Genomic DNA, 125,027 nt, shown 5'->3' with positions numbered 1-125,027 from the left:
TATCAGCTAACCACGCCATATGCTATAGTAATGTGTCAGGTCTATTACACCATCTGAGCAGGTGAATTAGAACTCAATCTTTAGAGACATCTAGAGTTGGGTAGCTCTGTCTGATGAAACATATCTATGTGTGGGGATGCCAGGGTCAGGGTTATGGGGAGGATAGGGTTAGGGTTATGGGGATGCCAGGGTTAGGGTTATGGGGATGCCAGGGTTAGGGTTATGGGGATGCCAGGGTTAGGGTTATGGGGGGATAGGGTTAGGGTTATGGAGATGCCAGGGTTAGGGTTATGGGGATGCCAGGGTTAGGGTTATGGGGGGATAGGGTTAGGGTTATGGTGATGCCAGGGTTAGGGTTATGGGGGGATGGGGTTAGGGTTATGGTGATGCCAGGGTTAGGGTTATGGGGGGATAGGGTTAGGGTTATGGAGATGCCAGGGTTAGGGTTATGGGGGATAGGGTTAGGGTTATGGGGGGGACAGGGTTAGGGTTATGGAGATGCTAGGGTTAGGGTTATGGGGGGGACAGGGTTAGGGTTATGGGGTGGATAGGGTTATGGTTATGGGGGGATAGGGTTAGGGTTATGGGGATGCCAGGGTTAGGGTTATGGGGGGGATAGGGTTAGGGTTATGGGGGTGCCAGGGTCAGGGTTAGGGTTATGGGGATGCCAGTGTTAGGGTTATGGGGGGGATAGGGTTAGGGTTATGGGGATGTCGGGGTTAGGGTTAGGGTCATGGGGATGCCAGGGTCAGGGTTATTGGGGGGATAGGGTTAGGGTTATGGGGATGCTGGGGTTAGGGTTAGGGTTATGGGAGATGTCAGGGTCAGGGTTAGGGTTATGGGGGGGTTAGGGTCAGGGTTATGTGGGGGATAGGGTTAGGGTCATGGGGATGCCAGGGTCAGGGTTATGTGGGGGATAGGGTTAGAGTTATGGAGGGGATAGGGTTAGGGTTATGGAGGGGATAGGGTTAGGGTTATGGGGATGCCAGGGTCAGGGTTAGTGTTATGGGGATGCCGGGGTTAGGGTTAGGGTTGTGGCGATGCCAGGGTCAGGGTTATGGGGATGCCAGGGTTAGGGTTATGGGGATGCCAGGGTTAGGGTTATGGGGATGCCAGGGTTAGGGTTATGGGGATGCCAGGGTTAGGGTTATGGGGATGCCAGGGTTAGGGTTATGGGGATGCCAGGGTTAGGGTTAGGGTTATGGCAATGCCAGGGTCAGGGTTATGGGGATGCCAGGGTCTGGGTTAGGGTTATGGGGATGTCGGGGTCAGGGTTAGGGTTATGGGGATGTCAGGGTCAGGGTTAGGGTTATGGGGATGCCAGGGTCAGGGTTAGGATTGTGGGGATGCCATGGTTAGGGTTATGGGGATGCCAGGGTTAGGATTATGGGGATGCCAGGGTAGGATTATGAGGATGCCAGGGTTAGGATTGTGGGGGGTAGGGTCAGGGTTAGGATTGTGGGGATGCCAGGGTCAGGGTTAGGGTTATGGGGATGCCAGGGTTAGGATTATGGGGATGCCAGGGTCAGGGTTAGGATTGTGGGGATGCCAGGGTTAGGATTGTGGGGATGTCAGGGTTAGGGTTATGGGGATGCCAGTGTCAGGGTTAGGGATATGGGGATGCCTGGGTTTGTTTTGTGGGGTTGCCAGTGTTAGGGTTGTAGTGATGTTGGGGTTGGGGTTAGGGTTGCAGTGATGCAGGGTTGGGGTTAGGGTTGTAGTGATGCATGGTTGGGGTTAGGGTTGTAGTGATGCAGGGTTAGGGTTGGGGTTGCAGTGATGCAGGGTTGGGGTTGGGGTTAGGGTTGTAGTGATGCAGGGTTGGTGTTGGGGTTAGGGTTGTAGTGATGCAGGGTTAGGGTTGGGGTTGTAGTGATGAGGGTAGAGGAGGAGAAGTAACAGAGTGGGTAGAGGAGGGGAAGTAACAGAGTGGGTAGAGGAGGGGAAGTAACAGAGTGGGTAGAGGAGGGGAGGTCACAGAGTGGATAGAGGAGGGGAAGTAACAGAGTGGGTAGAAGAGGAGAAGTAACAGAGTGGGTAGAGGAGGGGAAGTAACAGAGTGGGTAGAGGAGGGGAGGTAACAGAGTGGGTAGAGGAGGGGAGGTAACAGAGTGGGTAGAAGAGGAGAAGTAACAGAGTGGGTAGAGGAGGGGAAGTAACAGAGTGGGTAGAGGAGGGGAGGTAACAGAGTGGGTAGAGGAGGGGAGGTAACAGAGTGGGTAGAGGAGGGGAAGTAACAGAGTGGGTAGAGGAGGGGAGGTCACAGAGTGGGTAGAGGAGGGGAAGTAACAGAGTGGATAGAGGAGGGGAAGTAACAGAGTGGGTAGAAGAGGAGAAGTAACAGAGTGGGTAGAGGAGGGGAAGTAACAGAGTGGGTAGAGGAGGGGAGGTAACAGAGTGGGTAGAGGAGGGGAGGTAACAGAGTGGGTAGAAGAGGAGAAGTAACAGAGTGGGTAGAGGAGGGGAAGTAACAGAGTGGGTAGAGGAGGGGAGGTAACAGAGTGGGTAGAAGAGGGGAGGTAACAGAGTGGGTAGAGGAGGGGAAGTAACAGAGTGGGTAGAGGAGGGGAGGTAACAGAGTGGGTAGAAGAGGAGAAGTAACAGAGTGGGTAGAGGAGGGGAGGTAACAGAGTGGGTAGAGGGGAAGTAACAGAGTGGATAGAGGAGGGGAAGTAACAGAGTGGGTAGAGGAGGGGAGGTCACAGAGTGGGTAGAGGAGGGGAAGTAACAGAGTGGATAGAGGAGGGGAAGTAACAGAGTGGGTAGAGGAGGGGAAGTAACAGAGTGGGTAGAGGAGGGGAAGTAACAGAGTGGGTAGAGGAGGGGAGGTAACAGAGTGGGTAGAGGAGGGGAGGTAACAGAGTGGGTAGAAGAGGAGAAGTAACAGAGTGGGTAGAGGAGGGGAAGTAACAGAGTGGGTAGAGGAGGGGAGGTAACAGAGTGGGTAGAGGACAGGAAGTAACAGAGTGGGTAGAAGAGGAGAAGTAACAGAGTGGGTAGAGGAGGGGAAGAAACAGAGTGGGTAGAGGAGGGGAGGTAACAGAGTGGGTAGAGGAGGGGAGGTAACAGAGTGGGTAGAGGAGGGGAAGTAACAGAGTGGGTAGAGGAGGGGAGGTAACAGAGTGGGTAGAGGAGGGGAGGTAACAGAGTGGGTAGAGGAGGGGAGGTAACAGAGTGGGTAGAGGAGGGGAAGTAACAGAGTGGGTAGAGGAGGGGAGGTAACAGAGTGGTTAGAAGAGGTAAAGTAACAGAATGGGTAGAGGAGGAGAAGTAACAGAGTGGGTAGAGGAGGGGAGGTAACAGAGTGGGTAGAGGAGGGGAAGTAACAGAGTGGGTAGAGGAGGGGAAGTAACAGAGTGGGTAGAGGAGGGGAGGTAACAGATTGGGTAGAGGAGGGGAAGTAACAGAGTGGGTAGAGGAGGGGAGGTAACAGAGTGGGTAGAGGAGGGGAAGTAACAGAGTGGGTAGAGGAGGGGAGGTAACAGAGTGGGTAGAGGAGGGGAGGTAACAGAGTGGGTAGAGGAGGGGAAGTAACAGAGTGGGTAGAGGAGGGGAGGTAACAGAGTGGGTAGAGGACAGGAAGTAACAGAGTGGGTAGTGGAGGGGAAGTAACAGAGTGGGTAGAGGAGGGGAAGTAACAGAGTGGGAAGAGGAGGGGAAGTAACAGAGTGGGTAGAGGAGGGGAAGTAACAGAGTGGGTAGAGGAGGGGAAGTAACAGAGTGGGTAGAGGAGGGGAAGTAACAGAGTGGATAGAGGAGGGGAAGTAACAGAGTGGGTAGAGGAGGGGAAGTAACAGAGTGGGTAGAGGAGGGGAAGTAACAGAGTGGGTAGAGGAGGGGAAGTAACAGAGTGGGTAGAGGAGGGGAAGTAACAGAGTGGGTAGAGGAGGGGAAGTAACAGAGTGGGTAGAGGAGGGGAAGTAACAGAGTGGGTAGAGGAGGGGAAGTAACAGAGTGGGTAGAGGAGGGGAAGTAACAGATTGGATAGAGGAGGGGAAGTAACAGAGTGGGTAGAGGAGGGGAAGTAACAGAGTGGGTAGAGGAGGGGAAGTAACAGAGTGGATAGAGGAGGGGAAGTAACAGAGTGGGTAGAGGAGGGGAGGTCACAGAGTGGGTAGAGGAGGGGAAGTAACAGAGTGGATAGAGGAGGGGAAGTAACAGAGTGGGTAGAGGAGGGGAAGTAACAGAGTGGGTAGAGGAGGGGAAGTAACAGAGTGGGTAGAGGAGGGGAGGTAACAGAGTGGGTAGAGGAGGGGAGGTAACAGAGTGGGTAGAAGAGGAGAAGTAACAGAGTGGGTAGAGGAGGGGAAGTAACAGAGTGGGTAGAGGAGGGGAGGTAACAGAGTGGGTAGAGGACAGGAAGTAACAGAGTGGGTAGAAGAGGAGAAGTAACAGAGTGGGTAGAGGAGGGGAAGAAACAGAGTGGGTAGAGGAGGGGAGGTAACAGAGTGGGTAGAGGAGGGGAGGTAACAGAGTGGGTAGAGGAGGGGAAGTAACAGAGTGGGTAGAGGAGGGGAGGTAACAGAGTGGGTAGAGGAGGGGAGGTAACAGAGTGGGTAGAGGAGGGGAGGTAACAGAGTGGGTAGAGGAGGGGAAGTAACAGAGTGGGTAGAGGAGGGGAGGTAACAGAGTGGTTAGAAGAGGTAAAGTAACAGAATGGGTAGAGGAGGAGAAGTAACAGAGTGGGTAGAGGAGGGGAGGTAACAGAGTGGGTAGAGGAGGGGAAGTAACAGAGTGGGTAGAGGAGGGGAAGTAACAGAGTGGGTAGAGGAGGGGAGGTAACAGATTGGGTAGAGGAGGGGAAGTAACAGAGTGGGTAGAGGAGGGGAGGTAACAGAGTGGGTAGAGGAGGGGAAGTAACAGAGTGGGTAGAGGAGGGGAGGTAACAGAGTGGGTAGAGGAGGGGAGGTAACAGAGTGGGTAGAGGAGGGGAAGTAACAGAGTGGGTAGAGGAGGGGAGGTAACAGAGTGGGTAGAGGACGGGAAGTAACAGAGTGGGTAGTGGAGGGGAAGTAACAGAGTGGGTAGAGGAGGGGAAGTAACAGAGTGGGAAGAGGAGGGGAAGTAACAGCGTGGGTAGAGGAGGGGAAGTAACAGAGTGGGTAGAGGAGGGGAAGTAACAGAGTGGGTAGAGGAGGGGAAGTAACAGAGTGGATAGAGGAGGGGAAGTAACAGAGTGGGTAGAGGAGGGGAAGTAACAGAGTGGGTAGAGGAGGGGAAGTAACAGAGTGGGTAGAGGAGGGGAAGTAACAGAGTGGGTAGAGGAGGGGAAGTAACAGAGTGGGTAGAGGAGGGGAAGTAACAGAGTGGGTAGAGGAGGGGAAGTAACAGATTGGATAGAGGAGGGGAAGTAACAGAGTGGGTAGAGGAGGGGAAGTAACAGAGTGGGTAGAGGAGGGGAAGTAACAGAGTGGATAGAGGAGGGGAAGTAACAGAGTGGGTAGAGGAGGGGAAGTAACAGAGTGGGTAGAGGAGGGGAGGTAACAGAGTGGGTAGAGGAAGGGAAGTGACAGAGTGTTTAGAGGAGGGGAAGTGACAGAGTGGATAGAGGAGGAGAAGTAACATAGTGGGTAGAGGAGGGGAAGTAACAGAGTGGGTAGAGGAGGGGAGGTAACAGAGTGGGTAGAGGAGGGGAAGTAACAGAGTGGGTAGAGGAGGGGAAGTAACAGAGTGGGTAGAAGAGGAGAAGTAACAGAGTGGGTAGAGGAGGGGAAGTAACAGAGTGGGTAGAGGAGGGGAGGTAACAGAGTGGGTAGAGGAGGGGAGGTAACAGAGTGGGTAGAAGAGGAGAAGTAACAGAGTGGGTAGAGGAGGGGAAGTAACAGAGTGGGTAGAGGAGGGGAGGTAACAGAGTGGGTAGAGGAGGGGAAGTAACAGAGTGGGTAGAGGAGGGGAGGTAACAGAGTGGGTAGAGGAGGGGAGGTAACAGAGTGGGTAGAGGAGGGGAGGTAACAGAGTGGGTAGAGGAGGGGAAGTAACAGAGTGGGTAGAGGAGGGGAGGTAACAGAGTGGTTAGAAGAGGTAAAGTAACAGAATGGGTAGAGGAGGAGAAGTAACAGAGTGGGTAGAGGAGGGGAAGTAACAGAGTGGGTAGAGGAGGGGAGGTCACAGAGTGGGTAGAGGAGGGGAAGTAACAGAGTGGATAGAGGAGGGGAAGTAACAGAGTGGGTAGAAGAGGAGAAGTAACAGAGTGGGTAGAGGAGGGGAAGTAACAGAGTGGGTAGAGGAGGGGAGGTAACAGAGTGGGTAGAGGAGGGGAGGTAACAGAGTGGGTAGAAGAGGAGAAGTAACAGAGTGGGTAGAGGAGGGGAAGTAACAGAGTGGGTAGAGGAGGGGAGGTAACAGAGTGGGTAGAGGACAGGAAGTAACAGAGTGGGTAGAAGAGGAGAAGTAACAGAGTGGGTAGAGGAGGGGAAGTAACAGAGTGGGTAGAGGAGGGGAGGTAACAGAGTGGGTAGAGGAGGGGAGGTAACAGAGTGGGTAGAGGAGGGGAAGTAACAGAGTGGGTAGAGGAGGGGAGGTAACAGAGTGGGTAGAGGAGGGGAGGTAACAGAGTGGGTAGAGGAGGGGAGGTAACAGAGTGGGTAGAGGAGGGGAAGTAACAGAGTGGGTAGAGGAGGGGAGGTAACAGAGTGGTTAGAAGAGGTAAAGTAACAGAATGGGTAGAGGAGGAGAAGTAACAGAGTGGGTAGAGGAGGGGAGGTAACAGAGTGGGTAGAGGAGGGGAAGTAACAGAGTGGGTAGAGGAGGGGAAGTAACAGAGTGGGTAGAGGAGGGGAGGTAACAGATTGGGTAGAGGAGGGGAAGTAACAGAGTGGGTAGAGGAGGGGAGGTAACAGAGTGGGTAGAGGAGGGGAAGTAACAGAGTGGGTAGAGGAGGGGAGGTAACAGAGTGGGTAGAGGACAGGAAGTAACAGAGTGGGTAGTGGAGGGGAAGTAACAGAGTGGGTAGAGGAGGGGAAGTAACAGAGTGGGAAGAGGAGGGGAAGTAACAGAGTGGGTAGAGGAGGGGAAGTAACAGAGTGGGTAGAGGAGGGGAAGTAACAGAGTGGGAAGAGGAGGGGAAGTGACAGAGTGGGTAGAGGAGGGGAAGTAACAGAGTGGGTAGAGGAGGGGAAGTAACAGAGTGGGTAGAGGAGGGGAAGTAACAGAGTGGATAGAGGAGGGGAAGTAACAGAGTGGGTAGAGGAGGGGAAGTAACAGAGTGGGTAGAGGAGGGGAAGTAACAGAGTGGGTAGAGGAGGGGAAGTAACAGAGTGGGTAGAGGAGGGGAAGTAACAGAGTGGGTAGAGGAGGGGAAGTAACAGAGTGGGTAGAGGAGGGGAAGTAACAGAGTGGGTAGAGGAGGGGAAGTAACAGAGTGGGTAGAGGAGGGGAGGTAACAGAGTGGGTAGAGGAGGGGAGGTAACAGATTGGATAGAGGAGGGGAAGTAACAGAGTGGGTAGAGGAGGGGAAGTAACAGAGTGGGTAGAGGAGGGGAAGTAACAGATTGGATAGAGGAGGGGAAGTAACAGAGTGGGTAGAGGAGGGGAAGTAACAGAGTGGGTAGAGGAGGGGAAGTAACAGATTGGATAGAGGAGGGGAAGTAACAGAGTGGGTAGAGGAGGGGAAGTAACAGAGTGGGTAGAGGAGGGGAAGTAACAGAGTGGATAGAGGAGGGGAAGTAACAGAGTGGGTAGAGGAGGGGAGGTAACAGAGTGGGTAGAGGAAGGGAAGTGACAGAGTGTTTAGAGGAGGGGAAGTGACAGAGTGGATAGAGGAGGGGAAGTAACAGAGTGGGTAGAGGAGGGGAAGTAACAGAGTGGGTAGAGGAGGGGAAGTAACAGAGTGGGTAGAGGAGGGGAGGTAACAGAGTGGGTAGAGGAGGGGAAGTGACAGAGTGGATAGAGGAGGGGAGGTAACAGATTGGGTAGAGGAGGGGAAGTAACAGAGTGGGTAGAGGAGGGGAGGTAACAGAGTGGGTAAAGGAGGGGAAGTAACAAAGTGGGTAGAGGAGGGGAAGTAACAGAGTGGGTAGAGGAGGGGAAGTAACAGAGTGGGTAGAGGAGGGGAAGTAACAGAGTGGGTAGAGGAGGGGAAGTAACAGAGTGGGTAGAGGAGGGGAAGTGACAGAGTGGGTAGAGGAGGGGAAGTAACAGAGTGGGTAGAGGAGGGGAGGTAACAGAGTGGGTAGAAGAGGAGAAGTAACAGAGTGGGTAGAGGAGGGGAAGTAACAGAGTGGGTAGAAGAGGAGAAGTAACAGAGTGGGTAGAGGAGGGGAAGTAACAGAGTGGGTAGAGGAGGGGAGGTAACAGAGTGGGTAGAGGAGGGGAGGTAACAGAGTGGGTAGAGGAGGGGAAGTAACAGAGTGGGTAGAGGAGGGGCGGTAACAGAGTGGGTAGAGGAGGGGAGGTAACAGAGTGGGTAGAGGAGGGGAGGTAACAGAGTGGGTAGAGGAGGGGAAGTAACAGAGTGGGTAGAGGAGGGGAGGTAACAGAGTGGTTAGAAGAGGTAAAGTAACAGAATGGGTAGAGGAGGAGAAGTAACAGAGTGGGTAGAGGAGGGGAGGTAACAGAGTGGGTAGAGGAGGGGAAGTAACAGAGTGGGTAGAGGAGGGGAAGTAACAGAGTGGGTAGAGGAGGGGAGGTAACAGATTGGGTAGAGGAGGGGAAGTAACAGAGTGGGTAGAGGAGGGGAGGTAACAGAGTGGGTAGAGGAGGGGAAGTAACAGAGTGGGTAGAGGAGGGGAGGTAACAGAGTGGGTAGTGGAGGGGAAGTAACAGAGTGGGTAGAGGAGGGGAAGTAACAGAGTGGGAAGAGGAGGGGAAGTAACAGAGTGGGTAGAGGAGGGGAAGTAACAGAGTGGGTAGAGGAGGGGAAGTAACAGAGTGGGAAGAGGAGGGGAAGTGACAGAGTGGGTAGAGGAGGGGAAGTAACAGAGTGGGTGGAGGAGGGGAAGTAACAGAGTGGGTAGAGGAGGGGAAGTAACAGAGTGGATAGAGGAGGGGAAGTAACAGAGTGGGTAGAGGAGGGGAAGTAACAGAGTGGGTAGAGGAGGGGAAGTAACAGAGTGGGTAGAGGAGGGGAAGTAACAGAGTGGGTAGAGGAGGGGAAGTAACAGAGTGGGTAGAGGAGGGGAAGTAACAGAGTGGGTAGAGGAGGGGAAGTAACAGAGTGGGTAGAGGAGGGGAGGTAACAGAGTGGGTAGAGGAGGGGAGGTAACAGATTGGATAAAGGAGGGGAAGTAACAGAGTGGGTAGAGGAGGGGAAGTAACAGAGTGGGTAGAGGAGGGGAAGTAACAGATTGGATAGAGGAGGGGAAGTAACAGAGTGGGTAGAGGAGGGGAAGTAACAGAGTGGGTAGAGGAGGGGAAGTAACAGATTGGATAGAGGAGGGGAAGTAACAGAGTGGGTAGAGGAGGGGAAGTAACAGAGTGGGTAGAGGAGGGGAAGTAACAGAGTGGATAGAGGAGGGGAAGTAACAGAGTGGGTAGAGGAGGGGAGGTAACAGAGTGGGTAGAGGAAGGGAAGTGACAGAGTGTTTAGAGGAGGGGAAGTGACAGAGTGGATAGAGGAGGGGAAGTAACAGAGTGGGTAGAGGAGGGGAAGTAACAGAGTGGGTAGAGGAGGGGAAGTAACAGAGTGGGTAGAGGAGGGGAGGTAACAGAGTGGGTAGAGGAGGGGAAGTGACAGAGTGGATAGAGGAGGGGAGGTAACAGATTGGGTAGAGGAGGGGAAGTAACAGAGTGGGTAGAGGAGGGGAGGTAACAGAGTGGGTAAAGGAGGGGAAGTAACAAAGTGGGTAGAGGAGGGGAAGTAACAGAGTGGGTAGAGGAGGGGAAGTAACAGAGTGGGTAGAGGAGGGGAAGTAACAGAGTGGGTAGAGGAGGGGAAGTAACAGAGTGGGTAGAGGAGGGGAAGTGACAGAGTGGGTAGAGGAGGGGAAGTAACAGAGTGGGTAGAGGAGGGGAGGTAACAGAGTGGGTAGAAGAGGAGAAGTAACAGAGTGGGTAGAGGAGGGGAAGTAACAGAGTGGGTAGAAGAGGAGAAGTAACAGAGTGGATAGAGGAGGGGAAGTGACAGAGTGTTTAGAGGAGGGGAGGTAACAGAGTGGGTAGAGGAGGGGAAGTAACAGAGTGGGTAGAGGAGGGGAAGTAACATAGTGGGTAGAGGAGGGGAGGTAACAGAGTGGGTAGAGGAAGGGAAGTGACAGAGTGTTTAGAGGAGGGGAGGTAACAGAGTGGGTAGAGGAGGGGAAGTAACAGAGTGGGTAGAGGAGGGGAAGTGACAGAGTGTTTAGAGGAGGGGAGGTAACAGAGTGGGTAGAGGAGGGGAAGTAACAGAGTGGGTAGAGGAGGGGAAGTAACATAGTGGGTAGAGGAGGGGAAGTAACAGAGTGGGTAGAGGAGGGGAGGTAACAGAGTGGGTAGAGGAGGGGAAGTAGCATAGTGGGTAGAGGAGGGGAGGTAACAGAGTGGGTAGAGGAAGAGAAGTGACAGAGTGTTTAGAGGAGGGGAGGTAACAGAGTGGGTAGAGGAGGGGAAGTAACAGAGTGGGTAGAGGAGGGGAAGTAACATAGTGGGTAGAGGAGGGGAAGTAACAGAGTGGTTAGAATAGGGGAGGTAACAGAGTGGGTAGAGGAGGGGAAGTAACAGAGTGGGTAGAGGAGGGGAGGTAACAGAGTGGTTAGAAGAGGTAAAGTAACAGAATGGGTAGAGGAGGAGAAGTAACAGAGTGGGTAGAGGAGTGGAGGTAACAGAGTGGGTAGAGGAGGGGAAGTAACAGAGTGGGTAGAGGAGGGGAAGTAACAGAGTGGGTAGAGGAGGGGAGGTAACAGATTGGGTAGAGGAGGGGAAGTAACAGAGTGGGTAGAGGAGGGGAGGTAACAGAGTGGGTAGAGGAGGGGAAGTAACAGAGCGGGTAGAGGAGGGGAGGTAACAGAGTGGGTAGAGGACAGGAAGTAACAGAGTGGGTAGTGGAGGGGAAGTAACAGAGTGGGTAGAGGAGGGGAAGTAACAGAGTGGGAAGAGGAGGGGAAGTAACAGAGTGGGTAGAGGAGGGGAAGTAACAGAGTGGGTAGAGGAGGGGAAGTAAGAGAGTGGGAAGAGGGGTGGAAGTAACAGAGTGGGTAGAGGAGGGGAAGTAACAGAGTGGGTAGAGGAGGGGAAGTAACAGAGTGGGTAGAGGAGGGGAAGTAACAGAGTGGATAGAGGAGGGGAAGTAACAGAGTGGGTAGAGGAGGGGAAGTAACAGAGTGGGTAGAGGAGGGGAAGTAACAGAGTGGGTAGAGGAGGGGAAGTAACAGAGTGGGTAGAGGAGGGGAAGTAACAGAGTGGGTAGAGGAGGGGAAGTAACAGAGTGGGTAGAGGAGGGGAAGTAACAGAGTGGGTAGAGGAGGGGAGGTAACAGAGTGGGTAGAGGAGGGGAGGTAACAGAGTGGGTAGAGGAGGGGAAGTAACAGAGTGGGTAGAGGAGGGGAAGTAACAGAGTGGGTAGAGGAGGGGAAGTAACAGATTGGATAGAGGAGGGGAGGTAACAGAGTGGGTAGAGGAGGGGAAGTAACAGAGTGGGTAGAGGAGGGGAAGTAACAGATTGGATAGAGGAGGGGAAGTAACAGAGTGGGTAGAGGAGGGGAAGTAACAGAGTGGGTAGAGGAGGGGAAGTAACAGAGTGGATAGAGGAGGGGAAGTAACAGAGTGGGTAGAGGAGGGGAGGTAACAGAGTGGGTAGAGGAAGGGAAGTGACAGAGTGTTTAGAGGAGGGGAAGTGACAGAGTGGATAGAGGAGGGGAAGTAACAGAGTGGGTAGAGGAGGGGAAGTAACAGAGTGGGTAGAGGAGGGGAAGTAACAGAGTGGGTAGAGGAGGGGAGGTAACAGAGTGGGTAGAGGAGGGGAAGTGACAGAGTGGATAGAGGAGGGGAGGTAACAGATTGGGTAGAGGAGGGGAAGTAACAGAGTGGGTAGAGGAGGGGAGGTAACAGAGTGGGTAAAGGAGGGGAAGTAACAAAGTGGGTAGAGGAGGGGAAGTAACAGAGTGGGTAGAGGAGGGGAAGTAACAGAGTGGGTAGAGGAGGGGAAGTAACAGAGTGGGTAGAGGAGGGGAAGTAACAGAGTGGGTAGAGGAGGGGAAGTGACAGAGTGGGTAGAGGAGGGGAAGTAACAGAGTGGGTAGAGGAGGGGAGGTAACAGAGTTGGTAGAAGAGGAGAAGTAACAGAGTGGGTAGAGGAGGGGAAGTAACAGAGTGGGTAGAAGAGGAGAAGTAACAGAGTGGATAGAGGAGGGGAAGTGACAGAGTGTTTAGAGGAGGGGAGGTAACAGAGTGGGTAGAGGAGGGGAAGTAACAGAGTGGGTAGAGGAGGGGAAGTAACATAGTGGGTAGAGGAGGGGAGGTAACAGAGTGGGTAAAGGGAAGTGACAGAGTGTTTAGAGGAGGGGAGGTAACAGAGTGGGTAGAGGAGGGGAAGTAACAGAGTGGGTAGAGGAGGGGAAGTGACAGAGTGTTTAGAGGAGGGGAGGTAACAGAGTGGGTAGAGGAGGGGAAGTAACAGAGTGGGTAGAGGAGGGGAAGTAACATAGTGGGTAGAGGAGGGGAAGTAACAGAGTGGGTAGAGGAGGGGAGGTAACAGAGTGGGTAGAGGAGGGGAAGTAACATAGTGGGTAGAGGAGGGGAGGTAACAGAGTGGGTAGAGGAAGGGAAGTGACAGAGTGTTTAGAGGAGGGGAGGTAACAGAGTGGGTAGAGGAGGGGAAGTAACAGAGTGGGTAGAGGAGGGGAAGTAACATAGTGGGTAGAGGAGGGGAAGTAACAGAGTGGGTAGAGGAGGGGAGGTAACAGAGTGGGTAGAGGAGGGGAAGTAACAGAGTGGGTAGAGGAGGGGAAGTAACAGAGTGGGTAGAGGAGGGGAGGTAACAGAGTGGGTAGAGGAGGGGAAGTAAAAGAGTGGGTAGAGGAGGGGAAGTAACAGAGTGGGTAGAGGAGGAGAAGTAGCAGAGTGGGTAGAGGAGGGGAAGTAACAGAGTGGGTAGAGGAGGGGAAGTAACAGAGTGGATAGAGGAGGGGAAGTAACCGAGTGGGTAGAGGAGGGACACTGGGGAAGGGTTAGACATATTTCTGGTCTGTGGCAGGAATTCCTCGCCAGATGATTTCCAAAACCTTGTTAGAAAACTTGAACGTTCAGAAATCTCAAGCTGAACATGGAAAATTGAAGTCCAGCAGAGGCAAAATCAAGTGTGCTGCCTAAAGTCACTGTTGATTATAATGACTTTGCTGCTACCATGGATATGGGGGAAACTTGTTTTTTCTCTAAAGCTATAAAGTTCTCAAATAACTCAATAAGGGAAAACTGTGGACCACATGCTTCATGTGGGCCAGAGTCCAGTAGGGGCCTGTAGGTGAGAACCCCCTCCCCCCATATACACACACACCCTCTCGCATTCACACGTGTATACACACACACACACACACATGCACTTGTTCATGGATCAGTGTCCCTCTCTGCCGTGAAGTCGGAATTCTCTGCCGTGAGGTCGGAATTTCACATCAGCGTTCCAGAATCCTCACCTCCATCTTCCAGAAACAAGGGAGGGATTAATCTTCCCGTTTCCCATCCAAGGCTGCTTCTCCCTGTGTTGGGGATCCCCTGGTCAGTACCATTCAGTTCCAAGGTGGAGTCTGACCCCCAAAAATCTTTCACTGGAGTAATGTGGTTGTGTCAAAGTCTTACAATGAGTAGCATTGTTTCATCAGAAAAAGATTTACGAGTGCCCAGAGCCAAAGAGGACAATTAAAGGTACACATAAAGTCAACCTCAAGGTTTCAAAATGGTTCCATTTCTCAGAGGAACAAACCCAGCAGTTTAAGTTATAATTGGGTCATATCTCTGGGAAGCTGGCCCTGGGGGACAAGAAGAACTTTCAAGGGGGTTCTTTGTCCTGATTGGGCCCATATGTGGGGTTGATCGTCTGAGCATAACCAGGTGGGTTGCCTTCTGCACCTTTACCGCCCCAGTCAGTCCCCAGACACTACCCTTTACTACCCCAGTCAGTCCCCAGACCCTTTACTACCCCAGTCAGTCTCCAAACACTACCCTTTACTACCCCAGTCAGTCCCCAGACACTACCCTTTACTACCCCAGTCAGTCCCCAGACACTACCCTTTACTACCCCAGTCAGTACCCAAACACTACCCTTTACTACCCCAGTCAGTCCCCAGACACTACCCTTTACTACCCCAGTCAGTACCCAAACACTACCCTTTACTACCCCAGTCAGTACCCAAACACTACCCTTTACTACCCCAGTCAGTCCCCAAACACTACCCTTTACTACCCCAGTCAGTCCCCAGACACTACCCTTTACTACCCCAGTCAGTCCCCAGACACTACCCTTTACTACCCCAGTCAGTACCCAAACACTACCCTTTACTACCCCAGTCAGTCCCCAAACACTACCCTTTACTACCCCAGTCAGTCTCCAGACACTACCCTTTACTACCCCAGTGTTACGCACGCCTCTGAGAAGAGGGAACGCAACTCCCTGCTATAACTCAACTCTCTGAAGTGCAAGAGGTATGGACTGTAGGTGCGAGCAAGGATGACACAAAAGCAGATTTTACCATTTACTTGGATTTATTTTCTTACACGGTAATATGGGGAAAAGGGGCTGGACGGAACCAAAGCAAAGAAAGTAAATATCAAAGTTCCCCCTCTCCTATCTAACCTGCCTACCCACTTAACTTACCTAACTTAACACCGCCTGGTGCCCTAACCAAAATACAGGGGGTGGTCCGCCCAGGTCTTGTGTGCCTAGACAGTAAATATACTACGGGTATATGTATGCCCGCGGGCCTCTTGCCTAAGCACTCCCAAAGTGCCTTCTCCTTCCCCCCTGGGAACAAATGAAACAGAGTAATTATTAATGATTTCACAAACACTCAAACACAGGACATAGAAACACTGCTACCAACAACAACAGTACATACCACACTTTCTGATACACAACCCACACTATATTACAATCTAATTTTTCTCTCTCTCTCAATCTTCTGGGGCAGAACACTGGCTTTTATCTTCAGGTGGCAATGGTGATTAGTGTCAGCTGCTTCTTGACGAGGGGGCGGGGTCAGCTCCAATCACCAATTAGCCTGGGGTTGACCAATCAGCTGGTTGGGGAGTACTTCAGGAAGCCATCTCCTGAAACACACACTCAAATACAAAACAGAACACAGAAACTGGGGAACGTAACACGCCCACCACAAAAATTGCAAACATACAGTTTGTAATAACAAAAACCAACGCTTCCCCAGTTAGTAAACCCGTGATAGAGCGTCAGCAACCACATTCGCTGAGCCCTTCACATAGGCTATCTGTACATTATATCCTTGTACAATCAGAGCCCACCGCATAAGGCGGCGGTTCTGATTGTACATTTGCTTTAAGAACACTAAAGGATTATGGTCCGTGAAGACCATTACAGGAAAGGCACTGGATCCCACATATACCTCAAAGAACTGTAAGGCTAGCAATAAAGCTAGCGTCTCTTGTTCAATTGTGGAGTACCTTGACTGACACGAGTTGAACTTACGGGAGAAGAAACTGACGGGCCGATCCACTCCGTCTTCATCTTCCTGTAAGAGAACCGCACCCACCCCCACTATACTAGCGTCAACCTCCAACTTAAAAGGTTTGTCAAAGTTGGGGGCGGCAAGCACTGGGGCACTACAAAGTAGCGCTTTAGCGGACTCAAAAGCATGGTTACAATCCTTGGACCACCTAAATGGTACCTTGGGACTAAGCAGAGATGAAAGGGGAGCTACTACCGTCGAGAAATTCTTACAGAATGTACGATAGTACCCTACCATCCCTAGGAATCTGCGCAACTGGCGTCGAGTCGTGGGAGCAGGAAAAGCAACAATTGCCTCCACCTTGCCAGATACTGGGCGCACTTGACCTCGTCCCACTTGTTTCCCTAAGTAAGTCACCGTAGCCTTCCCAAACTCACACTTGGCCAAATTGAGGGTTAAAGAAGCATTCTCCAACCGCTGAAACACACTTTTCAAAGTGGAGAGATGATCAGACCAAGTAGACGAATGTATCACCACATCATCAAGGTATGCAGTACAATTTGGCACATCTGCAAACACGATGTTAACTAGACGCTGAAAAGTAGCAGGTGCATTACACATGCCAAAGGGCATCACAGTGTATTGTACAAAGTTATCAGGCGTAACAAAAGCCGATATGTCAGAAGCTCTAGAGGTCAGAGGCACCTGCCAATAACCTTTTAACAAATCTAACTTACTAACGTAAGCAGCAGAGCCAATTCTATCAATGCAGTCATCTAATCGAGGTAGAGGAAAAGAATCAGACTTTGTAACTGCATTTACTCGACGATAGTCCGTGCATAAGCGGGACGTACCGTCAGGCTTAGGAACAAGAATACATGGGGAACTCCAGGAGCTGTTACTGGGTTTTGCCATGTCATTCTGTAATAAATAAGCTACCTCACTTTTCATTACCTCCCTTTTCTTTGTATTAACCCGGTACGGATGCTGACGTATAGGAGCAGCGTTGCCCACATCCACGTCATGTTCCAAGATGGACGTGCGACTTGGAACGTCCTGAAACACACTGAGAAAACTGTTTATCAATAGGATAAGGTCCTTAGTTTGATCGTTATCCAAATGTTCCATTTGAGAGGGTAACTTCTTCAGCATCTCTGAATTACATAGGCGTTCACACTGCTGTAACGTATGGCGTAACTCCAACCCATCCTCCTTATCCTCCTCTAGGTCCCAGCCAGGCTTCAGCACCACCGCAGCCACACTGGAGACGGCGGGCTGGACCGGCTTACTTGAGGAGTTGTCTGGAGAGTCACGTACATAATATTCTTTTAGCATGTTAACATGACACACACGGGAAGAACGCCTTCGATCTGGGGTCTTTATCACATAGTTTGTGTCACTGAGTTTCTTTTCCACCAAATATGGTCCAGAAAAACGTGCTGACAGAGATGAGCCAGGAATTGGCAACAAAACTAAAACTTGATCCCCTGGTGCAAAAGAACGGCCAACAGCCTTTTTGTCATAATGCACCTTCATGCGTTTTTGCGAAGAGGAAAGAGACTTTTGGGCTAACGCACATGCGGCGTGCAGTCTCTCCCGCATTTTACTGACATAATCCAACACATTTTTAGGGGCGCTACTGGGTGTAGGAGATAAGATATGCTCCTTCAACACTTTCAGCGGACCCCTTGGGGTATGTCCAAACACAAGGTCAGCAGGGCTAAACCCTAAGGACTCTTGTATCGTTTCCATAATAGCAAATAGGACAAAGGGCACCCCCTCATCCCAATCGGTACTGGTATCCATACAATACTTGCGTAGCATTGCCTTCAGCGTCTGATGCCAGCGTTCGAGAGCCCCTTGACTCTCTGGATGATACGGACTTGAGACCTGATGGGAAATACACAATGTCTTTAACACATTTGAAAACATTTTGGACATGAAGTTGGATCCCTGATCAGTTTGGATTACTTTAGGGAGTCCAAACGTAGAGAAGAACTTCACCAGTGCCTTCACCACAGTCTTAGCCGTAATAGTACGGAGAGGAATAGCCTCTGGGTATCGAGTAGCACTGCACATTATTGTTAATAGGAACTGGTTACCTGACCTGGTTTTCGGCAACGGACCTACACAATCAACTATCACTCTTTCAAACGGTTCCCCCACCACAGGAATCGGGTAGAGCGGTGCTCTAGGAACTGTTTGATTCGCTTTCCCAGTGAGTTGACATACGTGACATGTTTTACAAAATTGGACCACGTCAGACTTCAAACCTGGCCAAAAAAAATGACGAAGGACCCGGTTATAAGTCTTTGTGATCCCCAAATGTCCAGACCACGCCTGGTCATGGGCGAGTGACAGCACCTGCTGTCGGAACGGTGTAGGAACAACCACTTGACACACTTCACTCCAGTCATTAACGGTGTCATGAGCTGCCCATTTACGCATCAAAACTCCTGCTTCCATAAAGTAGGCAGTCTCTCTAGTTTTAGCTTCCTCAATGGAAATTACCGAAGCAAAACACTTGCTAAGACTGGTGTCTCCTCTTTGACATTCAATCACCTTCTCAGGGGTGACAGACAAAAGAATGTCATGTAATTGGGGTGCGATTTCGCAGTCCCCTTTCTTAGTTTTTACAGGGGTAAAAACTGTCGGACTTGCAGAAGGAATACTCGGTGCATTGTCTTCTACTTCAACATTCTCAAAAATGGAACTAGCCAAATCCACCACATCTCCAAGCTTGCGAGATTGTGCCCTCGTTAACACACAAGCACGAAAAACATGTGGAAATGCTTGAACCAATTTCTCATCTGCAATTTTGATTTCTGGGTTGTCTACTACCTCTAACACAGGAGTAACGTTACCACCAGCAATATCATTCCCTAATAGCAATGTGACTCCTTTTACTGGCAGTGTAGACACTACACCAACACGGAAACGTCCTGATACCAAGTCTGACACTAAGTGGACCCAGTGTAATGGTACAGGTACTGTTTTTGTCTCTATCCCCTGTAATATAACATGCGAGCCACAATACGTTTCAGGAGACCAGGGTAAAGCATCAGTAATAATTACTGACTGCGCCGCCCCGGTGTCTCGTAAGATTTTAATTGGCTTTTGATCAGCTTGTTCTCCAGTTAAGGAAACACAACCGGCAGAAATAAACGGAGCATAAACAGGATCCGGTTTCTCAAATGCTGAATCAATACCTCGGACCAACGGACGAGCCAAAGACTTGACTAAACCCAAACTTTTCCTTTTTGGGGACAGTGACTGGGACTGTTTCTGTTTATTTTTCAAAACTGGGCAGTCCGCAATCACGTGACCCTTTTGGTGACAGTAAAAACATTCACGGCTCTCATGAAAAGGCTTGTCAGAGGAAAAACGACCTGAATGAGGCACTGATGACGTAATCAGTCTACCTTCAAAACGAGGTGCACCAAAGACAGTCTTGTGTGTCAAAGCGTACTCATCTGCCAACACTGCTGCCTGGGCCAATGTCACCACTTTCTGTTCATTTAAATGAACTACAATTCTATCAGGGAGGTTGCTTTTAAAATCCTCCAACAGCATCAACTCCCGAATATCAGCAAAGGTGTTAGCTTTGCTGGCTGAACACCATCGATTAAACAGAGACTCTTTGTCCCTAGCAAACTCAACAAAAGTACGGTGAGAGGGTTTCTTGTGGTTCCTGAAGCGCTGTCTATAAGCTTCAGGCACCAACTCATAAGCCCGCAACACGGTAGTTTTAACTGTTTCGTAGTGTAAACTGTCTTCCAGCGAGAGAGCAGCTACTACTTCCTGGGCTTTCCCAGACAATTTACATTGTAACAGGAGAGGCCAAACCTCAAGTGGCCAATGTAGCGCAGCGGCCACACGCTCAAACGCAGAGAAATAGGAATCAACTTCCGACTCTCGGAATGGTGGGACTAAAGCTATATTTTTACTTACATCAAAGTGGGCTTGATGCTGAGCAGCTTTTGGAGTCGTACTGGAGCCAGCTTCTATCTCCAGTTGTCGGATCCTCACCTCCTTGTCGGCTTCTATTTTCCTAATTTCAAGGTCAAAATGCATTTGTCTCTCTTTATCTTTTTGCTCCATTTCTAACCGAGCCAGCCTCACCTTCAGCCTAGCGGTCCCGTCTGAACGACCTGAAGCAGAAGATAAAGGATCGAATCGAGGCAATGTAAAGGGGGTACGAGCAACCCCTTCCTCTGCCCTGTCCTCCGACTTGACATCGGAAGGTCTACCCGTCTCATCTCCTTTCAATGAGAGAATTCTTTCTCTCACTAAACCCTCCCTGACTAGCACCAAAAGCTCAGCCTTTAGGGCTTTCTCAGGGATAACAAATCCATAATGGTCAGCTATAGCTATAAGGTCTACTTTTCGAAACCTCACCAAACAATCAATAGAGGGCGCATCAATGAACTTGGAGATGGCTGAGGCAGCCATCTTGTACACAACAATATACTGAACACACAAACTAAACAAGTCATCCAAACTCACAACCTACCATCACACCTCAATCACTAACCACAGAGAGCTCAGTGCAGCAGGGTCCGGTGGGTTTAATGGAATCCCGGATGAGCCCCCATTATGTTACGCACGCCTCTGAGAAGAGGGAACGCAACTCCCTGCTATAACTCAACTCTCTGAAGTGCAAGAGGTATGGACTGTAGGTGCGAGCAAGGATGACACAAAAGCAGATTTTACCGTTTACTTGGATTTATTTTCTTACACGGTAATATGGGGAAAAGGGGCTGGACGGAACCAAAGCAAAGAAAGTAAATATCAAAGTTCCCCCTCTCCTATCTAACCTGCCTACCCACTTAACTTACCTAACTTAACACCGCCTGGTGCCCTAACCAAAATACAGGGGGTGGTCCGCCCAGGTCTTACCTAGTGTGCCTAGACAGTAAATATACTACGGGTATATGTATGCCCGCGGGCCTCTTGCCTAAGCACTCCCAAAGTGCCTTCTCCTTCCCCCCTGGGAACAAATGAAACAGAGTAATTATTAATGATTTCACAAACACTCAAACACAGGACATAGAAACACTGCTACCAACAACAACAGTACATACCACACTTTCTGATACACAACCCACACTATATTACAATCAAATTTTTCTCTCTCTCTCAATCTTCTGGGGCAGAACACTGGCTTTTATCTTCAGGTGGCAATGGTGATTAGTGTCAGCTGCTTCTTGACGAGGGGGCGGGGTCAGCTCCAATCACCAATTAGCCTGGGGTTGACCAATCAGCTGGTTGGGGAGTACTTCAGGAAGCCATCTCCTGAAACACACACTCAAATACAAAACAGAACACAGAAACTCGGGAACGTAACACCCAGTCAGTCCCCAGACACTACCCTTCACCGCCCCAGTCAGTCCCCAGGCACTACCCTTTACCGCCCCAGTCAGTCCCCAGTCAGTACCCAAACACTACCCTTTACAACCCCAGTCAGTCCCCAGACACTACCCTTTACAACCCCAGTCAGTCCCCAGACACTACCCTTTACCACCCCAGTCAGTCCCCAGACACTACCCTTCACTACCCCAGTCAGTCCCCAAACACTACCCTTTACTACCCCAGTCAGTCCCCAGACACTACCATTTACTACCCTTGTCAGTCCCCATACACTACTCTTTACTACCCCAGTCAGTCCCCAGACACTACCCTTTACTACCCCAGTCAGTCCCCAGACACTACCCTCTACTACCCCAGTAAGTCCCCAGACACTACCCTTTACTACCCCAGTCAGTCCCCAGACACTACCCTTTACTACCCCAGTCAGTCTCCAGACCCTTTACTACCCCAGTCAGTCCCCAGACACTACCCTCTACTACCCCAGTCAGTACCCAAACACTACCCTTTACTACCCCAGTCAGTCCCCAGACACTACCCTCTACTACCCCAGTAAGTCCCCAGACACTACTCTTTACTACCCCAGTCAGTCCCCAGACACTACCCTTTACTACCCCAGTCAGTCCCAAGACACTACCCTTTACTACCCCAGTCAGTCCCCAGACCCTTTACCGCCCCAGTCAGTCCCCGGACACTACCATTTTACCACCCCAGTCAGTCCCCAGACACTACCCTTTTACCAACCCAGTCAGTCCCCAGACAATACCATTTACTACCCCAGTCAGTCCCCACACACTACCCTTTACTACCCCAGTCAGTCCCCAGACACTACCCTTTACTACCCCAGTCAGTCCCCAGACACTACCCTTTACTACCCCAGTCAGTCCCCAGACACTACCCTTTACTACCCCAGTCAGTCTCCATACACTACCCTTTACTACCCCTGTCAGTCCCCAGACACTATCCTTTACTACCCCAGTCAGTCCCCAGACACTACCCTTTACTACCCCAGTCAGTCCCCAGACACTACCCTTTACTACCCCAGTCAGTCCCCAGTCAGTCCCCAGACACTACCCTTTACTAACCCAGTCAGTCCCCAGACAATACCATTTACTACCCCAGTCAGTCCCCAGACACTACCCTTTACCACCCCAGTCAGTCCCCAGACAATACCATTTACCACCCCAGTCAGTCCCCAAACACTACCCTTTACGACCCCAGTCAGTCCCCAGACACTACCCTCTACTACCCCAGTAAGTCCCCAGACACTACCCTTTACCACCCCAGTCAGTCCCCAGACACTACTCTTTACTAACCCAGTCAGTCCCCAGACACTACCCTTTACCACCCCAGTCAGTCCCCAGACAATATCATTTACCACCCCAGTCAGTCCCCAAACACTACCCTTTACGACCCCAGTCAGTCCCCAGACACTACCCTCTACTACCCCAGTAAGTCCCCAGACACTACCCTTTACCACCCCAGTCAGTCCCCAGACACTACCCTTTACTACCCCAGTCAGTCCCCAGACACTACCCTTTACTACCCCAGTCAGTCCCCAGACACTACCCTTTACCACCCCAGTCAGTCCCCAGACAATACCATTTACCACCCCAGTCAATCCCCAAACACTACCCTTTACGACCCCAGTCAGTCCCCAGACACTACCCTTTACTACCCCAGTCAGTCCCCAGACACTACCCTTTACTACCCCAGTCAGTCCCCAGACATTACCCTTTACTACCCCAGTCAGTCCCCAGACACTACCCTTTACCACCCCAGTCAGTCCCCAGACACTACCCTTTACTACCCTTGTCAGTCCCCAGACACTACCCTTTACCACCCCAGTCAGTCACCAGACACTACCCTTTACTACCCCAGTCAGTCCCCATACAATACCCTTTTCTACCCTTGTCAGTCCCCAGACACTACCCTTTACTACCCCAGTCAGTCCCCAGACACTACCCTTTTCCACCCCAGTCAGTCTCCAGACACTACCCTTTACTACCCCAGTCAGTCCCCAAACACTATCCTTTACTACCCCAGTCAGTCCCCAGACACTACCCTTTACTACCTCAGATACTACCCTTGATTTGCCCCAGTCAGTCCCCAGTCAGAAGGTGTAGTTTAATACACTCCTCTGTGTCAGAAACGGGGAAATGCAGAGGAAGTAGACATTTTACGAGGAGTTACATTTCAAAGTAGCAGTTTCATATTCACATGTCTTTGACTGTCACGGAAGATTGACAAGGGTATAAATGTGACATATTTTTTGGACTAGTACTTGTTAGCATAACACTTGTTTTTAGAGTACTGCATATAACATGACATTCAGTAGGGTAGGTTATATTGACGAGTGTCCCCCCACTCAGACGATCATCCAGCTGAAGGAATAATATTTGACACAACGATAGTGTTCCACCACGTTCCATAAACATTGACATAAAACCCCAGGTCACATAGAGAGCGGTGAAGCGGCTGCCCAAAATAGCCTGCTCTATAACAAGCCTGTTGCAAGGATAAAAGTTACCTTGACCTGAAGCACAGTTAGGAGATCCCTACCTACATCGCAAAATAGACCTTGACACTATTTGAAGGCCTATTGTCTTCATTGATCGCACCAACACTTGCAGTAGTTTCAATACGTACACCCAAACAATGTAACGATAGTCTAGACGTAACTACCAAAATAAAGGAAACACCAACATAATGGGCCTTAATAGGTTATCGGACCAACACGGGTGCCAAATGCGCCTAGGCATATATTCTACAAGTGTCTGGAACTCTATAGGAGGGTTGTGACACCATTCTTCCCATAAGAAATGTTCTGATTCGTTGTTTTGTTGTAGGTGGTGGAAAATGCTGTCTCAGGCACCGCTCCAGAATTTCCCATAAGTGTTCAGAGTTGGTTTGAAATCCGGCAACAGAGACACATACTTACCCTTTAAACCCCCTATTCCCCTTTGAGATCCCTCTTTCATAGTCACTGAGAGCTCAGTGTAGCTAAAATAATAGCTAAAATAATGGTAGCTAAAATACTGGACATCTGGGCATGTTTATACACGACCCTAAGCATGATGGGATGTTAATTGCTTAATTAACTCAGGAACCAAATATGTGTGGAAGCATCTACTTTCAATATACTTTGTAGCGCTTCAAGCGTTTCCTTTATTTTGGTAGTTACCTGTAATTCAGCAGTCTCTACACGTTCCTGGTTAGGGAGTCGAAGGAACCATCATGAGAAAACCGTTAGTCTAACATTAGTAAGTGTTGGTACTGTTATGGGACCTCCGGGCCTTGTAAACAGCTTTGCCAATATGTTTCACACCAGTGGAACACTTTAGTCATGAGCATGAAATCACTGAGACCACCTGCTTTTTCAAGTCTGTCCCACAGAGATGACCTCAGAGCGCTCTGCAACAGAATAAAATTTCACTATGACAGCACAGCTAAAGCAGACATTCATAATAGTCGTGGGGGTCTTTGGTTGCTAAAACATCACATCATTCAATTACATAGTGCACATATATATCTTTGTGACAGTTATATTGACTAAAACAGGGAGGGATCCTCTTATTAGCGAGTAGTGTACAATATCACGTTTCTGTACTTCACTCTATGCATGTCCAGTACTCTGTCCTGTGACTAGAAGTTCAGGGTTATGTGTGTTTGGCATTCTGTCGGGGAAGTTGGACGTGACTTTTTCATCCACTCGTCTGTGTGTTTAGATAGGAGTCATGTTGTGTCCCTTTCTCCCACGCTGCGGCTAACAGTACTCTGTGCACCCCTGGCCCTGCTGCCCTCTCTGTGTGAAGGGCTGAGCATACAGAGAGACCCTGTCAAAAATGCTAGGCATCCCGACCTAGCCTGCCTCTCAAAGAGGACTGTTGTCTCTCTTTCTCAAAGAATCACTTTGACTTAATCCATAGCATCCTTCCACTGTGTCCTCCCACTGTGTCCTCCCACTGTGTCCTCCCACTATGTCCTTCCACTGTGTCCTTCTACTGTGTCCTCCCACTGTGTCCTTCCACTGTGTCCTCCAACTGTGTCCTCCAACTGTGTCCTTCCACTGTGTCCTTCCACTGTGTCCTCCCACTGTGTCCTCCCACTGTGTCCTTCCACTGTGCCCTCCAACTGTGTCCTTCCACTGTGTCCTTCTACTGTGTCCTCCCACTGTGTCCTTCCACTGTGTCCTCCAACTGTGTCCTTCCACTGTGTCCTTCCACTGTGTCCTCCCACTGTGTCCTCCCACTGTGTCCTTCCACTGTGCCCTCCAACTGTGTCCTTCCACTGTGTCCTCCAACTGTGTCCTCCAACTGTGTCCTCCCACTGTGTCCTCCCACTGTGTCCTCCCACTGTGTCCTCCCACTGTGTCCTCCAACTGTGTCCTCCCACTGTGTCCTTCCACTGTGTCCTCCAACTGTGTCCTCCCACTGTGTCCTCCCACTGTGTCCTTCCACTGTGTCCTTCTACTGTGTCCTTCCACTGTGTCCTTCCACTGTGTCCTTCGACATCCTCCCACTGTGTCCTCCCACTGTGTCCTTCCACTGTGTCCTCCAACTGTGTCCTCCAACTGTGTCCTCCAACTGTGTCCTCTCACTGTGTCCTCCCACTGTGTCCTTCAACTGTGTCCTCCCACTGTGTCCTCCAACTGTGTCCTCCCACTGTGTCCTTCCACTGTGTCCTCCAACTGTGTCCTTCCACTGTGTCCTCCCACTGTGTCCTTCTACATCCTCCCACTGTGTCCTTCTACTGTGTCATCCCACTGTGTCATTCCACTGTGTCATTCCACTGTGTCCTTTCACAGTGTCCTTTCACAGTGTCCTTTCACAGTGTCCATCCACTGTGTCCTTCCACTGTGTCCTTCCACTGTGTCCTTCCACTGTGTCATTCCACTGTGTCCTTCCACTGTCCTTCCACTGTGTCCTTCCACATCCTTCCACTGCATCCTTCCACTGTGTCTTTCCACATCATTCCACTGTGTCTTTCCACATCCTTCCACTGTGTCCTTCCACATCCTTCCACTGTGTCCTCCCACAATCTTCCACTGTGTCCTTCCACTGTGTCCTTCCACTGTGTCCTTCCACTGTGTCCTTCCACATCCTTCCACTGTGTCTTCCCACATCCTTCCACTGTGTCCTCCCACAATCTTCCACTGTGTCCTTCCACTGTGTCCTTCCACTGTGTCCTTCCACTGTGTCCTCCCACTGTGTCCTTCCACTGTGTCCTTCCACTGTGTCCTTCCACTGTGTCCTTCCACATCCTTCCACTGTGTCCTCCCACATCCTTCCACATCCTTCCACTGCATCCTTCCACTGTGTCCTCCCACATCCTTCCACATCCTTCCACTGCGTCCTTCCACTGTGTCCTCCCACATCCTTCCACATCCTACCACTGCATCCTTCCACTGTGTCCTCCCACATCCTTCCACATCCTTCCACTGCATCCTTCCACTGTGTCCTCCCACATCCTTCCACATCCTTCCACTGCATCCTTCCACTGTGTCCTCCCACATCCTTCCACTGTGTCCTTCCACTGTGTCCTCCCACTGTGTCCTTCCACTGTGTCCTTCCACTGTGTCCTTCCACTGTGTCCTTCCACTGTGTCCTTCCACATCCTTCCACATCCTTCCACATCCTTCCACTGTGTCCTCCCACATCCTTCCACATCCTTCCACTGCATCCTTCCACTGTGTCCTCCCACATCCTTCCACATCCTTCCACTGCGTCCTTCCACTGTGTCCTCCCACATCCTCCCACATCCTTCCACATCCTTCCACTGCGTCCTTCCACTGTGTCCTCCCACATCCTCCCACATCCTTCCACATCCTTCCACTGCATCCTTCCACTGTGTCCTTCCACATCCTTCCACTGCGTCCTTCCACTGTGTCCTCCCACATCCTTCCACATCCTTCCACTGTGTATTTTCCAAACAGAAGGAATGAAGGGGGGGATATTCATACGTGCATCAACGCCAGAGAGAAGGAATTTGAAAGCAGAATGCAACTGGCGTTTGTGTCTCTGGTTTGACTGGTGTCTGGTGAACTCTGAACTCTGAACTGAAGAGGTTAGACAATGTGGTCAGTGTGATTGAGGGCTGTGCATGTGTGTGTCACTAGAAGTGCTGAGGCGGTCAGAAGATTGACTACAGTATTACACAAATATTTGGGTCTATGGTTCAATGAGAGATATACATGGAAACATTGTGTCATAAATGTTGAAACAAAGTGTAAGAAGAGGGTGGCTCTTATGCGCTTGGTCTCGTGTTATGAATGGCAAGCTGATAGACAATGGTTTATGAATATTTAACGAGTTCTAACCAGGATGACAATTGATTACGGGTGTATAGATTATTGAATAGTGGCGAAGACTTGGCTTCAGAGACTGGAAAGAATACATTATATAAGTTGAAGGATATGTATTGGTGCGTTTAAATTAACATCTGTATGTGTCTTACTAGTGGAGGTGGGTGAGATGCCTTTGGATATACGGCATAAAAAATAGTCGTTAGCTCATTAGGTTGAAAGGCTGTGAGGTTGACCCCCCCCCCCCCCCCCCCCCCCCCGTGTGACGTTATCAGAGTGCGCACCTGAACGCTGTATGCTAGAAACAATCGGTTTGTTATTTTTGACTAAAACATCACAACATTTCTTTAAATACAAATACCAAACTTGTTTTTGCGTGGATTCCGCGACGTGGTTAGCTTTTAACAGCTAAGACCGCTATTTCTTGTCCCGGAATCCCGCTTAACAGACATGTTGAAGCCTGCTTGACAGAGCCGCTAAGCTGCTAGCCATTAAGCTAACGAAGTTGGTACCAGATGAGTTTTGTAATGGAGCCCTCTTTGTCTGGAGAAATAAACTAACTGTTCCAGCGCTGTAGGAGCTGTATCTACTACACGTTGTTTCCGGACAAACCGGATCACTCGGAGTGCCAATGCGGCAATTGTTTGCTTGCCGGGGATTATAGGCTTGAGGTGGGTTCCTTGATCAACCAGGTCGCCTGCCTATGTAAGAAACTGGGGAAAACGCAGAGTGGAATGTTTACCTTTTCTACGCCGGTGGCTGAACAGCATTCGCACTTTTTGGATGCATCTCCGCCTTCTCGTTTGCCGTTATTCGACTGGTGAATGTTGCCCGGAGATCCCCCATCTGATAGCAGAGTCGAAAGAGCACAGCAAGAGGAGCATGGCAATCAATGACAATCGCATGTTACGAGCTGTGGAAGCCGAACACAGTGGCCTCTCGCAAAGCATCCTACACTCTCAACGAGAATCCCGGAGCAGATACAATACAAGTATTATGCACGGAATTATAGATACACTTCTCCTTCATGCAACCGCTGTGTCAGATTTAAAAAAAAACTTTACCGAAAAAGCAAAAATCTGAGTACGGCGCTCAGAGCCCAAACCAAGCCAAACAGATATCCGCCGTGTTGGAGTCAACAGATGTCAGAATAGCATTATAAATATTCACTTACCTTTGATGATCTTCATCAGAATGCACTCCCAGGAATCCCAGGTCCACAATAAATGTTTGTTTTGTTCGGTAATGTCCATCATTTATGTCAAAATAGCTCCTTTTGTTAGCGCGTTCAGTCCAGTAATCCACATTGATGACGCACGTTCACTAGGAGCAGACGAAAAGTCAAAAAAAGTTCAGTTACAGTCCGTAGCAACATGTCAAATTATGTTTAGAATCAATCTTTAGGATGTTTTTAACATAAATCTTCAATAATGTTCCAACAGGACAATTCCTTTGACTTCAGAAATGAAGTGGAACGTAGCTAACTTTCACGTGAGCGCGCGAGACTGAGTCTGTGGTACTCTGCCAGACCACTCACTCAAAGAGCTCTTATGAGCCCCTCCTTTAGAGTAGAAACCTCAAACAAGTTTCAAAAGACTGTTGACATCTAGTGGAAGCCGTAGGAAGTGCAACATTACCAATTTCCCACTGTGTATTCAATAGGGGCTGAGTTCAAAAACTACAAACCTCAGATTTCCCACTTCCTGGTTGGAATTTTTCTCAGGTTTTTGCCTGCCATATGAGTTACGTTATACTCACAGACATCATTCAAACAGTTTTAGAAACTTCAGAATGTTTTCTATCCAATACTAATACTAATATGCATATATTAGCATCTGGGACTGAGTAGCAGGCAGTTTACTCTGGGCACGCTATTCATCCAAAAGTGAAAATGCTGCCCCCTATCCCAGAGAAGTTAAACAGCTATCACTAACATTGAGTGAAGCTGCCAACACACTGACTCAACTCTAGCCACTTTATTAATGGAAAAATGTATGTAATAAATGTATCACTAGCCACTTTAAACAATGCCACTTTATATAATGTTTACATACCCTACATTACTCATCTCCTATGTATATACTGTACTCTATACCATCTACTGCATCTTGCCTATGCCGTTCAGCCATCGCTCATCCATATATTTATATGTACATATTCTTATTCATTCCTTTACACTTGTTTATATAAGGTAGTTGTTGTGAAATTGTTAGGTTAGATTACTTGTTAGATATTACTGCATGGTCGGAACTAGAAGCACAAGCATTTCGCTACACTCGCATCAACATCTGCTAACCATGTGTATGTGACCAATAAAATGTGATTTGATTTGATTGTAAACTGTCATGGTCAAAACATATTGATACAACAGTAGCTAAGATTTAGAGAAGTCTGTCCAATGTAAAGCGCAGCTCTACCTTCTTAACAGCACTATCAACAAGGCAGGTCCTACAGGCTCTAGTTTTGTTGCACATGAACTACTGTTCAGTTGTGTGGTCAGGTACCACAAAAAGGGACTTGCAATTGGCTCAGAACAGGGCAGCACAGCTGGCCCTTGGATGTACACATAGAGCTAACATTAATGCTATGCATGTCAATCTCTCCTGGCTCAAAGTGGAGGAGAGATTTACTTCATCACTACTTGTGTTTATGAGAGGTATTGACATGTTGAATGTACCCAGCTGCCTGTTTCAACTACTGACCCACAGCTCGGACACCCATGCATATCCCACAAGACATTCCACAAGAGGTCTCTTCACACTCCCCAACTCCAGAACAGACTATGGGAGGTGCACAGTACTACGTAGAGCCATGACTTCATGGAACTCTATTCCACATCAAGTAACTGATGGACGCAGTAAAATTTGATTTAAGAAAAACAGACAAAAATCAACTTATGGAACAGCGGGTACCCTGAAGCAACACATACACAGGCGCAGATACACACACACATGATAACATTCACACTATACAAACACGTACACATGGATTTTGTGTTGTAGATATGTGGTAGTGGAGTAGGGGCCTGAGGGCACACACTTAGTGTGTTGATAAATCTGTTATGAATGTGTTGGGTGGTCCTTTGCGTGGGGTGATGTAAAGTTTCCTTTAACAATCAGTCTTCCAGATTGATGACACAGACACAGGAACCTTGGTATAAAACTCTTTAGTAATAAAATGCAATTGCAGACAGAGTTTCACATACAGAATACTTCAGTAGTCTATAGTAAAGGTCTGTGTGGCCGAAACAAGAGACAACCCTGTTCATACAAACTACCGTCAATCATATCTTAACATTGTTGCATTGGATTAGATACAAAGTATCTAAGATGAGAAAAACCTGGTCTAGACTGTGGGTTCTCCCTCTACTATCTCAGCCTTGAGGCTGCGTGACTGTCAGCAGGTGCAGACTGTGGTTTCTCCCTCTACTATCTGGGCCTTGAGGCTGCGTGACTGTCAGTAGGTGCAGACTGTGGTTTCTCCCTCTACTATCTCGGCCTTGAGGCTGGGTGACTATCAGCAGGTGCAGACTGTGGTTTCTCCCTCTACTATCTGGGCCTTGAGGCTGGGTGACTGTCAGTAGGTGCAGACTGTGGTTTCTCCCTCTACTATCTCAGCCTTGAGGCTGGGTGACTGTCAGTAGGTGCAGACTGTGGTTTCTCCCTCTACTATCTCGGCCTTGAGGCTGGGTGACTGTCAGCAGGTGCAGACTGTGGTTTCTCCCTCTACTATCTCGGCCTTGAGGCTGGGTGACTGTCAGTAGGTGCAGACTGTGGTTTCTCCCTCTACTATCTCGGCCTTGAAGCTGCGTGACTGTCAGTAGGTCCAGACTGTGGTTTCTCCCTCTACTATCTGGGCCTTGAGGCTGGGTGACTATCAGCAGGTCCAGACTGTGGTTTCTCCCTCTACTATCTCAGCCTTGAGGCTGGGTGACTATCAGCAGGTCCAGACTGTGGTTTCTCCCTCTACTATCTCAGCCTTGAGGCTGGGTGACTATCAGCAGGTGCAGACTGTGGTTTCTCCCTCTACTATCTGGGCCTTGAGGCTGGGTGACTATCAGCAGGTGCAGACTGTGGTTTCTCCCTCTACTATCTCGGCCTTGAGGCTGGGTGACTGTCAGTAGGTGCAGACTGTGGTTTCTCCCTCTACTATCTCGGCCTTGAGGCTGGGTGACTATCAGCAGGTCCAGACTGTGGTTTCTCCCTCTACTATCTCGGCCTTGAGGCTGGGTGACTATCAGCAGGTCCAGACTGTGGTTTCTCCCTCTACTATCTCGGCCTTGAGGCTGGGTGACTGTCAGCAGGTGCAGACTGTGGTTTCTCCCTCTACTATCTCGGCCTTGAGGCTGGGTGACTGTCAGTAGGTGCAGACTGTGGTTTCTCCCTCTACTATCTCAGCCTTGAGGCTGGGTGACTATCAGCAGGTGCAGACTGTGGTTTCTCCCTCTACTATCTCGGCCTTGAGGCTGCGTGACTGTCAGTAGGTGCAGACAGTTCTCAGTCTGAGAACTAAAGCAGTACGTCTCCATTTACCCAGTACTTTTCCATCATTGCGCATTGCAAGCATACAAAGGTTATTACATCTTATATAGTAATCATGGCATCGGTGTAGCCCTAAACCCCACCTCCAGGGTAACCACCAACAAATGTATTGTAATGTTTTTCAAATGTATAACAGCCTAAATTTTGCTGGACCCCAGGAATAGCAACTAATGGGGATCCATAATAAATACAAATCCCACTGCTACTGTTCTAAATGACAGCTGCAAATAAACTAAATCAAATCAAATTGTATTTGTCACACGCGTCGAATACAACAGGTGTAGACGTTACCGTGAAATGCTTACTTAGAAACCCTTAGACTAACAATGCAGTTCAGCAAAATAAAGTTTAGAAAATATTTACTAAATAAACTAAAGTAAAACATTTAAATAATACTAAATGAAAGTAGTAGACAAGTCAGTGGTTTTGGTTGGAGAGTTGGAAAGCTTGCTGATGAGAGTGGTTTGAGGGAGTTGACGGTTCCCCCTTCTGTGGTGATAAGGGATTTTCCTCCATGGTTTCAGGTCTCAGATCCTGTTTGTTGATCGAACCTTTGTAGAGAAAATAAATGATTGGTCAGAAGTCAGTGATATAGGGATACTGGTTGACAATAACATTCGTAGAAGTTTTAATGCTTTTTTATAGTGTTTCACAGATGGATCCAAGGTAGTGGACGCACAGGAGCAGACGTTTACGTTCATTCATTCGATGTGCAGATATGTAGAACACTAAAAGATGAACTGTCAGGGTACTCAGTTTAAATGTTGGCTACAATAGTTTCCCTTCAGTGGGTGGAGGAGGTACAACCTGTTTGAATTATAGTATGCTTAGATTCTCTGTCTGTATTGAATATCTGATCATCTGGTAAATCTAATAGGAGTTATTCATGTTAGCATTCCACTACACCCGCAATAACATCTGCTAAATATACTACCGGTCAAAAGTTTTAGAACACCTAATCATTTAAGGGGTTATTTTTATTTTTACTATCTTCTACATTGTAGAATAATAGTGAATACATTAGCACTATGAAATAACACAAATGAATTCATGTAGTAACAAAAAAAACAAATCAAAACATATTTGATATTTGATATTATTCAAATAGCCACCCTTTGCCTTAATGACAAGTCCATATTATGGCAAGAATGCTTCACAGAGTTCAAGTAACAGACACATCTCAACATTAACTGTTCAGAGGAGACTGTGTGAATCAGGCCTTCATGGTCGAATTGCTGCAAAGAAACCACTACTAAAGGACACCAATAATAAGAAGAGACTTGCTTGGGCCAAGAAACACAAGCAATGGACATTAGACTGGTGGAAATGGGGTGGTATACAGAAGATAGCCCTATTTGGTAAAATACTAAGTCCATATTATGGCAAGAACAGCTCAAATAAACAAAGAGAAACTACAGTTCATCATTACTTCAAGAAATTAAGGTCAGTCAGGTCAGATTGGGAAGGAAGAAGTGATGTTCGCTCGATTGTGCTTAGGACATTGTACATTGAACTCGTCATTACATCTGGTTGGCAAGCATGTGAAGGGTATGTGTCTGGAGTGTATGCTTGATGAAAATGGTGGAGCATCTGTTGTTATATTGTTGTAAGTATGTTGAAAGGAGAGAAAGATTGAAGTGTCATTGAGGTTGGACTGGGTTGGGGGGGGGGGGGGGGGGGTGGAAGGGATTTTGAAGATAGGGCAGGGGAAGCGTCTATTAGAAGTACTGGGTTAGATAGGAGGATTTAGAAATGTTGTAAACCGTGATTGACTACACACTCCAGCACAGTAGGTGGCGCCATGCACCTTTAACGTTTGTTTGCGGACCTCCAATTATATCATAGAAGAAGAAGAAGAATAAGGTAAAGGAGCGGAAGACGCAGCCATATCTGGGGTACGGTGAACATCTGATGAATCGTGTGTGTGTGTGTGTGTGTGTGTGTGTGTGTGTGTGTGTGTGTGTGTGTGTGTGTGTGTGTGTGTGTGTGTGTGTGTGTGTGTGTGTGTGTGTGTGTGTGTGTGTGTGTGTGTGTGTGTGTGCAGTTTGGAGCAGACGTCCGTCACTCCGCTGACATTTGACACAAGGGTCTTGTGTGGACAGGAGGAATGTACCTCAGTCAGCCATTACAAGTGCTGAGTCTTCTCTAACCTCACTAACCTCGCACACGAAGAAGTCTAGGAAACACGTTTAAATACTTAGTTTAGTCTGTTTGTTAAAGTTCTAGTGTGGAGTGATGTGTTAATAGAGCCTGGTCTCAGAGATTAGACTTAACATAGTAAAATCTAAATGCAGGACAGTCAAATTACTATGATATGTTTCATTTGGTATGGTTACATAAGTCAGAAGGTTACTAAAGGAAAAAGGAAAATTAGGGTGATTGGTTGGAATGGATGAGTGGGTGTATAACGTGAACTTCTATCAACCGAAAGGTTGCGTGTTCGAATCTCATCAAGGACAACTTTGGCTGAATTGCAACTTTAAAACTACTTGCGACTTTGCAACTACTTGGACTTTTAACCTACCCTAACCTTAACCCTTTTAACTAACCCTTACCCTAACCTTAACCCTTTTAGCTAACCCTTACCCTAACCTTAACCCTTTTAACTAACCCTTACCCTAACCTTAACCCTTTTAAAACTTCTTAATACTAGGGGGCGCAGTTTTCGCTTTTGGCTAAAAAGGCGTACCCATTTGAAACTGTCTATTCCTCAGCCCCCGAAACTAGAATATGCATATAATAGTCAGATTATGATGGACAACACTCTAAAGTTTCCAAAACTGTAAAAATGTTGTCTGTGAGTTAAACAGAACTGGTATTGCAGGCTAAAACCTGAGGAAAATCCAACCAGGAAGTGGCCCTGTTTGAGACCTATCTGTTCCCATGCATACCTATTGCCCATTGAAAGGGATATCAACCAGACTTGTTTTTCTATGTCTTCCCTAAGGTGTCAACAGCCTTTAGACATAGTTTCAGGCTTTTATTTCGAAGGATGAGCGTGAACGACCACATTGCGTAAGTGGATAGGTGTGGTCTCTCCGAGTGATTTTTGCGCAAAAGTGAAAGGCAGCCATTGTTTCTCTCGGTCCTAGTGAAAAGCCAACTGTCCCTGTTGATAGATTATTGAATAGATATTCGAAAAACACCCTGAAGATGGATTATAAACAACGTTTGACATGTTTCTGTGGACATTATAGATATAATTTTGATTTTTTTCCGGCGTTGTCGCGAACGCTCTTTCCGGTGGATTCCTGGGCATAACGCAGCAAACAAACGGAGGTATTTGGATATAAAAAATATCTTTATGGAACAAAAGGAACATTTGCTGTCTAACTGGGAGTCTCGTGAGTAAAACCATCCGAAGATCATCAAAGGTAAACGATTAATTTGATTGCTTTTCTGATTTTCGTGACCAAGTTACCTGACGCTAGGTGTTCTTATTGTTTTGTCGAGCGATCGATAAATTTACACAAATGTAAGTATTGCTTGCGCTGTAAAGCATAATTTCAAAATCGGAGACGACAGATGGATTAACAAAAGGCTAAACTGTGTTTTGCAATATTGCACTTGTGATTTCATGAAATTATATTTCGCGCTAGGCTACGCTATACTAGTCAGCGTTTCTGATGACAAATATCCCGGATCCGGGATGGGTAGTCCAGAAAGGTTTTAACTAACCCTTACCCTAACCTTAACCCTTTTAACTTAACTCCTGAACTTAACCTTAACCCCTAACCCCTAGCTTAGCTAACATTAACCACCTAGCTAACATTAGCATTAGCGACCAAAACATAGCTAACATTAGCCACAACAAATTGGAATTTGTAACATGTCATGCGTTTTACAAATTCGTAACATATTGTACGAATTGCAATTCATAACATATTGTGCAAAATGCAACGGATGAATGTCATCTATAAGTGAATGCATACTATATGAAAAGTAACATATCATACTAATTGGTGTGTTCCGGATTGACATTTACTATGTTAAATCTACCCCTGACTCCAGGTTAGTTTATACCCTGCTGGTGTCAGGTTAATTTATACCGGGCTGGTATCAAGTTAGTTAGTGGCCCTCAAACTCCCTTTTCCAAAATACCTCCAACATGGTGTAGGCCTGAAATTGTACCTTTAAGATTCTGTCTTTTGTTGGGGCCATGTGGAAAAGCTATTGCTGATCTGACTGAACAGGCTGCCAACATCAGTAGCTGTAGTAACCTTACACTTTCAAAACATAGGGTAGCCTGCACGTTCAGGGTGTGTGATCAGGAGCTAGCCTGGCAGGCTGCCATTCTAAACACACACACACACACACACACACACACACACACACACACACACACACACACACACACACACACACACACACACACACACACACACACACACACACACACATAGAGACCCCCCGAAAGGTCACAGAACCCCCCCCAAAAAAATATTCCTAATCCTTCAGCACCCCTTTATCTCTCTAATAGAGATGGTCTATCCCGTGCAGGGGTTAAGGTTCAAAGTTTGTCTACTGCTCTTTCCACCCCTAGGATCCTCAACGCTCCATGTCCCGGTCCAACTATTTCACGGTATTGTGACAAATAAAGTTTGATTTTATTTGATTTCTGACGTGCTGTTCCTTCTTTTTCCATAGTGTATTTCTGTATTGTTTCAGTGATTCACCATAGTAAAAGTGTTCAGGTTTTCTGGGTCTCTATGTTTTTGGTGGATAAGTTTCTGAATTTCTTTCTTAGATTTTTTGCATTCTTTATCAAAACATTTGTTGTTGTTGTTGTTAATTTTCTAAGGTTGTCTGCTTGAAATTTTTAGATTTTGTAGGGAAGCTGAGAAGTAAAATATACTGTTTAGGTTTTCTACTGCCAAGTTTACACCTTCATTATTACAGCGAAACATTTTGTCCAGGAAATTGTCTAGAACCTTTGTTGCATTTGTTGTTGCCTAATTGTTTTTTGGTAGATTTCCACACTATTTTCCTTCATATTATTCAGTTCCGTTGGCTTGGATAACTCATGATTGAGTATAGCTCTGTTCATGTAGACTGTGATCTGATAGGGGTGTCAGTGGGCTGACTCTGAAAGCTCTGAGAGACTCTGGGTTGAGGTAAATGATAAAGTAGTCTACAGTACTACTGCCAAGAGATGAGCTATAGGTGTACCTACCGTATATATAGGTGTACCGACCGTATATATATAAAGTTGAAGTTGGAAGTTTACATACACCTTAGCCAAATACATTTAAACTCAGTTTTTCACAATTCCTCACATTTAATCCTAGTCTTAGGTCAGTTAGGATCACCACTTTATTTTAGGAATGTGAAATGTCAGAATAATAGTAGAGAGAACGATTTATTTCGGCTTTAATTTCTTTCATCACATTCCCAGTGGGTCAGAAGTTTACATACACTCAATTAGTATTTGGTAGCATTGCCTTTAAATTGTTTAACTTGGGTCAAACGTTTTGGGTAGCCTTCCACAAGCTTCCCACAATAAGTTGAGTGAATTTTGGCCCATTCCTCCTGACAGAGCTGGTGTAACTGAGTCAGGTTTGTAGGCCTCCTTGCTCGCACACGCTTTTTCAGTTCTGCCCACAAATTGTCTTCGGGATTGAGGTCAGGGCTTTGTGATGGCCACTCCAATACCTTGACTTTGTTGTCCTTAAGCCATTTTGCCACAACTTGGGAAGTATGCTTGAGGTCATTGACCATTTGGAAGATCCATTTGCGACCAAGCTTTAACTTCCTGACTGATGTCTTGAGATGTTGCTTTAATATATCCACATAATTTTCCATCCTCATGATGCCATCTATTTTGTGAAGTGCACCAGTCCCTCCTGCAGCAAAGCACCCCCACAACATGATGCTGCCACCCCCGTGCTTCATGGTTAGGATGGTGTTCTTCAGCTTGCAAGCATCCCTCTTTTTCCTCCAAACATAACGATGGTCATTATGGCCAAACAGTTCTATTTTTGTTTCATCAGACCAGAGGGCATTTCTCCAAAAAGTATGATCTTTGTCCCCATGTGCAGTTGCAAACCCTAGTCTGTCTTTTTAATGGCGGTTTTGGAGCAGTGGCTTCTTCCTTGCTTAGTGGCCTTTCAGATTATGTCGATATAGGACTCGTTTGACTGTGGATATAGATACTTTTGTACCTGTTTCCTCCAGCATCTTCACAAGGTCATTTGCTGTTGTTCTGGGATTGATTTGCACTTTTCGCACCAAAGTACGTTCATCTCTAGGAGACAGAACGTGTCTCCTTCCTGAGCGGTGTAATGGCTGCGTGGTCCCATGGTGTTTATACTTGTGTACTATTGTTTGTACAGGTGAACGTGGTACCTTCAGGGATTTGGAAATTGCTCCCAAGGATGAACCAGACTTGTGGAGGTCTACAATTTCTTGGCTGATTTCTTCTGATTTTCCCATGATGTCAAGTAAAGAGGCACTGAGTTTGAAGGTAGGCCTTGAAATACATCCACAGGTACACCTCCAATTGACTCAAATTATTTCAATTAGCTTATCAGAAGCTTGCAAAGCCATGACAGCATTTTCTGGAATTTTCCAAGCAGTTTAAAGGCACAGTCAACTTAGTGTATGTAAACTTCTGACCCACTGGAATTGTGATACAGTGAATTGTAAGTGAAATAATCTGTCTGTAAACAATTGTTGGAAAAATGACTTGTGTCATGCACAAAGTAGATGTCCTCACCGACTTGCCAAAAGTATAGTTTGTTAACAAGAAATGTGTGTAGTGGTTGAAAAACGAGTTTTAATGACTCCAACCTAAGTGTATGTAAACTTCTGACTTCAATTGTATGGGAACAGACAATGCATTTGCATTGCTTGCTGTTTGGGGTTTTAGGCTGGGTTTCTGTGTAGCACTGTAAACGTAATACTTCAACTGTATGTAGCACACATTAGGACATGTTTCTCTGTTGAGATAACTTACTTATTCATTTCTAGCAAGATGTAAAATGTTCCAGATTTTTTTAAATTTAACATTAGGACATGTTCTCTCTCTCTCTCTCTCTCTCTCTCTCTCTCTCTCTCTCTCTCTCTCTCTCTCTCTCTCTCTCTCTCTCTCTCCCTCTCTCTCTCTCTCTCTCTCTCTCTCTCTCTCTCTCTCTCTCTCTCTCTCTCTCTCTCTCTCTCTCTCTCTCTCTCTCTCTCTCTCTCTCTCTCTCTCTCAATTCAAGGACTTTATTGGCATGGGAAACGTATGTTAACATTGCCAATGCAAGTGATGTAGATAATAAACAAAAGTGAAATAAACAATAAAAAGAACAGTAAACATAATACTCACAACAGTTCCAACAGAATGTCATATTGTGTCTACATACAGTGTTGTAACGATGTACAAAAGGGAAAATAAATAAACATAAATATGGATTGTTTATACAATGGTGTTTGTTCTGTACTGGTTGTCCTTTTCTTGTGGCAACAGGTCACACATCTTGCTGCTGTGATGGCACACTGTGGTATTTCACCCAATAGATATTGGAGTTTATCAAAATCGGGTTTGTTTTCTAATTCTTTGTGGATCTGTGTAATCTGAGGGAAATATGGGTCTCTAATATGGTCATACATTTGTGAAGAGGTTAGGAAGTGCAGCTCAGTTTCAACTTCATTTTGTGGGCAGTGTCTTCTCCTACGGAGGCCTTTCTCAATAGCAAGGCTATGCTCACTGAGTCTGTACATAGTCAAGGCTTTCCTTATGTTTGGGTCAGTCACAGTGGTCAGGTATTCTGCCACTATTTACTCTTTGTTTAGGGCCAAATGATATTCTAGTTTTCTCTGTTTTTTGTTAATTCTTTCCAACGTGTCAAGTAATTATCTTTTTGTTTCCTCATGATTTGGTTGGGTCTAATTGTATTGCTTTCTCTCTCTCTCTCTCTCTCTCTCTCTCTCTCTCTCTCCTAAAGAAAACAGACACAGACCGGGTATCCTCCTCGGCTATGGGAGAACTCTCACATCCCCTCTCTCGCTCTTTCTCTCTCTATCTCTCGCTCTGTCTCTTTTTCACTCTGTCCTAAGGAAAGTACTTTCACATCCCCCTCTCTCTCTCTCTCTCTCTCTCTCTCTCCCTCCTAATGAAAACAGATACAGAGTGGGTATCCTCCTCGGCTGTGGGAGAACATACTACCTCTTTCTACCTGTTATTTTTGTCTTAACTCGTTTTATAGTTTTTATTTACATTGACTAATGAACTGCATTGTTGGGGGAGTATTGTTGCTGGAGTATTGTCGAGGGAGTATTGTCGGGGGAGTATTGTCGGGGGAGTATTGTCGGGGGAGAATTGTCGAGGGAGAATTGTCGAGGGAGAATTGTCGAGGGAGAGTTGTCGAGGAAGCGTTGTCGAGGGAGCGTTGTCGAGGGAGCGTTGTCGAGGGAGCGTTGTCGGGGGAACGCTGTCGAGGGAGCGTTGTCGAGGGAGCGTTGTCGAGGGAACGTTGTCAATGGAGCATTGTCGAGGGAGCGTTGTCGAGGGAGCGTTGTCGAGGGAGCGTTGTCGAGGGAACGTTGTCGAGGGAACGTTGTCGAGGGACGTTGTCAATGGAGCATTGTCGAGGGAGCGTTGTCGGGGGAACGCTGTCGAGGGAGCGTTGTCGAGGGAGCGTTGTCGAGGGAACGTTGTCGAGGGACGTTGTCAATGGAGCATTGTCGAGGGAGCATTGTCGAAGGAGCGTTGTCGAGGGAGCGTTGTCGAGGGAACGTTGTCGAGGGAACGTTGTCGAGGGACGTTGTCAATGGAGCATTGTCGAGGGAGCATTGTCGAGGGAGCATTGTCGAGGGAGCGTTGTCGAGGGAGCGTTGTCGAGGGAACGTTGTCGAGGGAACGTTGTCGAGGGAGATTTGTCGAGGGAGCATTGTCGAGGGAGCATTGTCGAGGGAGCGTTGTCGAGGGAGCATTGTCGAGGGAGCGTTGTCGAGGGAGCGTTGTCGAGGGAACGTTGTCGAGGGAACGTTGTCGAGGGACGTTGTCAATGGAGCATTGTCGAGGGAGAATTGTCGAGGGAGCATTGTCGAGGGAGCATTGTCGAGGGAGCATTGTCGAGGGAGCATTGTCGAGGGAACATTGTCGAGGGAACATTGTCGAGGGAACGTTGTCAATGGAGCATTGTCGATGGAGCTTTGTCGGGGGAGAATTGTCGGGGGAGAATAAGAGTGCTCTCACACATATCAGAATATACTGGAGATAAGGTGCTCTCACACAGAATATACATAACATGTCCCATTACATCTCATGCCTAATGTATATTTGCTATCTTCTCTGGGTAAAGTTGAAGATAAGTAGGCTACCATTTCAGTCTTAGGGGAGTGAAGACTGAAGACGGGAAGGAAATAGTGGTTTTGTGAGTGTGTGTGTATATGTGTGTGTGTATATGTGTGTGTGCGTGCGTGTGAAGAAGTCCCCACAAGAATAGTGAACAAACAAACATTTGATGTTAGAATTAGTTTTAGGGTTAGGAAAGATAGGATTTTGAATGACTGAATTGTGTCCCCACAAGTTTAGCTGTACAAGACCGTGTGTACGGCATTCAAACATGGAGATTATTTTCGAATGAATATGACAAATCTGTATTTTTAAACTAACCAAGACTGAATGTGTAATATCCTGGGCTCCACAGTGCATAACAGACCATTACATCTGGTGGCAGCCTTTCATTAGGATTAAAACTTTATTAGATGGAACTTTTTCAAATACACCATTCACTGTTCTGAAGGAGATTATGTCATGTCTAGGAGCCCTAACATTATGACCAGCGGGGAAGTACAGTTATGACCAGCGGGGAAGTACAGTTATGTAACTGGCACAATACATTACCCGAAAGAGAGAAACATTGACTCAAGTATATATCTTTAGGCAAGCATTTGCTCCTAGTAACAAGTCCTGTCTCAATTTCACCTTGTTTCGCCATTGTGATTCATGGACTGGAGGGATATGTAAATATTTGAAACTGGAATATTGTAATGTGGAATTGTGATGTCATAAAGAACCAGAAGCAGACATTCCAGAGTCATGAGGTCATAATAGGGTGTTATTGGTATGACGTCACGGCGCTCCTTAATAAATCTGCCAATCTGTGATGTCGTACAGCCGCAGAGTGAAGAGGGCATACAGATTTGTGAGGCCAGTGGGACAGTGATGTTTCCTTAAAGGTCTGTCTCATAAGACATCAGTTTGACATGTGTTTTTGTTATCCTTGGTCTGGTCCAGCCAATGATAAGGGGTGCTTAAAAATTGAAATAACTTGTTGAATAAACATCTAAAATAAAAAATAAATGAAATATGGTAACGAAAACCATTCATTGTGTTCGGCATAGTAAAACACCCACACACACGCACCTGCATATGCCCAGCATGGAAACACAAATAAGGCTACTAAACCGCATTGACCATGACTAAACATACCTATATATTGATGGTCAGATTGTGCAACAGGAGAACATTCATGGGAGGATGTTACTGTTGTGCTGTCGCGTCTACGACAGGAAACAAAAAGCAGAAGAGAGGGAGAAAGTCCCACGTGTACTCGTCAGACCAGATTGACAGATATTTAAGTAGAGAGAGGTGGATTTTAATTCATTTCACTGTCTTGAAGAAGCCCTGCATCTCAGGCAGACTGTCGAACGATTCCAATCTGCTGAGAGAGAAGAAGTCTGTCTGAATCTTCCCCCGGGGAGGGTAACATCAGGTGGGTTCACTCAGACACATGACACAGAATTACTCAGCATCTGTCAACAGGACATGAACAAAATGGTGAACATGTCAGACAGGGAATAAGATATTAAACCTCTTATGTCTTTTTGAAAGTTCAATATTGAAACTTTGTTAATTGTAATGGCTTCATGACTGTACATGGTTAAAGTTCATCTACAGGTGCATTTTGCTAGTGTATTACATTTTTTATTAAATTAAAACAGCTTTTTTTGTATGGGAGGGCAGTTCTATTGTCTCTAAGCCAGTCATCCTGACAGTAAGCTGACTGTAGTAATGGATGAAATTAGGAAGAATAAAGTACTGTGCAGCTTTCATCTATTTTGTTTTGTTCTACACTGCACAGCCCTCGACATGGACAACACAACACAATTGGCCCTGACCCCTGTCAATAACAACTTCACCAAGAGCAACTGTTCCCGTGACAACGTGCTGAAGACGGTGGTGTTTCCTGTTCTCTACTCCCTCCTCTTCCTGTTGGGACTGTTGCTCAATGGCCTGGCAGTGTGGGTGTTCTTCAGCATCCCCAGCCGCTCCCACTTCATCATCTACCTCAAGAACATTGTGGTGGCAGACGTCCTCATGACCCTCACCTTCCCCTTCAAGGTGCAGTTATAATGATAATAATGATAATAAAGATAATGATAATAATTATAATTATAATAATGATAATAATGATAATGATAATAATTATAATATTGGTAATATTGATACTAATGATAATAATTAGAATATTGGTAATATTGCTAATAATGAAAATAATAATGATAATATTGATACTAATGATAATAATTATAATATTGGTAATATTGATAATAATGAAAATAATATTGATAATATTGATAATAATGAAAATAATAATGGTAATATTGATAATAATGATAAAACTTTTAATCATAATGAAAGTAATGATAATGGTAATAATGATAGTAGTGATAATAAAGATAATATGAATAAAGTATATAACAAAAACAATGGAAAGTATTGATACGTTCTAAAGATAATAATTATAATATTGATACAACTATTTAAAAACTATATATTTTTTAAATGCAATTAAATCACTGCCCTTAATAAAAACAATAAAGATGTGTTTTTCCTTCAGGTGCTGTCTGACTCCAACATGGCGTCAGTGGGTCTGCGTGTCTTTGTCTGCCGTGTCTCCTCTGTGCTCTTCTATCTCACCATGTACATCAGCATCTTCTTCTTCGGCCTCATCAGCATCGACCGCTGCAAGAAGACCCTCCAGCCCTTCAAGGTGACCAACAAGGCCCGTTTGGCCCGCAGGAAGCTACTGTCTGTGGCTATCTGGGCATCCCTGCTGACCCTCTCCCTGCCCAACGTGATCCTGACCAGCCACAGCCCCACCTCGGCCTACTTCAAGTGCAGTGGTCTTAAGACGGAGGCTGGGCTGCACTGGCATGAGGTGGTCAACTATGTGTGCCAGATTATCTTCTGGGGGACCCTGGTGACAGTGATAGTGTGTTACACCCTCATCACCAAAGAGCTGTACAGTTCATACGCCCGAACCAGGGCTTGCCGTTCTAGCGGAGCCATACACAGCGCTGGTACTGATGGGGGTCATGTTGAAGGGCAGCGCCAGTCCCGGAGGAAGAGCGTGAGTTCAAATGTTTTCCTGGTGCTGGCCGTGTTCTTTGTGTGCTTCGTGCCGTTCCACTTCTCCCGCGTGCCGTACACCCTGAGCCAGACAAGGGTACACCTGTTTGACTGCAACCTCAAGCTGTTCTTCTTCCAGCTGAAGGAGAGTACACTCTGGCTGTCCTCCCTCAACTCCCTCCTGGACCCTCTCATCTACTTCTTCCTGTGTAAGTCCTTCAGAACCACCCTGTTCAAGACCCTCCGTCTCCCACCTGGGACCTGCAGCTGGCTCACTGGGAGAGAGTCCGGCCCCAACACAGGGGAGGATCAGAACCAAACACAGGAGACTCCCCTTGTAGACAAATCTATCTGTATTTAGGTAACTAAAACTCTATGTTCTATCTATGTATTGTGAAGATCTGATGAATGTTTCACAGAGGATCATACTGCCCTCTCCTGGAAGGTTGACTAAACTGAACTGTGTGTTGATTAAAATGCCTGTGCAATGGGAACAATCAATGTAAACTTCCAATGATAAAAAATATTTTAGCCAGTGATGATTATGACGATATGCAGAGCAGGTGTTCCAGTACAGCAATAGCTCTGTGTTTGTTACACCAGTCTGTTACGGCAGTCTGTTACACCAGTCTGTTACGCCAGTTTGTTACGCCAGTCTGTTACGCCAGTCTGTTACGCCAGTCTGTAACACCAGTCTGTTACGCCAGTCTGTAACACCAGTGTGTTACATCAGTCTGTAACACCAGTCTGTTACGCCAGTCTGTAACACCAGTGTGTTACATCAGTCTGTAACACCAGTCTGTTACGCCAATCTGTAACACCAGTGTGTTACGCCAGTCTGTAACACCAGTGTGTTACGCCAGTCTGTTACGGCAGTCTGTTACGCCAGTCTGTTACGCCGGTTTGTTACGCCAGTCTGTTATGGCAGTCTGTTACGCCAGTTTGTTACGCCAGTCTGTAACACCAGTGTGTTACATCAGTCTGTAACACCAGTCTGTTACGCCAGTCTGTAACACCAGTGTGTTACGCCAGTCTGTAACACCAGTCTGTAACAGTTAGTAGAATGTTATAACACCCACTAAACATCATCATAGCCTCATGCCAAGGAATGCACCTCAGGTCTCCCTGTCTTTCTCATAACAGCTTAGTTCCCCTACACTGGCATTCTGCTTTGACGTCATCGTTGTTTTGGCTTAGGAACTGAATATAAGACATACGTACTGCCCCTGTAACTATGTGTAACCGTGGCACAGTGGCATATGGCATATGGTTTAAAAAAGTATTCATGCTCATCAAACCATTCAGTGACCACTCGTCCCCTACGGATGATGGTATTTGGCATCCTATTGCGTCATTCCCATGTTAGCCAAAATAATGGCCAAAATAATGGCCTGTCCAGCATGGTTGGATACTAATTGCTTAATTAACTCAGGAACCACACCTGTGTGGAACCACTGGCTTTTAATATCATTTGTATCCCTCATGTACTTAAGTGTTTCAATCATTTGGGCAGTTACCTGTAGATTACTATAAAAGAGAAAATGTGCATCAAACATTTTTATATATATATTTTCTTTTTGGTGTGTGTCAATTTCTACCAGCACACCTAACAAAACAATTGTCCAACATACAACAAAAATTGTCCACCCCATCTGGCATTTGCCAAAATTGCCAGATGGCCAATCCGCCCCTGCAGCAACAGGCTACACTTTCTCACCTCCCCATAGACCATCTGTTAATAGGTTGTATAACGTCTGTCTGACGTACAGAACGACTAGCTTTCAGTTAATTGTCTAAATCAGGAGATTTATCCCTTAGTATCGTATTGATGTGTTTGAAGAATGGTTTATATACATGGATCATTTAAAGAACCAGGCTCATCAAATAGGTACTAGTGCTCTGGTGAGCGTCACAGGGAGATTCCCATCTTCCATTTCTTGCACCCTTCTCCATGCAACCCTGTTGTGGGAAGACCGGTCCAAATCTCTCCGGGTGCTCATAGACTCTGGGGCCAACGAGAGTTTTATGGCGGCTACCCTGGTGTCAAAGATGGGAATCCCCACACAACCCCTCTCCATTCCCAAGGACGTCAGAGCGTTGGATGGGCGCTCTATTGGCAGAGTCACCCACACTATGTGTCCCATTAACCTGGGAGTGTCGGGTAATCACAGCAAGTCTATGCAGTTTCTGCCCATCGAATCCCCTCATGCACCTGTGATTTTGGGGTTTTCCTGGCTCCAGAAGCACAATCCTCTGATCGACTGGGCTACAGGTTCTATCCTGGGTTGGAGCCTGTTTTGCCATGCGCATTGCCTGAAGTCGGCAGTGCCTGCTCCGGGACGTCTTCCTGCGGGTTTGGGAAAAGCTCCAGACCTCTCCGCCGTTCCCGCGGAGTACCAGGAACTCCGGGAGGTTTTCAGCAAGACTCGTGTCATTTCGCTTCCTCCGCATAAGCCCTATGACTGTGCCATCAACCTTCTCCTGGGCACTACACCACCTCTGGTGCGGCTTTATTCCCTGTCTGGGCCGGAGACTAAGCCGATGGATACGTATATTGAGGACCCCCTGGCTGCAGGGGGTATCTGTCCTTCTGCCTCCCCCATCCGTGTATCGACCACCGGTGCCTGAATTACATCACAGTTAAAAAAACGTTACCCGCTTCCACTCATGGCCTCGGCTTTCGAGCCTCTCCAGGGGGGCTACCATCTTCTCCAAGTTGGACCTCCGGAATGCCTCCCATCTGCTACGGATACGGGAACAGGATGCTGGTACGGATACGGGAACGAGATGAGTGGAAGAGCGTCTTTAACACGGCTAGCGGGCACTACGTATATATATCGCCCTGGTAAACTACGTTCTCCGGGACATATTGAATCGGTTCGTATTCGTCTACCTTGATGGCATCCTTGTGTTTCCCACTCGGCTCAAGAACAAGTCCTCCATGTCAGACATGTCCTCCAGCGTCTTCTGGAGAAACCAGCTTGTTCGTCGAAGCGTAAAAATGTGAATTCCATCGCTCCACCATCTCCTTCCTTGGGTACATCATAGCTGCAGGCAACATACAGATGGATCCTGAAAAGTGAGGGTGGTGGTGGATTGGCCGCCTCCAGAATCCTGGGGTTCGCCAATTTCTACCGCCGGTTCATCTGAGGCTACAGCACCTGGACTTCCCCCCGTCAGCGCTCACCTCTACCAAGGTCCTGTTTACGTGTTCTCCAGCTGCAGACCAGGCGTTCTTGGACCTCAATCATCAATTCACCACCCTCCCATCCTAATCCATCCGGACCCGGCCCGGCAGTTCGTGGTGAAGGTCGACGCCTCAGACGTTGAGTGGTGTCTTTCCTGTCCCAGAGTTCGGCCCAAGACCAAAAGCTGCATCCTTGCGTTTTCCTCCCCCATCGTTTCAATCCCACAGAAGGAATTATGATGTGGGTAACCGGGAACTACTGGCGGTGAAGATGGCATTGGAGGAGGGGAGGCACTGGTTAGAGTATGGACAGTTCACAAGAACTTGGAATATCTCCACACCGCCAAGTGCCTCAACTCCAGGCAAGCTCGATGGGCCCTGCTGTTCACCTGATTCAACTTCACCATCTCCTACCGCCCGGGGTCCAAGAATGTGAAAACGGATGCGCTTTCATACTTCTAATGCGCCACTACTACACCATCGGACCCCGTAGGGATACCTCTTGTCTCGCGGCTGCACTCATCTGGGGTATAGAGAACCGGGTCCTTGAGGCGCAGGGCGGTGCCCGGCTAACCGTATGTTTGTCCCGGACTCTGCCCGTTCCTCGGTTCTGGAATGGGCTCATTCCTCTTGACTGGCCTGCCTTCCTGGCTCCCGTCAGACCCTGGCGTTTGTACGACAACGTTTTTGGTGGCCTACCTTGGATCCTGACGTCTCCACGTTCGTCGCCGCCTGCACCATGTGTGCCCAGAATAAGACTCCTTGGCAAGCTCCGGGTGGCCTCCTTCAACCACTTCCCGTCCCTCACTTCCCCGATAACATATATCCCTGAACTTCATCACAGGACTCCACCCGTCTGATGCCAGCATGGTTATCCTTACCATGGTGGACTGGTTTTCCAAAGCCGCTCATTTCATTCCTCTCACCAAGCTACCCTCAGCCAAGTAGACGGCCCAGCTCATGGTACAGCACGTCTTCCGGATCCATGGACTTCCGGTGGACACAGTCTCCGAACAGGGTCCTCAGTTCTCGTCCCATTACTGGAAGACGTTCTGCATGCTCATTGGGTCGTCGGCCAGCCTGTCCTCCGTGTTCCACCCTCAGTCTAACGGCCAGTCAGGGAGCGAACCAATCAGGACCTGGAGACAACTCTTCGCTGCCTGGTCTCCGCCAATCCCACCACCTGGAGTCAGCAGCTCGTGTGGGTAGAATACCCCCGCAACACCCTCCCTTGCTCAGCCACTGGTCTCTCGCCTTTTGAGTGCTCCCTGGGATATCAGCTCCCGCTCTTCCCGGAGCGGCTCTTCCTCTGCCCAGATGTTTGTCCGCCACTGTCGCCTTACCTGGAAGAGAGCCCAGTCGGCTCTTCTCAAGAACACCTCCAGGTATCAATGACATGCCGACCGCCACCGGACCCTGGCTCCCCGTTATTGTCTCAGGCAGAGGGTATGGCTGTCCACTCAGGATCTGCGCCTCTGGGTAGAGTCCTGTAAACTGTCCCCCCGTTTAATTGGCCCTTTCCCCATCTTCAATATTCTTAGCCCCTCTGCTGTTCGTCTTCTGTTGCCCCCTACCCTCCATAAACATCCCACATTTCATGTGTCTAGGATTAAACCTATGTCTCACAGCCTTTTGTCTCATGTTTCCAGGCCCCCCCCCCTCTTCCCCGTCTTATCGATGGCCAACCGGCGTACACAGTGAAGCGCCTCCTGAAGGTTTGGCCACGGGGCAGGGGATTCAGGCACCTGGTTGACTGGGAGGGTTATGGCCCGGAGGAGAGGTGCTGGGTCCCCGCTAGGAACATCCTGGACCCAGCCCTCATCGCTGCGTTCCATCGTCGGCACCCCGGTTAACCAGGTATGCGCCCAGGTAGGACGCCAGGTGGCGCCCCTAGAGGGCTCTCAAACCCTGATCTGTTTCACCTGTCTTTGTGCTCGTCTCCACCCCATCCAGATGTCGCCCATCTGCCCCATTATCCCCTGTGTATTTATATCTGTGTTCTCTGTGTGTCTATTGCCAGTTTCCACTTGTCTTGTCAGGTCTTACCAGTGTTCTTTCCCGTCTTCCTGTTCCTCAAGTTCTGTTTCCTAGTTTTTCCCGGTTCTGAACTTCTGCCTGCCCTGACCCGAGCCTGCCTGCCGTCCTGTACCTGCCTGACTCTGGCCTGATCACGAACCTCTGCCTGTCCTCGACCTGCCCTTGGCCTGCCCCGTGTTTATAACAAATTATCTGAGAACTGTACTATCCGCCTTCGGTGTCTGCATCTGGGTCATATCCTGAGTCGTGATAATATAGACATAATATGACATTTGAAATTTCTTTGTTCTTTTGGAACTTCTTAGAGTGTTAGGTTTACTTGTTACGGCTGTTCTCGCTGACAGAAGGTGGGGACCAAAACGCAGAGTGGTTAGTGTTCATTCTTTTAATGAAAATCAACAAAACACTTCAAAATACAAAAACAACCAACGTGACAAAACCGAAACCGTCCTGTGTGGCAACAAAACCTCCACAGGAACAAACAACCACAAAACACACGTGAAACCCAGGCTGCCTAAGTATGATTCTCAATCTGGGACAACGATTGACAGCTGTCTCTGATTGAGAATCATACCAGGCCGAACACAAAATCCCAACATAGAAAATCAACCATAGACAACCCACCCAACTCACGCCCTGACCAACTAAAATAAATACAAAACAAAGGAAAAGAGGTCAGGAACGTGACAGAACCCCCCCCCCCCCCGAACTCCAGGCGCACCAGCACAAAGTCTAGGGGAGGGTCTGGGTGGGCGTCTGTACACGGTGGCGGCTCTGGCGCTGGTCGTGGTCCCCACCCCACCATAGTCAACCCCCGCTTCCGTGGCCTCCTCCCAATATCCACCCTCCATGTCAATCCCACTATTCCAAAGGGCAGTAACAGACTGAGGGGCAGCACCGGACTGAGGGGCAGCACCGGACTGAGGGGCAGCACCGGACTGAGGGGCAGCACCGGACTGAGGGGCGGATCCTGGCTGGCTGGCTCTGGCGGATCCTGGCTGGCGGCTGGCTCTGGCGGATCCTGGCTGGCGGCTGGCTCTGGCGGATCCTGGCTGGCGGCTGGCTCTGGCGGATCCTGGCTGGCGGCTGGCTCTGGCGGATCCTGGCTGGCGGCTGGCTCTGGCGGATCCTGGCTGGCGGCTGGCTCTGGCGGATCCTGGCTGGCGGCTGGCTCTGGCAGATCCTGGCTGGCGGAAGGCTCTGGCGGATCCTGGCTGGCGGAAGGCTCTGGCGGATCCTGGCTGGCGGAAGGCTCTGGCGGATCCTGGCTGGAGGAAGGCTCTGGCGGATCCTGGCTGGAGGAAGGCTCTGGCGGATCCTGGCTGGCGGAAGGCTCTGGCGGATCCTGGCTGGCGGAAGGCTCTGGCGGATCCTGGCTGGCGGAAGGCTCTGGCGGATCCTGGCTGGCGGAAGGCTCTGGCGGATTCTGGCTGGCTGGCTCTGGCAGCTCCTGGCTGGCTGGCAGCTCCTGGCTTGCTGGCTCTGGCTGGTCCTGGCTGAACGGCTCTGGCTGGTCCTGGCTGGACGGCTCTGGCTGGTCCTGGCTGGACGGCTCTGGCTGATCCTGGCTGGATGGCTCTGGCTGGTCCTGGCTGGGCGGCACTGGCTGGTCCTGGCTGGACGGCTCTGAAGGCTCGGGACAGACGGGCAGCGCTGGGCAGGCAGACAGTTCAGACCACGTTGGGCAGGCAGGCAGTTCAGACAGCGCTGGGAAGGCAGACAGTTCGGGCAGCGCTGAGCAGGCAAGCAGCGCAGGCGGCGTTGGGCAGACGGCCGACTCTGACCTGCTGAGGCGCACAGTAGGCCTGGTGCGTGGTGCCGGAACTGGAGGCACTGGGCTGGAGACACGAACCACAGGGAGAGTGCGTGGAGGAGGAACAGGGCTCTGGAAACGCACTGGAAGCCTGGTGCGTGGTGTCGGCACTGATGGTACTGGGCTGGGGTGGGAAGGTGGCGCTGGATATACCGGACCGTGAAGGAGGACATGCGCTCTTGAGCACCGAGCCTCCCCAACCTTACCAGGTTGAATGGTCCCCGTAGCCCTGCCAGTGCGGCGAGGTGGAATAGCCCGCACTGGGCTATGCAGACGAACCGGGGACACCACCTGTAAGGCTGGTGCCATGTACGCCGGCCCGAGGAGACGTACTGGAGGCCAGATATGTTGGGCCGGCTTCATGGCACCCGGCTCGATGCCCAACCTAGCCCTACCAGTGCGGCAAAGTGGAATAGCCCGCACTGTGCTAAGCACGCGTACTGGGGACACCGTGCGCTCCACCACATAACACGGTGTCTGACCAGTATGACGCCCTCTCACTCCACGGTAAGCCCGGGGAGTTGGCTCAGGTATCCAACCCGGCTTCGCCACACTCCCCTTTATCCCCCCCCCCCAAGAAATTTTTGGGTGAGCCTCTCGGGCTTCCGTGCTAGCCGTGTACCCTCATACCTCCGGTTCCTCTCTCCGGTTGCCTCTGCTCTCCTCGCTGCCTCCAAGTGTTCCCATGGGAGGCAATCCTTTCCAGCCAGGATCTCCTCCCATGTGTAGCAACCCTTGCCGTTCAAGACGTCTTCCCATGTCCATTCCTCTGTCTGTCTCTGCTGCTGTCGCTGCCCTTCTCCACTCCGCTTGGTCCTCTTGTGGTGGGTGTTTCTGTTACGGCTGTCCTCGCTGACAGAAGGTGGGGACCAAAACGCAGAGTGGTTAGTGTTCATTTTTTTAATGAAAATCAACAAAACACTTCAAAATACAAAAACAACCAACTTGACAAAACCGAAACCGTCCTGTGTGGCAACAAAACCTCCACAGGAACAAACACCCACAAAACACAAGTGAAACCCTGGCTGCCTAAGTATGATTCTCAATCAGGGACAACGATTGACAGCTGTCTCTGATTGAGAATCATACCAGGCCGAACACAAAAGCCCAACATAGAAAATCAACCATAGACAACCCACCCAACTCACGCCCTGACCAACTAAAATAAATACAAAACAAAGGAAAACAGGTCAGGAACGTGACATTACTGTTCATTTTTATTGCTTATTTCGCTTTTGTTTATTATCTACTTCACTTGCTATGGCAATGTTAACATATGTTTCCCATGCCAATAAAGTCCTTAAATTGAAATTGAGTTCCTTGGCATCCTCACATCTAATCTGATCAGGTCTGATCTTTTGAAGAAGCAAAAACAGCAACTTCCCCATGAGAATAATACAAACATATATAACCTCCCTAACATGCTAAATCCAGGGGAATGTTGGGAGAAATACTATTCCACCATTTAAAGACACACTATTCATGACAACAACAATTCTCTAACGTCATATGGCTCAGTTTTCAGAGCGTGGCTCTTGCAGCACCAGGATTCTGGGTTTTATTCCGGGGTCATATAAAATGTACACTACCGTTCAAAAGTTTGGGGTCACAAAGAAATGTCCTTGTTTTTGAAAGAAAAACACATTTTTTGTCCGTTAAAATAACATCAAATTGATCAGAAATACAGTGTAGACATTGTTAATGTTGTAAATTACTATTGTAGCTGGAAACGGCAAATTTTTTATGGAATATTTACATACGCATACAGAGGTCCATTATCAGCAACCATCACTCCTGTGTTCCAATGGCACGTTGTGTTAGCTAATCCAAGTTTATCATTTTAAAAGGCTAATTGATTATTAGAAAACCCTTTTGCAATTATGTTAGCACAGCTGCAAACTGTTGTTCTGATTAAAGAAGCAATAAAACTGGCCTTCTTTAGACTAGTTGAGTATCTGGAGCATCAGCATTTGTGGGTTTGATTACAGGCTCAAAATGGCCAGAAACAAAAACCTTTCTTCTGAAACTCGTCAGTCTATTCTTGTTCTGAGAAATGAAGGCTATTCCATGTGAGAAATTGCCAAGAAACTGAAGATCTCGTACAACGCTGTGTACTACTCCCTTCACCGAACAGCGCAAACTGGCTCTAACCAGAACAGAAAGAGGTTAAGGCAGCAGCTACTCTTCCTGGGGTCTAGCAAAATTAAGGCAGTTATATATATATGTTTTAAAGATTACAATACATTCACAACAGATTTCACAACATATTAAGTTGTGGTGAAAGCTGAAGATACTGATAACACTGTGCGTTAGCTCTATTTGACCTCTTGCCCATCTCCAGGAAGTGTATGAGGTGACATAGACATCCTCTACTCTTTTTGTCTTAAATAATATTTTCACTGTTTTGAATTGGAAGAATGTAAATTCACTAGCTATTCTCTCATGACAAAGAATGTATGCAAATATAACACATCTGACAAAAGCATGACTTTGACACAGAAAGAATACGTTTTGGATTATTTTCAGACATTTTGCTTGTGAATCACAATCATAAGACTTGTATGCTATCAATTGTATTTTGCAATAACCATAGACTATCAATTCACACAATGAAAATGAACCATATTGTGGTGTCAAATAATATATTGTGGAACAAAAATAATAACATTAAATGGGGAAATCTGTGAATAGTACATCCATGTTTTGACTTATAACCCTCAAAACACGGACTGGGTCATACTTTTAATCAAATGTGGTTTATTAAATTCTTCAAAATGTTCATGATATTGTCAATCAACTTGTTCTAAACAAATCGAAATCATTGTTTAACGTTTCTGTATCAGTATGGACTTAAAGTCCTTTGGGTCACTTTGACCCTAGACAAAACATCTAATTTGATAAATAGGACATGTATTTGTTCTAGGTTTGTCAGAAAACATAAGAACAAGTTATCCGTACCACCACAGGGTGGAGGTGTATCACTGATGTTGACAAGATAGACAGAGTGGATTCGGAAAGCATTCAGACGCCTTGACATTTTCCCACATTTTGTTACGTCACAGCCTTATTCTAAAATGGATTCAATAGTTTTTGTCCCCTCATAAATCTACACACAATACCCCATAATGACATCACAATACCCCATAATGACATCACAATACCCCATAATGACAAAACAAAAACAGGTTATTTTTAACAACTGAAATATCACATTTACATAAGTATTCAGAAACTTTGCTGTGAGACTCAACATTGAGCTGTTTCCATTGATCATCCTTGAGATGTTTCTACGACTTGATTGGAGTCCACCTGTGGTAAATTCAAGCGCCTTGATGAAACCGACTCTCATGAGGACCGCCACAGGAAAGGAAGACCCAGAGTTACCTCTGTTGCAGAGGATACGTTCGTTAGATTTACCAGACTCAGATATTTCAGCTCAAATAAATACTTTACAGAGTTCAAGTAACAGACACATCTTAACATCAACTGTTCAGAAGAGACTGCGTGAATCAGGCCTCCATGGTCGAATTGCTGCAAAGAAACCACTACTAAAGGACACCAATAAGAAGAAGAGACTTGGTTGGGCCAAGAAACAAATTGTAGATTTTTGGTTCTAACCACCGTGTCTTTGTGAGATGCAGAGTAGGTGAATGGATGATCTCCGCATGTGTGGTTCCCACCGTGAAGCATGGAGGAGGAGGTGTGATGGTGTGGGGGTGCTTTGCTGGCGACACTGTCTGTGATTATTTAGAATTCAAGGCACGTTAACCAGCATGGCTACCAAAGCATTCTGCAGCGATACGCCATCCCATCTGGTTTGCGCTTAGTATGACTATCATTTGTTTATCAACAGGACAATAACCCAAAACACCTCCAGGCTGTGTAAGGGCTATTTGACCAAGAAAGAGAGTGATGGAGTGCTGCATCAGATGACCTGGCCTCCACAATCACCCGAACCTCAACCCAATTGAGATGGTTTGGGATGAGTTGGACTGCAGAGGGAAGGAAAAGCAGCCAACAAGTGCTCAGCAAATGTGGGAACTCCTTCAAGACTGTTGGAAAAGCATTCCAGGTGAAGATGGTTGAGAGAATGCCAAGAATGTGCAAAGCTGTCATCAAGGCAAAGGGTGGCTATTTGAATAAAACTGCACATTATAAGAAGAAGAAAAAAATCATATTTTAATTGACAGAATATGCAAATTAACTGTCATTTTGCTGAAATAACGCTCTGTCTTTTATTTATTTTTATATAACATTAATTACATGTATTTGTTTTGATAAGAAATCATTTGATATGTTGCTCTGAATATTGCTTTTTTCAATAGTTTCTTGTTGGGGTCTAAATGACCCCAGTTGGTAATCCATGTCAAATATGTTGGTCGTTTGAGAGTTAAATTAATGATATATAGACAATTCTCCATTGAACATATTTTGAAGACAAAGTGTTTTTTTTACAATTACATGGTTTACAAATGAAACACGCTTATATTTGGGGTTCTGATGGGATATGACAGTTGAAATAAGCACAGGAAGCGTTTCAATTCTTAAATTATATTCATCAAGAAACAATGACTGCATTGAATTCATTAAACATTTAAAAAATGTATGTACCTATCTCAGATACCATAAATGAAGATGAAGATGAAGATACCATAAATATGACTATAACAAGTCTCTACTTCCTGTCGTTCATCCTGGTCCTCATCATCAATGGGGTGGCAGTCTGGGTCTGCAGGCACCTTCTCTCAACTTCCACCTTCATGGTGTATCCGAAGAACCTTCTGGCCGCTGACCTTCTCATGACCCTGACCATCCCTCTCAACGCAGCCAATATCCTGCCCAGCGCTCCTCTGGCTCTGAAGGCCTTTGACCTGTCGCTACTCTGATGTTATTTTCTACCTCTGTATGTACATGAGCATCATTCTATTGGGCCTCATCAGTCTGGATCACTTCTTCAAGATCATCAGGCCCTGTGACAGGTTGTTGGGTCAGAACCTGGTCTTTGGCAAAAGTGCTGTCTGCCTCCATCTGGGTGGTGCTGTTGGCCACTGATGTCATTCCAACCATGATCCTGACCAATCAGGATCCCACCAACAAGACTAATGAATCCTGTATGGAAATGAAGAGCGAATCAGGACACAGCAGCGTGGGTCATATTCAACAGCTCAATCTTCTGGGTGGTGTGTGTTCTTATTTGTTTCTGCTACATATGCAAGGAAGGTTTTTCAATCATACAGGAAGTCAGGAAGCAGCAATGATGAGGGGGGGCATAAGACCAACGTGTGCGGGTCTTTTTTGTTCTGGTGGTTCTCTTGCTGTGTATTTGGCCTCTACCACACCATACGCATCCCCTACATCCAGCTTCAGGTTACCCAAACAACCAGGCTACCTTACGGATCTCTAAAAATATCACCTTGTGGATGTCAGCCATGAAAGTCTGTCTGGACCCTCTCATCTACTTCTTCCTGTGTAAGTCCTTTAGAACCACCCTGTTCAAGACCCTCCGTCTCTCACCTGGGACCTGCAGCTGGCTCACTGGGAGAGAGTCCGGCCCCAACACAGGGGAGGATCAGAACCAAACACAGGAGACTCCCCTTGTAGACAAATCTATCTGTATTTAGGTAACTAAAACTCTATGTTCTATCTATGTATTGTGAAGATCTGATGAATGTTTCACAGAGGATCATACTGCCCTCTCCTGGAAGGTTGACTAAACTGAACTGTGTGTTGATTAAAATGCCTGGGAGGAAGAGCGTGAGTTCAAATGTCTTCCTGGTGCTGGCCGTGTTCTTTGTGTGCTTCGTGCCGTTCCACTTCTCCCGCGTGCCGTACACCCTGAGCCAGACAAGGGTACACCTGTTTGACTGCAACCTCAAGCTGTTCTTCTTCCAGCTGAAGGAGAGTACACTCTGGCTGTCCTCCCTCAACTCCCTCCTGGACCCTCTCATCTCAAATGGTATTTGTCACATGCGCCTAATACAACAGGTGTAGACCTTACAGTGAAATGCTTACTTACAAGCCCTTAACCAACAATGAAGTTTTAAGAAAATACCCCAAAAATTCAAAATAAATGTAAGAGATAAGAAAAACAAATAATTAAAGAGCAGCAGTAAATAACAATAGCGGGGTGAAATACAGGGGGTACCGGTGTGGAGGTAATTGAGGTAATATGTACATGTAGGTAGAGTTATTAAAGTGACTATGCGTAGATAATTAGAGAGAGTAGCAGCAGCGTTCCGGGGGGGGGGGGGGGGGGGGGGGCAATGCAAATAGTCTGGGTATCCATTTGATTCGCTATTCAGGAGTCTTATGGCTTGGGTGTAGAAGCTAATTAGGAGCCTCTTGGACCTTGACTTGGCGCTCCGGGTACCGCTTGCCATTTTGTGGGGAGCAATCTCAGTTCTGATGTTCAGAAGCTCGTTTCGGCACATAAGAGATGGTAGCAGCAACATTACAATATGTACAAAACAAGTTACGAACAACGGAATATTTGTAATTTTTTTTAAAGCACGGTTGGTTAATAAGAGCCGATAAGACTCCTGTGCCTGTATAGAAAGTAAAAACTCTTCTGAGCTATCTACTTTATGTTGTGTGATGTTCTGTTTCACCAAGTATCATACTGGCCCCTGGTGGAAGGTTAAACTATCCTACTAGTTAAATTAGAGGGTTTGGGTTAATCCACTAGGTGTGATGTACTATCCTACTAGTTATATTAGAGGGTTTGGGTTAATCCACTAGGTGTGATGTACTATCCTACTAGTTATATTAGAGGGTTTGGGTTATTACACTAGGTGTGATGTACTATCCTACTAGTTATATTAGAGGGTTTGGGTTATTACACTAGGTGTGATGTACTATCCTACTAGTTATATTAGAGGGGTTGGGTTATTACACTAGGTGTGATGTACTATCCTACTAGTTAAATTAGAGGGTTTGGGTTAATCCACTAGGTGTGATGTACTATCCTACTAGTTATATTAGAGGGTTTGGGTTATTACACTAGGTGTGATGTACTATCCTACTAGTTATATTAGAAATGAATCCACTAGGTGTGATGTACTATCCTACTAGTTATATTAGAGGGTTTGGGTTAATACACTAGGTGTGATGTACTATCCTACTAGTTATATTAGAGGGTTTGGGTTAATACACTAGGTGTGATGTACTATCCTACTAGTTATATTAGAGGGTTTGGGTTAATACACTAGGTGTGATGTACTATCCTACTAGTTAAATTAGAGGGTTTGGGTTAATACACTAGGTGTGATGTACTATCCTACTAGTTATATTAGAAATGAATCCACTAGGTGTGATGTACTATCCTACTAGTTATATTAGAAATGAATCCACTAGGTGTGATGTACTATCCTACTAGTTATATTAGAAATGAATCCACTAGGTGTGATGTACTATCCTACTAGTTATATTAGAGGGTTTGGGTTAATACACTAGGTGTGATGTACTATCCTACTAGTTATATTAGAGGGTTTGGGTTAATACACTAGGTGTGATGCACTATCCTACTAGTTATATTAGAAATGAATCCACTAGGTGTGATGTACTATACTACTAGTTATATTAGAGGGTTTGGGTTATTACACTAGGTGTGATGTACTATCCTACTAGTTATATTAGAGGGTTTGGGTTAATACACTAGGTGTGATGTACTATACTACTAGTTATATTAGAGGGTTTGGGTTATTACACTAGGTGTGATGTACTATCCTACTAGTTATATTAGAGGGTTTGGGTTAATACACTAGGTGTGATGTACTATCCTACTAGTTATATTAGAAATGAATCCACTAGGTGTGATGTACTATCCTACTAGTTATATTAGAAATTAATCCACTAGGTGTGATGTACTATACTACTAGTTATATTAGAGGGTTTGGGTTATTACACTAGGTGTGATGCACTATCCTACTAGTTATATTAGAAATGAATCCACTAGGTGTGATGTACTATCCTACTAGTTATATTAGAGGGGTTGGGTTATTACACTAGGTGTGATGTACTATCCTACTAGTTATATTAGAGGGTTTGGTTTATTACACTAGGTGTGATGTACTATCCTACTAGTTATATTAGAAATGAATCCACTAGGTGTGATGTACTATCCTACTAGTTATATTAGAAATGAATCCACTAGGTGTGATGTACTATCCTACTAGTTATATTAGAGGGATTGGGTTAATCCACTAGGTGTGATGTACTATCCTACTAGTTATATTAGAAATGAATCCACTAGGTGTGATGTACTATCCTACTAGTTATATTAGAAATGAATCCACTAGGTGTGATGTACTATCCTACTAGTTATATTAGAGGGTTTGGGTTAATCCACTAGGTGTGATGTACTATCCTACTAGTTATATTAGAAATGAATCCACTAGGTGTGATGTACTATCCTACTAGTTATATTAGAGGGGTTGGGTTATTACACTAGGTGTGATGTACTATCCTACTAGTTATATTAGAGGGTTTGGGTTAATACACTAGGTGTGATGTACTATCCTACTAGTTATATTAGAAATGAATCCACTAGGTGTGATGTACTATCCTACTAGTTATATTAGAGGGTTTGGTTTATTACACTAGGTGTGATGTACTATCCTACTAGTTATATTAGAAATGAATCCACTAGGTGTGATGTACTATCCTACTAGTTATATTAGAGGGGTTGGGTTATTACACTAGGTGTGATGTACTATCCTACTAGTTATATTAGAGGGTTTGGGTTATTACACTAGGTGTGATGTACTATCCTACTAGTTATATTAGAGGGTTTGGGTTATTACACTAGGTGTGATGTACTATCCTACTAGTTATATTAGAGGGTTTGGGTTATTACACTAGGTGTGATGTACTATCCTACTAGTTATATTAGAAATGAATCCACTAGGTGTGATGTACTATCCTACTAGTTATATTAGAAATGAATCCACTAGGTGTGATGTACTATCCTACTAGTTATATTAGAGGGTTTGGGTTATTACACTAGGTGTGATGTACTATCCTACTAGTTATATTAGAAATGAATCCACTAGGTGTGATGTACTATCCTACTAGTTATATTAGAAATGAATCCACTAGGTGTGATGTACCATCCTACTAGTTATATTAGAGGGTTTGGGTTAATCCACTAGGTGTGATGTACTATCCTACTAGTTATATTAGAGGGTTTGGGTTAATACACTAGTTGTGATGTACTATCCTACTAGTTATATTAGAAATGAATCCACTAGGTGTGATGTACTATCCTACTAGTTATATTAGAGGGTTTGGGTTAATACACTAGGTGTGATGTACTATCCTACTAGTTATATTAGAAATGAATACACTAGGTGTGATGTACTATCCTACTAGTTATATTAGAGGGTTTGGGTTATTACACTAGGTGTGATGTACTATCCTACTAGTTATATTAGAAATGAATACACTAGGTGTGATGTACTATCCTACTAGTTATATTAGAGGGTTTGGGTTATTACACTAGGTGTGATGTACTATCCTACTAGTTATATTAGAAATGAATCCACTAGGTGTGATGTACTATCCTACTAGTTATATTAGAGGGTTTGGGTTATTACACTAGGTGTGATGTACTATCCTACTAGTTATATTAGAGGGTTTGGGTTAATACACTAGGTGTGATGTACTATCCTACTAGTTATATTAGAAATGAATCCACTAGGTGTGATGTACTATCCTACTAGTTATATTAGAAATGAATCCACTAGGTGTGATGTACTATCCTACTAGTTATATTAGAGGGTTTGGGTTATTACACTAGGTGTGATGTACTATCCTACTAGTTATATTAGAGGGTTTGGGTTAATACACTAGGTGTGATGTACTATCCTACTAGTTATATTAGAGGGTTTGGGTTATTACACTAGGTGTGATGTACTATCCTACTAGTTATATTAGAGGGTTTGGGTTATTACACTAGGTGTGATGTACTATCCTACTAGTTATATTAGAGGGTTTGGGTTAATGCACTAGGTGTGATGTACTATCCTACTAGTTATATTAGAAATGAATCCACTAGGTGTGATGTACTATCCTACTAGTTATATTAGAGGGTTTGGTTTATTACACTAGGTGTGATGTACTATCCTACTAGTTATATTAGAAATGAATCCACTAGGTGTGATGTACTATCCTACTAGTTATATTAGAGGGTTTGGGTTAATACACTAGGTGTGATGCACTATCCTACTAGTTATATTAGAAATTAATCCACTAGGTGTGATGTACTATACTACTAGTTATATTAGAGGGTTTGGGTTATTACACTAGGTGTGATGTACTATCCTACTAGTTATATTAGAAATGAATCCACTAGGTGTGATGTACTATCCTACTAGTTATATTAGAGGGTTTGGTTTATTACACTAGGTGTGATGTACTATCCTACTAGTTACATTAGAAATGAATCCACTAGGTGTGATGTACTATCCTACTAGTTATATTAGAGGGTTTGGGTTAATCCACTAGGTGTGATGTACTATCCTACTAGTTATATTAGAGGGGTTGGGTTATTACACTAGGTGTGATGTACTATCCTACCAGTTATATTAGAAATGAATCCACTAGGTGTGATGTACTATCCTACTAGTTATATTAGAAATGAATCCACTAGGTGTGATGTACTATCCTACTAGTTATATTAGAAATGAATCCACTAGGTGTGATGTACTATCCTACTAGTTATATTAGAGGGGTTGGGTTATTACACTAGGTGTGATGTACTATACTACTAGTTATATTAGAGGGTTTGGGTTAATACACTAGGTGTGATGTACTATCCTACTAGTTATATTAGAAATGAATCCACTAGGTGTGATGTACTATCCTACTAGTTATATTAGAGGGGTTGGGTTATTACACTAGGTGTGATGTACTATCCTACTAGTTATATTAGAGGGGTTGGGTTATTACACTAGGTGTGATGTACTATCCTACTAGTTAAATTAGAGGGTTTGGGTTAATCCACTAGGTGTGATGTACTATCCTACTAGTTATATTAGAGGGTTTGGGTTAATACACTAGGTGTGATGTACTATCCTACTAGTTATATTAGAAATGAATCCACTAGGTGTGATGTACTATCCTACTAGTTATATTAGAGGGGTTGGGTTATTACACTAGGTGTGATGTACTATCCTACTAGTTATATTAGAGGGTTTGGGTTATTACACTAGGTGTGATGTACTATCCTACTAGTTATATTAGAGGGTTTGGGTTATTACACTAGGTGTGATGTACTATCCTACTAGTTATATTAGAGGGTTTGGGTTATTACACTAGGTGTGATGTACTATCCTACTAGTTATATTAGAGGGGTTGGGTTAATACACTAGGTGTGATGTACTATCCTACTAGTTATATTAGAAATGAATCCACTAGGTGTGATGTACTATCCTACTAGTTATATTAGAAATTAATCCACTAGGTGTGATGTACTATCCTACTAGTTATATTAGAGGGTTTGGTTTATTACACTAGGTGTGATGTACTATCCTACTAGTTATATTAGAAATGAATCCACTAGGTGTGATGTACTATCCTACTAGTTATATTAGAGGGTTTGGGTTAATACACTAGGTGTGATGTACTATCCTACTAGTTATATTAGAGGGTTTGGGTTATTACACTAGGTGTGATGTACTATCCTACTAGTTATATTAGAAATGAATCCACTAGGTGTGATGTACTATCCTACTAGTTATATTAGAAATGAATCCACTAGGTGTGATGTACTGTCCTACTAGTTATATTAGAAATGAATCCACTAGGTGCGATGTACTATCCTACTAGTTATATTAGAGGGTTTGGGTTAATACACTAGGTGTGATGTACTATCCTACTAGTTAAATTAGAGGGTTTGGGTTAATACACTAGGTGTGATGTACTATCCTACTAGTTATATTAGAAATGAATCCACTAGGTGTGATGTACTATCCTACTAGTTATATTAGAGGGTTTGGGTTAATCCACTAGGTGTGATGTACTATCCTACTAGTTATATTAGAAATGAATCCACTAGGTGTGATGTACTATCCTACTAGTTATATTAGAGGGTTTGGGTTAATCCACTAGGTGTGATGTACTATCCTACTAGTTATATTAGAGGGTTTGGGTTATTACACTAGGTGTGATGTACTATCCTACTAGTTATATTAGAAATGAATCCACTAGGTGTGATGTACTATCCTACTAGTTATATTAGAGGGTTTGGGTTAATACACTAGGTGTGATGTACTATCCTACTAGTTATATTAGAAATGAATCCACTAGGTGTGATGTACTATCCTACTAGTTATATTAGAGGGTTTGGGTTAATACACTAGGTGTGATGTACTATCCTACTAGTTATATTAGAGGGTTTGGGTTATTACACTAGGTGTGATGTACTATCCTACTAGTTATATTAGAAATGAATACACTAGGTTTGATGTACTATCCTACTAGTTATATTAGAAATGAATCCACTAGGTGTGATGTACTATCCTACTAGTTATATTAGAAATGAATCCACTAGGTGTGATGTACTATCCTACTAGTTATATTAGAAATGAATCCACTAGGTGTGATGTACTATCCTACTAGTTATATTAGAGGGTTTGGGTTATTACACTAGGTGTGATGTACTATCCTACTAGTTATGTTAGAGGGTTTGGGTTAATACACTAGGTGTGATGTACTATCCTACTAGTTATATTAGAGGGTTTGGGTTAATACACTAGGTGTGATGTACTATCCTACTAGTTATATTAGAGGGTTTGGGTTAATACACTAGGTGTGATGTACTATCCTACTAGTTATATTAGAGGGTTTGGGTTAATACACTAGGTGTGATGTACTATCCTACTAGTTATATTAGAAATGAATCCACTAGGTGTAATGTACTATCCTACTAGTTATATTAGAAATGAATCCACTAGGTGTGATGTACTATCCTACTAGTTATATTAGAGGGGTTGGGTTATTACACTAGGTGTGATGTACTATACTACTAGTTATATTAGAGGGTTTGGGTTAATCCACTAGGTGTGATGTACTATCCTACTAGTTATATTAGAAATGAATCCACTAGGTGTGATGTACTATCCTACTAGTTATATTAGAGGGGTTGGGTTATTACACTAGGTGTGATGTACTATCCTACTAGTTATATTAGAGGGTTTGGGTTAATACACTAGGTGTGATGTACTATCCTACTAGTTATATTAGAAATGAATCCACTAGGTGTGATGTACTATCCTACTAGTTATATTAGAGGGTTTGGTTTATTACACTAGGTGTGATGTACTATCCTACTAGTTATATTAGAAATGAATCCACTAGGTGTGATGTACTATCCTACTAGTTATATTAGAGGGGTTGGGTTATTACACTAGGTGTGATGTACTATCCTACTAGTTATATTAGAGGGTTTGGGTTATTACACTAGGTGTGATGTACTATCCTACTAGTTATATTAGAGGGTTTGGGTTATTACACTAGGTGTGATGTACTATCCTACTAGTTATATTAGAGGGTTTGGGTTATTACACTAGGTGTGATGTACTATCCTACTAGTTATATTAGAAATGAATCCACTAGGTGTGATGTACTATCCTACTAGTTATATTAGAAATGAATCCACTAGGTGTGATGTACTATCCTACTAGTTATATTAGAGGGTTTGGGTTATTACACTAGGTGTGATGTACTATCCTACTAGTTATATTAGAAATGAATCCACTAGGTGTGATGTACTATCCTACTAGTTATATTAGAAATGAATCCACTAGGTGTGATGTACTATCCTACTAGTTATATTAGAGGGTTTGGGTTAATCCACTAGGTGTGATGTACTATCCTACTAGTTATATTAGAGGGTTTGGGTTAATACACTAGTTGTGATGTACTATCCTACTAGTTATATTAGAAATGAATCCACTAGGTGTGATGTACTATCCTACTAGTTATATTAGAGGGTTTGGGTTAATACACTAGGTGTGATGTACTATCCTACTAGTTATATTAGAAATGAATACACTAGGTGTGATGTACTATCCTACTAGTTATATTAGAGGGTTTGGGTTATTACACTAGGTGTGATGTACTATCCTACTAGTTATATTAGAAATGAATACACTAGGTGTGATGTACTATCCTACTAGTTATATTAGAGGGTTTGGGTTATTACACTAGGTGTGATGTACTATCCTACTAGTTATATTAGAAATGAATCCACTAGGTGTGATGTACTATCCTACTAGTTATATTAGAGGGTTTGGGTTATTACACTAGGTGTGATGTACTATCCTACTAGTTATATTAGAGGGTTTGGGTTAATACACTAGGTGTGATGTACTATCCTACTAGTTATATTAGAAATGAATCCACTAGGTGTGATGTACTATCCTACTAGTTATATTAGAAATGAATCCACTAGGTGTGATGTACTATCCTACTAGTTATATTAGAGGGTTTGGGTTATTACACTAGGTGTGATGTACTATCCTACTAGTTATATTAGAGGGTTTGGGTTAATACACTAGGTGTGATGTACTATCCTACTAGTTATATTAGAGGGTTTGGGTTATTACACTAGGTGTGATGTACTATCCTACTAGTTATATTAGAGGGTTTGGGTTATTACACTAGGTGTGATGTACTATCCTACTAGTTATATTAGAGGGTTTGGGTTAATGCACTAGGTGTGATGTACTATCCTACTAGTTATATTAGAAATGAATCCACTAGGTGTGATGTACTATCCTACTAGTTATATTAGAGGGTTTGGTTTATTACACTAGGTGTGATGTACTATCCTACTAGTTATATTAGAAATGAATCCACTAGGTGTGATGTACTATCCTACTAGTTATATTAGAGGGTTTGGGTTAATACACTAGGTGTGATGCACTATCCTACTAGTTATATTAGAAATTAATCCACTAGGTGTGATGTACTATACTACTAGTTATATTAGAGGGTTTGGGTTATTACACTAGGTGTGATGTACTATCCTACTAGTTATATTAGAAATGAATCCACTAGGTGTGATGTACTATCCTACTAGTTATATTAGAGGGTTTGGTTTATTACACTAGGTGTGATGTACTATCCTACTAGTTACATTAGAAATGAATCCACTAGGTGTGATGTACTATCCTACTAGTTATATTAGAGGGTTTGGGTTAATCCACTAGGTGTGATGTACTATCCTACTAGTTATATTAGAGGGGTTGGGTTATTACACTAGGTGTGATGTACTATCCTACTAGTTATATTAGAAATGAATCCACTAGGTGTGATGTACTATCCTACTAGTTATATTAGAAATGAATCCACTAGGTGTGATGTACTATCCTACTAGTTATATTAGAAATGAATCCACTAGGTGTGATGTACTATCCTACTAGTTATATTAGAGGGGTTGGGTTATTACACTAGGTGTGATGTACTATACTACTAGTTATATTAGAGGGTTTGGGTTAATACACTAGGTGTGATGTACTATCCTACTAGTTATATTAGAAATGAATCCACTAGGTGTGATGTACTATCCTACTAGTTATATTAGAGGGGTTGGGTTATTACACTAGGTGTGATGTACTATCCTACTAGTTATATTAGAGGGGTTGGGTTATTACACTAGGTGTGATGTACTATCCTACTAGTTAAATTAGAGGGTTTGGGTTAATCCACTAGGTGTGATGTACTATCCTACTAGTTATATTAGAGGGTTTGGGTTAATACACTAGGTGTGATGTACTATCCTACTAGTTATATTAGAAATGAATCCACTAGGTGTGATGTACTATCCTACTAGTTATATTAGAGGGGTTGGGTTATTACACTAGGTGTGATGTACTATCCTACTAGTTATATTAGAGGGTTTGGGTTATTACACTAGGTGTGATGTACTATCCTACTAGTTATATTAGAGGGTTTGGGTTATTACACTAGGTGTGATGTACTATCCTACTAGTTATATTAGAGGGTTTGGGTTATTACACTAGGTGTGATGTACTATCCTACTAGTTATATTAGAGGGGTTGGGTTAATACACTAGGTGTGATGTACTATCCTACTAGTTATATTAGAAATGAATCCACTAGGTGTGATGTACTATCCTACTAGTTATATTAGAAATTAATCCACTAGGTGTGATGTACTATCCTACTAGTTATATTAGAGGGTTTGGTTTATTACACTAGGTGTGATGTACTATCCTACTAGTTATATTAGAAATGAATCCACTAGGTGTGATGTACTATCCTACTAGTTATATTAGAGGGTTTGGGTTAATACACTAGGTGTGATGTACTATCCTACTAGTTATATTAGAGGGTTTGGGTTATTACACTAGGTGTGATGTACTATCCTACTAGTTATATTAGAAATGAATCCACTAGGTGTGATGTACTATCCTACTAGTTATATTAGAAATGAATCCACTAGGTGTGATGTACTATCCTACTAGTTATATTAGAAATGAATCCACTAGGTGCGATGTACTATCCTACTAGTTATATTAGAGGGTTTGGGTTAATACACTAGGTGTGATGTACTATCCTACTAGTTAAATTAGAGGGTTTGGGTTAATACACTAGGTGTGATGTACTATCCTACTAGTTATATTAGAAATGAATCCACTAGGTGTGATGTACTATCCTACTAGTTATATTAGAGGGTTTGGGTTAATCCACTAGGTGTGATGTACTATCCTACTAGTTATATTAGAAATGAATCCACTAGGTGTGATGTACTATCCTACTAGTTATATTAGAGGGTTTGGGTTAATCCACTAGGTGTGATGTACTATCCTACTAGTTATATTAGAGGGTTTGGGTTATTACACTAGGTGTGATGTACTATCCTACTAGTTATATTAGAAATGAATCCACTAGGTGTGATGTACTATCCTACTAGTTATATTAGAGGGTTTGGGTTAATACACTAGGTGTGATGTACTATCCTACTAGTTATATTAGAAATGAATCCACTAGGTGTGATGTACTATCCTACTAGTTATATTAGAGGGTTTGGGTTAATACACTAGGTGTGATGTACTATCCTACTAGTTATATTAGAGGGTTTGGGTTATTACACTAGGTGTGATGTACTATCCTACTAGTTATATTAGAAATGAATACACTAGGTTTGATGTACTATCCTACTAGTTATATTAGAAATGAATCCACTAGGTGTGATGTACTATCCTACTAGTTATATTAGAAATGAATCCACTAGGTGTGATGTACTATCCTACTAGTTATATTAGAAATGAATCCACTAGGTGTGATGTACTATCCTACTAGTTATATTAGAGGGTTTGGGTTATTACACTAGGTGTGATGTACTATCCTACTAGTTATGTTAGAGGGTTTGGGTTAATACACTAGGTGTGATGTACTATCCTACTAGTTATATTAGAGGGTTTGGGTTAATACACTAGGTGTGATGTACTATCCTACTAGTTATATTAGAGGGTTTGGGTTAATACACTAGGTGTGATGTACTATCCTACTAGTTATATTAGAGGGTTTGGGTTAATACACTAGGTGTGATGTACTATCCTACTAGTTATATTAGAAATGAATCCACTAGGTGTAATGTACTATCCTACTAGTTATATTAGAAATGAATCCACTAGGTGTGATGTACTATCCTACTAGTTATATTAGAAATGAATCCACTAGGTGTGATGTACTATCCTACTAGTTATATTAGAGGGTTTGGGTTAATACACTAGGTGTGATGTACTATCCTACTAGTTATATTAGAAATGAATCCACTAGGTGTGATGTACTATCCTACTAGTTATATTAGAAATGAATCCACTAGGTGTGATGTACTATCCTACTAGTTATATTAGAAATGAATCCACTAGGTGTGATGTACTATCCTACTAGTTATATTAGAGGGTTTGGGTTAATACACTAGGTGTGATGTACTATCCTACTAGTTATATTAGAGGGTTTGGGTTATTACACTAGGTGTGATGTACTATCCTACTAGTTATATTAGAGGGTTTGGGTTAATACACTAGGTGTGATGTACTATCCTACTAGTTATATTAGAGGGTTTGGGTTAATCCACTAGGTGTGATGTACTATCCTACTAGTTATATTAGAGGGTTTGGGTTATTACACTAGGTGTGATGTACTATCCTACTAGTTATATTAGAAATGAATCCACTAGGTGTGATGTACTATCCTACTAGTTATATTAGAAATGAATCCACTAGGTGTGATGTACTATCCTACTAGTTATATTAGAGGGTTTGGGTTAATACACTAGGTGTGATGTACTATCCTACTAGTTATATTAGAGGGTTTGGGTTATTACACTAGGTGTGATGTACTATCCTACTAGTTATATTAGAGGGTTTGGGTTAATACACTAGGTGTGATGTACTATCCTACTAGTTATATTAGGAATGAATCCACTAGGTGTGATGTACTATCCTACTAGTTATATTAGAGGGTTTGGGTTATTACACTAGGTGTGATGTACTATCCTACTAGTTATATTAGAAATGAATCCACTAGGTGTGATGTACTATCCTACTAGTTATATTAGAGGGTTTGGGTTAATACACTAGGTGTGATGTACTATCCTACTAGTTATATTAGAGGGTTTGGGTTAATACACTAGGTGTGATGTACTATCCTACTAGTTATATTAGAGGGTTTGGGTTAATACACTAGGTGTGATGTACTATCCTACTAGTTATATTAGAGGGTTTGGGTTATTACACTAGGTGTGATGTACTATCCTACTAGTTATATTAGAAATGAATCCACTAGGTGTGATGTACTATCCTACTAGTTATATTAGAAATGAATCCACTAGGTGTGATGTACTATCCTACTAGTTATATTAGAGGGTTTGGGTTAATCCACTAGGTGTGATGTACTATCCTACTAGTTATATTAGAAATGAATCCACTAGGTGTGATGTACTATCCTACTAGTTATATTAGAGGGTTTGGGTTAATCCACTAGGTGTGATGTACTATCCTACTAGTTATATTAGAGGGTTTGGGTTATTACCCTAGGTGTGATGTACTATCCTACTAGTTATATTAGAAATGAATCCACTAGGTGTGATGTACTATCCTACTAGTTATATTAGAGGGTTTGGGTTAATACACTAGGTGTGATGTACTATCCTACTAGTTATATTAGAAATGAATCCACTAGGTGTGATGTACTATCCTACTAGTTATATTAGAGGGTTTGGGTTATTACACTAGGTGTGATGTACTATCCTACTAGTTATATTAGAGGGTTTGGGTTAATACACTAGGTGTGATGTACTATCCTACTAGTTATATTAGAGGGTTTGGGTTAATACACTAGGTGTGATGTACTATCCTACTAGTTATATTAGAAATGAATCCACTAGGTGTAATGTACTATCCTACTAGTTATATTAGAAATGAATCCACTAGGTGTGATGTACTATCCTACTAGTTATATTAGAGGGTTTGGGTTATTACACTAGGTGTGATGTACTATCCTACTAGTTATATTAGAAATGAATCCACTAGGTGTGATGTACTATCCTACTAGTTATATTAGAAATGAATCCACTAGGTGTGATGTACTATCCTACTAGTTATATTAGAGGGTTTGGGTTAATACACTAGGTGTGATGTACTATCCTACTAGTTATATTAGAAATGAATCCACTAGGTGTGATGTACTATCCTACTAGTTATATTAGAGGGTTTGGGTTATTACACTAGGTGTGATGTACTATCCTACTAGTTATATTAGAGGGTTTGGGTTAATCCACTCGGTGTGATGTACTATCCTACTAGTTATATTAGAAATGAATCCACTAGGTGTGATGTACTATCCTACTAGTTATATTAGAGGGTTTGGGTTATTACACTAGGTGTGATGTACTATCCTACTAGTTATATTAGAAATGAATCCACTAGGTGTGATGTACTATCCTACTAGTTATATTAGAGGGTTTGGGTTAATCCACTAGGTGTGATGTACTATCCTACTAGTTATATTAGAGGGTTTGGGTTATTACACTAGGTGTGATGTACTATCCTACTAGTTATATTAGAAATGAATCCACTAGGTGTGATGTACTATCCTACTAGTTATATTAGAGGGTTTGGGTTAATACACTAGGTGTGATGTACTATCCTACTAGTTATATTAGAAATGAATCCACTAGGTGTGATGTACTATCCTACTAGTTATATTAGAGGGTTTGGGTTAATACACTAGGTGTGATGTACTATCCTACTAGTTATATTAGAGGGTTTGGGTTAATACACTAGGTGTGATGTACTATCCTACTAGTTATATTAGAGGGTTTGGGTTAATACACTAGGTGTGATGTACTATCCTACTAGTTATATTAGAGGGTTTGGGTTAATACACTAGGTGTGATGTACTATCCTACTAGTTATATTAGAAATGAATCCACTAGGTGTGATGTACTATCCTACTAGTTATATTAGAGGGTTTGGGTTAATACACTAGGTGTGATGTACTATCCTACTAGTTATATTAGAGGGTTTGGGTTATTACACTAGGTGTGATGTACTATCCTACTAGTTATATTAGAAATGAATCCACTAGGTTTGATGTACTATCCTACTAGTTATATTAGAAATGAATCCACTAGGTGTGATGTACTATCCTACTAGTTATATTAGAAATGAATCCACTAGGTGTGATGTACTATCCTACTAGTTATATTAGAAATGAATCCACTAGGTGTGATGTACTATCCTACTAGTTATATTAGAGGGTTTGGGTTAATACACTAGGTGTGATGTACTATCCTACTAGTTATATTAGAGGGTTTGGGTTATTACACTAGGTGTGATGTACTATCCTACTAGTTATATTAGAGGGTTTGGGTTAATACACTAGGTGTGATGTACTATCCTACTAGTTATATTAGAAATGAATCCACTAGGTGTAATGTACTATCCTACTAGTTATATTAGAAATGAATCCACTAGGTGTGATGTACTATCCTACTAGTTATATTAGAGGGTTTGGGTTAATACACTAGGTGTGATGTACTATCCTACTAGTTATATTAGAAATGAATCCACTAGGTGTGATGTACTATCCTACTAGTTATATTAGAAATGAATCCACTAGGTGTGATGTACTATCCTACTAGTTATATTAGAGGGTTTGGGTTAATACACTAGGTGTGATGTACTATCCTACTAGTTATATTAGAAATGAATCCACTAGGTGTGATGTACTATCCTACTAGTTATATTAGAGGGTTTGGGTTATTACACTAGGTGTGATGTACTATCCTACTAGTTATATTAGAGGGTTTGGGTTAATCCACTAGGTGTGATGTACTATCCTACTAGTTATATTAGAAATGAATCCACTAGGTGTGATGTACTATCCTACTAGTTATATTAGAGGGTTTGGGTTATTACACTAGGTGTGATGTACTATCCTACTAGTTATATTAGAAATGAATCCACTAGGTGTGATGTACTATCCTACTAGTTATATTAGAGGGTTTGGGTTAATCCACTAGGTGTGATGTACTATCCTACTAGTTATATTAGAGGGTTTGGGTTATTACACTAGGTGTGATGTACTATCCTACTAGTTATATTAGAAATGAATCCACTAGGTGTGATGTACTATCCTACTAGTTATATTAGAGGGTTTGGGTTAATACACTAGGTGTGATGTACTATCCTACTAGTTATATTAGAAATGAATCCACTAGGTGTGATGTACTATCCTACTAGTTATATTAGAGGGTTTGGGTTAATACACTAGGTGTGATGTACTATCCTACTAGTTATATTAGAGGGTTTGGGTTATTACACTAGGTGTGATGTACTATCCTACTAGTTATATTAGAGGGTTTGGGTTAATACACTAGGTGTGATGTACTATCCTACTAGTTATATTAGAGGGTTTGGGTTAATACACTAGGTGTGATGTACTATCCTACTAGTTATATTAGAAATGAATCCACTAGGTGTGATGTACTATCCTACTAGTTATATTAGAGGGTTTGGGTTAATACACTAGGTGTGATGTACTATCCTACTAGTTATATTAGAGGGTTTGGGTTATTACACTAGGTGTGATGTACTATCCTACTAGTTATATTAGAAATGAATACACTAGGTTTGATGTACTATCCTACTAGTTATATTAGAAATGAATCCACTAGGTGTGATGTACTATCCTACTAGTTATATTAGAAATGAATCCACTAGGTGTGATGTACTATCCTACTAGTTATATTAGAAATGAATCCACTAGGTGTGATGTACTATCCTACTAGTTATATTAGAGGGTTTGGGTTATTACACTAGGTGTGATGTACTATCCTACTAGTTATGTTAGAGGGTTTGGGTTAATACACTAGGTGTGATGTACTATCCTACTAGTTATATTAGAGGGTTTGGGTTAATACACTAGGTGTGATGTACTATCCTACTAGTTATATTAGAGGGTTTGGGTTAATACACTAGGTGTGATGTACTATCCTACTAGTTATATTAGAGGGTTTGGGTTAATACACTAGGTGTGATGTACTATCCTACTAGTTATATTAGAAATGAATCCACTAGGTGTAATGTACTATCCTACTAGTTATATTAGAAATGAATCCACTAGGTGTGATGTACTATCCTACTAGTTATATTAGAAATGAATCCACTAGGTGTGATGTACTATCCTACTAGTTATATTAGAGGGTTTGGGTTAATACACTAGGTGTGATGTACTATCCTACTAGTTATATTAGAAATGAATCCACTAGGTGTGATGTACTATCCTACTAGTTATATTAGAAATGAATCCACTAGGTGTGATGTACTATCCTACTAGTTATATTAGAAATGAATCCACTAGGTGTGATGTACTATCCTACTAGTTATATTAGAGGGTTTGGGTTAATACACTAGGTGTGATGTACTATCCTACTAGTTATATTAGAGGGTTTGGGTTATTACACTAGGTGTGATGTACTATCCTACTAGTTATATTAGAGGGTTTGGGTTAATACACTAGGTGTGATGTACTATCCTACTAGTTATATTAGAGGGTTTGGGTTAATCCACTAGGTGTGATGTACTATCCTACTAGTTATATTAGAGGTTTTGGGTTATTACACTAGGTGTGATGTACTATCCTACTAGTTATATTAGAAATGAATCCACTAGGTGTGATGTACTATCCTACTAGTTATATTAGAAATGAATCCACTAGGTGTGATGTACTATCCTACTAGTTATATTAGAGGGTTTGGGTTAATACACTAGGTGTGATGTACTATCCTACTAGTTATATTAGAGGGTTTGGGTTATTACACTAGGTGTGATGTACTATCCTACTAGTTATATTAGAGGGTTTGGGTTAATACACTAGGTGTGATGTACTATCCTACTAGTTATATTAGGAATGAATCCACTAGGTGTGATGTACTATCCTACTAGTTATATTAGAGGGTTTGGGTTATTACACTAGGTGTGATGTACTATCCTACTAGTTATATTAGAAATGAATCCACTAGGTGTGATGTACTATCCTACTAGTTATATTAGAGGGTTTGGGTTAATACACTAGGTGTGATGTACTATCCTACTAGTTATATTAGAGGGTTTGGGTTAATACACTAGGTGTGATGTACTATCCTACTAGTTATATTAGAGGGTTTGGGTTATTACACTAGGTGTGATGTACTATCCTACTAGTTATATTAGAGGGTTTGGGTTATTACACTAGGTGTGATGTACTATCCTACTAGTTATATTAGAAATGAATCCACTAGGTGTGATGTACTATCCTACTAGTTATATTAGAAATGAATCCACTAGGTGTGATGTACTATCCTACTAGTTATATTAGAGGGTTTGGGTTAATCCACTAGGTGTGATGTACTATCCTACTAGTTATATTAGAAATGAATCCACTAGGTGTGATGTACTATCCTACTAGTTATATTAGAGGGTTTGGGTTAATCCACTAGGTGTGATGTACTATCCTACTAGTTATATTAGAGGGTTTGGGTTATTACCCTAGGTGTGATGTACTATCCTACTAGTTATATTAGAAATGAATCCACTAGGTGTGATGTACTATCCTACTAGTTATATTAGAGGGTTTGGGTTAATACACTAGGTGTGATGTACTATCCTACTAGTTATATTAGAAATGAATCCACTAGGTGTGATGTACTATCCTACTAGTTATATTAGAGGGTTTGGGTTATTACACTAGGTGTGATGTACTATCCTACTAGTTATATTAGAGGGTTTGGGTTAATACACTAGGTGTGATGTACTATCCTACTAGTTATATTAGAGGGTTTGGGTTAATACACTAGGTGTGATGTACTATCCTACTAGTTATATTAGAGGGTTTGGGTTAATACACTAGGTGTGATGTACTATCCTACTAGTTATATTAGAGGGTTTGGGTTAATACACTAGGTGTGATGTACTATCCTACTAGTTATATTAGAAATGAATCCACTAGGTGTAATGTACTATCCTACTAGTTATATTAGAAATGAATCCACTAGGTGTGATGTACTATCCTACTAGTTATATTAGAGGGTTTGGGTTATTACACTAGGTGTGATGTACTATCCTACTAGTTATATTAGAAATGAATCCACTAGGTGTGATGTACTATCCTACTAGTTATATTAGAAATGAATCCACTAGGTGTGATGTACTATCCTACTAGTTATATTAGAGGGTTTGGGTTAATACACTAGGTGTGATGTACTATCCTACTAGTTATATTAGAAATGAATCCACTAGGTGTGATGTACTATCCTACTAGTTATATTAGAGGGTTTGGGTTATTACACTAGGTGTGATGTACTATCCTACTAGTTATATTAGAGGGTTTGGGTTAATCCACTCGGTGTGATGTACTATCCTACTAGTTATATTAGAAATGAATCCACTAGGTGTGATGTACTATCCTACTAGTTATATTAGAGGGTTTGGGTTATTACACTAGGTGTGATGTACTATCCTACTAGTTATATTAGAAATGAATCCACTAGGTGTGATGTACTATCCTACTAGTTATATTAGAGGGTTTGGGTTAATCCACTAGGTGTGATGTACTATCCTACTAGTTATATTAGAGGGTTTGGGTTATTACACTAGGTGTGATGTACTATCCTACTAGTTATATTAGAAATGAATCCACTAGGTGTGATGTACTATCCTACTAGTTATATTAGAGGGTTTGGGTTAATACACTAGGTGTGATGTACTATCCTACTAGTTATATTAGAAATGAATCCACTAGGTGTGATGTACTATCCTACTAGTTATATTAGAGGGTTTGGGTTAATACACTAGGTGTGATGTACTATCCTACTAGTTATATTAGAGGGTTTGGGTTATTACACTAGGTGTGATGTACTATCCTACTAGTTATATTAGAGGGTTTGGGTTAATACACTAGGTGTGATGTACTATCCTACTAGTTATATTAGAGGGTTTGGGTTAATACACTAGGTGTGATGTACTATCCTACTAGTTATATTAGAGGGTTTGGGTTAATACACTAGGTGTGATGTACTATCCTACTAGTTATATTAGAGGGTTTGGGTTAATACACTAGGTGTGATGTACTATCCTACTAGTTATATTAGAGGGTTTGGGTTAATACACTAGGTGTGATGTACTATCCTACTAGTTATATTAGAAATGAATCCACTAGGTGTGATGTACTATCCTACTAGTTATATTAGAAATGAATCCACTAGGTGTGATGTACTATCCTACTAGTTATATTAGAAATGAATCCACTAGGTGTGATGTACTATCCTACTAGTTATATTAGAGGGTTTGGGTTAATACACTAGGTGTGATGTACTATCCTACTAGTTATATTAGAAATGAATCCACTAGGTGTGATGTACTATCCTACTAGTTATATTAGAGGGTTTGGGTTATTACACTAGGTGTGATGTACTATCCTACTAGTTATATTAGAGGGTTTGGGTTAATCCACTAGGTGTGATGTACTATCCTACTAGTTATATTAGAGGGTTTGGGTTATTACACTAGGTGTGATGTACTATCCTACTAGTTATATTAGAAATGAATCCACTAGGTGTGATGTACTATCCTACTAGTTATATTAGAGGGTTTGGGTTAATACACTAGGTGTGATGTACTATCCTACTAGTTATATTAGAAATGAATCCACTAGGTGTGATGTACTATCCTACTAGTTATATTAGAAATGAATCCACTAGGTGTGATGTACTATCCTACTAGTTATATTAGAAATGAATCCACTAGGTGTGATGTACTATCCTACTAGTTATATTAGAAATGAATCCACTAGGTGTGATGTACTATCCTACTAGTTATATTAGAGGGTTTGGGTTATTACACTAGGTGTGATGTACTATCCTACTAGTTATATTAGAAATGAATCCACTAGGTGTGATGTACTATCCTACTAGTTATATTAGAAATGAATCCACTAGGTGTGATGTACTATCCTACTAGTTATATTAGAGGGTTTGGGTTAATACACTAGGTGTGATGTACTATCCTACTAGTTATATTAGAGGGTTTGGGTTATTACACTAGGTGTGATGTACTATCCTACTAGTTATATTAGAGGGTTTGGGTTATTACACTAGGTGTGATGTACTATCCTACTAGTTATATTAGAGGGTTTGGGTTAATACACTAGGTGTGATGTACTATCCTACTAGTTATATTAGAGGGTTTGGGTTAATACACTAGGTGTGATGTACTATCCTACTAGTTATATTAGAGGGTTTGGGTTAATACACTAGGTGTGATGTACTATCCTACTAGTTATATTAGAGGGTTTGGGTTAATACACTAGGTGTGATGTACTATCCTACTAGTTATATTAGAGGGTTTGGGTTAATACACTAGGTGTGATGTACTATCCTACTAGTTATATTAGAGGGTTTGGGTTAATACACTAGGTGTGATGTACTATCCTACTAGTTATATTAGAAATGAATCCACTAGGTGTGATGTACTATCCTACTAGTTATATTAGAGGGTTTGGGTTAATACACTAGGTGTGATGTACTATCCTACTAGTTATATTAGAGGGTTTGGGTTAATACACTAGGTGTGATGTACTATCCTACTAGTTATATTAGGAATGAATACACTAGGTGTGATGTACTATCCTACTAGTTATATTAGAAATGAATCCACTAGGTGTGATGTACTATCCTACTAGTTAAATTAGAGGGTTTGGTTTATTACACTAGGTGTGATGTACTATCCTACTAGTTATATTAGAGGGTTTGGGTTATTACACTAGGTGTGATGTACTATCCTACTAGTTATATTAGAAATGAATCCACTAGGTGTGATGTACTATCCTACTAGTTATATTAGAGGGTTTGGGTTAATCCACTAGGTGTGATGTACTATCCTACTAGTTATATTAGAGGGTTTGGGTTATTACACTAGGTGTGATGTACTATCCTACTAGTTATATTAGAAATGAATCCACTAGGTGTGATGTACTATCCTACTAGTTATATTAGAGGGTTTGGGTTAATACACTAGGTGTGATGTACTATCCTACTAGTTATATTAGAGGGTTTGGGTTATTACACTAGGTGTGATGTACTATCCTACTAGTTATATTAGAGGGTTTGGGTTAATACACTAGGTGTGATGTACTATCCTACTAGTTATATTAGAGGGTTTGGGTTAATACACTAGGTGTGATGTACTATCCTACTAGTTATATTAGAGGGTTTGGGTTAATACACTAGGTGTGATGTACTATCCTACTAGTTATATTAGAGGGTTTGGGTTAATACACTAGGTGTGATGTACTATCCTACTAGTTATATTAGAAATGAATCCACTAGGTGTGATGTACTATCCTACTAGTTATATTAGAAATGAATCCACTAGGTGTGATGTACTATCCTACTAGTTATATTAGAGGGTTTGGGTTAATACACTAGGTGTGATGTACTATCCTACTAGTTATATTAGAAATGAATCCACTAGGTGTGATGTACTATCCTACTAGTTATATTAGAGGGTTTGGGTTATTACACTAGGTGTGATGTACTATCCTACTAGTTATATTAGAGGGTTTGGGTTAATCCACTCGGTGTGATGTACTATCCTACTAGTTATATTAGAGGGTTTGGGTTATTACACTAGGTGTTTTACTATCCTACTAGTTATATTAGAAATGAATCCACTAGGTGTGATGTACTATCCTACTAGTTATATTAGAGGGTTTGGGTTATTACACTAGGTGTGATGTACTATCCTACTAGTTATATTAGAGGGTTTGGGTTAATACACTAGGTGTGATGTACTATCCTACTAGTTATATTAGAAATGAATCCACTAGGTGTGATGTACTATCCTACTAGTTATATTAGAAATGAATCCACTAGGTGTGATGTACTATCCTACTAGTTATATTAGAAATGAATCCACTAGGTGTGATGTACTATCCTACTAGTTATATTAGAGGGTTTGGGTTATTACACTAGGTGTGATGTACTATCCTACTAGTTATATTAGAAATGAATCCACTAGGTGTGATGTACTATCCTACTAGTTATATTAGAAATGAATCCACTAGGTGTGATGTACTATCCTACTAGTTATATTAGAGGGTTTGGGTTAATCCACTAGGTGTGATGTACTATCCTACTAGTTATATTAGAGGGTTTGGGTTATTACACTAGGTGTGATGTACTATCCTACTAGTTATATTAGAAATGAATCCACTAGGTGTGATGTACTATCCTACTAGTTATATTAGAAATGAATCCACTAGGTGTGATGTACTATCCTACTAGTTATATTAGAAATGAATCCACTAGGTGTGATGTACTATCCTACTAGTTATATTAGAAATGAATCCACTAGGTGTGATGTACTATCCTACTAGTTATATTAGAGGGTTTGGGTTAATACACTAGGTGTGATGTACTATCCTACTAGTTATATTAGAAATGAATCCACTAGGTGTGATGTACTATCCTACTAGTTATATTAGAGGGTTTGGGTTATTACACTAGGTGTGATGTACTATCCTACTAGTTATATTAGAGGGTTTGGGTTAATACACTAGGTGTGATGTACTATCCTACTAGTTATATTAGAAATGAATCCACTAGGTGTGATGTACTATCCTACTAGTTATATTAGAGGGTTTGGGTTATTACACTAGGTGTGATGTACTATCCTACTAGTTATATTAGAAATGAATCCACTAGGTGTGATGTACTATCCTACTAGTTATATTAGAAATGAATCCACTAGGTGTGATGTACTATCCTACTAGTTATATTAGAAATGAATCCACTAGGTGTGATGTACTATCCTACTAGTTATATTAGAGGGTTTGGGTTATTACACTAGGTGTGATGTACTATCCTACTAGTTATATTAGAAATGAATCCACTAGGTGTGATGTACTATCCTACTAGTTATATTAGAGGGTTTGGGTTATTACACTAGGTGTGATGTACTATCCTACTAGTTATATTAGAGGGTTTGGGTTATTACACTAGGTGTGATGTACTATCCTACTAGTTATATTAGAGGGTTTGGGTTAATACACTAGGTGTGATGTACTATCCTACTAGTTATATTAGAAATGAATCCACTAGGTGTGATGTACTATCCTACTAGTTATATTAGAAATGAATCCACTAGGTGTGATGTACTATCCTACTAGTTATATTAGAGGGTTTGGGTTATTACACTAGGTGTGATGTACTATCCTACTAGTTATATTAGAGGGTTTGGGTTATTACACTAGGTGTGATGTACTATCCTACTAGTTATATTAGAGGGTTTGGGTTATTACACTAGGTGTGATGTACTATCCTACTAGTTATATTAGAGGGTTTGGGTTATTACACTAGGTGTGATGTACTATCCTACTAGTTATATTAGAGGGTTTGGGTTATTACACTAGGTGTGATGTACTATCCTACTAGTTATATTAGAGGGTTTGGGTTAATACACTAGGTGTGATGTACTATCCTACTAGTTATATTAGAAATGAATCCACTAGGTGTGATGTACTATCCTACTAGTTATATTAGAGGGTTTGGGTTAATACACTAGGTGTGATGTACTATCCTACTAGTTATATTAGAGGGTTTGGGTTAATACACTAGGTGTGATGTACTATCCTACTAGTTATATTAGAGGGTTTGGGTTAATACACTAGGTGTGATGTACTATCCTACTAGTTATATTAGAAATGAATACACTAGGTGTGATGTACTATCCTACTAGTTATATTAGAAATGAATACACTAGGTGTGATGTACTATCCTACTAGTTATATTAGAAATGAATCCACTAGGTGTGATGTACTATCCTACTAGTTATATTAGAGGGTTTGGGTTATTACACTAGGTGTGATGTACTATCCTACTAGTTATATTAGAGGGTTTGGGTTAATACACTAGGTGTGATGTACTATCCTACTAGTTATATTAGAAATGAATCCACTAGGTGTGATGTACTATCCTACTAGTTATATTAGAGGGTTTGGGTTAATCCACTAGGTGTGATGTACTATCCTACTAGTTATATTAGAAATCAATCCACTAGGTGTGATGTACTATCCTACTAGTTATATTAGAGGGTTTGGGTTAATCCACTAGGTGTGATGTACTATCCTACTAGTTATATTAGAAATGAATACACTAGGTGTGATGTACTATCCTACTAGTTATATTAGAGGGTTTGGGTTAATACACTAGGTGTGATGTACTATCCTACTAGTTATATTAGAGGGTTTGGGTTATTACACTAGGTGTGATGTACTATCCTACTAGTTATATTAGAGGGTTTGGGTTAATACACTAGGTGTGATGTACTATCCTACTAGTTATATTAGAGGGTTTGGGTTAATACACTAGGTGTGATGTACTATCCTACTAGTTATATTAGAGGGTTTGGGTTAATACACTAGGTGTGATGTACTATCCTACTAGTTATATTAGAAATGAATCCACTAGGTGTGATGTACTATCCTACTAGTTATATTAGAGGGTTTGGGTTATTACACTAGGTGTGATGTACTATCCTACTAGTTATATTAGAAATGAATCCACTAGGTGTGATGTACTATCCTACTAGTTATATTAGAGGGTTTGGGTTAATACACTAGGTGTGATGTACTATCCTACTAGTTATATTAGAGGGTTTGGGTTAATACACTAGGTGTGATGTACTATCCTACTAGTTATATTAGAAATGAATCCACTAGGTGTGATGTACTATCCTACTAGTTATATTAGAGGGTTTGGGTTAATACACTAGGTGTGATGTACTATCCTACTAGTTATATTAGAGGGTTTGGGTTAATACACTAGGTGTGATGTACTATCCTACTAGTTATATTAGAAATGAATCCACTAGGTGTGATGTACTATCCTACTAGTTATATTAGAGGGTTTGGGTTAATCCACTAGGTGTGATGTACTATCCTACTAGTTATATTAGAAATGAATCCACTAGGTGTGATGTACTATCCTACTAGTTATATTAGAGGGTTTGGGTTAATCCACTAGGTGTGATGTACTATCCTACTAGTTATATTAGAGGGTTTGGGTTATTACACTAGGTGTGATGTACTATCCTACTAGTTATATTAGAAATGAATCCACTAGGTGTGATGTACTATCCTACTAGTTATATTAGAGGGTTTGGGTTAATACACTAGGTGTGATGTACTATCCTACTAGTTATATTAGAAATGAATCCACTAGGTGTGATGTACTATCCTACTAGTTATATTAGAAATGAATCCACTAGGTGTGATGTACTATCCTACTAGTTATATTAGAAATGAATCCACTAGGTGTGATGTACTATCCTACTAGTTATATTAGAGGGTTTGGTTTATTACACTAGGTGTGATGTACTATCCTACTAGTTATATTAGAGGGTTTGGGTTATTACACTAGGTGTGATGTACTATCCTACTAGTTATATTAGAAATGAATCCACTAGGTGTGATGTACTATCCTACTAGTTATATTAGAGGGTTTGGGTTAATCCACTAGGTGTGATGTACTATCCTACTAGTTATATTAGAGGGTTTGGGTTATTACACTAGGTGTGATGTACTATCCTACTAGTTATATTAGAAATGAATCCACTAGGTGTGATGTACTATCCTACTAGTTATATTAGAGGGTTTGGGTTAATACACTAGGTGTGATGTACTATCCTACTAGTTATATTAGAAATGAATCCACTAGGTGTGATGTACTATCCTACTAGTTATATTAGAGGGTTTGGGTTAATACACTAGGTGTGATGTACTATCCTACTAGTTATATTAGAGGGTTTGGGTTATTACACTAGGTGTGATGTACTATCCTACTAGTTATATTAGAGGGTTTGGGTTAATACACTAGGTGTGATGTACTATCCTACTAGTTATATTAGAGGGTTTGGGTTAATACACTAGGTGTGATGTACTATCCTACTAGTTATATTAGAGGGTTTGGGTTAATACACTAGGTGTGATGTACTATCCTACTAGTTATATTAGAGGGTTTGGGTTAATACACTAGGTGTGATGTACTATCCTACTAGTTATATTAGAAATGAATCCACTAGGTGTGATGTACTATCCTACTAGTTATATTAGAAATGAATCCACTAGGTGTGATGTACTATCCTACTAGTTATATTAGAAATGAATCCACTAGGTGTGATGTACTATCCTACTAGTTATATTAGAGGGTTTGGGTTAATACACTAGGTGTGATGTACTATCCTACTAGTTATATTAGAAATGAATCCACTAGGTGTGATGTACTATCCTACTAGTTATATTAGAGGGTTTGGGTTATTACACTAGGTGTGATGTACTATCCTACTAGTTATATTAGAGGGTTTGGGTTAATCCACTAGGTGTGATGTACTATCCTACTAGTTATATTAGAGGGTTTGGGTTATTACACTAGGTGTGATGTACTATCCTACTAGTTATATTAGAAATGAATCCACTAGGTGTGATGTACTATCCTACTAGTTATATTAGAGGGTTTGGGTTAATACACTAGGTGTGATGTACTATCCTACTAGTTATATTAGAAATGAATCCACTAGGTGTGATGTACTATCCTACTAGTTATATTAGAAATGAATCCACTAGGTGTGATGTACTATCCTACTAGTTATATTAGAAATGAATCCACTAGGTGTGATGTACTATCCTACTAGTTATATTAGAAATGAATCCACTAGGTGTGATGTACTATCCTACTAGTTATATTAGAGGGTTTGGGTTATTACACTAGGTGTGATGTACTATCCTACTAGTTATATTAGAAATGAATCCACTAGGTGTGATGTACTATCCTACTAGTTATATTAGAAATGAATCCACTAGGTGTGATGTACTATCCTACTAGTTATATTAGAGGGTTTGGGTTAATACACTAGGTGTGATGTACTATCCTACTAGTTATATTAGAGGGTTTGGGTTAATACACTAGGTGTGATGTACTATCCTACTAGTTATATTAGAGGGTTTGGGTTAATACACTAGGTGTGATGTACTATCCTACTAGTTATATTAGAGGGTTTGGGTTAATACACTAGGTGTGATGTACTATCCTACTAGTTATATTAGAGGGTTTGGGTTAATACACTAGGTGTGATGTACTATCCTACTAGTTATATTAGAGGGTTTGGGTTAATACACTAGGTGTGATGTACTATCCTACTAGTTATATTAGAGGGTTTGGGTTAATACACTAGGTGTGATGTACTATCCTACTAGTTATATTAGAGGGTTTGGGTTAATACACTAGGTGTGATGTACTATCCTACTAGTTATATTAGAGGGTTTGGGTTAATACACTAGGTGTGATGTACTATCCTACTAGTTATATTAGAAATGAATCCACTAGGTGTGATGTACTATCCTACTAGTTATATTAGAGGGTTTGGGTTAATACACTAGGTGTGATGTACTATCCTACTAGTTATATTAGAGGGTTTGGGTTAATACACTAGGTGTGATGTACTATCCTACTAGTTATATTAGGAATGAATACACTAGGTGTGATGTACTATCCTACTAGTTATATTAGAGGGTTTGGGTTAATACACTAGGTGTGATGTACTATCCTACTAGTTATATTAGAAATGAATCCACTAGGTGTGATGTACTATCCTACTAGTTATATTAGAGGGTTTGGGTTATTACACTAGGTGTGATGTACTATCCTACTAGTTATATTAGAGGGTTTGGGTTATTACACTAGGTGTGATGTACTATCCTACTAGTTATATTAGAAATGAATCCACTAGGTGTGATGTACTATCCTACTAGTTATATTAGAGGGTTTGGGTTAATCCACTAGGTGTGATGTACTATCCTACTAGTTATATTAGAAGGGTTTGGGTTATTACACTAGGTGTGATGTACTATCCTACTAGTTATATTAGAAATGAATCCACTAGGTGTGATGTACTATCCTACTAGTTATATTAGAGGGTTTGGGTTAATACACTAGGTGTGATGTACTATCCTACTAGTTATATTAGAAATGAATCCACTAGGTGTGATGTACTATCCTACTAGTTATATTAGAGGGTTTGGGTTAATACACTAGGTGTGATGTACTATCCTACTAGTTATATTAGAGGGTTTGGGTTATTACACTAGGTGTGATGTACTATCCTACTAGTTATATTAGAGGGTTTGGGTTAATACACTAGGTGTGATGTACTATCCTACTAGTTATATTAGAAATGAATCCACTAGGTGTGATGTACTATCCTACTAGTTATATTAGAGGGTTTGGGTTAATACACTAGGTGTGATGTACTATCCTACTAGTTATATTAGAGGGTTTGGGTTAATACACTAGGTGTGATGTACTATCCTACTAGTTATATTAGAGGGTTTGGGTTAATACACTAGGTGTGATGTACTATCCTACTAGTTATATTAGAGGGTTTGGGTTAATACACTAGGTGTGATGTACTATCCTACTAGTTATATTAGAGGGTTTGGGTTAATACACTAGGTGTGATGTACTATCCTACTAGTTATATTAGAGGGTTTGGGTTAATACACTAGGTGTGATGTACTATCCTACTAGTTATATTAGAAATGAATCCACTAGGTGTGATGTACTATCCTACTAGTTATATTAGAGGGTTTGGGTTAATACACTAGGTGTGATGTACTATCCTACTAGTTATATTAGAGGGTTTGGGTTAATCCACTAGGTGTGATGTACTATCCTACTAGTTATATTAGAGGGTTTGGGTTAATACACTAGGTGTGATGTACTATCCTACTAGTTATATTAGAAATGAATCCACTAGGTGTGATGTACTATCCTACTAGTTATATTAGAGGGTTTGGGTTATTACACTAGGTGTGATGTACTATCCTACTAGTTATATTAGAGGGTTTGGGTTAATCCACTAGGTGTGATGTACTATCCTACTAGTTATATTAGAAATGAATCCACTAGGTGTGATGTACTATCCTACTAGTTATATTAGAGGGTTTGGGTTATTACACTAGGTGTGATGTACTATCCTACTAGTTATATTAGAAATGAATCCACTAGGTGTGATGTACTATCCTACTAGTTATATTAGAAATGAATCAACTAGGTGTGATGTACTATCCTACTAGTTATATTAGAGGGTTTGGGTTAATCCACTAGGTGTGATGTACTATCCTACTAGTTATATTAGAGGGTTTGGGTTATTACACTAGGTGTGATGTACTATCCTACTAGTTATATTAGAAATGAATCCACTAGGTGTGATGTACTATCCTACTAGTTATATTAGAGGGTTTGGGTTAATACACTAGGTGTGATGTACTATCCTACTAGTTATATTAGAGGGTTTGGGTTAATACACTAGGTGTGATGTACTATCCTACTAGTTATATTAGAAATGAATCCACTAGGTGTGATGTACTATCCTACTAGTTATATTAGAAATGAATCCACTAGGTGTGATGTACTATCCTACTAGTTATATTAGAAATGAATCCACTAGGTGTGATGTACTATCCTACTAGTTATATTAGAAATGAATCCACTAGGTGTGATGTACTATCCTACTAGTTATATTAGAGGGTTTGGGTTAATACACTAGGTGTGATGTACTATCCTACTAGTTATATTAGAAATGAATCCACTAGGTGTGATGTACTATCCTACTAGTTATATTAGAAATGAATCCACTAGGTGTGATGTACTATCCTACTAGTTATATTAGAAGATGGGAATCCACTAGGTGTGATGTACTATCCTACTAGTTATATTAGAAATGAATCCACTAGGTGTGATGTACTATCCTACTAGTTATATTAGAGAGATGGAATCCACTAGGTGTGATGTACTATCCTACTAGTTATATTAGAAATGAATCCACTAGGTGTGATGTACTATCCTACTAGTTATATTAGAGGGTTTGGGTTATTACACTAGGTGTGATGTACTATCCTACTAGTTATATTAGAGGGTTTGGGTTAATACACTAGGTGTGATGTACTATCCTACTAGTTATATTAGAAATGAATCCACTAGGTGTGATGTACTATCCTACTAGTTATATTAGAGGGTTTGGGTTAATACACTAGGTGTGATGTACTATCCTACTAGTTATATTAGAGGGTTTGGGTTAATACACTAGGTGTGATGTACTATCCTACTAGTTATATTAGAAATGAATCCACTAGGTGTGATGTACTATCCTACTAGTTATATTAGAAATGAATCCACTAGGTGTGATGTACTATCCTACTAGTTATATTAGAAATGAATCCACTAGGTGTGATGTACTATCCTACTAGTTATATTAGAGGGTTTGGGTTATTACACTAGGTGTGATGTACTATCCTACTAGTTATATTAGAAATGAATCCACTAGGTGTGATGTACTATCCTACTAGTTATATTAGAGGGTTTGGGTTAATACACTAGGTGTGATGTACTATCCTACTAGTTATATTAGAGGGTTTGGGTTAATACACTAGGTGTGATGTACTATCCTACTAGTTATATTAGAAATGAATCCACTAGGTGTGATGTACTATCCTACTAGTTATATTAGAGGGTTTGGGTTAATACACTAGGTGTGATGTACTATCCTACTAGTTATATTAGAAATGAATCCACTAGGTGTGATGTACTATCCTACTAGTTATATTAGAAATGAATCCACTAGGTGTGATGTACTATCCTACTAGTTATATTAGAAATGAATCCACTAGGTGTGATGTACTATCCTACTAGTTATATTAGAGGGTTTGGGTTATTACACTAGGTGTGATGTACTATCCTACTAGTTATATTAGAGGGTTTGGGTTAATACACTAGGTGTGATGTACTATCCTACTAGTTATATTAGAGGGTTTGGGTTATTACACTAGGTGTGATGTACTATCCTACTAGTTATATTAGAGGGTTTGGGTTAATACACTAGGTGTGATGTACTATCCTACTAGTTATATTAGAAATGAATCCACTAGGTGTGATGTACTATCCTACTAGTTATATTAGAGGGTTTGGGTTAATACACTAGGTGTGATGTACTATCCTACTAGTTATATTAGAGGGTTTGGGTTAATACACTAGGTGTGATGTACTATCCTACTAGTTATATTAGAGGGTTTGGGTTAATACACTAGGTGTGATGTACTATCCTACTAGTTATATTAGGAATGAATACACTAGGTGTGATGTACTATCCTACTAGTTATATTAGAAATGAATACACTAGGTGTGATGTACTATCCTACTAGTTATATTAGAAATGAATACACTAGGTGTGATGTACTATCCTACTAGTTATATTAGAAATGAATCCACTAGGTGTGATGTACTATCCTACTAGTTAAATTAGAGGGTTTGGTTTATTACACTAGGTGTGATGTACTTTCCTACTAGTTATATTAGAGGGTTTGGGTTATTACACTAGGTGTGATGTACTATCCTACTAGTTATATTAGAAATGAATCCACTAGGTGTGATGTACTATCCTACTAGTTATATTAGAGGGTTTGGGTTAATCCACTAGGTGTGATGTACTATCCTACTAGTTATATTAGAAATGAATCCACTAGGTGTGATGTACTATCCTACTAGTTATATTAGAGGGTTTGGGTTAATCCACTAGGTGTGATGTACTATCCTACTAGTTATATTAGAAATGAATACACTAGGTGTGATGTACTATCCTACTAGTTATATTAGAGGGTTTGGGTTAATACACTAGGTGTGATGTACTATCCTACTAGTTATATTAGAGGGTTTGGGTTAATACACTAGGTGTGATGTACTATCCTACTAGTTATATTAGAGGGTTTGGGTTAATACACTAGGTGTGATGTACTATCCTACTAGTTATATTAGAGGGTTTGGGTTAATACACTAGGTGTGATGTACTATCCTACTAGTTATATTAGAGGGTTTGGGTTAATACACTAGGTGTGATGTACTATCCTACTAGTTATATTAGAGGGTTTGGGTTAATACACTAGGTGTGATGTACTATCCTACTAGTTATATTAGAGGGTTTGGGTTAATACACTAGGTGTGATGTACTATCCTACTAGTTATATTAGAAATGAATCCACTAGGTGTGATGTACTATCCTACTAGTTATATTAGAGGGTTTGGGTTAATACACTAGGTGTGATGTACTATCCTACTAGTTATATTAGAGGGTTTGGGTTAATACACTAGGTGTGATGTACTATCCTACTAGTTATATTAGAAATGAATCCACTAGGTGTGATGTACTATCCTACTAGTTATATTAGAGGGTTTGGGTTAATACACTAGGTGTGATGTACTATCCTACTAGTTATATTAGAGGGTTTGGGTTAATACACTAGGTGTGATGTACTATCCTACTAGTTATATTAGAGGGTTTGGGTTAATACACTAGGTGTGATGTACTATCCTACTAGTTATATTAGAAATGAATCCACTAGGTGTGATGTACTATCCTACTAGTTATATTAGAGGGTTTGGGTTAATCCACTAGGTGTGATGTACTATCCTACTAGTTATATTAGAAATGAATCCACTAGGTGTGATGTACTATCCTACTAGTTATATTAGAGGGTTTGGGTTAATCCACTAGGTGTGATGTACTATCCTACTAGTTATATTAGAGGGTTTGGGTTATTACACTAGGTGTGATGTACTATCCTACTAGTTATATTAGAGGGTTTGGGTTAATACACTAGGTGTGATGTACTATCCTACTAGTTATATTAGAAATGAATCCACTAGGTGTGATGTACTATCCTACTAGTTATATTAGAAATGAATCCACTAGGTGTGATGTACTATCCTACTAGTTATATTAGAGGGTTTGGGTTAATCCACTAGGTGTGATGTACTATCCTACTAGTTATATTAGAGGGTTTGGGTTATTACACTAGGTGTGATGTACTATCCTACTAGTTATATTAGAGGGTTTGGGTTAATCCACTAGGTGTGATGTACTATCCTACTAGTTATATTAGAAATGAATCCACTAGGTGTGATGTACTATCCTACTAGTTATATTAGAGGGTTTGGGTTAATACACTAGGTGTGATGTACTATCCTACTAGTTATATTAGAAATGAATCCACTAGGTGTGATGTACTATCCTACTAGTTATATTAGAAATGAATCCACTAGGTGTGATGTACTATCCTACTAGTTATATTAGAGGGTTTGGGTTATTACACTAGGTGTGATGTACTATCCTACTAGTTATATTAGAGGGTTTGGGTTAATACACTAGGTGTGATGTACTATCCTACTAGTTATATTAGAGGGTTTGGGTTAATACACTAGGTGTGATGTACTATCCTACTAGTTATATTAGAGGGTTTGGGTTAATACACTAGGTGTGATGTACTATCCTACTAGTTATATTAGAGGGTTTGGGTTAATACACTAGGTGTGATGTACTATCCTACTAGTTATATTAGAAATGAATCCACTAGGTGTGATGTACTATCCTACTAGTTATATTAGAGGTTTTGGGTTATTACACTAGGTGTGATGTACTATCCTACTAGTTATATTAGAGGGTTTGGGTTAATACACTAGGTGTGATGTACTATCCTACTAGTTATATTAGAGGGTTTGGGTTAATACACTAGGTGTGATGTACTATCCTACTAGTTATATTAGAAATGAATCCACTAGGTGTGATGTACTATCCTACTAGTTATATTAGAAATGAATCCACTAGGTGTGATGTACTATCCTACTAGTTATATTAGAGGGTTTGGGTTAATACACTAGGTGTGATGTACTATCCTACTAGTTATATTAGAGGGTTTGGGTTAATACACTAGGTGTGATGTACTATCCTACTAGTTATATTAGAAATGAATCCACTAGGTGTGATGTACTATCCTACTAGTTAAATTAGAGGGTTTGGTTTATTACACTAGGTGTGATGTACTATCCTACTAGTTATATTAGAGGGTTTGGGTTATTACACTAGGTGTGATGTACTATCCTACTAGTTATATTAGGAATGAATACACTAGGTGTGATGTACTATCCTACTAGTTATATTAGAAATGAATCCACTAGGTGTGATGTACTATCCTACTAGTTATATTAGAAATGAATCCACTAGGTGTGATGTACTATCCTACTAGTTATATTAGAGGGTTTGGGTTAATACACTAGGTGTGATGTACTATCCTACTAGTTATATTAGAAATGAATCCACTAGGTGTGATGTACTATCCTACTAGTTATATTAGAGGGTTTGGGTTAATACACTAGGTGTGATGTACTATCCTACTAGTTATATTAGAGGGTTTGGGTTATTACACTAGGTGTGATGTACTATCCTACTAGTTATATTAGAGGGTTTGGGTTAATACACTAGGTGTGATGTACTATCCTACTAGTTATATTAGAGGGTTTGGGTTAATACACTAGGTGTGATGTACTATCCTACTAGTTATATTAGAGGGTTTGGGTTAATACACTAGGTGTGATGTACTATCCTACTAGTTATATTAGAGGGTTTGGGTTAATACACTAGGTGTGATGTACTATCCTACTAGTTATATTAGAAATGAATCCACTAGGTGTGATGTACTATCCTACTAGTTATATTAGAGGGTTTGGGTTAATACACTAGGTGTGATGTACTATCCTACTAGTTATATTAGAAATGAATCCACTAGGTGTGATGTACTATCCTACTAGTTATATTAGAGGGTTTGGGTTATTACACTAGGTGTGATGTACTATCCTACTAGTTATATTAGAGGGTTTGGGTTAATCCACTCGGTGTGATGTACTATCCTACTAGTTATATTTGTTATGCTGATGAAGGAGGACCCAAAAGCGACGAAATAGAAACAGAGTCTTTATTCCAGTCTTAGACAAAAACGATACTCCTGATATATCTAAGGTAAAAACAAAACAGGAAAACTGAAATCCTCTCGTCAGTAGAGATGAACGACTGGAGACGCGACCACTAGACACCTGCTCACACGCAGCATCTGATGAAGGCAAAACCACGATAGAGCGGAACAAGGACACAGAACAGCAAACATCAAACAAGAATCCGACAAAGACAGAAGCAGAAAACAGAGGGAGAAATAGGGACTCAAATCAGAGGGCAAAATAGGGGACAGGTGTGAAAGAGTAAATGAGGTCGTTAGGAGAAAGAGAAACAGCTGGGAGCAGGAACGGAACGATAGAGAGAGAGAGCGGGGGAGGGAGAGAGGGAGGAGGAGAGAGAGGAATAGAAAGAGGGAAAGAACCTAATAACCAGCAGAGGGAAGCACAGGGACAAGACATGAAGATCAAAGACAAAACATGACAGTACCCCCCCACTCACCAAGCGCCTCCTGGCGCACTCGAGGAGGAACCCTGGCGGCGACGAAGGAAATCATCAATCAACGAACGGTCCAGCACGTCCCGAGATGGAACCCAACTCCTCTCCTCAGGACCGAAACCCTCCCCATCCACTAAGTACTGTTGACCACGTCCCTGAGAACGCATGTCCATGATCCTCCGTTCCTTGTAAATAGGTGCGCCCTCGACAAGGACGGGAGGGGGGGAGGGAAGACGAACGGGGGCGCGAAGAAAAGGCTTGACACAAGAGACATGGAAGACAGGGTGGACGCGACGAAGATGTCGCGGAAGAAGCAGTCGCACAGCGACTGGATTAACGACCTGAGAGACACGAAACGGACCAATGAACCGCGGAGTCAACTTGCGAGAAGCTGTCGTAAGGGAAAGGTTACGAGTGAAAAGCCACACTCTCTGACCGCGACAATACCTAGGACTCTTAATCCTACGTTTATTGGCGGCTCTCACAGTCCTCCCCGCAGACGAAGGCAGACCGGTACTAAAGTCTAAGGCGATCTGAGACCATGGTCGAGAAGGAATGGGAAGCGGTCTAAGACGACCGGCATGAGGAGAGTTACCTGACTTAGTCTGCGCGCAGTCCGGACAAGCAGCCACGAAACGGCGCGTGTCCCGCTCCTGAGTAGGCCACCAAAACCGCTGGCGAATAGAAGCAAGCGTACCCCGAACGCCGGGGTGACCAGCTAACTTGGCAGAATGAGCCCACTGAAGAACAGCCAGACGAATAGAGACAGGAACGAACAGAAGGTTACTAGGACAAGCGCGCGGCGACGCAGTGTGAGTGAGTGCTTGCTTTACCTGTCTCTCAATTCCCCAGACAGTCAACCCGACAACACGCCCTTCAGGGAGAATCCCCTCGGGTTCCGATGGCGACAATCGATGAGAAAAGTAAGCGCAGGGATGGACCTTATCGTCAGACTGGAAGCGCTGGGACAGAATGGCTCCCACGCCCACCTCTGATGCGTCAACCTCGACAATGAATTGTTTAGTGACGTCAGGAGTAACAAGGATAGGGACGGATGTAACACGCTTCTTGAGGAGATCAAAAGCTCCCTGGGCGGAACCAGACCACTTAAAGCAAGACTTGACAGAAGTCAGAGCTGTGAGAGGAGCAGCCACTTGACCGAAATTACGAATGAAACGCCGATAGAAATTAGCGAAACCGAGAAAGCGCTGTAACTCGACACGTGACTTAGGAACAGGCCAATCGCTGACATCCTGGACCTTAGCGGGATCCATCTGAATGCCTTCAGCAGACAGATAATCATCGAGAGCCTTACGTTCGGAAGCCGACAGAGAGAATAATCTACCCCGAGGAGAAGTGGTCCCCGGATGGAGATCAATACAACAATCATACGACCGGTGAGGAGGAAGAGAGTTGGCTCTGGACCGACTGAAGACCGTGCGCAGATCATGATGTTCCTCCGGCACTCCTGTCACATCACCAGGCTCCTCCTGAGTAGAGGGGACAGAAGAAACAGGAGGAATAGCAGACATTAAACACTTCACATGACAAGAAACGTTCCAGGATAGGATAGAATTACTAGACCAATTAATAGAAGGATTATGACATACTAGCCAGGGATGACCCAAAACAACAGGTGTAACAGGTGAACAAAAAATCAAAAAAGAAATGGTCTCACTGTGGTTACCAGATACTGTGAGGGTTAAAGGTAGTGTCTCATATCTGATACTGGGGAGAGAACTACCATCTAAGGCGAACATGGGTGTGATCCTCCCTAACTCTCTGAGAGGAATGTCATGTTTCCGAGCCCATGCTTCGTCCATAAAACAACCCTCAGCCCCAGAGTCTATCAAGGCACTGCAGGAAGCAGCCGACCCGGTCCAGCGTAGATGGACCGACAAGGTAGTACAGGAACTTGATGGAGAGACCTGAGTAGTAGCGCTCACCAGTAGCCCTCCGCTTACTGATGATCTCTGACCTTTAACTGGACATGACATGACAAAATGTCCAGCAGAACCGCAATAGAAGCAAAGGCGGTTGGTGATTCTCCGTTCCCTCTCCTTAGTCGAGATGTGAACACCTCCCAGCTGCATGGGCTCAGTCTCTGAGCCGATGGAAGGAGATGGTCGAGATGCGGAGAAGGGAAGCCCCGCTGACGCGAGCTCTCTTCCCCGAGCTCGGTGACGAAGATCTACCCGTCGTTCTATGCGGATGGCGAGTGCAATCAACGAGTCCACGCTGGAAGGAACCTCCCGGGAGAGAATCTCATCCTTAACCTCAGCGTGGAGTCCCTCCAGAAAACGAGCGAGCAACGCCGGCTCGTTCCAGTCACTGGATGCAGCAAGAGTACGAAACTCTATAGAGTAATCCGTTATGGATCGATCACCTTGACATAGGGAAGCCAGACCCCTGGAAGCCTCCTTCCCAAAAACTGAACGATCAAAGACCCGTATCATCTCCTCCTTAAAGTTCTGATAAACGTCAGAACACTCAGCCCTTGCCTCCCAGATAGCTGTGCCCCACTCCCGAGCCCGCCCAGTAAGGAGTGATATGACGTAAGCGATCCGAGCTCTCTCTCCAGAGTATGTGTTGGGCTGGAGAGAGAACACAATATCACACTGGGTGAGAAAGGAGCGACACTCAGTGGGCTGTCCAGAGTAACATGGTGGATTATTAACCCTGGGTTCCGGAGACTCGGAAGACCAGGAAGTAGCTTGTGGTACGAGACGAAGACTCTGAAACTGTCCTGAGAGATCGGAAACCTGAGCGGCCAGGGTCTCAACGGCCTGACGAGCAGCAGACAATTCCTGCTCGTGTCTGCCGAGCATTGCTCCCTGGAACTTGACGGTAGTGTAGAGAGAATCCGTAGTCGCTGGGTCCATTCTTGGTCGGATTCTTCTGTTATGCTGATGAAGGAGGACCCAAAAGCGACGAAATAGAAACAGAGTCTTTATTCCAGTCTTAGACAAAAACGATACTCCTGATATATCTAAGGTAAAAACAAAACAGGAAAACTGAAATCCTCTCGTCAGTAGAGATGAACGACTGGAGACGCGACCACTAGACACCTGCTCACACGCAGCATCTGATGAAGGCAAAACCACGATAGAGCGGAACAAGGACACAGAACAGCAAACATCAAACAAGAATCCGACAAAGACAGAAGCAGAAAACAGAGGGAGAAATAGGGACTCAAATCAGAGGGCAAAATAGGGGACAGGTGTGAAAGAGTAAATGAGGTCGTTAGGAGAAAGAGAAACAGCTGGGAGCAGGAACGGAACGATAGAGAGAGAGAGCGGGGGAGGGAGAGAGGGAGGAGGAGAGAGAGGAATAGAAAGAGGGAAAGAACCTAATAACCAGCAGAGGGAAGCACAGGGACAAGACATGAAGATCAAAGACAAAACATGACAATATTAGAGGGTTTGGGTTATTACACTAGGTGTTTTACTATCCTACTAGTTATATTAGAAATGAATCCACTAGGTGTGATGTACTATCCTACTAGTTATATTAGAGGGTTTGGGTTATTACACTAGGTGTGATGTACTATCCTACTAGTTATATTAGAAATGAATCCACTAGGTGTGATGTACTATCCTACTAGTTATATTAGAAATGAATCCACTAGGTGTGATGTACTATCCTACTAGTTAAATTAGAGGGTTTGGGTTAATACACTAGGTGTGATGTACTATCCTACTAGTTATATTAGAAATGAATCCACTAGGTGTGATGTACTATCCTACTAGTTATATTAGAGGGTTTGGGTTATTACACTAGGTGTGATGTACTATCCTACTAGTTATATTAGAAATGAATCCACTAGGTGTGATGTACTATCCTACTAGTTATATTAGAAATGAATCCACTAGGTGTGATGTACTATCCTACTAGTTATATTAGAAATGAATCCACTAGGTGTGATGTACTATCCTACTAGTTATATTAGAGGGTTTGGGTTAATACACTAGGTGTGATGTACTATCCTACTAGTTATATTAGAAATGAATCCACTAGGTGTGATGTACTATCCTACTAGTTATATTAGAGGGGTTGGGTTATTACACTAGGTGTGATGTACTATCCTACTAGTTATATTAGAAATGAATCCACTAGGTGTGATGTACTATCCTACTAGTTATATTAGAAATGAATCCACTAGGTGTGATGTACTATCCTACTAGTTATATTAGAAATGAATCCACTAGGTGTGATGTACTATCCTACTAGTTATATTAGAGGGTTTTTGGTTATTACACTAGGTGTGATGTACTATCCTACTAGTTATATTAGAGGGTTTGGGTTAATACACTAGGTATGATGTACTATCCTACTAGTTATATTAGAAATGAATCCACTAGGTGTGATGTACTATCCTACTAGTTATATTAGAAATGAATCCACTAGGTGTGATGTACTATCCTACTAGTTATATTAGAAATGAATCCACTAGGTGTGATGTACTATCCTACTAGTTATATTAGAGGGTTTGGGTTATTACACTAGGTGTGATGTACTATCCTACTAGTTATATTAGAGGGGTTGGGTTATTACACTAGGTGTGATGTACTATCCTACTAGTTATATTAGAAATGAATCCACTAGGTGTGATGTACTATCCTACTAGTTATATTAGAAATGAATCCACTAGGTGTGATGTACTATCCTACTAGTTATATTAGAAATGAATCCACTAGGTGTGATGTGCTATCCTACTAGTTATATTAGAGGGTTTGGGTTAATACACTAGGTGTGATGTACTATCCTACTAGTTATATTAGAAATGAATCCACTAGGTGTGATGTACTATCCTACTAGTTATATTAGAAATGAATCCACTAGGTGTGATGTACTATCCTACTAGTTATATTAGAAATGAATCCACTAGGTGTGATGTACTATCCTACTAGTTATATTAGAAATGAATCCACTAGGTGTGATGTACTATCCTACTAGTTATATTAGAGGGTTTGGGTTATTACACTAGGTGTGATGTACTATCCTACTAGTTATATTAGAGGGTTTGGGTTAATACACTAGGTGTGATGTACTATCCTACTAGTTATATTAGAGGGTTTGGGTTAATACACTAGGTGTGATGTACTATCCTACTAGTTATATTAGAGGGTTTGGGTTAATACACTAGGTGTGATGTACTATCCTACTAGTTATATTAGAGGGTTTGGGTTAATACACTAGGTGTGATGTACTATCCTACTAGTTATATTAGAAATGAATCCACTAGGTGTGATGTACTATCCTACTAGTTATATTAGAGGGTTTGGGTTAATACACTAGGTGTGATGTACTATCCTACTAGTTATATTAGAGGGTTTGGGTTAATACACTAGGTGTGATGTACTATCCTACTAGTTATATTAGAGGGTTTGGGTTAATACACTAGGTGTGATGTACTATCCTACTAGTTATATTAGAGGGTTTGGGTTAATCCACTAGGTGTGATGTACTATCCTACTAGTTATATTAGAGGGTTTGGGTTAATACACTAGGTGTGATGTACTATCCTACTAGTTATATTAGAGGGTTTGGGTTATTACACTAGGTGTGATGTACTATCCTACTAGTTATATTAGAGGGTTTGGGTTAATACACTAGGTGTGATGTACTATCCTACTAGTTATATTAGAGGGTTTGGGTTAATACACTAGGTGTGATGTACTATCCTACTAGTTATATTAGAAATGAATCCACTAGGTGTGATGTACTATCCTACTAGTTATATTAGAAATGAATCCACTAGGTGTGATGTACTATCCTACTAGTTATATTAGAAATGAATCCACTAGGTGTGATGTACTATCCTACTAGTTATATTAGAGGGTTTGGGTTATTACACTAGGTGTGATGTACTATCCTACTAGTTATATTAGAGGGTTTGGGTTATTACACTAGGTGTGATGTACTATCCTACTAGTTATATTAGAGGGTTTGGGTTAATACACTAGGTGTGATGTACTATCCTACTAGTTATATTAGAAATGAATCCACTAGGTGTGATGTACTATCCTACTAGTTATATTAGAGGGTTTGGGTTATTACACTAGGTGTGATGTACTATCCTACTAGTTATATTAGAGGGTTTGGGTTATTACACTAGGTGTGATGTACTATCCTACTAGTTATATTAGAGGGTTTGGGTTAATATACTAGGTGTGATGTACTATCCTACTAGTTATATTAGAGGGTTTTTGGTTATTACACTAGGTGTGATGTACTATCCTACTAGTTATATTAGAAATGAATCCACTAGGTGTGATGTACTATCCTACTAGTTATATTAGAGGGTTTGGGTTAATACACTAGGTGTGATGTACTATCCTACTAGTTATATTAGAAATGAATCCACTAGGTGTGATGTACTATCCTACTAGTTATATTAGAGGGTTTGGGTTAATACACTAGGTGTGATGTACTATCCTACTAGTTATATTAGAAATGAATCCACTAGGTGTGATGTACTATCCTACTAGTTATATTAGAGGGTTTGGGTTATTACACTAGGTGTGATGTACTATCCTACTAGTTATATTAGAGGGTTTGGGTTAATACACTAGGTGTGATGTACTATCCTACTAGTTATATTAGAAATGAATCCACTAGGTGTGATGTACTATCCTACTAGTTATATTAGAGGGTTTGGGTTAATACACTAGGTGTGATGTACTATCCTACTAGTTATATTAGAGGGTTTGGGTTAATACACTAGGTGTGATGTACTATCCTACTAGTTATATTAGAGGGTTTGGGTTAATACACTAGGTGTGATGTACTATCCTACTAGTTATATTAGAAATGAATCCACTAGGTGTGATGTACTATCCTACTAGTTATATTAGAGGGTTTGGGTTATTACACTAGGTGTGATGTACTATCCTACTAGTTATATTAGAGGGTTTGGGTTAATACACTAGGTGTGATGTACTATCCTACTAGTTATATTAGAAATGAATCCACTAGGTGTGATGTACTATCCTACTAGTTATATTAGAGGGTTTGGGTTAATACACTAGGTGTGATGTACTATCCTACTAGTTATATTAGAGGGTTTGGGTTAATACACTAGGTGTGATGTACTATCCTACTAGTTATATTAGAGGGTTTGGGTTAATACACTAGGTGTGATGTACTATCCTACTAGTTATATTAGAGGGTTTGGGTTAATACACTAGGTGTGATGTACTATCCTACTAGTTATATTAGAAATGAATCCACTAGGTGTAATGTACTATCCTACTAGTTATATTAGAAATGAATCCACTAGGTGTGATGTACTATCCTACTAGTTATATTAGAAATGAATCCACTAGGTGTGATGTACTATCCTACTAGTTATATTAGAAATGAATCCACTAGGTGTGATGTACTATCCTACTAGTTATATTAGAAATGAATCCACTAGGTGTGATGTACTATCCTACTAGTTATATTAGAGGGTTTGGGTTAATACACTAGGTGTGATGTACTATCCTACTAGTTATATTAGAAATGAATCCACTAGGTGTGATGTACTATCCTACTAGTTATATTAGAGGTTTTGGGTTATTACACTAGGTGTGATGTACTATCCTACTAGTTATATTAGAAATGAATCCACTAGGTGTGATGTACTATCCTACTAGTTATATTAGAGGTTTTGGGTTATTACACTAGGTGTGATGTACTATCCTACTAGTTATATTAGAAATGAATCCACTAGGTGTGATGTACTATCCTACTAGTTATATTAGAGGGTTTGGGTTATTACACTAGGTGTGATGTACTATCCTACTAGTTATATTAGAAATGAATCCACTAGGTGTGATGTACTATCCTACTAGTTATATTAGAGGGTTTGGGTTAATACACTAGGTGTGATGTACTATCCTACTAGTTATATTAGAAATGAATCCACTAGGTGTGATGTACTATCCTACTAGTTATATTAGAAATGAATCCACTAGGTGTGATGTACTATCCTACTAGTTATATTAGAAATGAATCCACTAGGTGTGATGTACTATCCTACTAGTTATATTAGAAATGAATCCACTAGGTGTGATGTACTATCCTACTAGTTATATTAGAAATGAATCCACTAGGTGTGATGTACTATCCTACTAGTTATATTAGAAATGAATCCACTAGGTGTGATGTACTATCCTACTAGTTATATTAGAGGGTTTGGGTTAATACACTAGGTGTGATGTACTATCCTACTAGTTATATTAGAGGGTTTGGGTTAATACACTAGGTGTGATGTACTATCCTACTAGTTATATTAGAGGGTTTGGGTTAATACACTAGGTGTGATGTACTATCCTACTAGTTATATTAGGAATGAATACACTAGGTGTGATGTACTATCCTACTAGTTATATTAGAAATGAATCCACTAGGTGTGATGTACTATCCTACTAGTTATATTAGAAATGAATCCACTAGGTGTGATGTACTATCCTACTAGTTATATTAGAGGGTTTGGGTTAATACACTAGGTGTGATGTACTATCCTACTAGTTATATTAGAGGGTTTGGGTTAATACACTAGGTGTGATGTACTATCCTACTAGTTATATTAGAGGGTTTGGGTTAATACACATGGTGTGATGTACTATCCTACTAGTTATATTAGAAATGAATCCACTAGGTGTGATGTACTATCCTACTAGTTATATTAGAGGGTTTGGGTTATTACACTAGGTGTGATGTACTATCCTACTAGTTATATTAGAGGGTTTGGGTTAATCCACTAGGTGTGATGTACTATCCTACTAGTTATATTAGAGGGTTTGGGTTAATACACTAGGTGTGATGTACTATCCTACTAGTTATATTAGAAATGAATCCACTAGGTGTGATGTACTATCCTACTAGTTATATTAGAGGGTTTGGGTTAATACACTAGGTGTGATGTACTATCCTACTAGTTATATTAGAGGGTTTGGGTTAATACACTAGGTGTGATGTACTATCCTACTAGTTATATTAGAGTGTTTGTGTTATTACACTAGGTGTGATGTACTATCCTACTAGTTATATTAGAGGGTTTGGGTTAATACACTAGGTGTGATGTACTATCCTACTAGTTATATTAGAGGGTTTGGGTTAATACACTAGGTGTGATGTACTATCCTACTAGTTATATTAGAGGGTTTGGGTTAATACACTAGGTGTGATGTACTATCCTACTAGTTATATTAGAGGGTTTGGGTTAATACACTAGGTGTGATGTACTATCCTACTAGTTATATTAGAAATGAATCCACTAGGTGTAATGTACTATCCTACTAGTTATATTAGAGGGTTTGGGTTAATACACTAGGTGTGATGTACTATCCTACTAGTTATATTAGAGGGTTTGGGTTATTACACTAGGTGTGATGTACTATCCTACTAGTTATATTAGAAATGAATCCACTAGGTGTGATGTACTATCCTACTAGTTATATTAGAAATGAATCCACTAGGTGTGATGTACTATACTACTAGTTATATTAGAGGGTTTGGGTTAATACACTAGGTGTGATGTACTATCCTACTAGTTATATTAGAGGGTTTGGGTTATTACACTAGGTGTGATGTACTATCCTACTAGTTATATTAGAGGGTTTGGGTTAATCCACTCGGTGTGATGTACTATCCTACTAGTTAAATTAGAGGGTTTGGGTTAATACACTAGGTGTGATGTACTATCCTACTAGTTATATTAGAGGGTTTGGGTTAATACACTAGGTGTGATGTACTATACTACTAGTTATATTAGAGGGTTTGGGTTAATACACTAGGTGTGATGTACTATCCTACTAGTTATATTAGAAATGAATCCACTAGGTGTGATGTACTATCCTACTAGTTATATTAGAAATGAATCCACTAGGTGTGATGTACTATCCTACTAGTTATATTAGAAATGAATCCACTAGGTGTGATGTACTATCCTACTAGTTATATTAGAGGGTTTGGGTTATTACACTAGGTGTGATGTACTATCCTACTAGTTATATTAGAAATGAATCCACTAGGTGTGATGTACTATCCTACTAGTTATATTAGAAATGAATCCACTAGGTGTGATGTACTATCCTACTAGTTATATTAGAGGGTTTGGGTTAATACACTAGGTGTGATGTACTATCCTACTAGTTATATTAGAAATGAATCCACTAGGTGTGATGTACTATCCTACTAGTTATATTAGAGGGTTTTTGGTTATTACACTAGGTGTGATGTACTATCCTACTAGTTATATTAGAGGGTTTGGGTTAATACACTAGGTGTGATGTACTATCCTACTAGTTATATTAGAAATGAATCCACTAGGTGTGATGTACTATCCTACTAGTTATATTAGAAATGAATCCACTAGGTGTGATGTACTATCCTACTAGTTATATTAGAGGGTTTTTGGTTATTACACTAGGTGTGATGTACTATCCTACTAGTTATATTAGAGGGTTTGGGTTATTACACTAGGTGTGATGTACTATCCTACTAGTTATATTAGAGGGTTTGGGTTATTACACTAGGTGTGATGTACTATCCTACTAGTTATATTAGAGGGTTTGGGTTAATACACTAGGTGTGATGTACTATCCTACTAGTTATATTAGAAATGAATCCACTAGGTGTGATGTACTATCCTACTAGTTATATTAGAAATGAATCCACTAGGTGTGATGTACTATCCTACTAGTTATATTAGAAATGAATCCACTAGGTGTGATGTACTATCCTACTAGTTATATTAGAAATGAATCCACTAGGTGTGATGTACTATCCTACTAGTTATATTAGAGGGTTTGGGTTAATACACTAGGTGTGATGTACTATCCTACTAGTTATATTAGAAATGAATCCACTAGGTGTGATGTACTATCCTACTAGTTATATTAGAGGGTTTGGGTTAATACACATGGTGTGATGTACTATCCTACTAGTTATATTAGAAATGAATACACTAGGTGTGATGTACTATCCTACTAGTTATATTAGAAATGAATCCACTAGGTGTGATGTACTATCCTACTAGTTATATTAGAGGGTTTGGGTTAATCCACTAGGTGTGATGTACTATCCTACTAGTTATATTAGAGGGTTTTGGTTACTACACATGGTGTGATGTACTATCCTACTAGTTATATTAGAAATGAATCCACTAGGTGTGATGTACTATCCTACTAGTTATATTAGAGGGTTTGGGTTATTACACATGGTGTGATGTACTATCCTACTAGTTATATTAGAAATGAATCCACTAGGTGTGATGTACTATCCTACTAGTTATATTAGAAATGAATCCACTAGGTGTGATGTACTATCCTACTAGTTATATTAGAAGGTTTGGGTTATTACACTAGGTGTGATGTACTATCCTACTAGTTATATTAGAGGGTTTGGGTTATTACACTAGGTGTGATGTACTATCCTACTAGTTATATTAGAGGGTTTGGGTTATTACACTAGGTGTGATGTACTACCCTACTAGTTATATTAGAGGGTTTGGGTTATTACACATGGTGTGATGTACTATCCTACTAGTTATATTAGAGGGGTTGGGTTATTACACTAGGTGTGATGTACTATCCTACTAGTTATATTAGAGGGGTTGGGTTATTACACTAGGTGTGATGTACTATCCTACTAGTTATATTAGAGGGGTTGGGTTATTACACTAGGTGTGATGTACTATCCTACTAGTTATATTAGAGGGGTTGGGTTATTACACTAGGTGTGATGTACTATCCTACTAGTTATATTAGAGGGGTTGGGTTATTACACTAGGTGTGATGTACTATCCTACTAGTTATTTGTCTACTATGGATTTGCTCGTAGAAATAGTGTTGTGCCACATAAAAAAAGGTGTTAAATATGTGTCAAAAAAATCTAATAAAATGAACTCCTTGAGCTTTCTTCTATCTCCTAGAAAAAGGACACACTCTTCATCACCTTGTTCCTTCAGATTGATGTTTTCCTCTTTGTGAGTGTTATTCAGTGCGTTTCTACGGGCTTTAGCAGTAAAGTCCAAATTCAATATTTTATCTAATAATTGTTTAGATATTTGTTTTGATACCTACAGGGGTCCTAAAATTCTAAATCAAATAGCTAAACGATCCGGTTTAGGAGATTAGGAGGTTAGGCGGTTAGGAGGTTAGGAGATTAGGAGGTTAGGGGTTAGGAGGTTAGGAGGTTAGGAGGTTAGGGGTTTAGGAGGTTAGGAGGTTAGGAGGTTAGGGGTTTAGGAGGTTAGGAGGTTAGGGGTTTAGGAGCTTAGGAGGTTAGGAGGTTAGGGGTTTAGGAGGTTAGGAGGTTAGGGGTTTAGGAGGTTAGGAGGTTAGGAGGTTAGGGGTTTAGGAGCTTAGGAGGTTAGGAGGTTAGGGGTTTAGGAGGTTAGGAGGTTAGGAGGTTAGGAGGTTAGGAGTTTAGGAGGTTAGGGGTTTAGGAGGTTAGGCGGTTAGGAGGTTAGGGGTTTAGGAGGTTAGGAGGTTAGGAGGTTAGGAGGTTAGGAGGTTAGGAGGTTAGGGGTTTAGGAGGTTAGGAAGTTAGGAGGTTAGGAGGTTAGGAGGTTAGGAGGTTAGGCGGTTAGGCGTTTAGGAGGTTAGGAGGTTAGGAGGTTAGGCAGTTAGGAGATTAGGAGGTTAGGAGGTTAGGAGGTGAGGAGGTTAGGAGGTTAGGGGTTTAGGAGGTTAGGTGGTTAGGAGGTTAGGAGGTTAGGTGGTTAGGCGGTTAGGAGTTTAGGAGGTTAGGAGGTTAGGAGGTGAGGAGGTTAGGAGGTTAGGAGGTTAGGTGTTTAGGAGGTTAGCAGGTTAGGAGGTTAGGAGGTTAGGGGTTTAGGAGGTTAGGAAGTTAGGGGTTTAGGAGGTTAGGAGGTTAGGCGGTTAGGCGGTTAGGAGGTTAGGAGGTTAGGAAGTTAGGGGTTTAGGAGGTTAGACAGTTAGGAGGTTAGGAGGTTAGGAAGTTAGGGGTTTAGGAGGTTAGGAAGTTAGGAGGTTAGGAGGTTAGGAGGTTAGGAGGTTAGGGGTTTAGGAGGTTAGGAGGTTAGGAGGTTAGGGGTTTAGGAGGTTAGGGGTTTAGGAGCTTAGGAGGTTAGGAGGTTAGGGGTTTAGGAGGTTAGGAGGTTAGGGGTTTAGGAGGTTAGGAGGTTAGGAGGTTAGGAGGTTAGGAGGTTAGGGGTTTAGGAGGTTAGGCGGTTAGGAGGTTAGGGGTTTAGGAGGTTAGGAGGTTAGGCGGTTAGGAGATTAGGAGGTGAGGAGGTTAGGAGGTTAGGAGGTTAGGAGGTTAGGGGTTTAGGAGGTTAGGAGTTTAGGAGGTTAGGAGGTTAGGGGTTTAGGAGGTTAGGAGGTTAGGAGGTTAGGAGGTTAGGGGTTTAGGAGGTTAGGAGTTTAGGAGGTTAGGAGGTTAGGTGGTTAGGAGGTTAGGTGGTTAGGAGGTTAGGAGGTTAGGGGGTTAGGAGGTTAGGAGGTTAGGAGGTTAGGTGGTTAGGAGGTTAGGAGGTTAGGGGTTTAGGAGGTTAGCAGGTTAGGAGGTTAGGAGGTTAGGGGTTTAGGAGGTTAGCAGGTTAGGAGGTTAGGAGGTTAGGGGTTTAGGAGGTGAGGAGGTTAGGAGGTTAGGGGTTATAGGCGGTTAGCAGGTTAGGTGGTTAGGAGGTTCGGAGGTTAGGAGGTTAGGGGGTAAGGAGGTTAGGAGGTTAGGAGGTTAGGAGGTGAGGAGGTTAGGAGGTTAGGGGTTTAGGAGGTGAGGAGGTTAGGAGGTTAGGGGTTTAGGAGGTTAGGAGGTTAGGGGTTTAGGTGGTTAGGAGGTTTGGCGGTTAGGAGGTGAGGAGGTTAGGAGGTTAGGGGTTTATGAGGTTAGGAGGTTAGGAGGTTAGGAGGTTAGGCGGTTAGGAGGTTAGGGGTTTATGAGGTTAGGAGGTTAGGAGGTTAGGAGGTGAGGAGGTTAGGAGGTTAGGGGTTTATGAGGTTAGGAGGTTAGGAGGTTAGGCGGTTAGGAGGTTAGGGGTTTATGAGGTGAGGAGGTGAGGAGGTTAGGAGGTTAGGAGGTTAGGAGGTTAGGAGGTTAGGGGTTTATGAGGTTAGGAGGTTAGGAGGTTAGGAGGTTAGGAGGTGAGGAGATTAGGTGGTTAGGGGGTTAGGATGTTAAGAGGCTAATTAGGTGGTTAGGAGGTTAGGAGGTTAGGAGGTTAGCAGGTTAGGAGGTTAGGGGTTTAGGAGGTTAAGAGGTTAGCGGTTTAGGAGGTTAGCAGGTTAGGCGGTTAGGAGGTTAGGTGGTTAGGTGGTTAGGAGGTTAGGAGGTTAAGGGTTTAGGAGGTTAAGGGTTTAGGAGGTTAGGTGGTTAGGAGGTTAGGAGGTTAAGGGTTTAGGAGGTTAGGTGGTTAGGAGGTTAGGAGGTTAGGCGGTTAGGCGGTTAGGAGGTTAGGAGGTTAAGGGTTTAGGAGGTTAAGGGTTTAGGAGGTTAGGCGGTTAGGAGGTTAGGCGGTTAGGAGGTTAGGGGTTTAGGAGGTTAGGAGGTTAGGAAGTTAGGGGTTTAGGAGGTTAGGTGGTTAGGCGGTTAGGCGGTTAGGAGGTTAGGGGTTTAGGAGGTTAGGAGGTTAGGAGGTTAGGGGTTTAGGAGGTTAGGTGGTTAGGGGTTTAGGAGGTTAGGGGTTTAGGAGGTTAGGAGGTTAGGGGTTTAGGAGGTTAGGCGGTTAGGCGGTTAGGCGGTTAGGAGGTTAGGGGTTTAGGAGGTTAGGAGGTTAGGAGGTTAGGGGTTTAGGAGGTTAGGTGGTTAGGGGTTTAGGAGGTTAGGGGTTTAGGAGGTTAGGAGGTTAGGGGTTTAGGAGGTTAGGCGGTTAGGCGGTTAGGCGGTTAGGAGGTTAGGGGTTTAGGAGGTTAGGAGGTTAGGAAGTTAGGGGTTTAGGAGGTTAGGTGGTTAGGATGTTAGGGGTTTAGGAGGTTAGGGGTTTAGGAGGTTAGCAGGTTAGGAGGTTAGGGGTTTAGGAGGTTAAGAGGTTAGGGGTTTAGGAGGTTAGCAGGTTAGGCGGTTAGGAGGTTAGGAAGTTAGGGGTTTAGGAGGTTAGGAGGTTAGGTGGTTAGGGGTTTAGGAGGTTAGGAGGTTAGGGGTTTAGGAGGTTAGGAGGTTAGGCGGTTAGGAGGTTAGGGGTTTAGGAGGTTAGGAGGTTAGGTGGTTAGGGGTTTAGGAGGTTAGGAGGTTAGGACGTTAGGGGTTTAGGAGGTTAGGTGGTTAGGCGGTTAGGAGGTTAGGCGGTTAGGAGGTTAGGACGTTAGGGGTTTAGGAGGTTAGGTGGTTAGGTGGTTAGGGGTTTAGGAGGTTAGGGGTTTAGGAGGTTAGGCGGTTAGGAGGTTAGGAGGTTAGGAGGTTAGGAGGTTAGGAGGTTAGGAGGTTAGGCGTTTAGGAGGTTAGGAGGTTAGGAGGTTAGGAGGTTAGGAGGTTAGGAGGTTAGGAGGTTAGGCGTTTAGGAGGTTAGGAGGTTAGGAGGTTAGGAGGTTAGGTGGTTAGGCGGTTAGGAGGTTAGGGGTTTAGGCGGTTAGGAGGTTAGGTGGTTAGGTGGTTAGGCGGTTAGGAGGTTAGGGGTTTAGGAGGTTAAGAGGTTAGGGGTTTAGGAGGTTAGCAGGTTAGGCGGTTAGGAGGTTAGGGGTTTAGGAGGTTAAGAGGTTAGGGGTTTAGGAGGTTAAGAGGTTAGGGGTTTAGGAGGTTAGGAGGTTAGGAGGTGAGGAGGTTAGGCGGTTAGGAGGTTAGGTGGTTAGGATGTTAGGAGGTTAGGGGTTTAGGAGGTTAGCAGGTTAGGAGGTTAGGTGGTTAGCAGGTTAGGAGGTTAGGGGTTTAGGAGGTTAGGAGGTTAGGAGGTTAGGGGTTTAGGAGGTAAGGAGGTTAGGAGGTTAGTAGGTTTGGCGGTTAGGAGGTTAGGAGGTTAGGAGGTTAGGAGGTCAGGAGGTTAGGCGGTTAGGGGTTTAGGGGTTTAGGCGGTTAGCAGGTTAGGGGTTTAGGAGGTTAGGTGGTTAGGAGGTTAGGAGGTTAGGAGGTTAGGGGGTTAGGAGGTTCACACCTTGAATTTACAGTGGTAGAGCACTACACCACCGTACAGTCGGACCACTGATTGTCTTCTTGGGGGGACGGCAGGTAGCCTAGTGGTTAGAGCGTTGGGCCAGTGACCGAAAGGTTGCCCAGCTGACAAGGTAAAAATCTGTCATTTAACCCACTGTTCCGTGGATGTCGATTACGGCAGTCCCCCACACCTCTGTGATTCAGAGGGGTTGGGTTCAACACGGAAGACACATTTCAGTTGAATACATTCAGTTTTACAACTGCCTCGGTGTCTCCCTTCAGGTTGCTAGGTGAGTAAATGTATCAGTGGATAAAAGTCTCTCCTTTCTCTGAGCTGTTTTATGGTTCACTATAAACTAAGCTTCCTTCCCTTGGTTCACTATAGGCTAAGCTTCCTTCCCTGGTTCACTATAGGCTAAGCTTCCTTCCCTGGTTCACTATAGGCTAAGCTTTCTTCCCTGGTTCACTATAGGCAAAGCTTCCTTCCCTTGGTTCACTATAGGCTACGCTTCCTTCCCTTGGTTCACTATAAGCTAAGCTTCCTTTCCTTGGTTCACTATAGGCTACGCTTCCTTAGTTTGGTTCACTATAAGCTAAGCTTCTTTCCCTTGATTTCCTATAGGCTAAGCTTCCTTCCCTGGTTCACTATAGGCTAAGCTTCCTTCCCTTGGTTCACTATAGGCTAAGCTTCCTTCCCTTGGTTCACTATAGGCTACGCTTCCTTCCCTTGGTTCACTATAGGCTAAGCTTCCTTCCCTGGTTCACTATAGGCTAAGCTTCCTTCCCTTGGTTCACTATAAACTAAGCTTCCTTCCCTTGGTTCACTATAAGCTAAGCTTCCTTCCCTGGTTCACTATAGGCTAAGCTTCCTTCCCTTGGTTCACTATAGGCTAAGCTTCCTTATTTTGGTTCACTATAAGCTACGCTTCTTTCCCTTGATTTCCTATAGGCTGAGCTTTCTTTTCTTGGTTCACTAAGCTTCCTTCCCTTGGTTCACTATAGGCTAAGCTTCCTTCCCTTGGTTCACTATAGGCTAAGCTTCCTTCCCTTGGTTCACTAAGCTTCCTTCCCTTGGTTCACTATAGGCTAATGCTAACAAAATAAAACCAAAACAATGCATTGACTAATGTAAATCAGATAAATCCTGTGAAATCATGTTAAATCATGTTAAATCATGTTAAATTATGTTAAATTCTCAGTGTCTTTACTTTGCATGTTTTCATATAGACCTAGGAGAGCCCTTGAAAAAGTTTATAATTTGGCAGACAATGGATTAGACTGAGATATTTCAAAACAATGGATTATACTGAGATATTTCCAAACAATGGATTAAACTGAGATATTTCCAAACAATGGATTAAACTGAGATATTTCCAAACAATGGATGAGACTGAGATATTTCAAAACAATGGATTATACTGAGATATTTCTATAACTTTTCCTCTCCCTTCTTTCAGATTCTGCAATGACACCTAGCCAGACACCTAACCTGACACCCCCACTCTTCTTTTGGACTGTGATCCTTTCAACCATTGTGACCTAGATGTGGTTAACTGACTTGCCTAGTTAAATAAAGGATAAATAAAAAAATAAAAAAATCCAACCTCATCTGTTGGGTTATGAGAGTTCGCCTGTCGCTACTCCGGTGTTATCTTCTACACTAGAATCCCTCTCCTGGGCCTCATCAGTCTGGATCACTTCTTCAAGATCATCAGGCCCTGTGGCGAGTTGTTGGGTCAGAACCTGGTCTTCAGTAAAGTGCTGTCTGCCTTGGTGTGGGTGACGCTGTTCGGAGTCACTGCTCTCCCTTCCATTATCCTGACTGATACTGTGCCAGTGATACTGTGATACTGACTGATACTGTGCCAGTGATACTGTGATACTGACTGATACTGTGCCAGTGATACTGTGATACTGACTGATACTGTGCCAGTGATACTGTGATACTGACTGATACTGTGCCAGTGATACTGTGATACTGACTGATACTGTGCCAGTGATACTGTGATACTGACTGATACTGTGCCAGCAACGAGACGGTTACCTCCTGTATGTCCACCAAGAACCCAGCTGGGGTCACACTTCACACAGGTCACACTTCACACAGGTCACACTTCACACAGGTCACACTTCACACAGGTCACACTTCACACAGGTCACACTTCACACAGGTCACACTTCACACAGGTCACACTTCACACAGGTCACACTTCACACAGGTCACACTTCACACAGGTCACACTTCACACAGGTAACCATCGCAGGGCTGGTTAACAAAAAAAGATAAAGAATATAATTAAGCCAGTGGCTCAGATAAAACTATCAATGTGTTAGATATCCTTTAAATATTGATATTTGGTTGCGTTGACAGCCAAACACAATTCAATGTTACTTTTGTAAAACAGTAAAACAGTAAATAGCCGTATAAAGTTAAGGATATCTGACAAACTAATGTAACAGTTTTTATTCAACCTTACAAAATGACTAACTCATCCATGTCCAACATTTGGAGGTTCGCCTGCTGTAACTATAAATGTCTTCTTACTGTAATCATAGAAAACGTGAATGTTCAAGATAACACGCAAAGGTCGTAGGTCAGTGGAGATTGCTATAGTCACAATTGCTATAATAATCTGTACCAAATCTCAAACTGCATTGATCACTTGCATCATGTACTTCTCATGTTGTCTCTACTGCAATCCAGGTCATTTGGTTCTGCTATTAGAGGAAGTACAGTAATAACACATTTAATTGTTGTATAAATACACAATATCTGACATTTTATTTTCATTTGAACTTTGTTGGGCTTTAAAATAGTTGAAAGTGCAGTGAAAACACATTTAGGTAAGAACTAAATCAAACAAATCAGACATGGTTTTTCCCGTTGGTATTTGGTTGTGCTTTCAGATGGTTGAAACACAATCGAAATTCAATGAACTTTTGGCTGTCTCTTTGAGTGAGTGACTATATAGTTTTAATCTCATTGATCAACGTCTCAACCTAATTATCCACGTTGAAATGACATGGTGTTCCCAGTGGGCAATCACACCTGCTTTGTCTCGTTCTCCTAGTACCTGTGTATTGTGTAATGTAGGCGTAACCTCTGAACTGCACGTATCAATGTAGTCACTGGACTCCATTAAAAACAGTGAAGACTCTTGTTTTGTAGATGACAGCACTAACGGTAATGTTATTTCATACACAACTTCTGTAAATAACCTTTAAAACTTTAGCGAACGATCATAACGGAAGTTTGTCTGTTGGACTTTTATTTCATTACAGTGGTTGAGGGAACTTTTCTCATTGTGGGTATGCGGGTTTTGCAACAAACAGTTTTAGGGTATTTTTGAAGGAAATAATTGGGTCATTCACTGTTGGTTCCCATACACAATCTGACCTAGAAAAGAAACCCATTACACAGGAAGTTAGATATTTTATCACTAATCTGTAAAGCATTAAAATAGCATTGACACGACAGTGGTAACAACCTCAAGCATCAGCAAGCCTCTGCCTTTTATCAGCGACGTCTTACAGAAAGAAATGTATTTTAAATGTATATACATTATCTGGCTTCATCTTCTACACCCACAACGGTTGTCTCAACGAATCAGCTGCAAGCAGCACGGGATGATGCTGTGTTCTTGAGATAACACAACAAAACAAACACTCCAGCTCAAAGACACACACAAACATATAGAATAACACATTGTCCTCCACACTGTCCCTGCACACTGTCCCTGCACACTGCCCAGCACACTGTCCTGCACACTGTCCTGCACACTGCCCAGCACACTGTCCTGCACACTGTCCTGCACACTGCCCTGCACACTGTCCCTGCACACTGTCCTGCACACTGCCCAGCACACTGTCCTGCACACTGTCCTGCACACTGTCCCTGCACACTGTCCCTGCACACTGTCCTGCACACTGCCCAGCACACTGTCCTGCACACTGTCCCTGCACACTGTCCCTGCACACTGTCCTGCACACTGTCCTGCACACTGTCCTGCACACTGTCCCTGCACACTGTCCTGCACACTGCCATGCACACTGTCCTGCACACTGTCCTGCACACTGCCATGCACACTGTCCTGCACACTGTCCTGCACACTGTCCTGCACACTGTCCCTGCACACTGTCCTGCACACTGCCATGCACACTGTCCTGCACACTGCCCAGCACACTGTCCTGCACACTGTCCTGCACACTGCCCTGCACACTGTCCCTGCACACTGTCCTGCACACTGCCCAGCACACTGTCCTGCACACTGTCCTGCACACTGTCCCTGCACACTGTCCTGCACACTGCCATGCACACTGTCCTGCACACTGTTCCTGCACACTGTCCCTGCACACTGTCCTGCACACTGCCCAGCACACTGTCCTGCACACTGTCCTGCACACTGTACATGCACACTGTCCTGCACACTGTCCCTGCACACTGTCCTGCACACTGCCATGCACACTGTCCTGCACACTGTTCCTGCACACTGTCCCTGCACACTGTCCTGCACACTGCCCAGCACACTGCCATGCACACTGTCCTGCACATTGTCATGCACACTGTCCTGCACACTGTCCTGCACATTGTCATGCACACTGTCCTGCACACTGTCCTGCACACTGTCATGCACACTGTCCTGCACATTGTAATGCACACTGTCCTGCACACTGTCCTGCACATTGTCATGCACACTGTCCTGCACATTGTCATGCACACTGTCCTGCACATTGTCCTGCGCACTGCCCGGCACATTGTCATGCACACTGTCATGCACACTGTCATGCACACTGTCCTGCACATTGTCATGCACATTGTCCTGCACATTGTCATGCACACTGTCATGCACATTGTCATGCAATCAGCAGAGACAAATGGTTTTTTTTTCTTGCTCAAAACCACACTGTGTGCTCACAACCACAGCCCCTTTTCTCTTCTGGTTGCAAAGGGGGTTTGAACTCATTCAAGAGCAAGGAGTGGGCGGACTGGGCCAGGGGGAGTGGATGGGTTCCGGCCCGGGGCCCGGAGGTCTCTTAAGATATCAGTCAGGCAGTGAGTCCTGCCTGCTGCATCGCCGCTCACCACCTAGTGAAACTGATGTACACTGGCACCAACCTCTCAGTGGACAATTAAACAGGAAGAGAGAAGGGACAGGCTCATTCACACAGAGTAAGACCGGCAAAGTTATTGGGATTGCGACAAGAAAACCCCGCACTAGCTTTATACAGAGAACACTCGTACAAAAGAGCATCACAGGCTTACTGTACAGTACACTCACATATACCGCTCTGTTGGTAGGTGTGGAAAGATTCTAAGGAAAACAGCTGAATTGGAATATTTCACTTCTTCATATAGAGTGAAGACTTCTGAGTTTTGTTCATCATATTGTCTGTTCCAGTGACTTTCTTCAAAATCAAAGCTTCAATTAAAGGAGGGTAAGGACATTTTTTCTTTTTTTTTACCTTTATTTAACTAGGCAAGTCAGTTAAGAACAAATTCTTATTTTCAATGACGGCCTAGGAACAGTGGGTTAACTGCCCTGTTCAGGGGCAGAACGACAGATTTGTACCTTGTCAGCTCGGGGATTTGAACTTGCAACCTTCCGGTTACTAGTCCAACGCTCTAACCATTAGGCTACCTGCCGCCCCAATGTTCATTAATGCATTTGACGTCATTTATGTTTGGCGGTGTTTAATAACAATTGTCACAGGGACGAGGACACATTCAAGCATGTTTTTAATCTCAATTTACTTTTTCAACGAATGTCCTAAAGTACAGCACAGTGTGAGCTGTTCAGACTGAAACAATTCAGATGTATGTTGGGACTGAGTGTATTTTTGGGGGGGATTTGACTCAAATCTCTCATAAAGTTGTAGAAACATGATTTGAAAGGGATTCCATCTCCTCTGAGTATCAGTCTACAAAACCCCTCAATGGTTCCAACTCTGAAAACGGGCCTTGGTTGCCATAGCACCTGTTACTGCACTGAATGTCATTCCAAACTGGTTTGGATTCCCTGTGTAAAGCGGCAAGGCAAGCGGATACAGAGACAGACAGACAGATGGAGGTTGTAAAGAAGTGACCGCCACTGTGCGTGTACTGTCTATCATCGGTATATATTGTATCGCTCAGTACACAGGACTACACTGGTGTACAGTTTATTATGGGCTCACTGGAAGGTCGAGAAACAGACTTTTGTTGATGGAAAAAAAAAAGATGACTAAGTTACAAGTTTGACTTGAGACTTTGTTCGTCAAGTCATTCAGTCTTTTTCCTCAGCGTAGCTTACGGTCAGCTCTCACTTCCCTTTCTCTAATCTTCTCCAAACTGAACCTTCCTTCTTCATTCATTTCACCAGAAAGGAAAACAACTTGACTGAGAGCTTTTAGATAAAGTGAGTGTGACAATTACATGCAGGAAAAAAATAGAATGTTCTTTGTGTGTATCGTATGGGGCGATACCGTCACGAGAGATAAAATACATTTACAATGTACATGTTGTTCAAAAGCACAGCTCATGCACACGCGACACACACAGCTCATGCACACGCGACACACACAGCTCATGCACACGCGACACACACAGCTCATGCACACGCGACACACACAGCTCATGCACACGCGACACACACAGCTCATGCACACGCGACACACACAGCTCATGCACACGCGACACACACAGCTCATGCACACGCGACACACACAGCTCATGCACACGCGACACACACAGCTCATGCACACGCGACACACACAGCTCATGCACACATCTCATGCACAGCTTATGCACACATGCAAATATCAATCTGTACACAAATACTGAAGGGGAAGATTGGTTGGTTTGATAAAGGTTCAAAGGTATGTTTGTGGACCATCTAGTGGTGTTCATGTCCAATTACAGCAATCCAGAAATTACTGCATTTCAACAGAGCTTTACAAAATGTAGGATCTTAATTTGATCACTCTGTCACAGGAGAACTTTCTTGCAATGCATGACCATTTAAAGTTGTAGTGTATTTGAGGTTTTAAAAAAGGCTTCTGAAGTTTCTACTTTCTACTTAGAAATGTCAGACTTGATTTTTCCTTACAAAAAAATGTATCAACCCCTACAAAAATTGTCCATGAGTTATAATTCACATTTCCTGTTGCTGGGGGGCTGTGTGTTACAGGATGGCTGTGTGTTACTGGGTGGCTGTGTGTTACCGGATGGCTGTGTGTTACCGGGTGGCTGTGTGTTACCGGGTGGCTGTGTGTTAGTGGGTGGTTGTGTGTTAGTGGGTGGTTGTGTGTTACCGGGTGGCTGTGTGTTACCGGGTGGCTGTGTGTTACCGGGTGGCTGTGTGTTACCGGGTGGCTGTGTGTTACCGGGTGGCTGTGTGTTACCGGATGGCTGTGTGTTACCGGGTGGCTGTGTGTTACCGGGTGGCTATGTGTTACCGGGTGGCTGTGTGTTACCGGGTGGCTGTGTGTTACCGGGTGGCTGTGTGTTACCGGGTGGCTGTGTGTTGCCGGGTGGCTGTGTGTTGCCGGGTGGCTGTGTGTTGCCGGGTGGCTGTGTGTTACCGGGTGGCTGTGTGTTACCGGGTGGCTGTGTGTTGCCGGGTGGCTGTGTGTTGCCGGGTGGCTGTGTGTTGCCGGGTGGCTGTGTGTTGCCGGGTGGCTGTGTGTTGCCGGGTGGCTGTGTGTTGCCGGGTGGCTGTGTGTTAGTGGGTGGCTGTGTGTTACCGGGTGGCTGTGTGTTAGTGGGTGGTTGTGTGTTAGTGGGTGGTTGTGTGTTACCGGGTGGCTGTGTGTTACCGGGTGGCTGTGTGTTACCGGGTGGCTGTATGTTACCGGGTGGCTGTGTGTTGCCGGGTGGCTGTGTGTTGCCGGGTGGCTGTGTGTTGCCGGGTGGCTGTGTGTTGCCGGGTGGCTGTGTGTTGCCGGGTGGCTGTGTGTTAGTGGGTGGCTGTGTGTTGCCGGGTGGCTGTGTGTTACCGGGTGGCTGTGTGTTACTGGGTGGCTGTGTGTTGCCGGGTGGCTGTGTGTTGCCGGGTGGCTGTTTGTTACCGGGTGGCTGTGTGTTGCCGGGTGGCTGTGTGTTGCCGGGTGGCTGTGTGTTACCGGGTGGCTGTTTGCGGGGGCAGGTTGTTAATGAGCTAGTAGAGGGTGAAGATGCTGTAGGAGATCTCATCACAGGCCATGCTGGTGCCACACTCAAACAGACAGGAGAAGGCCACGTCCGACGGGCCCCAGCTTAAGGCAGCTCCAGGTAGGTCAGGTCAGAGTAGGAACTGGGGCCCTCGTAGATCACCCACAGGCCAGACCAGCTGTCCGGGTGGAGGTGTAGGGAGGCAGGGCGCAGCCAACCCACAGCTCTCTGCGTCTTCAACTTTCTAATTGTTTTATACTTTTTACATTTTGTCAGGGAATGCAGCTCTGTCTCAGGTTCTGCTTCCGTGGAGTGGTTGTCTCTCTCTCTCTCTTTCTCACTCTTTTCTCTCTGTTTCTCTCTCTCTCCCTCTCTTATTGGTGAATGCATGTTGTGTTGCTATGGGGAAATAGAGGCCTTGCCGTTTACCACTCATCCAATCATTTTATTGTGTTTCTCTCCATAGTACTGCAGGGCGTGAGGATGAACGGCAGCCAATCAAACCTGTCTCTGAAGTGTGTGCGTGACACCAGCGTGACGGCGGTGGTCTTCCCCTGTCTCTACAGCGCCCTCTTCCTCTTTGCGCTGGTACTCAACTGCCTGGCTGCATGGATCTTCTTCAACATCCGTAGCACCACCACCTTCGTGGTCTACCTGAAGAACGTAGTAAGGGAACCAGCATTTATTTTCTGTGATAAACCAAATTTAAGTTTGACTGTCAAGAATAGTTTAACAATATGACTGACGACTGACGTGTACGGCCTGTCTGTCAACAGGTGGTGGCAGACCTGCTGATGACTCTGTCCATCCCGGTGAAGGTCCTTGCGGACGCCGACGTGGGCTCCTGGCGTCTGCGTGCGTTCTACTGTCGCTACTCTGCCGTCCTCTTCTACACCACCATGTACATCAGCATCCTGCTCCTGGGGCTCATCAGCCTGGACCGTTACCTCAAGATAGTCAGGCCCTTTGGGAAGTGCGCCCTCCAGAGGGTCGGAGTGGGACAGGCTTTGAGTGCTGCCGTCTGGGCTGTGATGGTGGCTCTGGCTCTGCCCAATGCTATTCTGAGTGACCGTAAACCGTCGCTCTCTGGCGGTCGGCTGAAGTGTGCCTCTCTGAAGGGTCCGGCCGGTATGCTGTGGCACGAGGGCTTCAACTACTTCTGCCAGGTACGGGCTACATTCTTGTACGTCGACGGCATCGCTACACTGAATGGTATCCTGGCGGTAGTACGTTAACCTGGCTAACCGAGGGGCAGTATTTATAGATATTGTCCCTGTTGTTCAATACATTTTTACTGATTACATGTTGCCACCCTGACGAAGGCTTTGGCTGATAAGTGTTTGGTGTATTTTAATAATGACTTAGCCCACACGTTAAACGTTACTAAACTTTCAAACCAACACGAGTGTCTAAACTTTTGGATTTTTTTAATGCCACTTTATACACCTATTTGTGGTTTTAAAAAATCCTTGTGCCTTACTGAGTTTCCTCCTCTTCTTCCCAGGTGGTGTTCTGGGGAACACTGGCTCTGATGCTGTTTTGTTACACCTTCATCAGTCGTAAAGTCTACGAGTCCTACAAAGCCTTGCGTAGTGGCTCCGACGCGGCCAGCCGCAGGACCAAGGCCAAAGTCTTCGTGGTAGTGGTGGTGTTTTTCATTTGTTTCGCCCCTTTTCATTTCGCCAGAGTGCCCTACACTCTCACCCAGACGCGAAAAATAGCCAACCAATGCTGGGCGCAGAACGCGCTCTACGTTGCCAAGGAGACCACTCTCTGGCTCTGTGCCACTAACGTGTGTCTGGACCCGCTGATCTATGTGTTCCTGTGCAGGGTGTTCCGGAAAAGATTGACAGCCATGCTCAATCGCAAGCCCCTCCCCCAGGGTGCTTTGGAGTCGCCCACGGCAACCTCTACACATTTGGAGATGTCACAGGTGGTGAATAACAGAATGTTGGATGTCAGTACGGCCTAGAAGCACAATGGACATGATCATTTTATTTTGTTTTTCTCCCAGCCTTGTTGAATTGTAGATCTATCTTGGCCTGATGTTAACCCTTGGACAGATTGTGACCAGAGTAAATCCTTCAAAGCAGCTTTGGATAAGTGGCTCTGTTTACTAAGACGATGTTGCAGGTCTAATAGGCTATAAACAGCAGGGTTCCCACATCACCTCTGTGATAAGCATTCTGAAACAAAATGGCTGGTGTGGACATAAGATAAACAAACTGACTCAGGGCTTTTCCAAATATCATGTTAACAATCATCCACAAGAGACAACCCAGGCTAATGTGTCCGTTTCTAACGTTCGCCAAGTCATTCAGTCTTTTTCCTCAGCGTAGCTTACTGTCAGCTCTCACTTCCCTTTCTCTAATCTTCTCCAAACTGAACCTTCCTTCTTCATTCATTTCACCAGAAAGGAAAACAACTTGACTGAGAGCTTTTAGATAAAGTGAGTGTGACAATTACATGCAGGAAAAAAATAGAATGTTCTTTGTGTGTATCGTATGGGGCGATACCGTCACGAGTTAAAATTCATTTACGATCTAAATGTTGTTCAAAAACACATTAACTCACACAACTCCTGCAAACACCAATCTGTACACAAATACTGAAGAGTGAAAATGGTTGGTTTAATAAAGATTCAAAGTTACGTTTGTGGACCATCTAGTGGTGTTCATGTCCAATTACAGCAGTCCAGAAATTACTGCATTTCAACAGAGCTTTACAAAATGTAGGATCTTAATTTGATCACTCTGTCACAGGAGAACTTTCTTGCAATGCATGATCATTTAAAGTTGTAGTGTATTTGAGGTTTAAAAAAGTATTCTGAAGTTTGTAATTTCCACTTAGAAATGTCAGACTTGATTTTTCCTTACAAAAAAATGTAAATCAACCCTTACAAAAATTGTCCATTAATTATAATCCACATAATTCCCATTTCCTGTTGCTGCAGGATTACAGTAAAGTGAGGGTTAGTAGGCGTGGATGGATACATAACTAGTATTAAAACGTCAGAACAGGAATCATTCACACTGTGGGCTGCGTTTAAAGATGGTGTTGTTACACACAAAACTGAAAAGCCAACATGAGTCATAAGCTCCAGACTTTACAAAGCAGAAGGAAACAGGCAGGAAACACTAGAATCAACAGTTAATTAGCTGTTACGAAACATTGCAAAGACCTGGTCCTCCTCCTCTTCTTCTTCCTCCCCTATGGTTTCTCTTCCCTGTGTCCTACCCTAAGCCTGTGACCTGTACTGACCTCTACATAGTTCCTGTATAAGGTGCCCTTGCGCATGACTAGTAGGTGAGCCTGGGCGCCTGAGGGGCTGAGTAGAAGGCCAGGAAGGAGTTGGAGAGGGACAGCATGGCGGGGACACGGTACATCACTCCATTGACCTCCTTATGGAACAGCATCGTGCTGGGAAATACGGCAATGATCTCATGTCTGTCTGTTGTCCCAGAGAAACCCACCCCAGAGAGACAGTTGAGTTTAGTGAAAGTGATCCAATATGCAGAAAGAGAGAGTTGTCCTTCAACATCGTGAGAGTATATTTTAGTCCATTCATGAAGATTAGCCCCATCCCAAACTGTGTGTCAGAGTAATCACGTTGGCAGGGAATGAAGTCTTGCTATTCATTGATAGTTCTGTAAATAAGGGGGCAGGTCTCCACCTATATTTAGATTGTTTTCATTGATAGTCCTGTAAATAAGGGGGCAGGTCTCAGCCTATATTTAGAATGTATTCATTGATAGTTCTGTAAATAAGGGGCAGATCTCAGCCTATATTTAGAATGTATTCATTGATAGTTCTGTAAATAAGGAGCAGGTCTCAGCCTATATTTAGACTGTATTCATTGATAGTTCTGTAAATAAGGGGGCAGGTCTCAGCCTATATTTAGAATGTATTCATTGATAGTTCTGTAAATAAGGAGCAGGTCTCAGCCTATATTTAGACTGTATTCATTGTCACCAAAGAAAACAAGTGATTAACAACAATACGGATACAAACAAATAACAATTAACAACATGTGTGTGCAGGTTGGAAGCCCAAGGGCTGACATGAAAACCACACCACAAAATACACTGCTCAAAAAAATAAAGGGAACACTTAAACAACACAATGTAACTCCAAGTCAATCACACTTCTGTGAAATCGAACTGTCTGCGAATTTGCCAATCTTGGTGTTCTCTGGCAAATGCCAAACGTCCTGCACGGTGTTGGGCTGTAAGCACTACCCCCACCTGTGGACGTCGGGCCCTCATACCACCCTCATGGAGTCGGTTTCTGACCGTTTGAGCAGACACATGCACATTTGTGGCCTGCTGGAGGTCATTTTGCAGGGCTCTGGCAGTACACCTCCTTGCACAAAGGTGGAGGTAGCGGTCCTGCTGCTGGGTTGTTGCCCTCCTACGGCCTCCTCCACGTCTCCTGATGTACTGGCCTGTCTCCTGGTAGCGCCTCCATGCTCTGGACACTACGCTGACAGACACAGCAAACCTTTTTGCCACAGCTCGCATTGATGTGCCATCCTGGATGAACTGCACTACCTGAGCCACTTGTGTGGGTTGTAGACTCCGTCTCATGCTACCACTAGAGTGAGAGCACCGCCAGCATTCAAAAGTGACCAAAACATCAGCCAGGAAGCATAGAAAAGCCTGGGCGCCTGAGGGGCTGAGTAGAAGGCCAGGAAGGAGTTGGAGAGGGACAGCATGGCGGGGACACGGTACATCACTCCATTGACCTCCTTATGGAACAGCATCGTGCTGGGAAATACGGCAATGATCTCATGTCTGTCTGTCTGTCTGTTGTCCCAGAGAAACCCACCCCAGAGAGACAGTTGAGTTTAGTGAAAGTGATCCAATATGCAGAAAGAGAGAGTTGTCCTTCAACATCGTGAGAGTATATTTTAGTCCATTCATGAAGATTAGCCCCATCCCAAACTGTGTGTCAGAGTAATCACGTTGGCAGGGAATGAAGTCTTGCTATTCATTGATAGTTCTGTAAATAAGGGGGCAGGTCTCAGCCTATATTTAGAATGTATTCATTGATAGTTCTGTAAATAAGGAGCAGGTCTCAGCCTATATTTAGACTGTATTCATTGATAGTTCTGTAAATAAAGGGGCAGGTCTCAGCCTATATTTAGAATGTATTCATTGATAGTCCTGTAAATAAAGGGGCAGGTCTCAGCCTATATTTAGAATGTATTCATTGATAGTTCTGTAAATAAAGGGGCAGGTCTCAGCCTATATTTAGACTGTATTCATTGTCACCAAAGAAAACAAGTGATTAACAACAATACGGATACAAACAAATAACAATTAACAACATGTGTGTGCAGGTTGGAAGCCCAAGGGCTGACATGAAAACCACACCACAAAATACACTGCTCAAAAAAATAAAGGGAACACTTATACAACACAATGTAACTCCAAGTCAATCACACTTCTGTGAAATCGAACTGTCTGCGAATTTGCCAATCTTGGTGTTCTCTGGCAAATGCCAAACGTCCTGCACGGTGTTGGGCTGTAAGCACTACCCCCACCTGTGGACGTCAGGCCCTCATACCACCCTCATGGAGTCGGTTTCTGACCGTTTGAGCAGACACATGCACATTTGTGGCCTGCTGGAGGTCATTTTGCAGGGCTCTGGCAGTACACCTCCTTGCACAAAGGTGGAGGTAGCGGTCCTGCTGCTGGGTTGTTGCCCTCCTACGGCCTCCTCCACGTCTCCTGATGTACTGGCCTGTCTCCTGGTAGCGCCTCCATGCTCTGGACACTACGCTGACAGACACAGCAAACCTTTTTGCCACAGCTCGCATTGATGTGCCATCCTGGATGAACTGCACTACCTGAGCCACTTGTGTGGGTTGTAGACTCCGTCTCATGCTACCACTAGAGTGAGAGCACCGCCAGCATTCAAAAGTGACCAAAACATCAGCCAGGAAGCATAGAAACTGAGAAGTGGTCTGTGGTCACCAACTGCAGAATCACTCCTTTTTTGGGGGTGTCTTGCTAATTGCCTATAATTTCCACCATTTGTCTATTCCATTTGCACAACAGCATGTGAAATTTATTGTCAATCAGTGTTGCTTCCTAAGTGGACAGTTTGATTTCATAGAAGTGTGATTGACTTGGAGTTGCATTGTGTTGTTTAAGTGTTCCTTTATTTTTTTGAGCAGTGTATATACAATTGTAAAACTATATACAATACATAAGAAGAAAAAAAGTTTGTTAAAACATAATCTACTAATTATAAAATGTACAAATGAACCAATCAGCAGTCACAAAAAAAATGAAAAAGTATATGTTTTGTTTCAATGTGTGTTTGGTTGTGAGTAAGGCTATATAGAGGAGATTACTCAGCAGTTTGGTTCAAGGCTGACCCCCAGTCTTCATGGAGGAGATTACTGAGTAGTTTAGTTCATCAGGCTGACCTCCAGTCTTCAAGGAGGAGATTACTGAGTAGTTTAGTTCATCAGGCTGATCCCCAGTCTTCATGGAGGAGATTACTGAGTAGTTTGGTTCATCAGGCTGACCTCCAGTCTTCATGGAGGAGATTACTGGGTAGTTTGGTTCATCAGGCTGACCCCCAGTCTTCATGGAGGAGATTACTGAGTAGTTTGGTTCATCAGGCTGACCCCCAGTCTTCATGGAGAAGATTACTGAGTAGTTTGGTTTATCAGGTTGACCCCCAGTCTTCATGGAGGAGATTACTGAGTAGTTTGGTTCATCAGGCTGACCCCCAGTCTTCATGGAGGAGATTACTGAGTAGTTTGGTTCATCAGGCTGACCCCCAGTCTTCATGGAGATTACTGAGTAGTTTGGTTCATCAGGCTGACCCCCAGTCTTCATGGAGGAGATTACTGAGTAGTTTGGTTCATCAGGCTGACCCCCAGTCTTCACTTGAAGTTATTGAGGGATGATGAGGTTTTGTCAATGTGAAGATAATAATTCCAGAGTATGGTACCTCTGTATCTGATAGAGAATTGATAGTAGAAGGTTATCGTCCTGTGTTATATAGATGGATTTCAGAATGAACCTGGAAGAATCCATTGAAGGGTTTAGGTAAACTGTCTGGGAGGTATGAGTACTTGAAGATGAAAATGCATAATTGGTGTACATTAATGTCGTAAATAGACAAGATATTGAGTTTATTAAACAAAGGTGCAGATGGAGCCAGGTAATTAGAGAAGTTGGCTAGTCTTGCAAATGTATTTTGTAAGATGAGTAATTTGTGAAGGTAGGGGGGAAATGTACTGGCCCAGACAATATTACAGTAAATATGATTTGAGTAAATTAAGCTATAGTAAAGAGTTAGGAAGCCTGATGAACCAAATCACTAATCTTTCTCATGATACCAACAGATTTCCTCACTTTGCTGCAGACAAATTGAATATAATTTTTCCAAGATAACTTTTCATCAATTAGAGCTCTGAGGAATCTAGTGGATGTGACTTGATCCATTTCATTCCCACTAATTGAGATTCTGGCTCTTTAAAAAAAATATATAATAATCTTACTAGTAAATATAATAAAGTTGGATTTTTGTTTTTTTACATTCAGAAAATGTGGCCATATCTGAGTTGGCTTCATTAATTAGTGAATCAAAATACGTGTGATAAAATCTAATTGGTATCCCCAGCAAAGAGAATGGGAAGTACGGTAGAAGACCCAGCAGCGAGGTCAATGATATAGATTAGTATGGAATGGTAGAAGACCCAGCAGCGAGGTCAATGATATAGATTAGTATGGAATGGTAGAAGACCCAGCGGCAAGGTCAATGATATAGATTAGTATGGAATGGTAGAAGACCCAGCAGCGAGGTC

At 43.1% G+C, this 125,027-nt stretch overlaps 2 protein-coding genes and 1 pseudogene across 2 annotated transcripts; all 3 read left to right on the top strand.

Annotated features, from left to right (window-relative positions):
* The first annotated feature begins 42,304 nt into the window (after positions 1-42,304).
* Positions 42,305-44,464, top strand: LOC129831649 (P2Y purinoceptor 12-like). The gene is made up of 3 exons (XM_055895005.1): positions 42,305-42,457; positions 42,827-43,086; positions 43,586-44,464. Exons 2-3 carry the CDS (start codon positions 42,835-42,837, stop codon positions 44,456-44,458), a joined length of 1,125 nt encoding a protein of 374 aa, XP_055750980.1. The 5' UTR covers positions 42,305-42,457; positions 42,827-42,834; the 3' UTR covers positions 44,459-44,464.
* Positions 44,465-55,781: 11,317 nt separating this feature from the next.
* LOC129832508 (P2Y purinoceptor 14-like) lies at positions 55,782-110,919 on the top strand (annotated as a pseudogene).
* Positions 110,920-114,129: 3,210 nt separating this feature from the next.
* On the top strand, positions 114,130-119,849 carry LOC129831648 (P2Y purinoceptor 13-like). Its single transcript, XM_055895004.1, has 4 exons — positions 114,130-114,507; positions 117,666-117,865; positions 117,976-118,365; positions 118,704-119,849. The coding sequence occupies exons 2-4, from the start codon at positions 117,683-117,685 to the stop codon at positions 119,169-119,171; spliced, it is 1,041 nt and encodes a 346-aa protein (XP_055750979.1). The 5' UTR covers positions 114,130-114,507; positions 117,666-117,682; the 3' UTR covers positions 119,172-119,849.
* Positions 119,850-125,027: the final 5,178 nt, after the last annotated feature.

This window comes from Salvelinus fontinalis, chromosome 33 (genome assembly GCF_029448725.1).
Source record: "Salvelinus fontinalis isolate EN_2023a chromosome 33, ASM2944872v1, whole genome shotgun sequence".
NCBI lineage: Eukaryota > Metazoa > Chordata > Actinopteri > Salmoniformes > Salmonidae > Salvelinus > Salvelinus fontinalis.
The sequence above is the reverse complement of the archived record's forward strand: the minus strand, read 5'-3'. Positions and strand labels throughout refer to the sequence as shown.

Excerpts from the sequence above, each read along its gene's own strand:
- LOC129831649 (XM_055895005.1), top strand. The coding sequence starts at position 42,835 with ATGGACAACACAACACAATTGGCCCTGACCCCTGTCAATAACAACTTC. Across the intron at positions 43,087-43,585 it reads CCCTCACCTTCCCCTTCAAG|GTGCTGTCTGACTCCAACAT; the intron begins GTGCAGTTATAA and ends TTTTTCCTTCAG.
- LOC129831648 (XM_055895004.1), top strand. The coding sequence starts at position 117,683 with ATGAACGGCAGCCAATCAAACCTGTCTCTGAAGTGTGTGCGTGACACC. Across the intron at positions 117,866-117,975 it reads TGGTCTACCTGAAGAACGTA|GTGGTGGCAGACCTGCTGAT; the intron begins GTAAGGGAACCA and ends GTCTGTCAACAG. Across the intron at positions 118,366-118,703 it reads GCTTCAACTACTTCTGCCAG|GTGGTGTTCTGGGGAACACT; the intron begins GTACGGGCTACA and ends TCTTCTTCCCAG.